Here is a 144179-nt window from a genome sequence, read left to right on the forward strand (position 1 = left end):
CTGTAGAAGGATTTTTCCTAAATCCATATTGGTGTTTTTACAGTTTATTACAGTCCTGCAAATGTTTCATCATTCTGTTATAGACCCGTTTCTCCAGGATCTTTAAAGGGGACATATTATGGCATTTAATGTATATTTTAAACAGGCCTTGAATGTCTTAAAAACAATCTAAAGCTTGTTTTTTCTACATACATCAGAAATCCAGCCTGTGGGCCGTGTCTATAGTTTTACCGCTTCTAACCCCTTTTTCTGTGCTCCATTCTAAGGGAAGGGGGGGCTATGATAATGAGGCTCTGCGCTGATTGGCTGTTTGAATGACGTGTAGCAGGGGAGGAGACAAAGCGTCCCTCCGGGGAGAAGTGCTGCTGCTGCGTAGCAAAGCGTGTCCACGGCTCTGCGTTAAATCGACACGTACCCTACGCCGTAGGCTCTGCGTTGGTGTAACGCGGAACCATAAATCAGCCTTTAGTCACCTCGTCTTCAAACAGGAAGATTGAATTTAATTCTAAACAGGTACACCACGGTTATTTACTCCAATTCCTCATCATTTCACTTCTTATGTTACAAGACAAATGAATCATGTAACTGTAAAGAAATCACAACACTGAATTTTCACAAATGGCAACTTTATTGTTAAAATATATAAATAAAATGTATGCACTATTGCTGGCTCAAGGAAGGACCGTGCGTCTTCTGAATGTGAACAGCTCCAGGTGCTTGGAAGATCTGAAACCACAGAAGAAAAATGTATTACGGTACTAATAGAGCCCCGAGCCCGGGGGGCCGGCTCCCCGGAGCCGGTTCCCCCGGAGCCGGCGGGTTCGGATCTCCGGGCTCGGAGCTCCGGGTTCGGAGTTCCGAACCCGGGGGCTCCTCGACGGTCCGGTCCGTGAGCAGCCCCCGCAGCTCCGTATGCGGCCCCGGTGCTCCGGAGCTAAGCTAAATACTTAGCCCATGCAAAGATCATACAAATATAAATGACATAAAAAAAACGGAACTTACCGCTGACTCGTGTCAGTTACCGGGTCCGTGCTGTGGGATCTGATCCTTTTATGAGGGTAAATGTCGATGCAAAATCTCATTTCTACTCCCCCTCGCTGTTCAGCAGCCACCGCTGCTGAACAATGGCGGAAGCTCGAGCGGCCGGCTGAGCTGGTTGTGGGCGTGGTTTCAGCAGCGGAGGAGACCGAGGGCGTGGTTTGCATTTTGGTGATGTAAAGAAAATGCACAAATCTAAACGGCTCACAGAAACCACATGACACTGGGGGACTCTGTAAGGTGGGGGGGAGCAGACCTTGCAGATTTTCATGGGGTATCATCTTTTCTGTGTTGGCAGGGTGAGGGGAGACCACTTTATATATGTTAAAACAAGAAAAAGTGTGTTTTTCATAATAGGTCCCCTTTAAGAAACCTGGGAGAACAGAAATGGACCGGTAGTTACTAAATACACTATGGTCTCCAGATTTGTAAACAGGGACTACTTTGGCAATTTTGAGGTAATTGGGTATTATTCCAGTTTCTAGAGATTTGGTGAAAATATGGGTCAAGACTTAGCAATTGAATGTCTAGTTTTCATAATTAAGTTAGATCTGACCTCATCATGACCAGCAGCTGAGTCTTTCAGGCACATAATTATGTCCAAGATTTCCATCTCTGTAGGAGGCTTGAAGCTCTGAATAGAAGGATGGGAACCTGTCAGAAACTCAGATGGAGACCCGGCTATAAGAGTTATCCTTTCTGAAAGAACTGTACCAATATTAACAAAATAATTGTTAAAAACATATGCAATGTCAGATGGGTCAGAGTAGACTCTATTTTCATCAACAAATTGAGATGGAAGAGTGGCTGTAGACTTATTCATAGTTAGAAGCTGGTTAATGACTCCCCAGGTAGTTTTTATGTTATTAGAAGCCTCATTGAATTTGTCGGAAAAGTTATTTTTCTTGGCAGTTCTAACAAGATGATTATAATTGTTACGAAATGTCTTATCATTTTCTATATTAATTGGGGATGAATTACTGGTGAATTTCTTATACAATCTATTCTTAGCTTTCAGAGACTTATGGAGATCTGGTGTAAACCAGGGTTTTCTAAATGCAGAGACCTTGTTTGCTTTTTTGCTGACAAGAGGAAAGCACCTGTTGTAAGACTTGAAAAATGACTGATATGCTTGTTCAACATCATCATGGGTGTATCCATCATCCCATAGGATGTCATCAACCTGCATGTCAAACCGGTCAACATTTATTTTGTTATACACTCTATAACTTAGAACTAGAACTAGCAAGATGTGAGATGACACTGGAAAAAAACACGATGGTTGGAGGATGCTCATATACAGTAGGTGTTGATATGCAGTACTTGTAGTTAGATCGTTATATATGACGCGGAAGAAGCCATTTCTAGAACAACAACTTTATTCTTCAACTGTCTCGATACCAAAGCAGTAACACAAGAGTACAGTCACAGTGCCGCCTAATGGTCACACAGAGTAATGCACTTGTTTTCAAATATATACAACATAGATGAAGAGGAAGACTGAAGATTAAGGACAAAGTTTAAACCTCACAAATACAACCAAACACTGGGAAGCAATTTTGACTTGTTATAATCCTATCTTTTTGTCCCTTTTTGTAATTCCAGAACTCCCACAAGAAAATGTTTGTAAGGTGGAGGAGGACGGGGTTTTCAGTGACCAGCACCTGGATAACCTGGAGAGGAGCTGCAGCCCGGACCAGGAGGAACCAGGGCATCCACAGACTACAGAACTGGAGGAAGACTCCAGCGGTCAGGAGATGAAGCACGAGGACGTAGAGGTGGATGTCTAATTGGTCAATGTCGCTGATGTGAGAATTGAAAATGGTGAACCAGGACCAAACTGTGTCCAGCTGCTGTTGCACACTTCTCCTGAAGCTCAAAACAAAGATGAGGAAGGAACTGAAAGTTTACGCTCAGACTCCAGTAAAACTGCAGATCCGGAGCCAATGAGACGACACGGTGACCACGAAGATGCTGCTGTCCCGTCAGACAGCAACTGTAAATCAAAGCTGACCAGGACCCACACGGGGAAGAAGGCATTTTCTTGCAGCACTTGCAGGAAAGAGTTCAGTAAAAGTAGTATTTTAATGGATCACATGAAGATCCACACTGGCGAAAGGCCGTACCTGTGCAACACCTGCGGAAAATCGTTTAGAAAATCATCAATGCTCAAGAAGCATAAAATGATCCACAAGGGCGAGAAGCTCTATATCTGCAAAACATGTGGAAAGAATTACACGCAACGTTCCACCCTGGTGATTCACTCGAGGACCCACACCGGTGAAAGGCCGTACCCGTGCAACACCTGCAGCAAAACCTTTACTAATTTATGGGATCTTAGACGCCACATAACCACGCACACGGGTGAGAAGCCCTACATCTGCAAAACATGTGGAAAGAGTTACAGGCAAGATTCCCACCTGCTGGTTCACTCGAGGATCCACACCGGCGAAAGGCGGTACCTGTGTAACATCGGCGGAAAATCGTTTATAAACTCATCACATCTTAAACGCCACATAACCACGCACACGGGCGAGAAGCCCTACATCTGCAAAACATGTGGAAAAAGTTACACAGAACGTTACAACCTGGTGGTTCACTCGAGGACCCACTCCGGCGAAAGGCCGTACCTGTGCAACACCTGCAGTAAAACCTTTACTAGATTATCACATCTTAAAAGCCACATAAACACGCACACGGGCGAGAAGCGATATTTGTGCAAGACGTGCAACAAAGGTTTTAGCCGCAGAATGGGTTTGCTGAGTCACATGAAAAATCACCCGGAGGAGAAGTCTGGTGACTCGTGACAAATGAAGCTCATGTCATCGTCCTCCGGGGGCAGCTGTTCACTCCTGTCTGACCCACAGAAGAAGAACCCACAGAAGTCCAACCACCACCTCCTGTGGCTGATGAGCCTAATCCCCTCCCCACAAGGGTTGCAGGTTCAACACTGATTTATGCTTCTCCGTCAACTTGACGCAGAGGGAACGATGTGGTTGTGTACTTTTTTGCATTGAGTTTGTTTGAATCCTTGTTCCTTCTTAAAATTGTTATTTGTTGCTCTTGGTAACTTGCCGTCTCCACGGTGCAAATAAAGAGCTGTTAGTATTTGCTGAAGTTTCTTTAAACGTTTATTTCGTTCATCTACAAAGTCTTTTTCTTCTTCACTTACATTCCCTTTGTAAAGTTAATCTGCAGCTCGATGTTGTTAAACTCTCTCCATCTACTCCGTTCAGAGGTTAGTCCAAGTTTGATATATTTACATGTTCAGTTTTTACAACGTTCCTCTGAAAACATGAAGAAACTTCAGAGAAACGAGGACAAAAGAAGAAACGCAACCATCAACACGTCAGAAACAGAACAGCCAACCATCTGTCACCATTTTATAAACTTTAATATCTGCAGCATTAAACAAAAAACCTTGAAGATTTCAGAAGTCAGTGCAGTCAGATACGGTTTGCTTTTATTTCCCCTTTAAAATGTTTTTATTGATTTAGAACATTTGGTTTGCAAATGAATGAGGAAATGAGTGTGATGTGGGATACACATCACGATACTTGAATCACGATACAATACGATATTGCAGTATCCACATTTTGCGATATATTGTGATGTTATACATAGTTCCCTGAAAACTGTAAAAGGGTTTACGCTTTTTAAAATCTGAGCTGCACGTACATCAGATTATCGTGTAATTCATCGGACAAACTAAATCAAAACAATGCAATTCAAATGATCCATGCTGTTATTGTAACTATATAAGCTAAAGTTACAAGATATTTATGTATTTTATGTATTAAAAGAGGACTTTTACCGGGCACTTGACACCATCTTACAGAAAACCCCAATAACAGACAAGATCATTCTCTTGGGAGATTTCAATGCTAGAGTGGGCAGAGATCACCTGGTATGGAAGCAAGTCATTGGTCAACATGGAGTGGGGAAAATGAACAACAATGGGCTTCGGCTCCTCTCCCTCTGTGCAGAACACCATCTGGTAATTACTAACTCCATCTTCCAGATGAAAAACAGGCTCAAAACAACCTGGCAACACCCCCGTTCAAAGCATTGGCACCTCCTGGATTATGTAATTGTCCGGCAAAAGGACAGACGGGATGTTCTTATAACTAGAGTCATGCGCGGAGCAGAATGCTGGACCGATCATCTCATGGTCAGGTCCAAACTCTTCATGCACATTCAGCCCCGTCGCCCTAGGACAGCTCCAAACAAGAAACTCAACTGCTCAGCACTAAACAACCCCGACACCAAAGACAACCTCCGTCGGTTACTTGCAAGAAACCTTGATCAGATCCCTGAGGAACCCACTGACTGGCCAGCCCTGCGTCATGCCATCCATAGTGCAGCTTCAACAGCGCTTGGCCCGTCAAGGAAGCGTCACCAGGACTGGTTTGATTGTAACTCAACTGAAATACAATCACTCCTTCAAGCAAAACACCATGCACATAAAGCCCTCCTGTCCTGCCCTGGATCTGCTTCCCTTAAAGCCACCTTTGTTGCAGCAAGAGCTGCGACTCAACGTGGCCTCCGGGCCATGGAAGATAACTGGTGGGTGCAGAAGGCCAAAGAGATCCAAAACCTTGCAGACTGCAATAACACCCAGGGATTTTATGATGCCATTAAAGCCCTCTACGGCCCTAGGAAGCGGGCAATTGTCCCTGTCCGTTCTGCTGACGGAGCTACCCTTTTCAAGGACCGCCCTGAGATCCTTGGCCGCTGGGCAAATCACTTCGAGACTCTCCTCAATCACGCAAACCCTGTCGACCTTCACATCCTGGATGGACTGCCAGACCTGCCACCAGTTGAGCACCTTGACTCCCCACCACAGTTCTGTGAGACCCGTCAAGCCATCAGAGACTTGAAGAACAACAAAAGTGCAGGACCTGATGGCATCCCGGCAGAGGTTTTCAAGAACGGCGGGTACCTCCTTACACGCCGCCTACACCTCTTGATCACACACATATGGGAACATGAGACCCCCCACAAGACTGGAAGGATGCCAACATTGTGGTCATCTACAAGAACAAAGGTGACAGAGCAGTCTGTGGGAACAGTCGTGGAATCTCCCTCCTCTCCATTGCAGGGAAAGTGCTGGCAAAGATCATGTTCAAGCGCCTGGAACACATCTCGGAAGCTGCTCTCCCAGAGACGCAGTGTGGTTTTCGGAAGTCTAGGTCGACCACCGACATGGTCTTTGTCTTAAGGCAGCTACTGGAGAAGAGCAGGGAACAGTGCAAAGACCTCTATATAGCCTTTATTGACCTCAGCAAAGCGTTCGACACCATAAACCGTGAGATGCTCTGGAAACAACTGGACAAACTTGGGGTACCACCCAAGTTTCTGTCCGTGCTGCAGCAACTGCACACTGGGATGCAAGCCAGAGTAATCACCGGAGACCTCCAGTCAGAGCCCTTCAAGGTAAATACCGGGGTGAAGCAAGGCTGTGTCTTGGCACCAGTGCTTTTTAATCTCCTCCTTTCTGCCATCACCTTTCTCTTCAATCGTGCCTTGGATCACAAAGACGGTGTTCATCTTGAATACCGCCTTGACGGCAATCTTTTCAACATCCGCCGTCTCAAAGCCCATACGAAGACAAAGATTTGCCGTATCTGTGAGCTACAATATGCAGATGACTGCGCAGTCTTAGCCCACAGCCCAGAGTCTATGCAGCATGCCCTCAACACAATTTCCACTCTTTACCAGTCCTTCGGTCTTCAGGTCAACACACAAAAAACTGAAATCATGTCCCAACTTGTTACCCAACCTCCCTCACCCCACAGCTTCCATATAAACGGCATCCCACTCAAAACAGTCGAACACTTCACCTACCTTGGCTCTACAATATCCTCCCACTGCTCCCTCGACACAGACGTACACACCCGCATCAATAAAGCTTCATCAGCCTTTGGACGGCTTCGCAGGAGGGTTTTTGAAAACCGTAACCTCAAGGTCGGCACCAAGGTTGCAGTTTACAATGCAGTGTGCGTGTCCACCTTGCTCTACGGGGCAGAAACATGGACGCCATACAGAAGGCACATAACAAACCTGGAGGCCTTCCACATCCGTTGCCTTCAAAAAATCCTTGGTCTGTCCTGGGAAGATAAAGTACCTCACTCAGAGATCCTGAAGAGCACTAATTCCAGCTGTATGGAAGCAGCTGTGGCCAAAAGGCACTTACGGTGGATAGGTCATACAATCCGACTGCCTGAACACCGCCTGCCCCGCCAAGTCCTCTACGGTCAATTACAAGACGCAAAGCGTGCTGCTGGTGGCCAAAAGAAACGCTACAAGGACTACACCAAGGACCTTCTGAAGCGCATTGCCATCAGCCCCACTCAGCTGGAAACTCTAGCGTGTGATCGCTTAGTTTGGAGAGATACTTGCGTCAGGGCAATCACACAAATAGATGACAGCAATCATCAGAGAAGGTCTGAGAGACGTGCCCAACGACATCGGAGGACAGCCGGCATTCCCCCAACGTCCGGGCTCCCCTGCCCCACCTGTGGAAGGATGTGCGGCTCACGCATCGGCCTCCACAGCCACATCAAGTGGCACCAGCGACAACAGCGCTGACGCCCCCCATCCCCCTTCCCTGCCCTGGAGCAAGCGTCGTCATCGTACACGATGGACAGCTAAGAGATAAGCTAAAGTTACAAGATATTTATGTACGTTTTTCATATTATTTACATAATATGAAATTAACAATATTATTTAATCACATGTATAAAATAAAGTTATCTAAATTTACAACTCGTCTGACACATGATTTCTTCTAAAGCTGATGTTGAGATCCGTGTTGAAGCTGCAGATCTGCAGGTTGGAGAGCAGGAAGAAGAGGGAGGATCATCGGGGTCAGATTCCAGGAAGAGGACAGACTTTGGATTTAACCCTTTTTTATCAGACATCCATTTACAAGTACATGTCTTTTTACCTCAACTCATATTTAGTCAGAAATAATCATGAAAAATGTAATTAAGTTTTCATTTTAGATGGATGAATTATTTTATTGTTTATAATTCTGGAATATTACTCTCTCCATATGTAGAAAGAGCAGCAGTGCCCCCTGGTGGTGAGTTATAAAAGCTCAACATAAACCCAAGAGTGAACAATCTATCGTAATAATAATAAAAACACAAATAAAAAAAGACTTCAGTGCATCAACAAGAGGAAAGTTGTCAGTGATGCAGATTATTGGTACAGTGTGATCAGTACAACCAGCATTTAGCTCAGAAAACAATGTGGAAAGAGAAATGTCATCAAATGAAGTTGAAAAGTGGAGATGCACTTTTGTCCTTTATCCTCAACTTCCTCAATCACGTCATTTTGATCCAGTTTGTTATTTCACTGGTCTTGGCTTCATCAAATGACACATCCAGGGACAGAAGCCGTGCATAGGTGTTCATCCTGTCCAGGTGTTGGAAGGTGAAGTGAAGCCGAAGCCATCGCTTCATCCACTGATCTGTTGGCACGGTAGGAAAACTGATAGGAATCCACTGTGTCAGGAACCATGGAGTTGATGTGGGTTAAAAAAAGATGATCTGCTCTGTTGGTCTCTGGAGAAGGTTTAATGAAAATGTTTCTCCATGAATAAGGACTAAAAATAACGTAAAAGGTCAAGACAGACTAATTATCCACAATATTTAACCAATAACGATGAAGTCGTTAATGATATGAATGATGTTAATAATTTTAACAGGTATTTTGTGAGTGTTGGACCAAAGCTGGCAGAAAAATGTGTGATCTTGGATCAGCTGATGGATGGAAGGAAACCTTAATAAGTAGAAATCCAGATTCAATGTTTCTCACAGCTGTGGAGGAGAGAGAAATCATAGATATTGTAAGTAAATGTAAAAACAAGGTGTCAACTGACTGTGGTGATATGACAATAGTCAAAAAGGTTATTGATGGATTGTTAACTGACATACAGCTGTAATCAGTCGCTCAGAACTGAGACATTTCCAAAAAAAAATGAAAACTGCAAAAGTCATCCCACTGTACAGAACTGGAGACAGACACCAATTCACTAATTACAGGCCTGATTCTTTACTCCCAACATTTTCTAAGATCTTAGAAAAAGTATTTATTTACAGGTTGGACAAATTAATGCCAATCAAAGGGTCACGCCCCTAATTACGCATTAAACTTCTTGCTTTATATAATTCCAACCTGCCACAATACGAGGAAAAAGAGGCTTCAAACCCCTGCAGAAAACCTGTGGGTGATTCATGCAGGAATGAACCGTCATTCTGAGTTTGGGGGTTAGTTTGGGATCTTTATTCCCTCTAGTGGTTAAATGTTGGAAACTGCAGCTTTAAATGAGTCTTGTATATCTATATATTTCACACCAAAATCATGTTAATTGATCCTCATTTCCTTCCCTGTGTTCCCTCTGGTCGTACCATCCGAAGTTTACCTTCCCTCTGACTTAACTTACTTTTTTATTTCAATGCCAAACGGTGACTCACGAGTCCTGCATGTGCACGTCAATAATAAATCCACCGACTGGAAGCGCTGAACTAAACTAAGTTGGATATTTAAATGTTTTAATGTCTCAAAGACTTACCATTTGTGTTATTTTGAAGCCCATTGCAATAAAGGTTTCTTATCAATATAAATGTTTTATGACAAATAATAAGGTACACATTAATTAAAAAATATGTTTCTTTTATTTATTGATATTAACAATCAGAAGCTTAACATATAAAATATAAATAAGGAAATCCTTGTCTTTCTTAAAGATGCAGGGATAGATAATAAGATTTAAATGTGGTTATCTTATTTTATTTAGGTATTTCCTTTTTCCCCCCTTTAAGTTAGACTGTAACCTGGTGTAATAATGATCCTGATGTTACACACTCCGGTACAGCAGGTGGCGGTAGAACCTAATAACGTTGGTTGTGATCCGCCATTAAACCTAGAGAAGAAGAAGGAGAGGACGGTTCTGTTGTTTCCTTTCTTTTTCCTCTTCAACAATGTCTAAGGTGAATCATCTGAGAGAGTTTATCGGTCAGCGACTAACAGCAGCTGCTGTAGAAATATTGTCAGTGTTTGAAAAAAGCATCTTGGAGTATGAAGAAGAGCTCGACCGTCAGCGCAGACTGTTGGACCTCGCCTGGAAACCTGAAATCAGACTCCACAGAGTCGGTACGTAACCCTGGAAAGTTGAATGAATGAACACATGAGTATGACTCCTACAAGATCCCTTTGTTTCCAGTTAAAAGCCGTGGTGATGAAGCAAACCAACTAAATGGGAAACTCCCCAGCTCAAGCAGCTGCTGATGTGGGATTCGGAAACATCCCGAACTAACTTGTTGTTCTGTTTACTTGGTGCTGCCTTTCATGCTCCATTCAGACTCTGGACCACACTGAGATTTCACACTTTATCAATGAATGAATTTTTATTTCGAACATGTATATACAAAATAAACAGTAACATCTTCATATTCACATATGTTGGAAAAAAGGAGTAGGAAGAAGTCTACACTTTTTCCTAGTTCCTACCCCTTTATAACTCTACGAATTTACAATATTGCTATTATTATATCTACACAATATCCATATAAATATAGTCTATAAAAATACTATGTAAAACATGCCTATTATTATAAAATCTGTTGTCAAATATCTTGGCATTTCCATCTCTAAAGATTCAGCAGAACGTGAAAATAAAAATGTGTGGAGGGTAATTAATGAATGCCAAACCAAACTTAACTCCTGGTTATTAAGAGACATCAGTTTATTAGGTTGTATCTTCTTAACCAAAATGGAAATTGTCTCCAGATGTATTTATCCAGCAAACTCCTTGTCTATTCCCAATAACGTAATCAAAAAGATTAATCAGGTTAACTTTGATTATATCTGGAGAAAGAAAATGAATTACTTTAGGAAAACTGAACTGACCAAAGAATTCAAAGATGGAGGCCTGCAAGCTATAGATTTAGATTTTATTAATGGAAACTTAAAAAAGGAACTGGATGAAATCTTTTCTACACAATAAGAGCTTTTGGTATCATATCCCCAGAGTCATTTTTTTTATATAGATATCTTTATTGAGGGCATTAAAAAAAGAAAAAAGAAGATTCACAATAACAATATAATTATCAATATTTCCCCCCCTTTTTTTACTTTTCATAACATTAATTAAACCAAAATAAATAAATAATAAGAGAAAAAAGAAAAATAAGAAAAAGAAAAAATAAATTAAAAAAAGGAATAAATAAATAAGTAAATAAAAATAAAAACAGCACACCCTCTCCCCTTCCCTCCGTCACATGGTCAATGAATTACATCATTCAAAATCATTTAACATATGTCTATTAATACTAGAACAAAAATGAATAATAAATATAATCAAGTCCTGTGTAAACACATTCCTTAATACAGTAGATGATTCAGATCATTTCAGTTCAGAGTCATTTTTAATGAACTGGGAGGCATTGAACTGTTACTAAGATGCAACTTTACCGTTCAAATTTCATGCTTTAGACTTAATCGTTTATTTTGTAGAAAAGATGCAGGTCACAGTGTGAGATGTGAGATGACACTGGCAAAAAACACGATGGTTGGAGGATGCTCATATATGTGTTCATATGCTGTACTTGTAGTTAGATCGTTATTTATGACACGGAAGAAGCCATTTCTGGAACAACAACTTTATTCTTCAACTGTCTCGATACCAACGCAGTAACACAAGAGTACAGTCACAGTGCTGCCTAATGGTCACACAGAGTAATGCACTTGTTTTCAAATATACTACATAGATGAAGGGGAAGACAGAAGATTCAGGACAAAGTTTAAACCTCACAAATACAACCAAACAATCAACACTGGGAAACACTTTTGACTTGTTAAAATCCAATCGTTTTGTCCCTTTTTGTAATTCCAGAACTCCCACAAGAAAATGTTTGTAAGGTGGAGGAGGACGGGGTTTTCAGTGACCAGCACCTGGATAACCTGGAGAGGAGCTGCAGCCCGGACCAGGAGGAACCAGGGCATCCACAGACTACAGAACTGGAGGAAGACTCCAGCGGTCAGGAGATCAAGCATGAGGACGTAGAGGTGGATGTCTCATTGGTCAATGTCGCTGATGTGAAAGTTGAAAATGGTGATCCAGGACCAAACTGTGGGCAGCTGTTTTTACACACTTCTCCTGAAGCTCAAAACAAAAATGAGGAAGGGACTGAAAGTTTACACTCAGACTCCAGTAAAACTGCAGATCCGGAGCCAATGAGACGACACGGTGACCACGAAGATGCTGCTGTCCCGTCAGACAGCAACTGTAAATCAAAGCTGACCAGGACCCACACGGGGAAGAAGGCATTTTCTTGCAGCACTTGCAGGAAAGAGTTCAGTAAAAGTAGTATTTTAATGGATCACATGAAGATCCACACTGGCGAAATGCCGTACCTGTGCAGCACCTGCGGAAAATCGTTTAGAGAATCATCAATGCTCAAGAAGCATAAAATGATCCACAAGGGCGAGAAGCTCTATATCTGCAAAACATGTGGAAAGAGTTACACGCAAAATTCCAAACTGGTGATTCACTCGAGGACCCACACCGGTGAAAGGCCGTACCCGTGCAACACCTGCAGCAAAACCTTTACTAATTTATGGGATCTTAGACGCCACATAACCACGCACACGGGTGAGAAGCCCTACATCTGCAAAACATGTGGAAAGAGTTACAGGCAAGATTCCCACCTGCTGGTTCACTCGAGGATCCACACCGGCGAAAGGCGGTACCTGTGTAACATCTGCGGAAAATCGTTTATAAACTCATCACATCTTAAACGCCACATAACCACGCACACGGGCGAGAAGCCCTACATCTGCAAAACATGTGGAAAAAGTTACACAGAACGTTACAACCTGGTGGTTCACTCGAGGACCCACACTGGCGAAAGGCCGTACCTGTGCAACACCTGCAGTAAAACTTTTACTAGATCATCACATCTTAAAAGCCACATAAACACGCACACGGGCGAGAAGCGATATTTGTGCAAGACGTGCAACAAAGGTTTTAGCCGCAGAAGTATATTGCTGAATCACATGAAAAATCACCCGGAGGAGAAGTCTGGTGACTCGTGACAAATGAAGTTCATGTTGTCGTCCTCCGGGGGCAGCTGTCCACTCCTGTCTGACCCACAGAAGAAGAACCCGCAGAAGTCCAACCACCACCTCCTGTGGCTGATGAGCCTAATCCCCTCCCCACAAGGGTTGCAGGTTCAACCCGGATTTATGCTTCTCCGTCAACTTGACGCAGAGGGAACGATGTGGTTGTGTACTTTTTTGCATTGAGTTTGTTTGAATCCTTGTTCCTTCTTAAAATTGTTATTTGTTGCTGTTGGTAACTTGCCGTCTCCACGGTGCAAATAAAGAGCTGTTAGTATGTGCTGAAGTTTCTTTAAACGTTTATTTCGTTCATCTACAAACGTCTTTTTCTTCTTCACTTACATTCCCTTTGTAAAGTTAATCTGCAGCTCGATGTTGTTAAACTCTCTCCATCTACTCCGTTTGAGGTTAGTCCAAGTTTTTACAACGTTCCTCTGAAAACATGAGGAATCTTCAGAGAAATGAGGACAAAAGAAGAAACGCAACCATCAACACGTCAGAAACAGAACAGCCAACCATCTGTCACCTTTTTATAAACTTTAATATCTGCAGCATTAAACAAAAAACCTTGAAGATTTCAGAAGTCAGTGCAGTCAGATACGGTTTGCTTTTATTTCCCCTTTAAAATGTTTTTATGATTTAGAAAACAAGAACATTTAGTTTGCAAATGAATGAGGAAATGAGTGTGATGTGGGATACACATCACGATACTTGAGTCACGATACAATACAATATTGCGGTATCCAAATTTTGCGATATATTGTGATGTTATACATAGTTCGCTGAAAACTGGAAAAGGCTTTATGCATTTTAAAATCTGAGCTGCACGTACATCAGATTATTGCGATAATTCATGGGACAAACTAAATCAAAATAATGCAATTTAAATTATCCATGCTGTGTTGTGTACGTTTTTCACATTATTTAAATAATATGAAATTAACTATTATTGTATCACATGTATAAAATCAAGTTGTACTAAATTTACAACTCGTCTGACACATGATTTATTATAAAGCTGATGTTGAGATCCGTGTTGAAGCTGCAGATCTGCAGGTTGGAGAGCAGGAAGAAGAGGGAGGATCATCGGGATCAGATTCCAGGAAGAGGACACACTTTGGATTTAACCCTTTTATATCAGACATCCGTTTAGGAGTAAATGTCTTTTTACCTGAACTCATATTTAGTTAGAAATAATCATGAAAAATGTAATTAAGTTTTCATTGTAGATGTATTGTTTATAATTCTGGAATATTACACTCTCCATATGTAGAAAGAGCAGCAGTGCCCCCTGGTGGTGAGTTATAAAAGCTCAACATAAACCCAAGAGTGAACAATCTATCGTAATAATAATACTAAAAACACAAATAAAAAAAGACTTTAGTGCATCAACAAGAGGAAAGTTGTCAGTGATGCAGATTATTGGTACAGCATGATCAGTACAACCAGCATTTAGCTCAGAAAACAATGTGGAAAGGGAAATGTCATCAAATGAAGTTGAAAAGTGGAGATGCACTTTTGTCCTTCATCCTCAACTTCCTCAATCACGTCATTTTGATCCAGTTTATTATTTCACTGGTCTTGGCTTCATCAAGAATCATCATGAATTGAACTGAAAAAAAGTTTATTGAACTAATTAGTATTTTGAGTTGTGGAGATTAATGATATTAAGAAATGTTACTAAATGCCTAAAACTTAATTAGAATGTAAATAAATGTATAAGAATTTGAGTAAATGCAATGTCAAATTTAAGATCTTAAACACATCTGACTTAATTTAAATAAGTATAATTTTGAAAAATAATTTAGATTTCTATAAAAGAAAATACAAAATCATGTCTCCGTTTTTATTTTCATTAATTATTTTATGATTCTTCACATTTACCGTAATGTTAAATGTAAAATTTAGACCAGTATCTACTTTGAACATATACTGAATTCTTTTATTTTTTTAACCACATAGTTGCAATAAATAATGGTGTGCATTCATGTCCATCTATGGGAGGAATAAACCCAAACCTTTGATTTAAGCTTTAAAAGTGCAGTTTAATGGGCAGCTCGGTGGCGTAGTGGGTTAAGTAGCGGCTCATGTACTGAGGCTGCAGTCCTCCTGCAGCGGTCCTAGGTTTAAATCCCGGCCTGCACCTTTGCTGCACGTCATCCCCATTCTCTCTCTCTCTACCCCCTTCCTGTCTGCAACTTGAATAAAGGGCCACTAGAGACACAAAAAAATTAAATGCTGTTTAATGAAACCTTCACAGTATCAAGTGCAAATCTTGAACATGAAACTTTGCTCATATCAACTAATTCAGCATTCGACCTTAGAAACAGCCAATCATACCTGCCCTAGAAACAGAATATTTGCAACAGCTGCCAGCCTGTTTCATCAACTCTCTCTCTGATACAGGGACAGTTAAAAGTGATGACATTCCCCTTCAAAATATTAACATGGACAACATCATAAAGTGCATCCTAAAAACACCTTCACGATACTTTGTTTGGGTGGAGAGGCTGAAACACACTGAGATATAACAGCCATCATTTCTTACCTAGCCAGAAATCCTGAGAGGGAAGCTTGATTTTGAGAGTCAAACCTAACGTTTAGTTTTGGGAAATTCCTGCAAAAAAAACTTTGGAAGTCTCCAAAAATGTTTTCATATGTATTATTTTGAAGCCCATTGCAATAAAAGTTTCTTAACAACATAAATGTTTTAAGACAAACAATAAAGTACACATGAATTAAAAAATATTTTTCTTTTATTTATTGATATTAACAATCAGAAGCTTATCATATAAATTGCGTCAGCTCTCGTTGTGTCGGAAAAAATAAAACTCTTTCTAAACATTCTTGCTTGTGTTGTTTTCTCAGATGTAAATCACTTTGGATAAAAGCGTCTGCTAAATGACAGAAGTCGTAGTAAACCAGTGATGAAAAATGTTGTAGCCCATACATTTTGTTCTAATTATTTTCGTTGGTAAATGAAATACTTACTGTAACTGCGAGACGGAACTATCCGTAGAACCGTGAGTTCTACCGGAACTCCAGATTGTAACACCCGGCGGAAGGTCGGAAGTTTGGAGCGAACGGAACACGTGAGCAGTGATTCCTTTGAGGAGGACGGTTCTGTTGTTTCCTTTCTTTTTCCTCTTCAACAATGTCTAAGGTGAATCATCTGAGAGAGTTTATCGGTCAGCGACTAACAGCAGCTGCTGTAGAAATATTGTCAGTGTTTGAAAAAAGCATCTTGGAGTATGAAGAAGAGCTCGACCGTCAGCGCAGACTGTTGGACCTCGCCTGGAAACCTGAAATCAGACTCCACAGAGTCGGTACGTAACCCTGGAAAGTTGAATGAATGAACACATGAGTATGACTCCTACAAGATCCCTTTGTTTCCAGTTAAAAGCCGTGGTGATGAAGCAAACCAACTAAATGGGAAACTCCCCAGCTCAAGCAGCTGCTGATGTGGGATTCGGAAACATCCCGAACTAACTTGTTGTTCTGTTTACTTGGTGCTGCCTTTCATGCTCCATTCAGACTCTGGACCAGACTGTTATTTCTGACTTTACACTTAATCCTTTATTCTGTAAAAAAGATATAGATCACCGTTTTTTTTAGATTAATTTATTCATCACAGTATAAAAACAGAACAAGTAACATACAAATGTAAAAGAGAGATTGGTAATGTGCTAGGCTGAGGCAAAAAGCCCAAGGGGCTTATACGAGGCCTCTACCTGTAAAATACAGCAAAATATTGTACAAAGATTTAAAACATGCAGAATACATGATTGCAGTTTAAAAACAAAGACAAAGCAAATAAACAGCAGCATGAATAGAATACATGGTATCTACATGATTAAAGAAAAAAATAACAAATCTAGAAATATCATTAGATAATCTGATCAATCAAATGTGTCCTGAGTTTACGTTTAAAATGATTGAATGAAGTAGAGGTAGACGAGATTGCTGTAGGTGTTCCATAACTGTATCCGATGGAGAACTGACACAAACCAGTACGGAACTTCAGGACATTTAAATGTTTAGCCTGTCTTGTATTAAAATGGTGCATATCAATGTTGAACTGAAAACAATCTTTACATGGCAAAGAAAATGAAACTGGCAGGAACAATACTTTGAAAATAAAATTGCAGGTTTGATATGTATTTAACTTAAAGTTGGGTAAAATATTGAGTTGTTTGAAAAGAGGGGCAGAATGAGCAGACCAATTACTGTGTGTGGCAATCCTGCAGAATCTTTTTAGCAACATATGAAGTTTATGAAGATGTGTGTTGTAGGTAGCTCCCCAAATAATATTACAGTAAATGAGATATGGATATATCAAGCTATAATAGAGATGTGAGACAATTTTCATTCACCAAACTACGGAATTTTCCAATAATACCAATAGATTTAGATATTTTTTTACAAACATGATTGATGTGTTTTTTCCAGCTTAAACTTTCATGGATAATTACACCAAGGAAGGTTGTTGATTTAACCTGAGTGAGCGGGACATCTCCTATAGACAGACCGGTGTTGGATTTACAATATATTTAATTTTTTGATGTAAATATAATAAAACTGGATTGTTTTATATTCAGTGATTGTTTGTTAATTTTAAACCATTTTGAAATGTTTTGTAAATCCTGTTTAGCCTTTCCCATTAGAGATGAAAATCCTTATGTGAAATAAGTTTGTATCATCGGCAAAAAGTACAGGAAACAAGGAGGAAAAGGCTGTGGCCAAATCATTTATATCAGTGATTCTTAACCATAGGGCCGCGGCCCACACTTGGGCCGCGAGCGCCACCTAGTGTGCCGCAAAAAAAAACAGTTTTGTACGTTTGGGCCGCGGGGGCCGCGGGGGCCGCGGGACTGCATAGCAACTCCCAACCAAATGAGGAGAAGACACTCAGCTAGCTTTACGTGTAATAGTAAGAGAAATTGTGTGTATTTACAGAGTAAATCCTTCATTTTGCAGAGAGTACATTTATATCCGCCAGGATCAGGGATCGATTACTTGGGTCTGCGCCCTCCAACAGGGAGCGAACGCGGCGTGATCATTTATCCCGACGCGTCCCCGCGGCCGGGGAGGTCGGCTGCCGCTCGGGCGGCTCCGTCGTTACTGCTGAAGGATGGTAGATGTAGATGTGTGGGCTGGACTATTGTTCGGGCTCGCGAAAGCATCGGAAAGTGACTCTGCTGCTCAGCAGCTAGAGAGCTGCGGGCTCGTGTTCGTCACAGCTGATCAGGATGAAGCCCGACACCCGCAGTCCTCACAACTTATTAATGTAAATAACTTAAAGTAAAATCAAAATAAGTTTTATTCCTGCCCTATTTTTAAATATGCACACTTGTATGCTTGTGTGTGTGTTGACGGCGCCTTTCCACACGGTGCGCTGTGTGTGTGTTTTAAATCCAGAAATGACACCAAACTGAGGGTGCTCCTTTCCACACGGCGCCCGTATGGTCGTCAAAATACGGTAATTAGCTTGACTCTATACAGAGATGAGAAGCATAACAGGTGGAAAGGAAAGTTCAACCCGGAATGGACAGATTCATCCTGTTCAGTCTTCCCACTGGGACAAAACCAGTGGGTCTCATACGTTCAGAGACCGTGGCATTCAAAGTGCAAAAGTGAAACGCCACTGAAGCAAAACACAAAGTTTTTCATCAAACATATCCACTCAAGTCTGAACTGAAGTCACAGAAAATAAACTGACCATCTTAAAACATCCTGCCCATGTTTGGGTCCAGATACAGCTGTGAAGCAGCTTTCTCCATAATTAACATAATTTAAACTAAATATTGTTCCAGGTTCCCCAATGAGCACCTTCACATGAGATCCTGACACCATCCAGCCCAGATTTAAAGTCCTGACAGGAGAAATTAGAGCTCAGTTCTCTCACTGAACGACAGAAAGTGGGGGCATAAGATTACCGTATAAGAGGGGAAGAAAGAGAAACTGCAAAACTGTTCAATTGTTAAGATGTGTTGAGACAATTAACAAAGAAAAGGGGAAATTCAAACTGCTGGTAGAGAAATAAAATAAGATAGCATTTGAAAAATAAAATAAAATCTATTTCATTTTTAAGAGAAAAAAATATGTGTAATTCAAGTTACACATGCTAAGAGGCAAATATGTACTTTTTTTAATATAACAGTCAGATGCAGATGTTGATACAACTATGAGGCTACTTGAATATATACACACACACATATATATATATATATATATATATATATATATATATATATATATATAATGTGTTGATGTTCTGGACCTTCGCTTGAGTAAATTTTCTCTGCATGGACCTCTTAAAGTTTTAGTTGAAGACCCCTGCTATACAGTGTTAATATTTAATGGGCCCCGGGCCACTCTGTACTGAAAAAATTGGGTCCCAAGGTCATAAAGGTTAAGAACCCCTGATTTATTTGAATCAAAAACAACAGGGGCCCTAGCAGGGCTGGACTGGGACAAAAAATCGGCCCGGGCATTTTGAGCCTAGACCGGCCCACCAGGTATTGATGGAAAGAAAATGAAGCCTATGAATGAAAACAAACGTTCTTGTGACACCGCTTGTACACTGTCTTGTTGGTGTGTATGTTCTTGTCTAATAAACCTAAACCTACACCATCCCCCCCAGTCCCGTTATAGATGTACTTAGTACTGTTTCTGAGTAGACAGCAAACTTGTATGGCAAGCCGTTTTAACATTTAATAGCTAGACTGGATATGTGTTGCAGATATCTGTAATTCAATTGTTCCTAGTCAAAAAGAACATTTCAGATATCTACAATGATATATTAACCCATTTTAAACAGGGGGAACGCATTCTGACAGCGTGAAATACTGCTGTCAGAATGCGTTCCCCCTCTGTTTATCATGAAGGGATGCTCACACATCTTTCAAATTCATACTGCTGACTTCTTTCACCACCACAGATAAGTCCTGTGATTTTCAGGCTGGGGGGGGGCCCTCGCGCGTGAGCGTAGCGAGCGCGCGCGAAATTTTTTGGGTTTTTCGGGTCGGATCGGGTGTCTATATGCGCAATTTTAACTCTCACATTAGCAAAATACTGTATACCTTCCCCTGCCTCATCATCATTTGGCTTGCCTCGACGCGGGGCCCCACGGCTGCTTGAGACCCGGTTGGATCGGTGATTTTTGTAACAAATTTATCAAACGAGCCTTTCAGAGAGGCATTAAACTCTTCCATTTTCTTTAGTTTTTTTTCTTTTTTCATCCCCTGATGGAAATTTCCTGATTCTGTCTCGTTCTCTCGACATTGTGTGACAGTTTGTTCCAACTCCACCCGTCTGGATCAGAGCACCTTGTGTCTGCGCTTGGTTTGACGCAGTTGTACTGAACAACAGACACGCGCATCATTGCACATATATTTATTGATATGCACAGACTAGTACACATTTAGGTCTGTAATGGAACGTGACTGTTGATATCTATAAGGGAAAAAACGAAAAAAAAATTGAAAAAAAAAAGAATTTGAAAAAAAAAAAAAAAACGCCCAGGGCGCAAGGCCCCTTGGGGCGCGAGGCCCCTTGCCTTGGGGCGCGAGGCCCCTTGCCTTGGGGCGCGAGGCCCCTTGGGGCGCGAGGCCCCTTGGGGCGCGAGGCTTCAGCCCATAACCAATCTAACTCATCATAACCAATCGGCCAGTGGTACCAGTTGTTGTCAGGTAAAAAACAAAATCAAATGGGCCGATGGGCCTGCCCGGGCCAAAAAATCGGCCAGCCCAAAATCGGGCCGGCCGATGGTGATTTTGGGCCTGCCCGGGCCAAAAAAAAAAAAAAAAAAAAAAAAAAAAAAAATTTTTTTTTTTTTTTTTTTTTTTTTTGGGCCGGCCCAAAATCACCATCGGCCCACCGGGCAAATGCCCGGTATGCCCGATGGCCAGTCCACCCCTGGGCCCTAGTATAGACCCCTGGGGGACCCCGCATTTTAAGGCGGCCCTCTCTGATGATATACCATCAATGATAACAAATTGCTGACGGTTATGAATATAATTGAAAAGCCACACATGAGTGATTCCAGCAAATTCATAGTGTAGTAATTTTTGAAGAAGAATATCAAAATTAACTGTGTCAAAAGCTTTGGATAAATCAAGAAAGATTCCCAAATTCATTATTATTGATTGCAGTGTGAATTTTATCAACAATTGAATTATAGCCATTTCTGTAGAATGATTTTTCCTAAATCCATATTGGTGTTTTTACAGTATATTACAGTCCTGCAAATGTTTCATCATTCTGTTACAGACCAATTTCTCAAGGATCTTTGAGGAACATAGGAGAACAGAAATGGGCCGGTAGTTACGAAATACACTATTGGCACTTTTCCACTAGTATCGGTTCGGCTCGGCGCAGCTTTACACGGCCCCACACATGTGTTTTCGCACTGCCAGGGGAGAAGCGGGCAGGTTTGGGTGAAGCGGCTGTGACGTACTCGATTGCGCAACACCTTTGTTCATGTCGGCGCTGATGAGAAATCAGCTGGAGCCGGGAGCGGCTGAGAGTAAAACAGCCCGTCTACATCGCTGTTTTAATTTTTTCTCGACAGCCACCAGGTTTATGAACATCTGCACCTCAGAGTTGGATCACCAAACAGACGTTTTGCGCTTTATAATAAAATCGCCGCGAGTCCCCTCCATGGATGACTCCCGCTTCCTGATTCAAACGTCTGACGGCCCCGCCCCCGACCAATCAGAGGCGCGGAGGGTGGTGACGTCCCCGCCCCCCGACCAATCGGTGGCGAGGAGGTGGTGACGTCAGAAATAGTCCCTGCTCAGCCCCGTATAGAACCTCGCTGAAATGGTTACAGAAAAAAGTATCGACTTGGAGCGGCTCTACCCGTCTCAGCCCTAGTGCGAAAGCGCAAAACGGGTAGAACCGAGCTAAGGTGATCCTAATGCAAAAGCGCCATATGGTCTCCAGATTTGTAAACAGGGACTACTTTGACAATTTTGAAGTCATTGGGTATTATTCCAGTTTCTAGAGATTTGGTGAAAATATGGGTCAAAGGCTTAGGCTGCGTCCCACTTGACCCACTCGCCCTCGTTTTCTTCACTACCCCTAAATTTTGCGCGTTCCCGTGAGGGTAGTGGTGTCCCAATTCCTCTTTTCACCTAGGGGGAGTGGGCATAACGAGGGCTAGGGGCTGAGAATAGCCTCTACGGATCAAGTGATTTCAGATGCTGACTTCGCGAGTGGGGGGCTATGAAAATTTCCCAGAATGCTTTTCGTCGTCATTTGTGGGCTGAATCCAAAAAAAAAAACATGGCGGACATTTCTTAGTGAATAAATCAATATTTTGAGTTAGTTTCTGCATAAAAATGCGTTTTGATTACATTTCTAGCGACAAATGTATATTTTACTTTCATAATATTCAATCAGTGAATGTACATAATCCCTTTTTTGTCCGTTGTTCGCGAAGAATCGCGCCGGAGTAAAGGCTGTTAGGTTACGCCGTAGGCTACGTAAGCTACGCCGTAGGCTACGTAAGCTATGCCGTAGACTACGTAACCTACGCCGTAGGCTACGTAACCTACGCCGTAGGCTACGTAAGCTATGCCGTAGACTACGTAACCTACGCCGTAGGCTACGTAAGCTATGCCGTAGACTACGTTACCTACGCCATAGGCTACGTAACCTACGCCGTAGGCTCTGCGTCGATTTGACTCGCCGACTGATGGCAAACAGGCAGACTCGTCTCAGATTGTGACCAAGGGAGCAAACATTTTTTTGTGAGAAATAGAGAGAAATAATCCTGTGACTCGATTTGTTTTAGATGTTTCTGATATAATAGTTTTCAGAAACCACAAAGTAATCCAGCTGTTATCTGGGTAATTTACACACTTTCAGATAAAGTTGCCGAAGATCACGCCAGAATAAAGGGATTTATGGTTCCGCGTTACACCAACGCAGAGCCTATGGCGTAGGTTAGGTAACCTACGCCATAGGCTCTGCGTTGGTGTAACGCCGAGGGCTCTGCGTCAATGAACGCTGCGACGCACGCCGTACGCCGTACCCTACGCCGTAGGCTCTGCGTCGATGTAACGCGGACCCAAGCTCCGGAGCCGGCAGACAGAAATCTCGAAATTTCGGAGCAAATTTCTTAACAGGCGTAGCTACAACTGTAAGATTTCATCTATTAAACCAACATCTTCCTAAATGATTTATTTCAGCCAGTGTAATTTTCAACAGAGCTGCAGGTTTCTCTCCCGGGACGACGGCGCTGGGTTGACCCGGCGGACACGTCTGTTCTCGGGCTGCTGCTGCTCCCCGGGGCCGGGGGCTCTTCTCATCTCCGAAAACGTTGAGTCAAATTTCTTAACAGGCGTTATTTGGATAAACTGAGCCCAGGTTGGGGATCTTAACGGTTACTTTTATGCCTGGAAAAAATATTAAAACTTAATAAAGTGCCATATTAACAGCGCTACAGCTGAAATTAAAACAGCTTTTGGCTCTCAGCTTCCTCATCAGGGTAGGGATGAAAACGAGGGGGAGTAGGAGAATGGGACAGGCACCTGGGCCAAGTGCCCTAGATTTCAAGTGCCCTAAAATCTCCCCCTTCTTTTTTAGGGGGTAGGGAAGAAAAGAAGGGCAAGTGAAGAAAAGAAGGGCGAGTGAAGGGGAATTGGGATTGGGCCTTAGCAATAACATAAGTAAGTTAGATCTGACCTCATCATGACCAGCAGCGGAGTCTTTCAGGCACATAATTATGTCCAAGCTTTCCTTCTCTGTAGGAGGCTTGAAGCTCTGAATAGAAGAACCTGTCAGACCCGGCTATAGGAGTTATCCTTTCTGAAAGAACTGTACCAATATTAACAAAATAATTGTTAAAAACATATGCAATGTCAGATGGGTCAGAGTAGACTCGATTTTCATCACCAAATTGAGATGGAAGAGTAGTTGTAGACTAATTCATATTTAGAAGCTGGTTAATGACTCCCCAGGTAGTTTTATGTTATTAGAAGCCTCATTGAATTTGTTGGAAAAGTACTTTTTCTTGGCAGTTCTAACAAGATGATTATAATTGTTACGAAATGTCTTATAATTTGCTATATTAATTGGGGATGGATTACTGATGATTATTTTGTAATTCCAGAACTCCCACAAGAAAATGTTTGTAAGGTGGAGGAGGACGGGGTTTTCAGTGACCAGCACCTGGATAACCTGGAGAGGAGCTGCAGCCCGGACCAGGAGGAACCAGGGCATCCACAGACTGCAGAACTGGAGGAAGACTCCAGCGGTCAGGAGATGAAGCACGAGGACGTAGAGGTGGATGTTTCATTTGTCAATGTCGCTGATGTGAAAGTTGAAAATGGTGAACCAGGACCAAACTGTGGCCAGCTGCTGTTGCACACTTCTCCAGAAGCTCAAAACAAAGATGAGGAAGGGACTGAAAATTTACGCTCAGACTCCAGTAAAACTGCAGATCCGGAGCCAATGAGACGAAATGGTGACCACGAAGATGCTGCTGTCCCGTCAGACAGCAACGAGTTCATTGAAAGTAATATTTTAATGGATCACATGAAGATCCACACCGGCGAAAGGCCGTACCTGTGCAACACCTGCAACAAAACCTTTACTAGATCATCAGATCTTAAACGCCACATAACCATGCACACGGGCGAGAAGCCCTACATCTGCAAAACATGTGGAAAAAGTTACAAGCTACGTTTCCACCTGGTGGTTCACTCGAGGACCCACACCGGTGAAAAGCCGTACCTGTGCAACACCTGTGGAAAAACCTTTACTCAATCATCAAATCTTAAAAGCCACATAACCATGCACACGGGCGAGAAGCCCTACATCTGCAAAACATGTGGAAAAAGTTACAGGCAACGTTCCACCCTGGTGGTTCACTCAAGGACACACACTGGCGAAAAGCCATACCTGTGCAACACCTGCGGAAAAACCTTTACTGAATCATCAACTCTTAAACGGCACATAACCACGCACACGGGCGAGAAGAGATATTTGTGCAAGACGTGCAACAAAGGTTTTAACCGCAGAATTGATTTCCTGAGTCACATGAAAAATCACCCGGAGGAGAAGTCTGGTGACTCGTGACAAATGAAGCTCATGTTGTCATCCTCCGGGGGCAGCTGTCCACTCCTGTCTGACCCACAGAAGAAGAACCCGCAGAAGTCCAACCACCCCCTCCTGCGGCTGATGAGCCTAATCCCCTCCCCACAAGGGTTGCAGGTTCAACCCGGATTTATGCTTCTCCGTCAACTTGACGCAGAGGGAATGATGTGGTTGTGTACTTTTTTTTAAAGTTCTGCATTGAGTTTGTTTGAATCCCTGTTCCTTCTTAAAACTGTGTTATTTGTTGCTGTTGGTAACTTGCTGTCTCCACGGTGCAAATAAAGAGCTGTTAGTATGTGCTGATGTTTCTTTAAACGTGACAGTTTATTTAATTCATCTACAAAGCCTCTCACACGTCCTTTTTCCCGTCTGTTTCTTCTTCACTCACATTCTCTTTGTAAAGTTAATCTGCAGCTCCATGTTGTTAAACTCTCTCCATCTACTCCGTTCTGAGGTTAGTCCAAGTTTGATATATTTACATGTTCAGTTTTTACAACGTTCCTCTGAAAAACATGAAGAATCTTCAGAGAAACGAGGACAAAAGAAGAAACGCAACCATCGACACGTCAGAAACAGAACAGCCAACCATCTGTCACCATTTTATAAACTTTAATATCTGCAGCATTAAACAAAAAACCTTGAAGATTTCAAAAGTCAGTGCAGTCAGATACGGTTTGCTTTTATTTCCCCTTTAAAATGTTTTTTTTTTTTTTTTATACTTTTTATTTTGTCTTTTTCAAGTTACACAGAAAGGAAAGAGAAGGAAAAAAAATTATAATAATAAAAATAAAAATGATAGTAACAATCATAACATAAATACCTGGGGGAGATGTAATATTTTGACATTCTTTTCTTTCCCTTTTTTAAGGGCATGGCTGGGATTTGACCTTAAATGTAGACCATTTTTGCCACTTTTGAGCAAAATCCCTTCCTCTAATTCTCAAACAAAAAGTCAATTTTTCCATGGCGTATATTTCTTCAACAATGTCAAGCCATTGTCTCAGTCCTGGGGGATCGCTTCTCATCCAGAGTCTTGTCAGGGCCTTCTTAGCAGCAACAGTCAATATTTTGAAGAGGTAGATGTCTCTCTTTTCAGTGACTTCAACAGGGATAAGTCCCAGATATACAGTCCTTGGATCTTTAGGTATTCTCAGATTTAGAATTTCCTCCATTGTTTGGATAACATTATGCCAGAATAATTGTATTTTTGAACATGTCCAAAAGACATGAGAGTGATTGGCTACTACATGATCACACCCTCGCCAACAATTCTGTTGTTGTTGCGTTTGTTTACTCTTAATGTGTGGAGTGATAAAAAAGCGTATGAGATTTTTCCAGCCGAATTCTCGCCATCTTCTCGAACTAGTTGAAGATTGCTGTGTGTTGCACATGGAAAGCCAATCACTCTCTGACAATACAACATTGAATTCTTGTTCCCACTTTGATTTGATATATAATGAGTTTCTTCCATTACTTTTTTGGAGACAGCTATACAGTTTTGATACAGTCTTTGAGGGGGTTCTTTTATATGCGTCCATCAAAAATACAATCATCTCATTAATCTCTGCTGATAAGTACCTATTCACTTCCTTGTCATAAAAGTCACGTAGCTGTAAATAACGGTACAGATCTCTGTTTTCAAATTTAAACTCCCGTTTGAGTTTATCAAAGTTCTTAAAAGTTTTTCCTTCAACAAGTGTACATATTGCCGTTATGCCCCTCTCCGACCACCTAATAAACGTGTCATCTAATAACTTGGGGCCAAAGTCGGGTGAATGAGAGGGCCATATCAACAACTTACTGTCCCCCTCCATTTTGTTTTTCTTAACAATCTCAAACCATGTTTTCAAAGTGTTTCTCAAGATTGTATTATCTTCCTTTTGATCTATATATTCTTTCCCCCCTAATCTAGCAGCGGGTGGCACTTTATGTAGTTTACATTCAATATTTTTCCATTTGGCTTGATATTCTGGGGAACACCAGTAGACAATATATCTCAACTGAGCTGCATAGTAGTACTGTTTAAAGTCAGGCAGGGCAAGACCTCCTCGCTCTTTATCTAGCTGGAGCGTTCTGAGTTTTATCCTAGGTTTTGTGCCTGCCCAAATGAATCTAGATATTAATTTGTTCCATGCAGAAAACTGGCATTCTGGGATCCTAATGGGGAGTGAGAGGAAGACATATAACAACCTGGGCAGTACATTCATTTTTATCACCTCTATCCTCGAACTCAAATCTAAAATTAATGTTGACCAGCGTGTTACATCTGCCTGAATTTTGTTGGTCAAAGTACGATAATTAAATTCAAACAGGTCATTTAAATTCTGTGTAATTATCACACCCAAATATTTTATCCATTTTGTGTCCCACTTTAGTTTATATTTACCCCGAATTTTACTATTTGGTAGGTAATTTAAGCAAAGTACCTGTGTTTTTTTGATAACGCAAAGAGGGAGGGACTGAGGCAGCATCCCTGCCTTGTACCTCTGTTAACGTTAAAGCTGCCTGTCAGGGAGCCATTGATCCTCAGCCTGGCAGTAGGACCACTATAGAGAGCTTTTATGCAACTAATAAATTGGTCATTAAAGCCAAATCTCTCCAAAACTTTATATAGAAAAGGCAAACTTACTCTATCAAAAGCCTTCTCGGCATCAAGGCTAAGCAAGGCTGTACTAAGTTGTCTTTTATTAATATGTTCTATAATATGTAGTGTGCGTCTGACATTATCTTGCGTCTGTCTGCCCTTTATAAACCCTGATTGGTCTTCATCTATTAAGTAAGGAAGAAGATGTTCCAGCCTTCTAGAAATGATGGACGTGAATATTTTATAGTCTACGTTTAATATGGAAATCGGTCTGTAAGATTCACACAACTCTTTGTCTTTGCCTTCCTTTAGTATCACCGAAATCACTGCTTCCTTCCATGATGGAGGTATTTTACCATGTTTAAGAGTCCAATTCAGAGATTTAAGTAATGTAGGTGCAAGGTCCTCCGCAAAAATCTTGTACCACTCATTTGGGAAGCCATCACTTCCTGGGCACTTATTGTTTTTCAAATTACTTATAGCTCTGTCTAGTTCTTTCTTTGTAATTGGAGCGGATAAAGAATCATTTTGTACCTTGCCTATGGAGGGGAGATCCAATGTTAGTAAGTATTTTCTAATCATCTCATCTTCCACTGGATCTGGTTCCGAGTACAATGACACATAATATTTTTCAAAGCAATTTTCTATTTCCTGAGGTTTAGAAGTTATAACGTTATTCAATGGGTCTCTAATCTTAGATATGCAGCTTTTAATTTGTTGATTTCTAAGGCGTCGTGCCAGGATCTTTGTTGCTTTAGGACCGGATTCGTAAAAGGTCTGTTTTGTGAATCTAATTTTCTTTTCAAGTTCATCAGTAAGAATCGCATCTATTTGTTTCCTGGTTTCTTTTAACTGATTCGTCAGTGTTACATCTTTATCTGTTTGTTTTTGTTTCTCTAATTTTTTCAATTCTTCCTGTAATTTTTCATATTTTAGCCTCTTCACTTTATTCATGTAAGCTGTCCGTGAAATCAAATTCCCTCTCATAATTGCTTTAATCGTATCCCATACCATCGTTGGTTCCACTTCACTATTACTTGTAGTATTATTTTCAATAGAGTCCTTAATTTCTCGTCTTATATCCTTAACAGTCATTGTGTTATTCAGAATCCCAATATTCATTCTCCACAGTGTGCTTTTATGTCTGTCATTTAATTGTATAGTTAAGTAGACTGCATTATGGTCTGAAACATCCGAGGTCCCTATTGAACATTCTTTCACCCTATGTCTATCTGAGATATTCATCAGAAAGAAATCTATTCTAGAGTGAGTCTGGTGTGTGGCTGAGAAATGGGTAAAGTCCTTCTCTGAACCATGAAGATTCCTCCAGACATCGAACATACCAGACTCTTTGATTAAAATGTTAAGGCTTTTTGACATATGCAGTTTGTGTTGTTTTTTACTTGTCGTGTCTAATGAGTAATTCAGGATTGTATTCCAGTCGCCGGCACAGATCAGTATACCCTCACTGAAAGTGACAATCTTATCAAAAAACTGAGTAAAGATTTTTTTATCACTTTCTGGAGGTATATAGATACAAGCAAATGTGACTAATATGTTATCAAGTTTTCCTTTGACTAAAACATATCTGCCTTCCTTATCTCCTTCTGCCTTAATCAAGTCAAAATTCAGAGAGTTAGACATCATAATAGCCACTCCTCTTTTCCTGCTGTTTTTACATGCACTGAAAAAGGAATTTGAATATCCAAACCTCTTCAACTTATTATGTTCTTCATTAGACAAATGTGTTTCTTGCAGCATTACAACATGTGATTTATCCTTTTTTAACTTTGCCAACACTTTGCTCCTCTTAATCGGATGTCGTAGGCCATTTACATTCAAAGACGTAATCTTTAAGCTATCCAGCCTTGGCATGAGCATCACAGGTGACAACAATCTCCCCCAGAAAAAAACACAGAACAGTGATAACGGTAACTATTATACAGAAAAAAGGAAAAGAGAATCTAGGCTTCCAAAAGGGGGGGAGAACCGTCTCCCCCAGAGTGACCCAGTTGGAGGGTCGAGGGTTAAGTCTCTCATCTAGAGAGGGCCCAATATAAGAGATGGTTATTAATTCTAGCAAAAGAACTGTCCCCATCCTATGAGTCCAACTAAAATGTAACAGTAGTTGAGACCACACTACCCAGTGATAATCAAACCATTAGGCCAAAAAAGAAAAGTATCCAGCGAAGCATGGTGATAATAATAATGATAATGATTCTCACCCAATTGTGAGATTAGTGTGTAGCCAAAAATAAAAATAAAACGTCAGGCGTTCTCCGTGTTATCCCTCTGGAACTCCCGCAGCTTCTCCTTGGCTCTCTGAGCGGCGGAGCCGCCCCGCCCCCGGCTCTCCGCTCCCCGCTCCCATCCCAGCAGCTCCGACAGTGAATCCAGCGCAGGCTCCGCGTCGCGCACCTGCGGCGGGTCCACTTTGAAGCCCCGTCTGTGTAACTCTTGCCATGCTGCCTCCGCGCTGCTGTACGTCCTGGCTCCGGTGTCCCAGTGGATCCTCATGTTGGTATAGGGCGTTTGGAAACGTATCCCCTTTTCCTTTAAAGCTCTCTTGATCCCGTTGTATTCCTTGCGCTTCCTGACTGTCTCAGCGGCGTAATCATGGTCAAAATAGATCACCCGTTTGCCCAGTGATATTTTGCCCTTTCTCCAAGCCTCCTTTAGCACCAGTTCCTTGGTTGTAAACTCCTGGAAATTAATAATAATGGGTCTCGGAGGTTTTTCGGGTGGAGGTTTCTGCGCTAAGGAGCGGTGCGCCCGTTGGATTTTCAGGTCGAGGTCCTGCGGCAGCGGTAACTCACGTTTAAGGAGAGCAGTGATGAACTGGGCTACAGAATTTCCCTCCTCACCCTCTGCCACTCCGAATATGCGGATATTGTTTCTCCTAGATCGGGACTCCAGGTCCGTCACTTTTTCCAGAAGAAACTTTTGCTGTTTGGCAAAGGCAGAGAGCAGCATATTTGCCTCCGCTGCCCAGTCCTCCATCCGCCCCACGCGCGTCTCCGCCTCATCAACACGGCCGGACAAACTTTGCACTTCTTTTGTTAAGTTGTCGAGTTTGCCATTAATTTCTTGGCTCATGTGGTTGATTTCTTGGCGCAGGGAGTCGTTACCTTTCGTCAGATCAGATTTAAGGTCCTTAATTGCCGCCATCAAGTCGTTCGAGTTCACACTGGTTTCATCCTCCGGGCCACCAACACGTGCCTCCAGGTTGCTATCATTAGCTTTTGCCTTCGCCCCCGTGCTGCCTATTTCTTGATTTTTAGACATTTCTTCTTCTCTTCTTTGGCCTCTTGTGAGTCTCTTCCCACTCATCTAACAAAGGATCCACTCAAAATGTAGTGAACGAGTTTTTAGTGGGAAAATAATAACTTTTCTTGGGAGCGTGGTCTCAGGTGCGTCTGACTACTCCATGAGCTAAACCGGAAGCCCCTTTAAAATGTTTTTATGATTTAGAAAACAAGAACATTTGGTTTTCAAATGAATGAGGAAATGAGTGTAATGTGGGATACACATCACGATACTTGAGTCATGATACAATACGATATTGCGGTATCCAAATTTTGCGATATATTGTGATGTTATACATAGTTCGCTGAAAACTGTAAAAGGCTTTATGCATTTTAAAATCTGAGCTGCACGTACATCAGATTATCGTGTAATTCATCAGACAAACTAAGTCAAAACAATGCAATTAATATTATCCATGCTGTGTTGTGTACGTTTTTCATATTATTTACATAATATGAAATTAACAATATTATTTAATCACATGTATAAAATCAAGTTGTACTAGATTTACAACTCGTCTGACACATGATTTCTTCTAAAGCTGATGTTTAGATCCGTGTTGAAGCTGCAGATCTGCAGGTTGGAGAGCAGGAAGAAGAGGGAGGATCATCGGGATCAGATTCCAGGAAGAGGACAGACTTTGGATTTAACCCTTTTATATCAGACATCCGTTTAGAAGTAAATGTCTTTTTACCTCAACTCATATTACGTCAGAAATAATCATGACAAATTTAATTATGTTTTCATTTTAGATTGATGACTTATATTGTTTATAATTCTGGAATATTACACTCTCCATATGTAGAAAGAGCAGCAGTGCCCCCTGGTGGTGAGTTATAAAAGCTCAACATAAACCCAAAAGTGAACATTCTATGGCGGCTGGTGATAAAAAATTTTGGGGGGGCGCACTGGCGAGTGAGGATTACAACACAACTATAAACTCTACTTGAACATAAATTGTTTTGTTATTTTTTATTGCATATCATTACATATACTACATATACTACATATTCATGTAGCATATTTTACATAAACATAATATACATTTTAACATTTTTTTCAGATTTTTTCAGTTATTATAGAGATATTGACAGATATTGTCTGAAAATGGTTCAAATATGTTATTTTTTTATTTGAAAAATCAAAAATTTGTTTGGTTGATGAGAAAATATTTTCTTATTTTTGTGAGGGGGGATATATATTGTTTTTCGGCACTACCTTGTTCTCTATAACTGGTATAACATGAATAACTCCTATGTGGGATCAATAAAGTTCTTATTTTTGCCTTCTCAGAAAATTTAATATATTATATTTGGTGCCTAACTGTTTCCCAAGTATATTAGTGCATGTGTGAATGAATAAATGAGACGTAAAACGTACATTTCTTTGTAGAAAGGCGCTTTATGAAAATAAGTCCATTTACTTGTATTAGTTTACAGCGCAGTCTTGAACATCCAATATGGCGGCGACGATGACGTATATCAGCAGCTCCATGGAAGGAGGAGGAGACATGTCTATGCGGAAATCCAGATTGTAACACCTGGCGGAAGAGCGAAAGTTTGGAGCGAACGGAACACGTGAGCAGTGATTCCTTTGAGGAGGACGGTTCTGTTGTTTCCTTTCTTTTTCCTCTTCAACAATGTCTAAGGTGAATCATCTGAGAGAGTTTATCGGTCAGCGACTAACAGCAGCTGCTGTAGAAATATTGTCAGTGTTTGAAAAAAGCATCTTGGAGTATGAAGAAGAGCTCGACCGTCAGCGCAGACTGTTGGACCTCGCCTGGAAACCTGAAATCAGACTCCACAGAGTCGGTACGTAACCCTGGAAAGTTGAATGAATGAACACATGAGTATGACTCCTACAAGATCCCTTTGTTTCCAGTTAAAAGCCGTGGTGTTGAAGCAAACCAACTAAATGGGAAACTCCCCCAGCCAGCCGTCATTCGTACTTCCGTGGTCAAATCAGCTGCTCCTAAATGTTCATGTGCTCCTATTTCAGCCTTTACGGTAAATGAATGAACGCGGCTCAGAAACAGAAATATATGAAGTACTGAGTTTGAGATAATGCAGATATGTTTTTTTTTTCATATACCCAAACTTCCACCGTAATATTTACACACTCTTACTGTAAAAGAAAAGGATGAAACACTTCTTTTTTTAACTTCAGGTTCTGTTTTCCAGAGACTATAAAAATGAAACCTCCCATAATTTCCCCCAATACCCCATATATCCCTCTTCACAACTACAATCACTCCAAGCACAGTGAATTTCAAACAATTTTACTGTACAAATATTGAAATATTAACATCTAAACTTCAAACACCTTACTTTTCTAAAAACTTTTCTATATTTAGTATTTAAATGTTTTTTATCTTTTACTGTCCTTATTGTTCAGCTATGTTTTTTTAAATATTTTTTTTAAATTAAATTCCTATACTAATGATAATAAATATTTATATGCGCCTTTCAGGACACCCAAGGTCGCCGTACAAAAGGACATTAAAAACAATCAATAAAACATTGCCATCAATTAAAAACATAGCAAAGTACAAAACATAAAACAGTAAAGTGCAATAGTGAGATTATTCCAGTTCCAAGATTATGAGTGGGTAACACACTTTTTTGTAGTGCAGTGGCACAACCACATTTTAACACTGGGTTAGATCTGCCTTTCATGGTGGATTCAGACTCTGGACCAAACTGTTATTTGATACTTTAAGTTTAATCGTTTATTTAGTAGAAAAGATGCAGATCACAGTGGCTCCGTGTAAGAGGATGTTCATATAGGAGTTCATATGCAGTTAGATTGTTTATGTATGTGTGTGTGTATGTGTATATATATATATATATATATATATATATATATATATTATAACCCCATCTTATCTGATTTCTATAGCTCGCATAACATACTGCCGGTAGATATATGGCGCCTTAAAAATCCCCACTCCAAACAATATTCATGGTTCAAACCAAACAATTTAGCAAAAATCGAGGATTGATTTCTGGTTAATTTCGGACTTGTTGTTGGCCTCGGTTTCTGATTGCTCTAGTTCCACTGCTCCGTTCACAGATCACTATCGTCAAGTTAAATTTGGGACCCCCTGGTATCCATCACTGCGGTCCAGCCAGCCGTCATTCGTACTTCCGTGATATGAAGTACTGAGTTTGAGATAATGCAGATATGTTTGTATATATATATATATATATATATATATATATATATATACATGTGTTTTTAAAAGTGGGGGCAAATTCAGGGTCCGAGGTCAGGATGTGCCAGTATTTCTCAAATGTGGATTTCACAGAGTGATACAGGTCACAGAGAACTTCCTTTCTTTCTTTTGGCTTTTTTGTAGCAGTTCTGAGCGTGATTTCTTCCGTGCCGCATCATACGCCCTCTGGATACAATCCATAGGATATCCCTGCTGGACAAATCTAGAGCTCATCTCTGATGCCTTGTCTATGAAATCCTCTGTACTGCTGCAAATTCTCCGGAGTCTAAAAAACTGGCTTTTGGGTAGGCCTCTTTTGAGGGGAGGAGGATGAAAACTACTAGCCAATAAGAACGTATTTCCTTCAGTTTCTTTGCGGTAGAGTGAAGTGGATAAGGGGCTATTCTTTTTTCAACCCACATATCTAGAAAATGAACTTTTTCACTACTATACTCCATTGTAAATCGGAGGTTGCTGTCGAAGCTAATTCAGTAAGGTAAAAAAAGTCTTCCAGTTCATTAGCATCAGCTTTAATTAGACAGAAGATGCCATCAATGAATCTGTACCATTTTAAGATTTTTGGCAAAAAAATATTGTGCTCAGGATTTCACACAAAGTTTTTTTTCAAAGTGACCCACGTATAGATTTGTGTAATTCGGAGCACAAATAGAGCTGGTTCCAGATACTTGTAAATAATATTCACCATTAAAGATAAAGTAGTTTTTCTTCATGATAAAAGTAGCTAAGTCAACAATAAACTTACCCGGGGGCATGAGTAAGTCCTGCAAATACAACTTTTAGGATTCTCTACCTCCATCATGGGGAATATTAGTGTAGAGACTGGGGATGTCAAAGGTGACCAACAGAAGATCATCCGGAAGGTTAGTGAGGTTAAAGATCTTATTAATGAAATCCGTGGAGTCTCTAATATACGCTGGTAGGGTTTGGACACAAGGTTTGATATAGTGATCCACAAACTCTGACAAAGGTGATAGTAAAGCGTTCATCTGGGCCACAATAGGGCGACCAAGAGGATTTGACAGGCTTTTGTGCACTTTGGGTAGTGTGTAAAAGACTGGACAAACGGGATGCTGACAATACAAGAATTTACAAGAATTCAGAAATGCTCAACCTGAAATGCAATAACTTTATTCTTCAACTGTCTCGATACCAACGCAGTAACACAAGAGTACAGTCACAGTGCCGCCTAATGGTCACACAGAGTAATGCACTTGTTTTCAAATATACTACATAGATGAAGGGGAAGACCGAAGGTTCAGGACAAACTTTAAACCTCACAAATACAACCAAACAATCAACACTGTGAAGCACTTTTGACTTGTTAAAATCCTATCTTTTTGTCCCTTTTTGTAATTCCAGAACTCCCACAAGAAAATGTTTGTAAGGTGGAGGAGGACGGGGTTTTCAGTGACCAGCACCTGGATAACCTGGAGAGGAGCTGCAGCCCGGACCAGGAGGAACCAGGGCATCCACAGACTACAGAACTGGAGGAAGACTCCAGCGGTCAGGAGATGAAGCACGAGGACGTAGAGGTGGATGTCTCATTGGTCAATGTCGCTGATGTGAAAGTTGAAAATGATGAACCAGGACCAAACTGTGGCCAGCTGCTGTTGCACACTTCTCCTGAAGCTCAAAACAAAGATGAGGGAGGGACTGAAAGTTTACGCTCAGACTCCAGTAAAACTGCAGATCCTGAGCGAATGAGACGACACGGTGACCACGAAGATGCTGCTGTCCCGTCAGACAGTAACTGTAAATCAAAGCTGACCAGGACCCACGTGGAGAAGAAGGTATTTTCTTGCAGCACTTGCAGGAAAGAGTTCAGTAAAAGTTGTAATTTAATGGATCACGTGAAGATCCACACTGGCGAAAGGCCGTACCTGTGCAACACCTGCGACAAAACCTTTACTACATTATCAAATCTTAAACGGCACATAACCACGCACACGGGCGAGAAGCCCTACATCTGCAAAACATGTGGAAAAAGTTACACAGAACGTTCCAACCTGGTGATTCACTCGAGGAACCACACCGGCGAAAAGCCGTACCTGTGCAATACCTGCAGCAAAACCTTTACTAATTTATCAGCTCTTAAAAGCCACATAACCACACACAAGGACGAGAAGCCCTACATCTGCAAAACATGTGGAAAAGGTTACAGGCTACGTTCCACCCTGGTGGTTCACTCGAGGACCCACACAGGCGAAAGGCAGCACCTGTGCAACACTTGCGGAAAAACCTTTACTCAATCATCACTTCTTAAACGCCACATAACCACGCACACGGGCGAGAAGCCCTACATCTGCAAAACATGTGGAAAAAGTTACAGGCTACGTTCCACCCTGGTGATTCACTCGAGGACCCACACTGGTGAAAAGCCGTACCTTTGCAACACCTGTGGAAAAACCTTTACTAGATCATCCTCTCTTAAAAGCCACATAACCACACACACGGGCGAGAAGCGATATTTGTGCAAGACGTGCAACAAAGGTTTTAGCCGCAGAAGTATATTGCTGAATCACATGAAAAATCACCCGGAGGAGAAGTCTGGTGACTCGTGACAAATGAAGTTCATGTTGTCGTCCTCCGGGGGCAGCTGTCCACTCCTGTCTGACCCACAGAAGAAGAACCCGCAGAAGTCCAACCACCACCTCCTGTGGCTGATGAGCCTAATCCCCTCCCCACAAGGGTTGCAGGCTCAACCCGGATTTATGCTTCTCCGTCAACTTGACGCAGAGGGAACAATGTGGTTGTGTACTTTTTTCTTAAAGTTCTGCATTGAGGTTGTTTGAATCCCTGTTCATTCTTAAAATCGTATTATTTGTTGCTGTTAGTAACTTGCCGTCTCCACTGTGCAAATAAAGAGCTGTTAGTATGTGCTGATGTTTCTTTAAACATGACAGTTTATTTTGTTCATCTACAAAGCCTCTCTCACACGTCCTTTTTCCCGTCTGTTTCTTCTTCACTCACATTCTCTTTGTAAAGTTAATCTGCAGCTCCATGTTGTTAAACTCTCCAGTTGCTGTCGTATTGTCCTTGGGCAAGACACCTTACCCACCTTGCCCTGTGTGAATGTGTATGAATGTTGGTGGTGGTCGGAGGGGCCGTTTGGCGCGGAATGGCAGCCACGCTTCTGTCAGTCTGCCCCAGGGCAGCTGTGGCTACAAACGTAGTTTACCACCACCGGAGAGAAAGTGTATGAATGAATAATGGTCTAAGTGTAACACTTTGAGATTAATTGAATGGAAACTGCGTTACAAGTTAAATTCATTATTATTAATTAAGTTTTCATTTTAGATGGATAATATTTTATTGTTTATAATTCTGGAATATTACACTCTCCATATGTAGAAAGAGCAGCAGTGCCCCCTGGTGGTGAGTTATAAAAGCTCAACATAAACCCAAGAGTGAACAATCTATCGTAATAATAATAATAAAAACACAAATAATAAAAGACTTTAGTGCATCAACAAGAGGAAAGTTGTCAGTGATGCAGATTATTGGTACAGCGTGATCAGAACAACCAGCATTTAGCTCAGAAAACAATGTGGAAAGAGAAATGTCATCAAATGAAGTTGAAAAGTGGAGATGCACTTTTGTCCTTTATCCTCAACTTCCTCAATCACGTCATTTTGATCCAGTGTGTTATTTCACTGGTCTTGGCTTCATCAAATGACACATCCAGGGACAGAAGCCGTGCATAGGTGTTCATCCTGTCCAGGTGTTGGAAGGTGAAGTGAAGCCGAAGCCATCGCTTCATCCACTGATCTGTTGGCACGGTAGGAAAACTGATAGGAATCCACTGTGTCAGGAACCATGGAGTTGATGTGGGTTAAAAAAAGATGATCTGCTCTGTTGGTCTCTGGAGAAGGTTTAATGAAAATGTCTCTCCATGAATAAGCACTAAAAATAACGTAAAAGTTCAAGACAGACTAATTGTCCACAATATTTAACCAATAACGATGAAGTCATTAATGATATGAATGAGGTGGTTAATCATTTTAACAGGTATTTTGTGAGTGTTGGACCAAAGCTGGCAGAAAAATGTGTGATCCTGGATCAGCTGATGGATGGAAGGAAACAATAAGTAGAAATCCAGATTCAATGTTTCTCACAGCTGTGGAGGAGAGAGAAATCATAGATATTGTAAGTAAATGTAAAAACAAGGTGTCAACTGACTGTGGTGATATGACAATAGTCAAAAAGGTTATTGATGGATTGTTAACTGACATACAGCTGTAATCAGTCGCTCAGAACTGGGACATTTCCACAAAAAAAATGAAAACTGCAAAAGTCATCCCACTGTACAGAACTGGAGACAGACACCAATTCACTAATTACAGGCCTGATTCTTTACTCCCAACATTTTCTAAGATCGTAGAAAAAGTATTTATTTACAGGTTGGACAAATTAATGCCAATCAAAAGGCCACGCCCCTAATTACGCATTAAACTTCTTGCTTTATATAATTCCAACCTGCCACAATACGAGGAAAAAGAGGCTTCAAACCCCTGCAGAAAACCTGTGGGTGATTCATGCAGGAATGAACCGTCATTCTGAGTTTGGGGGTTAGTTTGGGATCTTTATTCCCTCTAGTGGTTAAATGTTGGAAACTGCAGCTTTAAATGAGTCTTGTATATCTATATATTTCACACCAAAATCAGTTTGATAATTTGATCAGTTTGATATTTAAATGTTTTAATGTCTCAAAGACTTACCATGTGTATTATTTAGAAGTCTATTGCAATAAAAGTTTCTTAACAACAGACATTTTTTATGACAAATAATAAAGAACACATGGATTAAAAAATATTTTTATTTTATATATTGATATTAACAATCAGAAGCTTATCATATAAATTGCGTCAGCTCTCATTGTGTCGGAAAAAATAAAACTCTTTCTAAACCTTCTTGCTTGTGTTGTTTTCTCAGATGTAAATCACTTTGGATAAAAGCGTCTGCTAAATGACAGAAGTCGTAGTAAACCAGTGATGAAAAGAATGTTGTATGCATTTTGTTCTAATTACTTTCGTTGGTAAATGAAATACTTACTGTAACTGCGAGAAGGAACTATGTCATTTGTTCAGACTCCACTGCAGCCCTTCAAAGTTTGACTTCAAAGAAAACAATAAAAGAAGATCTAGTGTTGGAAATATTAATGGTATTGTATGGTATGGTAAGGCAAAACATTTCTTGAACTATAAATCACTACTCATTCTCTATAACTCATTGATCCTACCCTATTTAAATTACTGTTCGGAGGTTTGGGGGAACACATACAGAAGCTCACTTCACTCCTTGTGCATATTACAGAAAAGAGCTGTGAGAATAATATACAATGCAGGTTACCGGGACCACACAAATGAATTATTTTTACAATCTAAATTACTAAAATTTATAGATCTAGTTAATTGCAATACAGCAAAACTAATGTTTAGAGCCAAGAATAACTTATTACCAGGACATATACAGGGGATATTCTTTGAAAGGGAGGGAGGTTATAACCTCAGGGGCCAACTTCATTTCAAAATTATCAATAGACGCACAACACTGAAGAGCTTCTGTCTGTCTACCTATGGGGTAAAGCTTTGGAACAGCCTGAGCATAGATCTAAAACAAAGTAAAAACATATCACAATTTAAAAAAAGATATAAAGAAACTTTTTTCTCAAAATACAGTGGCGAATAAAAATGTAGATATATATATAGAGATTTAATTAATATGTGTAGATATATAGATTCATATTATGGAAACATGTTATATATATGTATATGTATGTATATGGATATATAGTGATATATTATACATACAGTATTTATGTATGGATATATCTCTGTTAATATATATGGATATATAGCTATATGTAGATATGTTGGTAAATGGATGTATATTTATGTTGATATATAGACTTATATTATGTTTTTTTTTGTGTTCTATAAGTAAGCTCATTGATTCTCTTGCTATTTTGGAAAAATGAATATAAGATTTGGGGGTAGGACCTGATAAGTATATACTTCAATCCTACTCCCTTTCGAATATGCTGGGGGATCTGCGAGGTCTGCCTTGTCTTTTTTTTTTTTTTTTTTTTTACTTTTTAGTATTGTTCTTTCTAATTTGCATATTCGAAATAAAGCTCAATAATAATAATAATAATTGTGGAGGTTATGCAGAACTGGAATTACTGTGCAGTTTTGTTGGGTTCCTGCCCACATGGGTGTTGATGGCAATGAGAAAGCAGACAATATTGCTAAAAGAGCATTGAAATTGAGTAGTGAGGTAATTATGGAAATTCCTTTTGGTAAAGGTGAAGCAAAATCATGAATTAGAAAGGCAGTGAGGGATTCATGGCAGAAGGTGTGGGACAACGGTGTAAAAGGGAGACATTTTTATAACATACAGAAGTCAATTAACGTGAAGGTTTTCAAAGGAAAGTGTAGGAGAGAGGAAGTCATCATTTCTAGATTAAGATTAGGTCATACTAGTTTAAAATCAACTCTGTATTTAATGTCAAAGTCCGTGTGTGATAAATGTGATGAGTGTGATGTCACAGAGAATGTAGAGCATGTGATTCTTAAATGTGGCAAGTATGAGGTAGAAAGGAACGCTTTAAGAGACAGGATGTACGAGCTGGGACGGGAATGGAGTTTAGTAGGTTATTAGGGAGGAGTGAGGTGATGAGGGATTGTTATAAGGAAATCCTTGTCTTTCTTAAAGATGCAGGGATAGATAATAAGATTTAAATGTGGTTATCTTATTTTATTTAGGTATTTCCTTTTTTCCCCCCTTTAAGTTAGACTGTAACCTGGTGTAATAATGATCCTGATGTTACACACTCCGGTACAGCAGGTGGCGGTAGAACCTAATAACGTTGGTTGTGATCCGCCATTAAACCTAGAGAAGAAGAAGGAGAGGACGGTTCTGTTGTTTCCTTTCTTTTTCCTCTTCAACAATGTCTAAGGTGAATCATCTGAGAGAGTTTATCGGTCAGCGACTAACAGCAGCTGCTGTAGAAATATTGTCAGTGTTTGAAAAAAGCATCTTGGAGTATGAAGAAGAGCTCGACCGTCAGCGCAGACTGTTGGACCTCGCCTGGAAACCTGAAATCAGACTCCACAGAGTCGGTACGTAACCCTGGAAAGTTGAATGAATGAACACATGAGTATGACTCCTACAAGATCCCTTTGTTTCCAGTTAAAAGCCGTGGTGATGAAGCAAACCAACTAAATGGGAAACTCCCCAGCTCAAGCAGCTGCTGATGTGGGATTCGGAAACATCCCGAACTAACTTGTTCTGTTTACTTGGTGCTGCCTTTCATGCTCCATTCAGACTCTGGACCAGACTGATGTTTCACACTTTATGAATGAATGAATGAATGAATAAATGTTTATTTCGAACATGTATATAAAAAATACACATTAACATCTTCATATTCACATATGTTGGAAAAAAGGAGTAGGAAGAAGTCTACACTTTTTCCTAGTTCCTACCCCTTTATAACTCTATGAATTTACATTATTGCTATTATTATATCTACACAATATCCATATAAATATAGTCTATATAAATACTATGTAAAACATGCCTATTACCACATAATTATCCATATAAGTATATAGAAAATATAAATATTACATGAATATTATATCAATATATAGAAAATACAAATATTTGATAAATCTATATAAATATACACTATATAACTACATAAATATCCCTATAAATATATATATGCTACATACCTAATAAATATATAACATATATTACATAATTATAACTATCCCTCTCAACATATAATATATAATACATAAATATCCACATAAATATCTAAACATATCTTAAGCAAGTATAATATACCATTTTTCCCTATTTTATTTGTTTCTCACACTCGTTACCCCATTTCCTCTTCCATATACCTCTAATTTTTTTGTATTTCTTTTTAAACAGATTTATCTTAGTACTTTTTCATTTCCAGCTCCAAACTGTTCCACAGAGTCTCCACAGTTCCATATGCACATGCTGCACATTGTTGTTGCTACTTTATGTTTTCTAAAATGTAGTTCTCCCCTTAGATTATAGCCCCTTTCTCTCTCAGTGAACATTCCTCTGATATTTTTTGGTAGTAGATTATTCCTTGCTTTGAACATTATTTGCGCTGTTTTGTATTTAACCAGATCCAGACATTTCTTTAGACTTAATCGTTTATTTAGTAGAAAAGATGCAGATCACAGTGGCTCCGTGTAAGATGTGAGATGACACTGGCAAAAACCCGATCGTTGGAGGATGTTCATGTAGGAGTTCATATGCAGGACTTGTAGCAGTGGTACTACAACTGGTACTATAATAGTTCTACAACTGGTACTACTGGTGCTACAGCTGGTATTACAACTGGTACTACAACTGGTACAACAACTGGTACTTCTAGTACTATAAATGGTACTACAACTGGTCCTACAACTGGTACTACAACTAGTACTATAACTGGTACTTATACTGGTACTGTGACTGGTACTACAACTGGTACTGTAACTGGTACGATAACTGGTACTACAACTGGTACTACTGGTACTATAACTGGAACTACTACCGGTACTATAACTGGTTCTACTGGTTCTTTAACTGGTACTATAACTGGTACTACAATTGGTACTACTAGTACTATAACTGGTACTACAGTTGATACTATAACTGGTACTACTGGTACTATAACTGGTACTATAACTGGTACTACTGGTACTATAACTGGTACTACAATTGATACTATAACTGGTACTACTGGTACTATAACTGGTACTATAACTGGTACAACAAGTGGTTCTACTGGAACTATAACTGGTACTATAACTGGTACTACTGGTACTACAACTGGTACTTTTATCTTTTATGTTGTGGTCTGCTGGAGCAGCAGCATCACAGCAGTAGAAAGGAACAGACTGGAAAAGGTGAGGAAAGCGGGCTCTGTCCTGTACTGTAGTAGTAGTACTAGCTCTGTCCTGTACTGTAGTAGTAGTACTAGCTCTGTCCTGTACTGTAGTAGTAGTACTAGCTCTGTCCTGTACTGTAGTAGTAGTACTAGCTCTGTCCTGTACTGTAGTAGTAGTACTAGTTATCCATCAGCACCATGGAGAGCTCCATCAGTGACCAGCTTCGTCACCCGCCATGCATCACTGAGAGGCATCATCATCATCATCATCCTCACCATCATCATTCTCATCACCATCATCATCCTCATCATCACCACCATCATCATCATCATCATCCTCACCATCATCATCACCATCATCATCCTCATCATCACCACCATCATCATCATCATCATCATCACCATCATCATCCTCATAATCCTCACCATCATCACCATCATCATCCTCATCATCCTCACCATCACCACCATCATCATCATCATCATCCTCACCATCATCACCATCATCATCATCCTCATCATCATCATCATCATCCTCATCATCCTCACCATCACCATCATCCTCATCCTCATCATCGTCGTCGTCATCATCATCCTCACCACCATCATCATCCTCATCATCGTCGTCGTCATCATCATCCTCACCATCATCATCCTCACCATCATCATCCTCACCATCATCATCATCCTCACCATCATCATCCTCATCATCATCATCATCATCACCATCATCATCCTCATAACCATCACCATCATCCTCACCATCATCATCCTCACCATCATCATCATCACCATCATCATCCTCATCACCATCATCATCCTCATCACCATCATCATCCTCATAACCATCATCCTCATCCTCATCACCATCATCATCCTCATCACCATCATCATCCCCATCCTCATCACCATCATCATCATTGTCATCATCATCACCATCACCATCATCATCATCCTCATCACTATCATCATCACCATCCTCATCATCCTCATAACCATCACCATCCTCATCATCCTCATAACCATCACCATCGTCATCATCATCATCATCATCATCATCATCATCATCATCATCATCATCATCATCATCGTCATCACCATCAGCTGCAACCACAATGCATCAGAAATGCCCCACACAGGGACCTTTCCAAGTTGTCCCTGGCTAGTGGATAGTAGGGGGCCCGACAGACGGCAGACGTGAATTGTTCTTTATGACCTCAAACTCCATGTCATACTTTTTTATCTTTGTACTGACATGTCAACATGACTTTACCTTAAGCTGGAATGTGGTGTCCTGCATAAGCAACAAGCTTGGAGTGAGATTTTCTCACCTTTTTATCCAGTCTCAGCTTTCTGAGGTCTTTCATAGAAATTATGTTGCAATCAGTCCCAGTGTCCAGCCTGACTTTCAAGACTTTCGTGTTGACAATCAGATCTTCAAGCCACTTTTCTTTCTTTGCGTCCACTGCATCAATTTGTGCGACTTGTTTTTCTGCTTGGATTGTGCCAATAAAGAAGTCCTGATCATCTGCCTCAGCCTTGTTTATATGTTGCATTTTATGATTATTTGTGTGCTTGCGTGGGTTGCACATTTTGGCATAGTGATTTTTCCCGTGGCAGGCTTTGCACACTTGTCCATAAGCAGGGCACTTCCTTGGCTCATGCCTGTAGCTGCATCTTGTGCAGTTTCCTTGAGTTCACATCTTTACATTCTGTGCTGTGGCACCACTGTCTTTCTGTTTGTCACGTTGTTTTTGGTTAGTGACTTTATTGACAGAAATTTCAACCTCTTCATGTAGACTTTTTAGCTGACACCGACTCAACTCACTGGCTCTGCAAATGTCTATTGCTTTATTTAGCGTGAGGTCCGGTTCTCTCAGTAGTCGTCCTCTCACTTGGTCATCTGTGATTCCACACACGATTCTATCTCGTATCAGTGAGTTGGTGAAGTGCTCATACTCGCAGTCTTTCACTTTGTTTTTTTAAATCAGTCACACATGCATCTATGTCTCTGATTTTCCTTGCACTCAAATAACAAACAGGGGCCTCAAATATGTCACAATTTTCTTTGGCTCACAATGTTGGCGAAAAAGTTCTTTCAATGTATCATAGTCATCTACGTCTTCATCAAAGTCAAAGGTTTTATATACCTTTAATTGCTTCGTCCCCGGCCACATGTAGGAACGTGGCTCTTTTTACTGCATCAGACTTTTCGCCGATTCTGCTGGCGACAAGAAACAGTTCAAATCTCTGGATTCAGACTCTCCAATTTTCCGCTAGATTTCCTTCTACACTTAATGAGGTTGGAGGTTTCATTTGCTCCATTTTGTCTTCCTATCTTTGTTTTACTTCAAGTTTTTACTCTGACACCATGTTATATATGACGCGGAAGAAGCCATTTCTAGAACAACAACTTTATTCTTCAACTGTCTCGATACCAACGCAGTAACACAAGAGTACAGTCACAGTGCCGCCTAATGGTCACACAGAGTAATGCACTTGTTTTCAAATATACTACATAGATGAAGGGGAAGACCGAAGGTTCAGGACAAACTTTAAACCTCACAAATACAACCAAACAATCAACACTGGGAAACACTTTTGACTTGTTAAAATCCTATCTTTTTGTAATTCCAGACCCCCCACAAGAAAATGTTTGTAAGGTGGAGGAGGACGGGGTTTTCAGTGACCAGCACCTCGATAACCTGGAGAAGAGCTGCAGCCCGGACCAGGAGGAACCAGGGCATCCACAGACTACAGAACCGGAGGAAAACTCCAGCGGTCAGGAGATTAAGCATGAGGTGGATGTCTCATTGGTTAATGTCGCTGATGTGAAAGTTGAAAATGGTGAACCAGGACCAAACTGTGGCCAGCTGCTGTTGCACACTTCTCCTGAAGCTCAAAACAACGATGAGGAAGGGACTGAAAGTTTACGCTCAGACTCCAGTAAAACTGCAGATCCGGAGCCAATGAGACGACACGGTGACCACGAAGATGCTGCTGTCCCGTCAGACAGCAACTGTAAATCAAAGCTGACCAAGACCCACACGGGGAAGAAGGTATTTTCTTGCAGCACTTGCAAGAAAGAGTTCAGTAGAAGTAGTATTTTAATAGATCACATGAAGATCCACACTGGCGAAAGGCCGTACCTGTGCAACACCTGCGGCAAAAGCTTTACTAAATTATCGAATCTTAAACGCCACATAACCAGTCACACGGGCGAGAAGCCCTACATATGCAAAACATGTGGAAAAAGTTACACAGAACGTTCCAGCCTGCTGGTTCACTCAAGGACCCACACCGGCGAAAGGCCTTACCTGTGCAACACCTGTGGGAAAACCTTTACTGATTCATCAGCTCTTAAACGGCACATAACCACGCACACGGGCGAGAAGCCCTACATCTGCAAAACATGTGGAAAAAGTTACAAAGAACATTCCAGCCTGCTGGTTCACTCAAGGATCCACACTGGCAAAAGGCCGTACCATTGCAACACCTGCGGGAAAACCTTTACTAAATCATCACATCTTAAACGGCACATAACCACGCACACGGGCAAAGAGCGATATTTGTGCAAGGCGTTTAGCCGCAGAATTGATTTGCTGAGTCACATGAAAAATCACCCGGAGGAGAAGTCTGGTGACTCGTGACAAATGAAGCTCATGTTGTCGTCCTCCGGGGGCAGCTGTCCACTCCTGTCTGACCCACAGAAGAAGAACCCACAGAAGTCCAACCACCACCTCCTGTGGCTGATGAGCCTAATCCCCTCCCCACAAGGGTTGTAGGTTCAACACGGATTTATGCTTCTCCGTCAACTTGACGCAGAGAGAACGATGTGGTTGTGTACTTTTTTTTTTAAAGTTCTGCATTGAGTTTGTTTGAATCCCTGTTCCTTCTTAAAATCGTATTATTTGTTGCTGTTGGTAACTTGCCATCTCAACGGTGCAAATAAAGAGCTGTTAATATTTGCTGAAGTTTCTTTAAACGTGACAGTTTATTTTGTTCATCTACAAAGCCTCTCTCACACATTCTCTTTCTTGTCTGTTTCTTCTTTACTCACATTGTCTTTGTAAAGTTAATCTGCAGCTCCATGTTGTTAAACTGAAAAACATGAAGAAACTTCAGAGAAACAAGGACAAAAGAAGAAACGCAACCATCAACATGTCAGAAACAGAACAACCATCCATCAGTCACCATTTTATAAATTTTGATGTCTGCAGCATTAAACAAAAAACCTTGAAGATTTCAGAAGTCAGTGCAGTCAGATACGGTTTGCTTTTATTTCCCCTTTAAAATGTTGGTATTGATTTAGATAAAACATTTGGTTTGCAAATGAATGAGGAAATGAGTGTGATGTGAGATATACATCACGATACAATACGATATTGCGGTATCCAAATTTTGCAATATATTGTATTGTTATACATTGTTCGCTGGAAACTGTTAAAGGCTCTGATGCATTTTAAGATCTGAGCTGCACGTACATCAGATTATCGTGATAATTCATGGGACAAACTAAGTCAAAACATGCAATTCAAATGATCCATGCTGTGTTATTGTAATTACGCAAGCTGAAGTTACGACATATTTGTGTACGTTTTTCATATTATTTACATAATATGAAATTTTAACAATATTTAATCAAATGTGTAGATGACCTTTAATATGAGTATTTCTGTAAATGTGTTTTTGTGTTTGTTTTCTTATTGGCATTGTTTGGAGCCAGGCTTTTATTTTGTTATATATTAAGACCAATATTTAGTGCTTTTATTTTGAAGGCATCTCTTGTAAACTTGTAAACATCAGCACTCTGGTCTTTAACGGTTAATGTTTAAAGGCTGTAGAAACGTTTTCTGCAAGACTAAACTAGTCTTGGGAGTGCTAAAGTGTGCCTAACCGACACAAAAAGCACCTGGCTGATACAAGGTTTGTTTTCTTTGTAAATGATATACAGTATTTATGTATATATTGAGTTTGGTTGTCTGTTACTGTCATGTATTGTGGTTAACGGTTTTGCTGACCCAGCGAGCTGCTGTGTTGGCCTGTATTTTTTTTAAGTCTTTTTTGAAAACCTTTTTATTTTCTTTGGCTTTTAGTGTACGGTAAATTAGTTGCCTGCATCTGTGAGAAGTGATTGTGCACTTTGTGTGTCTGTTCTTTGCCGTCTATTTTCTATTTTTTATTACTATTTTATTGATCATTCTAACATGTTAGTGATTTTATTATTTATACACTTTGTACTGTATTTTCTTTTGGTATTGTTTCATTTTACTGTATACTGTACACCACTTTGGTCGACCTCGGTCGTTTTTAAATGTGCTATATAAATAAAATTGACATTGACATTGTATTTGAGTTGGATGAAACTTGTATGTAGTAAGAGTAACATTGTTTTATTTTATTCCTTTATAGCTCTTACAGTGTGTTTGCAGTGATTTTACATTGAAGGAATAAAAACATCTGTGAACCATCAGTTAAATAGTCAATCGTCATCAGTCGGGGATTCTACAAAATGTATACAATCAAGTTGTACTAGATTTACAACTCGTCTGACACATGATTTATTCTAAAGCTGATGTTGAGATCCGTGTTGAAGCTGCAGATCTGCAGGTTGGAGAGCAGGAAGAAGAGGGAGGATCATCGGGATCAGATTCCAGGAAGAGGACACACTTTGGATTTAACCCTTTTATATCAGACATCCGTTTAGGAGTAAATGTCTTTTTACCTCAACTCATATTTAGTCAGAAATAATCATGAAAAATGTAATTAAGTTTTCATTTTAGATTGATGACTTATATTGTTAATTCTGGAATATTACACTCTCCATATGTAGAAAGAACAGCAGTGCCCCCTGGTGGTGAGTTATAAAAGCTCAACATAAACCCAAGAGTGAACAATCTATCTTAATAATAATAATAATAAAAACACAAATAAAAAAAGACTTTAGTGCATCAACAAGAGGAAAGTTATCAGTGACGCAGATTATTGGTACAGCGTGATCAGTACAACCAGCATTTAGCTCAGAAAACAATGTTGAAAGAGAAATGTCATGAAATGAAGTTGAAAAGTGGAGATGAACTTTTGTCCTTTATCCTCAACTTCCTCAATCACGTCATTTTGATCCAGATTGTTATTTCGCTGGTCTTGGCTTCATCAAATGACACATCCAGTGACAGAAGCCGTGCATAGGTGTTCATCCTGTCCAGGTGTTGGAAGGTGAAGTGAAGCCGAAGCCATCGCTTCATCCACTGATCTGTTGGCACGGTAGGAAAACTGATAGGAATCCACTGTGTCAGGAACCATGGAGTTGATGTGGGTTAAAAAAAGATGATCTGCTCTGTTGGTCTCTGGAGATGGTTTAATGAAAATGTTTCTCCATGAATAAGCACTAAAAATAACGTAAAAGTTCAAGACAGACTAATTATCCACAATATTTAACCAATAACAATGAAGTCATTAATGATATGAATGAGGTGGTTAATCATTTTAACAGGTATTTTGTGAGTGTTGGACCAAAGTTGGCAGAAAAATGTGTGATCCTGGATCAGCTGATGGATGGAAGGAAACATTAATAAGTAGAAATCCAGATTCAATGTTTCTCACAGCTGTGGAGGAGAGAGAAATCATAGATATTGTAAGTAAATGTAAAAACAAGGTGTCAACTGACTGTGGTGATATGACAATAGTCAGAAAGGTTATTGATGGATTGTTAACTGACATACAGCTGTAATCAGTCGCTCAGAACTGGGACATTTCCAAAAAAAAATGAAAACTGCAAAAGTCATCCCACTGTACAGAACTGGAGACAGACACCAATTCACTAATTACAGGCCTGATTCTTTACTCCCAACATTTTCTAAGATCCTAGAAAAAGTATTTATTTACAGGTTGGACAAATTAATGCCAATCAAAAGGCCACGCCCCTAATTACGCATTAAACTTCTTGCTTTATATAATTCCAACCTGCCACAATACGAGGAAAAAGAGGCTTCAAACCCCTGCAGAAAACCTGTGGGTGATTCATGCATGAATGAACCGTCATTCTGAGTTTGGGGGTTAGTTTGGGATCTTTATTCCCTCTAGTGGTTAAATGTTGGAAACTGCAGCTTTAAATGTGTCTTGTATATCTATATATTTCACACCAAAATCATGTTAATTGATCCTGATTTCCTTCCCTGTGTTCCCTCTGGTCGTACCATCTGAAGTTTACCTTCCCTCTGACTTAACTTACTTTTTTATTTTAATGCCAAACGGTGACTCATGAGTCCTGCATGTGCACGTCAATAATAAATCCACCGACTGGAAGCGCTGAACTAACCTAAGTTTGATATTTAAATGTTTTAATGTGTCAAAGACTTACCATGTGTATTATTTTGAAGCCCATTGCAATAAAAGTTTCTTAACAACATAAATGTTTTATGACAAATAATAAAGAACACATGAATTAAAAAATATTTTCTTTTTTTTATTGATATTAACAATCAGAAGCTTATCATATAAATTGCGTCAGCTCTCATTGTGTCGTAAAAAATAAAACTCCTTCTAAACCTTCTTGCTTGTGTTGTTTTCTCAGATATAAATCACTTTGGATAAAAGCGTCTGCTAAATGACAGAAGTCGTAGTAAACCAGTGATGAAAAGAATGTTGTATGCATTTTGTTCTAATTACTTTCGTTGGTAAATGAAATACTTACTGTAACTGCGAGAAGGAACTATGTCATTTGTTCAGACTCCACTGCAGCCCTTCAGAGTTTGACTTCAAATAAAACAACAAGAGAAGATCTAGTGTTGGAAATATTAATGGTATTGTGGAGGTTATGCAGAACTGGAATTACTGTGCAGTTTTGTTGGGTTCCTGCCCACATGGGTGTTGATGGCAATGAGAAAGCAGACAATATTGCTAAAAGAGCATTGAAATTGAGTAGTGAGGTAATTATGGAAATTCCTTTTGGTAAAGGTGAAGCAAAATCATGAATTAGAAAGGCAGTGAGGGATTCATGGCAGAAGGTGTGGGACAACGGTGTAAAAGGGAGACATTTTTATAACATACAGAAGTCAATTAACGTGAAGGTTTTCAAAGGAAAGTGTAGGAGAGAGGAAGTCATCATTTCTAGATTAAGATTAGGTCATTCTAGTTTAAAATCAACTCTGTATTTAATGTCAAAGTCCGTGTGTGATAAATGTGATGAGTGTGATGTCACAGAGAATGTAGAGCATGTGATTCTTAAATGTGGCAAGTATGAGGTAGAAAGGAACGCTTTAAGACAGGATGTACGAGCTGGGACGGGAATGGAGTTTAGTAGGTTATTAGGGAGGAGTGAGGTGATGAGGGATTGTTATAAGGAAATCCTTGTCTTTCTTAAAGATGCAGGGATAGATAATAAGATTTAAATGTGGTTATCTTATTTTATTTAGGTATTTCCTTTTCCCCCCCCTTTAAGTTAGACTGTAACCTGGTGTAATAATGATCCTGATGTTACACACTCCGGTACAGCAGGTGGCGGTAGAACCTAATAACGTTGGTTGTGATCCGCCATTAAACCTAGAGAAGAAGAAGGAGAGGACGGTTCTGTTGTTTCCTTTCTTTTTCCTCTTCAACAATGTCTAAGGTGAATCATCTGAGAGAGTTTATCGGTCAGCGACTAACAGCAGCTGCTGTAGAAATATTCTCCGTGTTTGAAAAAAGCATCTTGGAGTATGAAGAAGAGCTCGACCGTCAGCGCAGACTGTTGGACCTCGCCTGGAAACCTGAAATCAGACTCCACAGAGTCGGTACGTAACCCTGGAAAGTTGAATGAATGAACACATGAGTATGACTCCTACAAGATCCCTTTGTTTCCAGTTAAAAGCCGTGGTGATGAAGCAAACCAACTAAATGGGAAACTCCCCAGCTCAAGCAGCTGCTGATGTGGGATTCGGAAACATCCCGAACTAACTTGTTGTTCTGTTTACTTGGTGCTGCCTTTCACGCTCCATTCACACTCTGGACCAGACTCATATTTCACACTTTATGAATGAATGAATTAATGCATTTTTATTTGGAACATGTATATAAAAAATAAACAGTAACATCTTCATATGTTGGAAAAAAATCAGTAGGAAGAAGTTTACACTTTTTCCTAGTTCCTACCCTTTTACAACTCTATGAATTTACATTATTGCTATTATTATATCTACACAATATCCATATAAATATAGTCTATAAAAATACTATGTAAAACATGCCTATTACTATAAAATCTGTTGTCAAATATCTTGCCATTTCCATCTCTAAAGATTCAGCAGAACGTGAAAATAAAAATGTGTGGAGGGTAATTAATGAATGCCAAACCAAACTTAACTCCTGGTTATTAAGAGACATCAGTTTATTAGGTCGTATCTTCTTAACCAAAATGGAAAGTCTCTCCAGATGTATTTATCCAGCAAACTCGTCGTCTATTCCCAATAACGTAATCAAAAAGATTAATCAGGTTAACTTTGATTATATCTGGAGAAAGAAAATTCATTACATTAGGAAAACTGAACTGACCAAAGAATTCAAAGATGGAGGCCTGCAAGCTATAGATTTAGATTTTATTAATGGAAACCTAAAAAAGGAACTGGTTGAAATCTTTTCTACACAATAAGAGCTTTTGGTATCATATCCCCAGAGTAATTTTTTTGTATAGATATCTTTATTGAGGGCATTAAAAAAGAAAAAAAGATTGTTTTATTTTAAGAGAACAATAAAATCAATATTCCCCCCCCCCTTTTTTTTTTTTTACTTTTCATAACATTAATTAAACAAAATAAATAAATAATAAGAGAAAAAAGAAAAATAAGAAAAAGAAAAAATAAATTAAAAAAGGAAATAAATAAATAAGTAAAACAAAATAAAAACAACAGCACACCCTCTCCCCTTCCCTCCGTCACATGGTCAATAAATTACATCATTCAAAATCATTTAACATATGTCTATTAATACTATAACAAAAATGAATAATAAATATAATCAAGTCCTGTGTAAACACATTCATTAATACAGTAGATGATTCAGATCATTTCAGTTCAGAGTCATTTTTGATAAACTGGGAGGCATTGAACTGTTACTAAGATGCAACTTTACCGTTCAAATTTCATGCTTTAGACTTAATCGTTTATTTTGTAGAAAAGATGCAGGTCACAGTGTGAGATGTGAGATGACACTGGCAAAAAACGTGATGGTTGGAGGATTCTCATATAGGTGTTCATATCCAGGACTTAGATCGTTATATATGACACGGAAGAAGCCATTTCTAGAACAACAACTTTATTCTTCAACTGTCTCGATACCAACGCAGTAACACAAGAGTACAGTCACAGTGCCGCCTAATGGTCACACAGAGTAATGCACTTGTTTTCAAATATACTACCGTATTTTCACGACCATTCGGCGCACCGTGTGAAAAGGCGCAGCCTCATTTTTGTATCTCATTTTTAGATTTAAAACACACATACGGCGCACCGACCCAAAAGGTGGAGTCTACAGACACGGAGCTGCACACACGCGCGCCGCAAAACACACGCGCCGCCGCAAAACACACACACCCGCTGCAGAACACACCAGGGGCCTCATGTACTAAGAGTGCGTGGATTTCAACGTGGATTTCAACGTGAAACCGTGCGTGGAATTTACACGAACGCAAAAATTCCGATGTACAAAACCCTGCGTACGCCCAAATCCACGCAGGTTGCTCTGTACATCCCAATCAGTGTGGATTTGAGGGTACATGCGGGAGCACAACACTCCTGCTTGTCTCCTCCCTCAAATATATGTTTGAATATGATAATGAAGATAATTATCCATTAAAAACCGCTCATCCTAACAAGAAATGTACAAAAACAGACAAAACATATAAAAAAAAAACCATCGGCTCTGAGCTGGAATACATTTATTTGGGGGCATTTCTTCCGATTTCAGCTGCATATGGGTAATGCTGTTCTTTGCTTTGCGTTGCGTTCCGTGAAGAGTGTTGGTTTTATAATGATCGTACGAGTTTGTGACTGCGGTCACGCCATCTCCGCTTCGGAGAGTTTATTTTTTATTTTCGTAAACAATTAATTTGGCATGTTGACGGTAAACTTTGATCTTAGGGGAGGAGCTAAAGATGGATGAATGGATTGACGAGTGCCAGTCTCCGGAAAAAAAGACGACATGCGGAGCTGTAAACTCTCCCACTCCGTTAAAATCGTCCTGTGTTTATCCTCATATTTTTGTTTGGCCGTGCAGTTTTCCCTGCCATTTTGAGAGTGCACCACAAACGCAAAATTCAACGGGGGCGCACGCCCGTCTGGTTCATTGGGTTGAGCAGACTTATGTAAACCTTCCCCTGTACAGCGACGCATGTTCGATTCCAGTTGCGGGATATTTTGCCCCCACTTCCTACGGGTCTGTCCTCCACTGCACCATCAAATAAAGTCGCAAGAACCGCATGACACCCGGCAAAGAGCCGCGGGTTGGCACCCCCCCCCCCCCCCCCCCCCCCCCCCACCGCCTCGCACTGCGCATCCAGACACACATGACAGGCACGCACACACACACACACACGCACGCACGCACACACACAGACACAGACGCTTGCTTCCGCTCCTCCACATTATTATGAAAAAAAATAAAGAAATGGGGGAGAAGGGTGGATTTGTAAGTCGCGCTGGTGCTCCTAGTTAAAAACTATGTCGCACCGCCTCCAGAAAAGGTCGCAAAATGCGACCAATTGGTCGCAGTCTGGAGCCCTGCACACACACAAGCACACAAGTGTGCCTATTTAAAAATAGAGCGGGAGCAAAACTTAGTTTGATTGTATTTTATTTCATTTTTTACATTAATCAAACCCTTCAAAGTCCCGTCTCTCCCCCGCGCGGATCCCGTCTCTCCCCGGCGCGGACCCCGTCTTTCCCCGGCGCGGACCCCGTCTTTCCCCGGCGCGGATTCCGTCTTTCCCCGGCGCGGATCCCGTCTTTCCCCGGCGCGGAACCCGTCTTTCCCCAGCGCGAAACCCGTCTTTCCCCGGCGCGGATCCCGTCTTTCCTCGGTGCGGAACCCGTCTTTCCCTGGCGCTGGCACCATTTCATGAAGCGAAAGCACCAAGACAGACCTCCATGAAAATGTTCAATTTTAATTTCTTCCGCCAGCGCTACTGCTTTCAGTCTGAGGATGGTCTCATTCACGTCCGCAACTCACAGGTGCTTCACACGCCCCCTTCTGCCTTTACCGTTCTCATGGTGGCCGTCCACCTTACATTACCGTAATACAGGTAATAGATACGGCGCACCGTTTCATTGGGTGCGCAGCACATTTATAAAAGGAAAAAAGAATTTTATGTGCGCCTAATGGTCGCGAAAATACGGTACATAGATGAAGGGGAAGACCGAAGATTCAGGACAAAGTTTAAACCTCACAAATACAATAAACAATGGGAAGCACTTTTGACTTGTTAAAATCCAATCGTTTTGTCCCTTTTTTGTAATTCCAGAACTCCCACAAGAAAATGTTTGTAAGGTGGAGGAGGACGGGGTTTTCAGTGACCAGCACCTGGATAACCTGGAGAGGAGCTGCAGCCCGGACCAGGAGGAACCAGGGCATCCACAGACTACAGAACTGGAGGAAGACTCCAGTGGTCAGGAGATGAAGCACGAGGACGTAGAGGTGGATGTCTCATTGGTCAATGTCGCTGATGTGAAAGTTGAAAATGGTGAACCAGGACCAAACTGTGGCCAGCTGCTGTTGCACACTTCTCCTGAAGCTCAAAACAAAGATGAGGAAGCGACTGAAACTTTACGCTCAGACTCCAGTAAAACTGCAGATCCGGAGCCAATGAGACGACATGGTGACCACGAAGATGCTGCTGTCCCGTCAGACAGCAACTGTAAATCAAAGCCGACCAGGACCCACACGGGGAAGAAGGTATTTTCTTGCAGCACTTGCAGGAAAGAGTTCAGTAGACATAGTATTTTAATGGATCACATGAAGATCCACACTGGTGAAAGGCCGTACCTGTGCAACACCTGCGGAAAATCGTTTAGACAATCATCAACGCTCAAGAACCATACAATGATCCACAGGGGCGAGAAGCCCTACATCTGCAAAATATGTGGAAAAAGTTACAGGCAACGTACCAGCCTGGTGATTCACTCGAGGACCCACACTGGCGAAAGGCCGTACCTGTGCAACACCTGCGGAAGAACCTGTACTCATTTATCGGATCTTAAACGCCACATAGACACGCACACGGGCAAGAAGCGGTATTTGTGCAAGACGTGCAACAAAGGTTTTAGCCGCAGAATTGATTTGCGGAGTCACATGAAAAATCACCCGGAGGAGAAGTCTGGTGACTCGTGACAAATGAAGCTCATGTTGTCGTCCTCCGGGGGCAGCTGTCCACTCCTGTCTGACCCACAGAAGAAGAACCCGCAGAAGTCCAACCACCACCTCCTGTGGCTGATGAGCCTAATCCCCTCCCCACAAGGGTTGCAGGTTCAACCCGGATTTATGCTTCTCCGTCAACTTGACGCAGAGGGATCGATGTGGTTGTGTACTTTTTATTTAAAGTTCTGCATTGAGTTTGTTTGAATCCCTGTTCCTTCTTAAAATTGTATTATTTGTTGCTGTTGGTAACTTACCGTCTCCACGGTGCAAATAAAGAGCTGTTAGTATGTGCTGAAGCTTCTTTAAACGTGACTTTATTTTGTTAATCTACAAAGCCTCTCACACGTCCTTTTTCCCGTCTGTTTCTTCTTCACTCACATTCTCTTTGTAAAGTTAATCTGCAGCTCCATGTTGTTAAACTCTCTCCATCTACTCCGTTCAGAGGTTATATATTGTGATGTTATCCATAGTTTGCTGACAACTGTAAAAGGCTTTATGCATTTTAAAATCTGAGCTGCACGTACATCAGATTATCGTGATAATTCATGGGACAAACTAAGTCAAAACACTTTTATTCAAATGATCCATGCTGTGTTATTATAACTATAAGTTACAACATATTTGTGTACGTTTTTCATGTTATTTAAATAATGTGAAATTAACAATATTATTGAATCACATGTATACAATCAAGTTGTACTAGATTTACAACTCGTCTGACACATGATTTCTTCTAAAGCTGATGTTGAGATCCGTGTTGAAGCTGCAGATCTGCAGGTTGGAGAGCAGGAAGAAGAGGGAGGATCATCGGGATCAGATTCCAGGAAGAGGACACACTTTGGATTTAACCCTTTTATATCAGACATCCGTTTAGAAGTAAATGTCTTTTTACCTCAACTCATATTTAGTCAGAAATAATCATGAAAATGTAATTAAGTTTTCATTTTAGATGGATGAATTATTGTATTGTTTATAATTCTGGAATATTCCACTCTCCATATGTAGAAAGAGCAGCAGTGCCCCCTGGTGGTGAGTTATAAAAGCTCAACATAAACCCAAGAGTGAACAATCTATTGTAATAATAATAATAAAAACACAAATAAAAAAAGACTTTAGTGCATCAACAAGAGGAAAGTTGTCAGTGATGCAGATTATTGGTACAGCGTGATCAGTACAACCAGCATTTAGCTCAGAAAACAATGATGAAAGAGAAATGTCATCAAATGAAGTTGAAAAGTGGAGATGCACTTTTGTCCTTTATCCTCAACTTCCTCAATCACGTCATTTTGATCCAGTTTGTTATTTCACTGGTCTTGGCTTCATCAAATGACACATCCAGGGACAGAAGCCGTGCATAGGTGTTCATCCTGTCCAGGTGTTGGAAGGTGAAGTGAAGCCGAAGCCATCGCTTCATCCACTGATCTGTTGGCACGGTAGGAAAACTGATAGGAATCCACTGTGTCAGGAACCATGGAGTTGATGTGGGTTAAAAAAAGATGATCTGCTCTGTTGGTCTCTGGAGAAGGTTTAATGAAAATGTTTCTCCATGAATAAGGACTAAAAATAACGTAAAAGTTCAAGACGGACTAATTATCCACAATATTTAACCAATAACGATGAAGTCATTAATGATATGAATGAGGTGGTTAATCATTTTAACAGGTATTTTGTGAGTGTTGGACCAAATCTGGCAGAAAAATGTGATCCTGGATCAGCTGATGGATGGAAGGAAACATTAATAAGTAGAAATCCAGATTCAATGTTTCTCACAGCTGTGGAGGAGAGAGAAATCATAGATATTGTAAGTAAATGTAAAAACAAGGTGTCAACTGACTGTGGTGATATGACAATAGTCAAAAAGGTTATTGATGGATTGTTAACTGACATACAGCTGTAATCAGTCGCTCAGAACTGGGACATTTCCAAAAAAAAATGAAAACTGCAAAAGTCATCCCACTGTACAGAACTGGAGACAGACACCAATTCACTAATTACAGGCCTGATTCTTTACTCCCAACATTTTCTAAGATCTTAGAAAAAGTATTTACTTACAGGTTGGACAAATTAATGCCAATCAAAAGGCCACGCCCCTAATTACGCATTAAACTTCTTGCTTTATATAATTCCAACCTGCCACAATACGAGGAAAAAGAGGCTTCAAACCCCTGCAGAAAACCTGTGGGTGATTCATGCATGAATGAACCGTCATTCTGAGTTTGGGGGTTAGTTCCCTCTGGTCGAACCATCTGAAGTTTACCTTCCCTCTGACTTAACTTACTTTTTTATTTTAATGCCAAACGGTGACTCATGAGTCCTGCATGTCCACGTCAATAATAAATCCACCGACTGGAAGCGCTGAACTAAACTAAGTTGGATATTTAAATGTTTTAATGTCTCAAAGACTTACCATGTGTATTATTCTGAGGCCCATTGCAATAAAAGTTTCTTAACAACATAAATGTTTTATGACAAATAATAAAGTACACATGAATTAAAATGTTTTTCTTTTTTTTATTGATATTAAAATTCAGAAGCTTATCATACAAGACATTCTCAGAAAATTTGAATATTGTGATAAAGTTCTTTATTTTCTGTAATGCAATTAAAAAAACAAAAATGTCATACATTCTGGATTCATTACAAATAAACTGAAATATTGCAAGACTTTTATTATTTTAATATTGCTGATCATGTCTTTCTTAAAGATGCAGGGATAGATAATAAGATTTAAATGTGGTTATCTTATTTTATTTAGGTATTTCCTTTTTTCCCCCTTTAAGTTAGACTGTAACCTGGTGTAATAATGATCCTGATGTTACACACTCCGGTACAGCAGGTGGCGGTAGAACCTAATAACGTTGGTTGTGATCCGCCATTAAACCTAGAGAAGAAGAAGGAGAGGACGGTTCTGTTGTTTCCTTTCTTTTTCCTCTTCAACAATGTCTAAGGTGAATCATCTGAGAGAGTTTATCGGTCAGCGACTAACAGCAGCTGCTGTAGAAATATTGTCAGTGTTTGAAAAAAGCATCTTGGAGTATGAAGAAGAGCTCGACCGTCAGCGCAGACTGTTGGACCTCGCCTGGAAACCTGAAATCAGACTCCACAGAGTCGGTACGTAACCCTGGAAAGTTGAATGAATGAACACATGAGTATGACTCCTACAAGATCCCTTTGTTTCCAGTTAAAAGCCGTGGTGATGAAGCAAACCAACTAAATGGGAAACTCCCCAGCTCAAGCAGCTGCTGATGTGGGATTCGGAAACATCCCGAACTAACTTGTTGTTCTGTTTACTTGGTGCTGCCTTTCATGCTCCATTCACACTCTGGACCAGACTCATATTTCACACTTTACACTTAATCCTTTATTCTGTAGAAAAGATGCAGATCACAGTGGCTCCGTGTAGATTTTCTCTTTTTTTCTTTTAGAGCAAATCCATAGTGTAGTAATTTTTGAAGAAGAATATCAAAATTAACTGTGTCAAAAGCTTTGGATAAATCAAGAAAGATTCCCAAAGCGTATTCATTATTATTGTTTGCAGTGTGAATTTTATCAACTAATTGAAGTAAAGCCATTTCTGTAGAATGATTTTTCCTAAATCCATATTAGTGTTTATACAGTATATTACAGTCCTGCAAATGTTTCATCATTCTGTTATAGACCCATTTCTCCAGGATCTTTGAGAAACATGGGAGAACAGAAATGGGCCGGTAGTTTCTAAATACACTATGGTCTCCAGATTTGTAAACAGGGACTACTTTGGTAATTTTGAGGTCATTGGGTATTATTCCAGTTTCTAGAGATTTGGTGAAAATATGCCGCCTAATGGTCACACAGAGTAATGCACTTGTTTTCAAATATACTACATAGATGAAGGGGAAGACCGAAGGTTCAGGACAAACTTTAAACCTCACAAATACAACCAAACAATCAACACTGGGAAGCACTTTTGACTTGTTAAAATCCTATCTTTTTGTCCCTTTTTGTAATTCCAGAACTCCCACAAGAAAATGTTTGTAAGGTGGAGGAGGACGGGGTTTTCAGTGACCAGCACCTGGATAACCTGGAGAGGAGCTGCAGCCCGGACCAGGAGGAACCAGGGCATCCACAGACTACAGAACTGGAGGAAGACTCCAGCGGTCAGGAGATGAAGCACGAGGACGTAGAGGTGGATGTCTCATTGGTCAATGTCCCTGATGTGAAAGTTGAAAATGGTGAACCAGGACCAAACTGTGACCAGCTGCTGTTGCACACTTCTCCTGAAGCTCAAAACAAAGATGAGGAAGGGACTGAAAGTTTACGCTCAGACTCCAGTAAAACTGCAGATCCGGAGCCAATGAGACGACACGGTGACCACGAAGATGCTGCTGTCCCGTCAGACAGCAACTGTAAACCAAAGCTGACCAGGACCCACACGGGGAAGAAGGTATTTTCTTGCAGCACTTGCAGGAAAGAGTTCAGTAAAAGTTGTATTTTAATGGATCACATGAAGATCCACACTGGTGAAAGGCCGTACCTGTGAAACACCTGCGGAAAATCCTTTACTAAATCATCAGATCTTAAACGGCACATAACCACGCACATAAACATTATTTTGGGAAGATTCTAAGTTTCAAAGTCAATAGACTGTAATAATTTACCTTGTTGACTAACTAAGAAACATTTTGAGTGGATTTCTTTCCCTCAAACACTCAGAAACACAGCCATGAAACCTTTTACATAATGTTACACAGAGAACAACCTGCCATCAAGACTTTTATGAAAATATCTATATTTTTCCGTTTTGCAGGTTTCTACTGAGGAAATGCCTCCAGAAGATTCTGGTGTTACAAAGTCTTCCTCCACAATTGAAGATTTGGAACAGGTATATATTGATACTTTTAATAAACATTGTACATTATCTGAGTATGAAATACTATTTTATGAATGAATAGCAGCGGGGTGCAAGAAAGATTACTGTAGGTTGTAATCTTACCTCGCACACTGTGCTCGTAAATTATTTCTTCCAGTTGGCACATTTCCATTTTTAGGGGCAAGTGAAATTCTCGCTCTGTAGAGCCCTGCAGTAACGTCACATTGGACGACCAAAACAGCCAAATCACTGACCAAGTGCAACACTATTAAATCATTCAAAAAGGTGTACTTGAAAACACGTTTTTGTTTCTGTAACTCATATTTGTTTGTATCTGTAACCGTAGTTTTGTAAACTTGTACATGTTAGTAGACAGTGTTGGTCAAGTTACTTTAAAAAAGTAATTAGTTACTGATTACTGAACCAAAAAAGTAATCCCGTTACTTTACTGATTACTTATTTTCAAAAGTAATCAGTTACATTACTAGTTACTTTACTTAGTTACTTTTCAAAAACATGATGCACAACCTGAATACACTTTACTGGAACAATATAAAACAATATAACTTTCAGTTTAATTCTATTCTTTGTGCATATTCCACCATATAAAATTAAATGACAGTAAGTAAATGAAACGGTCTATTTTTAAACTTGTTTTTATTATTTTTAGTCTTAAATTTATGCACATTGCGTGGGGCAAAATACAGCTCTCTCTGACTTGAACTACAATATAACCTGCGACAAGCTTCTTCAATTCAGCTGCACTAAGTCCCGTTGGTCTTCCATCTAGTTTCACCTGTTTAGCAGCAGAGGGGCCACCGGCAGTTCTCCCGCTGGAGTCTGATGAGCCTCACCTGGATCGTTAGTGCTAAGCCATGTCACCAGTCCACTTACTGTGTATGAGTGTGAGTGAGTGTGTGTGTACGCGTGGGGGGTGGGGTCGTATGGGATGTTTTAAATTGTGTTTTTGATTGTTATTTTATTTTGTATGTAACGCACCATGTGTTGCATTTATATTGCATGATTTGGTGCTATATAAATAAATAAAGTTTGAGTTTTGAGTTTGAGCATGAGGCAGCCGGCACTGCAGCCCCAGTGGGGGAGGAGGAATCCGGGGGTCTCGCAACGAACTTTCCTCCCACACAGACTTTACAGCGGACGAGAATGTTTTTATCACTTTTGACCGAGTCAAACTCAAAATAATGTCTGTAATTCCAGGCGTTAAACGCCGCATGCTCCTGCTCTCTCTCAACACTCCATGTCGTCTCTGGTTTACCACTGAAGGCTGATTTATGGTTCCGCGCACCGACGCAGAGCCTACGGCGTAGGGTACGCGGCGACGCTCACCGTACGGCGCGCGTCGCCGCGTACCCTACGCCGTACCCTACGGCGTACCCTACGCCGTACCCTACGCCGTACCCTACGGCGTATGCTCTGCGTCGATTTAACGCGGAACCATAATTCAGGCTTGACGTATGAGCGGCGCAAAGTCATGAGATATTTTCACAAAACAAATAGTGCCTTAAGTAACGCAGTAACGCAGGCTTCTTTCAGAAAAGTAAAGGTAATCTAATTACTGTTTTTGCAATTGTAATCCCTTACTTTACTTGAAAAAAAGTAATCGGATTACAGTAACGCGTTACTTCTAACGCGTTACTGCCCATCACTGTTAGTAGCTATTAAATATTTAGCTGTATGAAAGTGACCTTGCAAGTGTCTGAATGCACAGACTTGTAAAATGGAGTTTGCACACGTGTAGAAGTTTACGAAACTAAGCTTACAGATAAATGCTTGTACTTAAATGTTTAAGTTTGCAAAACTATAATTACAGGTACAAGGGTCAAAGACGAGACGTGTAAATTTGGTGCCTGAGGGCCATTCATTTAACATAAACAGGCATCAGATTCTTCCGCGGAATTCCGCGGATTTTGGTCTCAGCAAAAAATTTCCGCGGGTTCCACGGAAAGGGGGGAAAAAAAAAAAAAAACCCAATCAACGGACTCGAAAACGCGATGTGCATTTTCCGCGAGAATTACCTCCCTTGCATTTCTGCTGCCATTCTTGTCAGCCATTCTTACATGTGCGGATGCATTTTTACATGTGCTCAACAGAAGAAAATAAAGATGAGATTACTAACGGAAGACGACGCGTTAAGATGCAAGGAAGTGGATGCAAAGATAAAAAATCGATGGTGCTGGAAGTGGATGGAGGAAATCGTCACTTCGAAAATAAATGATGTGGAGAAACCGTATGCACTTAGCGAGTGTGTGAAAAAGATCGACGAACCAGGCAGAGCAATGTGCGAGTGGTGTCGCGACGTGATCAATTACGGCCCGAGGGGAAAGGTTGCACTCGTGGAACACACGAAAACTAAAAAGCACCTGAACCACCTGACAACAAGATCTACGAATTATTCGCTCGGATCAATTGCACCCCAGACGGTAATTATTCTTTATTGATATTGTAATTGTTGTTGATATTAGGGCTTTCCACAAGCGCCGGCTGCACAAATTACTCTGATCTGATGTGCTTCTCATTGAAATGACTGGAGGCAATACGTTGCAGCAGTGAGTGAAGCCTGAATTATGGTTCTGCGTTAAATCGACACAGAGTACGGTGTGCGTCGCCGCGTACACTACGCCGTAGGCTCTGCGTTGGTGTAACGCGGGACCATATCAGCCTTAAGTCCCTTTATGCTAATACTGTGAGAAATAACCTCTCATAATAGCGGTACTACAGTTAATAAATGTAATAAATGCTCCTACTGCCGTTTCTGCTGCTACTGAGTCCTGTAAGTGGCGAGTGAGTTTTTTTAACTCCTTAATTACCAACCAGCGTCAGAGTCACGCACAGTACACAAACTGTGATGTTAGAGAGCCACCTGTTGGTCAATTTAAGCAACAGCACAGTTTACTGTTTTTGTTGTTAATAATGTCATTGCAATTTTATCTATGCAATTGTGGAAAAAATGGCCTTAGTGGAAAGCCCTGCTTGAAGTAAAAAGATATGACTGATTTTGAGAAAAAAAATAAATAAAAAACCAACAAACAGTTTGTTGGTTTTTTAAAATCTGATCTCAGTTTGAAACTGTGATCAGATTTCTTTCCGGTGTTAACACTGTTACTCTTCTTAGTTCTCTGTTCCATTTTTCTATAATATTTAATGTAGCCTACATTTCAACTCATTTGTCTGAGATTTCAATTTTCCACTTTTTAATTTTTGATTTATGGTAATACATTTTGTTACAATATAAACTCATAAATTAGCCTAAAAACCCCAACAGAGCTGAATATATGTCAGTGTTATATCCTCTGGTGATTCATGTTACTTTTTGCCCAATTCCAGAGCAAGAAGGTATTCCCCATCTTTGGGTTATGCAGACCAAAAGCTCATGAAGCGTCAACATCCGAAACACCACAACCAGAGCCTGTGAAGCCAATTGTCCCCATATCTGACAGAACTGCTAACTTGGAAGTAAGTATCATTATGATCAAATATATATATAACACCCCCACCCCCCCCTTTTTTTTAAATGCTACTACTGCTCCTGCTGCGACTACTACTTCTACTTCAACTACGACTACTGCGGCAACGACAATAATGATAATAATATAGATCGGCAATGGCGATAATGATAATGTAGATCAAGCTGGGGAACCAAAATCTGTGCCGCACACTGAAGCCTGAGATTTCCAGGTGTTTCTCCCCATGCCTGCAAGTCAATTAATTACATGAGAGAGCGATTACGAATCTGACCTAAACAGTCACTCCTTAAACTTTAAACCCGTTGACTATTTTTTGACTAAATTTCATGAGCATCGGTCGTCTAATAAAGTCTGTACGCTTGGTACGAGTTATTTTATGATATTAGATTTACATTAAGTTCCTTACAGTTGTCAATTGAATATAAATCAGAAATAAAAATTTAAGATGGTGTCTATTTCCCGCAGGCTTTGGTGTTGGGTACTCTTGCGGAACACTCCCTGCCATTCACTACTGCAGACATCATCGTGCGAGTGGCCAAGGAACTGGCAAAAGACCCCAAGGCATTGGAGAATGTGCACCTTGAAGCAAGCACAGCTTCCTACAAAATGCGTTTCGGATTGCAGAAGACCTTCACCGAGAAAACTGTGGAGGCCATCCAGTCGTCTCCATTTTCTCTCAATTTGGATGAAGCGACGACAGCCAGCAACAAAAAGGTCGTGACCTTCCTAGTGAGTTACTTCTCACAGGAGCAGCAGGAAGTCGTTGTTGAACACCTGGACACCGTGGAGCTGAAGAGAACCACGTCTCAATCATTGTTTGATGCTCTGGGTGATGTATTTGAGCGTATGAACATTCCATGGAGGAACCTAGTGTCTGTCTTAATGGATTCCTGTAGTGTCATGCGTGGATCGAAGAATGGCTTGGAGGCGAAGATCAGAGAGAAGATTCCACATCTCCTGAACATCGATGGCGACAGCTGTCACCACATCCACAACTGTGCCAAAGAATTCTGTAAGCCGTTTGGGATGTGGTTAGAAGTTTTCTTCAATGATCTTCACACCGATTTTAAATGGACACCAGAGTTTAAAGATTGTCTACGAGAGATCGCTGCGATGTTCAACCAGACCTTCACCGCTCCAGAGAGATTCATCCCTCACAGGTGGCTAAGCGCATATGACGTTGCTCTGAGCACAGCCCGACTTCTCAAACCAATGCAGGTACTTACATTTTAAAATATCATATATAATCTCTTTCTACGAAAGATAAACTTTTTACAGAATTAGTCTCAAATCTTTATGCATACAAGTAGATAGGTTCATGGTTGTAATTTGTTGCATTCTATTTTGTGAAAGTTTGCAGTTATATTTGAAAACTCATTTTCTGTGAAATACTGTGGCCGAAGAGCAGCATGATACATGATTAATCCCTGAGCATTACCTTTTTTCTGTTGATGTGGTTTGATATAGAAATATGGCACTATTCTTTTCAGGTCTTCTACTACAGCTTTTTGAAGCCTGACGACAAGGAGCTGTATGAGGAACCCATGGAGGCCATACTGAACCACAATGAAATATGCCCAATTGACAGGAACAGGATTCGGGAGATACAAAGGCGCCTAGCTTCCAAAACAGGCATGACAGAAAATGGAAAAAACAGAAAGAAAAGAATAGTGAAGTGTCTTTTCTTCAAGCAGAAGAAAACTGTCCTTCAGCTGAATTTGTACTTGTCAGTTCTTCCCCTTCTGAAGGAGTACGTCATGGTATTTCAGACACAAAGCCCCATGATACACAAGTTGCATGACCGTCAGCAAGCAGTTTTCAGAAAGTTCCTCGCATGTTATGTCCGCCCTGAGAAGTTTGCTTCATTGCATGGCAGAGAACTGAAAGAGATGGATATCTCAACTGACAAGGGACAGTTCCTGCCAACGAACAAAGTCTTCGTGAATGAAACCATCGTGAGAGCATCCTCTGATGTCATCAGCGAAGAATTTCTTCACCAGATGGCAACAGCATACAAAATGTGTGGCAAGAAGATGCAGGAGAAGTTGCCTCTCCACAACAAAGTGCTCCGTACTTTCTCTGCAACAGATCCTGAGTGTTGTCCTTCAACTGCTGTGATTACATGCCTGAAGCACCTCTGCAGCTGCTTGAAGGATGTGAGCCCATCGCAGTATGAGGCAGCATGTCAGCAGTGCCACCATTTTGTTGCTGATAAAGATCTGCCAGCATTCGCTGCTGATGATCGAGCTGACATATGGTGGGGCTTGGTTACAAAAAAATACCCTGACTTAGGACACTTTGTTCTGGCAGCCTACACCTGTTTCCGTGGCCCCCAGGTGGAGAGCTCGTTCAGCTCTATGAAAGGCATCATGAACGAGAGGACAGGGCAAATGAACGTTAAAACCCTTAGCGCGTACCAGACTGGGAGGTACGGACTGAAGGCACACAAGGCCAGTGCCATAAGCATGTTTGGGCGAAAAAACATCCTCCATGAGCCCATTCCAGTCCAACTGTGCAGGAACATCAGAAGTGCAGCAGCTGCCTACAGAGCAGAGAAGGAGGAGAAAAGACAGACATCACAGGCTCAAACCACCATCTTGCTGACTAAAGCCAAGGCGAGGGAACTAAGAGAGAAAGCCATGAAAACGGCAAGAAAAAAGCATGCTAAAAAACGCTTGGCAGAATCAGAACGCAGTCGTCATTCTCCTGCCAAAAGACCCAAATTGTAGATTCGTTAGGGGCGGAGGGGGTGGGATGGGTTATTTGAGTTGTAGAGGAACATGAAGTAATGTGGACTGTGAGCTGGTGAAGAGCGCAAGGGATTTGGCTTGACATTTAGTTTTTTTTCTGCCTGGGGTGGAATGCGGGTGAGTTTCATTTCATTTCAAGATTTATTCATACATGAACGAATTACCCATGATGATGAATGCGTGTTATGTTATCAAAATACATCATTCTTTGCAAAAATTCAGATTTTTTGTGTGTATTCTTGCATTGATAAAAGATGTGATTATGGAGCTTTGAGACCACCAGAATGCACCATTTTGAGTCTATTTTTCAAAATCTTTACGGGGGGGCATGCCCCCGGACTCCCCTAGAGGGTTCGGGCGCGTTGCGCTCTCACTCGTCCACGTCGAGAATTTTCCTCTTTTTTTTATGACAAGCCATTCTGATGCCTGCATTTTAGATGGATGAATTATTTTATTGTTTATAATTCTGGAATATTACACTCTCCGTATGTAGAAAGAGCAGCAGTGCCCCCTGGTGGTGAGTTATAAAAGCTCAACATAAACCCAAGAGTGAACAATCTATCGTAATAATAATAATAAAAACACAATTAAAAAAAGACTTTAGTGCATCAACAAGAGGAAAGTTGTCAGTGACGCAGATTATTGGTACAGCGTGATCAGTACAACCAGCATTTAGCTCAGAAAACAATGTCGAGAGAGAAATGTCATCAAATGAAGTTGAAAAGTGGAGATGCACTTTTGTCCTTTATCCTCAACTTCCTCAATCACGTCATTTTGATCCAGTTTGTTATTTCACTGGTCTTGGCTTCATCAAATGACACATCCAGGGACAGAAGCCGTGCATAGGTGTTCATCCTGTCCAGGTGTTGGAAGGTGAAGTGAAGCCGAAGCCATCGCTTCATCCACTGATCTGTTGGCACGGTAGGAAAACTGATAGGAATCCACTGTGTCAGGAACCATGGAGTTGATGTGGGTTAAAAAAAGATGATCTGCTCTGTTGGTCTCTGGAGAAGGTTTAATGAAAATGTTTCTCCATGAATAAGGACTAAAAATAACGTAAAAGTTCAAGACAGACTAATTATCCACAATATTTAACAAATAACAATGAAGTCATTAATGATATGAATGAGGTGGTTAATCATTTTAACAGGTATTTTGTGAGTGTTGGACCAAAACTGGCAGAAAAATGTGTGATCCTGGATCAGCTGATGGATGGAAGGAAACATTAATAAGTAGAAATCCAGATTCAATGTTTCTCACAGCTGTGGAGGAGAGAGAAATCATAGATATTGTAAGTAAATGTAAAAACAAGGTGTCAACTGACTGTGGTGATATGACAATAGTCAAAAAGGTTATTGATGGATTGTTAACTGACATACAGCTGTAATCAGTCACTCAGAACTGGGACATTTACAAAAAAAAAAAAAACTGCAAAAGTCATCCCACTGTACAGGGGCCTCATTTATAAAACTCGCTTGCGCACAAAACAGGGCTTGAAAGATGCGCAAGCCACCTTCTATGCAAAGGCTGGGATTTAAAAAGAAAAAACGTACTGAAAAATGTGCGTATCTTTACGCCAACCCTGACCCTCCCGTAGGAACAGTCTTAAGATATGGGGAACTGGCGACGCAGGCGGTGAGGTGGTGAAATGAAGCCAGATTCATGTCATACTCTTAATGTCATCACATAGCAGACTTATAATATAATAGTGCTGATCGTGTCCCTCTGTGACAGAGGGACAAGATCACAGAGGCTCTGTGTGTGAAGCTCAGCGTCAGTCAGGACCACCCGGTTCAAATGCTATCAGTCCACTGAATAGGAATTTATCATGTGTAATCAGAGCCTTGAATGGTGTGATTAGATGGGATACTGTCTACCCGGTAGATTTTTGTCATTAAATCCAGGCCCGGCCACCGGGACGCCCGCCCCAGTCCGACGAGGGAACGCAGTTTATGTGGGCCCCTCTCCCACCCCTGGTTTTGAGTGCATGTGGCTAATGCAATAAAAACAGGGAAGAGAGAGGTCAAGGTATCAGATTTGACAATGACCCCTCCAAGATGCTAAGTATTCTTGTTAAGTGTATTTATTAAATGTTGAGTGTGCAGTGTCTACGGTGTTATTAAAATCGTGGGGCGGGGAGTACCGGGGCACACAGGACAGTGTCCCCAACGCCCCCTCAGACCTATGTGTGTGTGAGTCGAGCGGAGGATGAAGCCAGGAGGCAGGGCCAGCAGAGCTGGCCCTGATAGGCTCCCACACTTCCCCGCCGGCTATCCAGGTAACAGGGGCCGGCCCACCGAGCCAGGCCAGGGCCCCACCGCACCTCCATGAGTCCCCCTGGCGCTGCTGGAGCCCCCAGGCGGAGGGGGAAATGGCCCAACATCCATCCATTCATACTGACGACATAAGACATAGACACCTGAGAATGACTCCACCCCCCGCCGCGCCCGCCCGAGCACCCCCTGGCCAGGTGAGGCCCGGTCCCGGACAGGTGAGTGTTTTAACTTAATAACATCCAGACTGTCAGTTTGAATCCTCCTCATCAACTCTGAGTGAAACGCTGTTAAAAACTTGTGAGGATTTGTCAGCGACATGAACGTCTGGTCTGTTTGGGATCCTCCTCAACATGATGGATCCTCTCAGAGGAACTGGACCAAGTTTATTTACATGTTTAAATATTTGATGTTTCCATCAGACAATCACTCAGTAAAACTGGATCAGTAAAATTAGGAGTTTCTCTTTTTCAAGTGGCTGAAATAACAGTTATTTGTCTTCTTTCAGTCACTCCATCTCCAGCAGATGTGGATCCAGGAAGGGATGGAGATGTGACATTAAACTGTTCCCTGAAGAGTTATTTCGCTCCCTGTAAGCAGAACAGCATCATCTGGGTGGATGAGACAGGAAGTGTGCTGCTTGGTGAAGGGGATGGGTTTGTGTCTGGAGGACAGAACAACTGTGTTTCTGATCTGATGGTGAAACATCAGAGAGGCTCCAAGAGAAGATTCACCTGCCAGGTTGTTGAAGGAGACAGAGTGAAGATAGATGCTGAATACACGCTGGACTTTACAGGTAAGACACCCTGAAATCATGAAGATCAGGAAACTAGGTGAACTGGAATAGTTTGACCGAACGTGTTTTCTAGGTGTAGGTTATCACTTTTAACCTACACCTGCCAGCCAATCAGAATCAAGTATTCACACAGACCGTGGTGTAAATATACCAGTTGTACAAGTTCTCCCACTTAAAAAGATGAGAGGCCTGTCATTTTCGTCACAGGTATATCTCAGCAATGAGAGACAAAATGAAAAAAGAAATATCCAGAAAATCACATTGTCTGATTTTTAAAAAGAATTTATTTGCAAATTAAGTGGAAAATAAGTATTTGGTTGATAACAAAAGTTCTTCAATACTTTGTTATATACGCTTTGTTGGCAATGACAGAAGTCAAATATTTTCTGTAAGTCTTCACAAGGTTTTCACACACTGTTGCTGGTATTTTGGCCCATTCCTCCATGCAGATCTCCTCTAGAGCTGATCTTTTGGGGCTGTCGCTTGTCAACACGGACTTTCAACTCCTTCCAAAGACTTTCTATGGGGTTGAGATCTGGAGACTGGCTCGGCCACTCCGGGACCTTGAAATGTTTCTTACGAAGCCATTCCTTCTTTATTGGGCGGTGTGTTTGGGATCATTGTTATGCTGAAAGACCCAGCCACGTTTCATCGTCAATGCCCCTGCTGATGGAAGAAGGTTTTCACTCAAAATCTCACCACTCAGGGGACTTTCGGAGGTTAGATGTAGTAGAAGGACGCGTGCGGAGAGGCTGCCCAGCGCACATTCAATAACTTTAATTGAGGACTCTAGCAGAAAGTGAATATCTAAATCAGGGGTCGGCAACCCAAAATGTTGAAAGAGCCATATAATAATAATAATAATAATAATAATAATGAATTTAATTTATAATGCACTTTCCATTCGGAAATCTCAAAGTGCTTACAAGGAAAAAAAAAAAATTGGACCAAAAACACAAAAAACCAATATGTCTGGAGCCGCAAAAAATTAAAGGTTTTGTATAAGCCTTAGAATGAAGACAACACATGCTGCAATTATCTATATTAGTTATAACTGGGGGAAGTTTTTTTTTTTCATTATGCACTTCGAGAAAAAAGTCGAAATGTCGAGAAAAATGTTGAAATGTCGAGAAAAAAGTTGAAATATCGAGATTAAAAAGGAAAGGAAAAAGATAGGAAAAAAAGGAAAAAAGAAAAAAAAGAAAATAGAAGAAAAAAAGGAAAACAAAGATCAAACATTTTTGAAAAAGCTCCAGGAGCCACTAGGGCGGCGCTAAAGAGCCGCATGCGGCTCTAGAGCCGCGGGTTGCGACCCCTGATCTAGATATATAAATAAAGCAGACACAAAAAGACCAAACGGACAATGGCCACAATGTCGAAAACTCAAGATAAAAACAGCTCTGCTACCAAAGATAGCAAAATAGCATCACAAGCTGGTGGCAGCTCATGTGGAGCTATAGGACACCCCAGAACGAGCATAACGCCGGGAGACCTACTTTAGATGAAGGGGAACAACGACAACTTGAGAAAGGACATTAACTCACTTCACACAGAAATGAGCGGTAAACTTGATTGTTTGGCCGAGGAGATGCAGGGGCTGAAGGCGCAAATAGGTGAAATGGAGGCGCGAGTGGGGCAAGTGGAGGACTTGGCCATGGAAATGACCGAAGCGTTCACAGCAACTATAAAATGCCAGAAAGCTCTGCAACAGAACCTCAAAGACTTCTGTTTAACTAATTCAGCTGTAAACAAATGTGTTTTATTTTAAAGTCTATTCTCTGAGGTACAGGGAGCCAGTGTAAAGATCTGAACACGTAGTGATGTGGTCCACTTTCTTAGTTCTGGTGAGAACCCGGGCAGCATGCATTCAGAATTAGCTGTAGCCGTCTCATAGACTTGTTAGGCCTATGAACACATCAACTAGATCTACACACTGTGGATAGAACCTCACAGGCCAAGTAGGCATAGTACCCGGTGTGGAAGATCCTCATGAGGAAAAAGCACTGGAGTTAACATATGAAAAAGTAAAAACATTGAAATAAACTTAACAAAATTTTAAAAAAAGTTGATACAAAAGTACATAATAAAATAATTGAAAAATAAGTATTTAAAATAAGAAATAACTAAAGCTGCAAGCAGCGATGAAAGGGCCCTCGCGCGTGCAATTTTCACCAATAAAAGTGAAGGACTCAAAACCAAGTCGGATGACACCACCCATGACTCTTTATGTCAAACCATTCAATGTTATGGCAGAAAATAGGAACTATCAAATATCGACCAATCAGAAGAAAGGGCTGAGCTAATTTGCACTAATTATGGTCAAGGACTCAAAACTGAGTCCGATTACTGGGAACAGGTATTGCGGTTGGTTCATTCCTCAATCTGTGCGAGGCACGGCCTACTACAATGTAAAGTAGTGTACAAAGTTCGCTACACTAATTTGAGGCTTTCTCGAATTTATCCAAATGCACCTGACTCCTGTAACAGGTGCAAACAATCCCCAGCTGACCATTCTCATATGTTCTGGTCCTGTCCCAGGCTTTCCACATTCTGGTCGGAAATCTTTAAAACTCTTAGCACAGCATATAACACAACCATCTCTCCTGATCCGCTCTTAGCTTTGTTTGGGGCCCCCCTACAGCCTTTGACTTCTAGAGTCTTAAAGAATGTCCTTGCTTTCACCACCCTGTTAGCCAGACGCCTTATACTCCTTAAATGGAAACACTCTCACCCTCCATCTCATAGTAGGTGGGTGGAAGAAATTCTACTGGTCATGAGTCTTGAGAAGCTTAGGTTTGCCCTCAAAGGTTCCTTAGATTCATTTGAGAGGACCTGGAGACCTCTGCTAGGTCATTTTGAGTCTTTGACATCTCTAGGTTGATGTGCTGACTAAGCCCCCCCTCCCCTCATTTTTAATTTTTTATTTGTTGTTTTTTGTTTGTTTGTTTGCTGGTTTTTTTGTTTTCCTCTTTATACTTGGTTGTTTTCTTGTCGATGGGTTTGTTGTGAGTGCGGTTGTGGGGATGGGAATGTGGGAGGGATAAAGAAAAGTGGGGAAAAAAGGAAGGAGGGAAGTATTTCCTGTTATATTGCTGTATTACCGTTCTGTCGTGAAACTACTTCCAATAAAAAGAATCTTAAAAAAAAAAAAAAAAAACTGAGTTCAATGACATCACCCACGAGTCTTTATGTCAAACCATTCAAAAGTTATGGCAGAAAGTAGGAACTATCAAATATGGACCTATCGTCGCCACCTTAACGCTTTTGACTAAGAAAAGTAATGCGCATCGTCGCACATTATGATGTATAACACACCTGGGGGCACGTTACATTTCGGGCGAAAAAGCGGCTGAAGAAATGGCATAAATTTCGCCAAAACTACACAATTAATTAACAATGGCCGACTTCCTGTTCGGTTTCGGCCATGGCGCCAAGAGACTTTTCTTTAAGTTGCGACATGATACAGGTGTGTACCGATTTTCGTGCATATACGTCAAACCATATTGTGGGGCTTGAGGCACGAAGTTTTCTAGGGGGCGCTGTTGAGCCATTAGGCCACACCCATTCATGCAAACCATGAAATATCACATTTTTCGCCAGGCCTGGCTTGCATTCAAAATTTGGTGACTTTTGTGGCACGTTTAGGGAGGCAAAAAGGCCCTCATTTCGTTGGAACCAAATAACTTTATTTCTCTCTATATCTCCATTAACAATGACAAAACTGGTGAAAAAATGTATTTTATAATATACAAATAGTACAAAAAAGTTACTAATTTGCCAAGAGAAGCAGAACCATTTTTAAAAAGCTAACATAAAACTGAACTTATTAGAATTATACCTTCAGATTTCTTTCTCTCAGAATAACAGATTAAACACATTTCTATCACTGTTTTTTTTCTAACATGTCTGTGCCATTTTAATGAACACTTCTAGAAAAAGCTGCCACAAACTCATACACACATTTTATCCAATATGAATACAATTGTGACTTCTTAAACTAAAAAGCTGCCCCACACTGATCACATGTACGGCTTCTCTCCGTTGTGAACACGTTGGTGCTTCGTTAAAGCACCTGATTGAGTAAAAGCTGCCCCACACTGATCACATCTGTATGGCTTCTCTCCAGTGTGAACACGTTGGTGATTCTTTAAAGCCCCTGATTGAGTAAAAGCTGCCCCACACTGATCACACCTGTACGGCTTCTCCCCACTGTGAACAAGTTGGTGACTTCTTAAATGACCCGATTCAGTAAAAGCTGCCCCACACTGATCACATCTGTACGGCTTCTCCCCACTGTGAACACGTTGGTGACTTCTTAAATTACCCAATTGAGTAAAAGCTGCCCCACACTGATCACATCTGTACAGCTTCTCTCCACTGTGAACACGTTGGTGACGTCTTAAGTTACCCGATGCAGTAAAAGCTGCCCCACACTGATCACATCTGTACGGCTTGTCTCCAGTGTGAATACGTTGGTGACTTCTTAAATTACCTGATGTGGTAAAAGCTGCCCCACACTGATCACATCTGTACGGCTTCTCTCCACTGTGAACACGTTGGTGCCTCGTTAAAGCACCCGATTCAATAAAAGCTGCCCCACACTGATCACATCTGTACAGCTTCTCTCCAGTGTGAACACGTTGGTGACGTCTTAAATGACCTGATGTGGTAAAAGCTACCCCACACTGATCACATCTGTACGGCTTCTCTCCAGTGTGAACACGTTGGTGACTTCTTAAAGCACCCGATTCAGTAAAAGCTGCCCCACACTGATCACATCTGTAAGGCTTCTCTCCACTGTGAATGCGTTGGTGACTTCTTAAATGACCCGATTCAGTAAAAGCTGCCCCACACTGATCACATCTGTACGGCTTCTCTCCACTGTGAACACGTTGGTGACTTCTTAAAGTACCCAATTTAGTAAAAGCTGCCCCACACTGATCACATTTGTACGGCTTCTCTCCAGTGTGAATACGTTGGTGATTTCTTAAAGTACCTGATGTGCTAAAAGCTGCCCCACACTGATCACATCTGTATGGCTTCTCTCCAGTGTGAATACGTTGGTGACTTCTTAAAGTACCTGATTCAGTAAAAGCTGCCCCACATTGATCACATTTGTACGGCTTCTTTCCAGTGTGAATACGTTGGTGACCTCTTAAATGACCCGATTTAGTAAAAGCTGCCCCACACTGATCACATTTGTACGGCTTCTCTCCAGTGTGAATCCTCTTATGGCTCTTCAAGGATGATGAAGTGGTGAGGACTTTCTCACACTGATCACAGGGGTAACCTGTGGGCTTCTCTTTGCCTTTACGTTTCTGTAAAGAAAGAAAGAGACTTAGATCCTGTTGTCGGTTGACCTGTCAAAAGTTTATTCAGTTGTATTTAATAGCTTTCTATCATGGTGATTGCAGTGAAACAAAGAATCATTTTCTAGGGGTCATATTAACCATGTCCTGTAACAACTATTTCTTTACAGACAAAAACATTCAAATAAAAAAATCTCGGAAGGTCAGAACAAAAAGCAAGTGGTGAAAGCTGCTGAAACGAAAACCCTTAGAACACATTCATCAACTGTTTACCGAAGCCACTTGAGATGACCGATCTCAAACTCTCATTAGAAATGTTGTCTTTAAAACAGTTTTGACGGGGACATGGTGGCGCAGCTGGTAGTGCAGCCGTCTCACAGCAAGAAGGTCCTGGGTTCGATTCCCGCCGGGGACGCTGTGGGCGCTGAAGTGCGTGTTAGTTCCCCCATGACTTCAGCACCCACACCCTGGGTTGGGTTGGCGAAAGGGGCTTTCTGTGTGGAGTTTGCATGTTCTCCCTGTGTTCCCTTGGTGGCTAATGTGAGCTACCCTCACAAAAACACACAGTCCTGGGCTACACATGCCCCCTCTGGCCAGCCGGTCAATTTTATGTCAATTTTAATAAACATTTTAGAAAAAAACTATGCATTTTAAATAGGGTTGCAACTAACGACTATTTTAATAGTCAACTAGTCATCATCATTAGTCGATTAATCGGATAATTAGTAATTTTTTCTTAAATTTAGTATGAGGTTGCTTTAATTATGTGGCAAATGATAATAAACACGAGAAAGATGGGTACTTCAATGAAAAATAGATATTTTATTCAATTTTGCTGCTGTTCATACAAAAAGTAAATAAAAGGCCAAGGGCAGGCACAGTAATCAGGCAGTATAGACATAAATCCATAAATAAATAAACCTCTGTCCATTATTTTTCATTTTTTAAGGACAGGCAATTGTATTATATAAAAAATAAATGATCAAATAAAACGTCTCTAATTTTTTCTCCATCAAGTGGGTGAAATGGGTTCTGGATGGCAGGACGTTCTCTGGGTTGAACAGGTGCATCATTTGTTGAAACCATGGGGTTGAAACCCGTCAGCATCAACCATGGAGAGCTGCTCATATCACAGATCAGCTGTATGGGCTCAAATTAATGAAGTATTTTGTATCTGTAAATAAACTTTGTACTTGTAGAAATATTTTGTGCGTGTGCAAAAAATATTTGTACTTTCAAAAAATATTTGTACTTCTAGATACAAAGCTACAAAGTTTTTTTTACAAAGCTACAAACTTTTTTTGTGGCAAGACTGGGCTGCAAACTAATACAAGTAAATTGACTTATTTTCATAAAGCACCTTTCTACAAAGAAATTTACGTTTTACGTCTCATTTATTCATTCACACACGCACTAATATACTTGGGAAACAGTTAGGCACCAAATATAATATATTTAATTTTCTCAGATGGCAAAAATAAGAACTTTATTGATCCCACATAGGAGTAATTCATGTTATATCAGCTATACAGAACAAGGTAGTGCCGAAAAACAATATATATTCCCCCTCACAAAAATAGAGACATATTTTTTTATCAACAAAACAAATTTAAAAAAATTCAAATAACAAAATAACATATTTGAACCATTTTTCAGACAATAAAATAACAATAACAACAAAATGTAATGTAATGTATAAAAATGTAAAATATGCTTTGTTAATGAGAGAATATGTTTCTCTATTTTTCTTATTTTTGTGAGGGGGGAATATATATTGTTTTTCGGCATAACATGAATTACTCCTATGTGGGATCAATAAAGTTCTTATTTTTGCCGTCTGAGAAAATTAAATATATTATATTTGGTGCCTAACTGTTTCCCAAGAATATTAGTGCGTGTGTGAATGAATAAATAAGACGTGGTTGTGACGGAAATAACTTGGAGGGACAAAATGCACGGCCAAACGGAAATATGAAGGTAAACACAGGAGGTTTTTAACAGAGTGGGAGAGTTTAATATATATATATATATATATATATATATATATATATATATATATATATATATACACACACACATATATATACACACATACATACATACACATTTACATAGTCCCATATTTGTATGACTGGAGGGAGAGAGTACCGTCACCTATTTTTTCCCACTTAAAGCACTGCTTCAAACGCTCGTACATTATCAACGTGCTCCCGTGATAAGCAAGGTCTGCTTTGCAAACCTTGCAAGTAATCTTTTTATTCGCCATATCCAGGCTAAAACGCTCCCAAACCTTTGAAGTTTTGTTACCCGCAGCTGCGCTGAGACGCAAGAAAAAAAAAAAAAGCTGCGCTGAGACTCTGAGTGTTGCGCGGTTCTCCGCAGAGATTGTATGTGATGAAGTGAAGTGAGATGCCTCACTCCATTGGAAAAAAAAACGTCTGGTGACAATTTTGATTATCGATTTTTGTCGACAACGTCGGCGAATCGTTGCAGCCCTAATTATGATCGGAACCCAAGCCATTTCACGGCCCGGTAGGAACAGCTCTGCGGCCCGGTACCGGTCCGGGGGTTGGGAATCACGGCTCTAGTGTATCTCTCCTTTGCCTTGAACAGGCTGTGTGCTGCAAAATGTGCTGCAATTCGGTCCCGAATTTCCCGCGCTGGGCTGCGGATGTGACGTCACATGACGCTGCATGCACGTTCTCCCCGTTCTCCCGTGCCGGCTTCACTGTTGGCTGCAGTACCCCCAACAGCCATCGTGGTGAAGGGTGGCGCTAGAGAGTCTCATTTCTTAAAAGGAGCCTCAAGCTCCTTTGAATTCATTGGGCATTAAAATTATGAAATTAAATTTATAAAATTGAAAGTTTAAAGTCCCTATAAGGCCCAAATAGCTCACAGATGACCATAAAAAAAATTCATTGGGAGTTATGCGAATGTGTGAGTAATAATAAAGAAATTCTTTCACTCAGTTATTTGAAAACACTAGTGTGGAGAAATCTTGTAGTTGTTAATGAACAGGATCAGTGTAGGTTTTTTTTATTAAATACAAACTTATCTGAGTGCATTACTTTTTTTTTGCCAAGGTGTTTTTTTGTAATATCACACTGTGTCCTCTGACAGGACATAGTGTAGGAGACCTGATTCTAATTAATGGTCCTCATTAGTTTGTCATCAAGGTCTGTACAACTCTGTTGATGACACAGCTCCTTGTATCATGGTGTGCTGAAAGCAGGGTAGCATCTAAAACAAGCAGGGCAGGGGGGCCTGAGGACAGGAATTGAAAACCCTTGCTCTGGAGGATTGCGTCAGCAAGCTAAAAGCTAAGACCATTGATCTGGAATCCCGCAGCCAACGTAACAACATACGGATAGCGGGAGTGCTGGAGTCTGCAGAGGGCACACAGCCCACTACCTTCTTCTCTAATCTCCTGCTCGAAATACTCGGCGATGAGGTTCTGAGTTCGCCCCCGGAGCTGGACCGAGCCCACAGAGCCCTGACCGCTAAGCTGCCCAGGCGTAGGCCAAGACTGGTTATTGCACGGATTCACAACTACAGGGTTAAGGAAAAGATCATCCAAGAAGCTCGCAAGAACTATCCTACCAGGGGAACCCGGTGGCGATCTTTGAGGACTACTGCCCTGAGATTATGGAACAGCGCACAGTTTATCGGGAGGTGATGTTCACACTCTACCAGCGGGGACCCAAGCCATCGCTGCTGTACCCAGCGATGCTGAGAATCACGACCAAAGACGGTGGGAGCAAATACCTTGCTTCGGTGAAGGATGCCAAGGACTTTTTGGCGTTACTAAACTGAAGCAAACATAATGTAGGAGCCGAATCCATTAGTATTGAGCACTGGATTGGGTGATGGCTGGGTTTAATGAATGAAGGCACCTCAGTGGCTCCTTGTCGTAGGAGTGTCTCTGTGGGTGGCAGGGCTCCAGACTAACTTTTTCACAGGTAGCACTGGTGCCACCTAGCTTTTCATTTAGTAGCACCAAACCAAATTAGGTAGCACCATATTTTTCACTGCTAACATTAGTTACATTATTAAGCATTAATTAACTGTTTACAGATTAACAATCATTATGTATAGGAAACACATATAGCCTACAGTTAGGCTAATTAATGTGATGAGTTAGTTAATAAATTAAAAGTTGGATAATATAATTTATATACATGCTTAGTAATGTTAATGTACTAACTAATGTTAGGCTAATTAAGGTGACTTTATGGTAAAGTGCATTTTTGCAGCAATATCGCTGCAGAACCAAGAAAATGCTACATTTAGTCTGGGCTACCTCACCCATCAGACAATCTAGCAACAAAAATAAATATAACCATTAATATACAGGGCTGTCTCAGAAAATTAGAATATTGTGATAAAGTTCTTTATTTTCTGTAATGCAGAAATGTCATACATTCTGGATTCATTAAAAATCAACTGAAATATTGCAAGCCTTTTATTATTTTAATATTGCTGATCATGGCTTACAGCTTAAGAAAACTCAAATATCCTATCTCAAAAAATTAGAATATTCTGGGAATCTTAATCTTAAACTGTACACCATAATCAGCAATATTAAAATAATAAAAGGCTTGCAATATTTCAGTTGATTTGTAATGAATCCAGAATGTATGACATTTTTGTTTTTTTAAATTGCATTACAGAAAATAAAGAACTTTATCACAATATTCTAATTTTCTGAGACAGTCCTGTAAACTTGCTGGCGTGGTTGTGCTTGAACCATTTCTGAATATCCATGGTTACTTTGTGTTAACGGAGCAGCAGAGAGCAGCGTCTTGCTGCTGCAGGAAACTGCGCGCTGGACGCAAATGAGTGACGGACACTGGCTGATTTATGGTACCGCGTTACACCAACGCAGATCTTACGGCGTAGGATACGCGGGGACGGTGCGTACCTTGCGCGTCGCCGCGTACCCGACGCCGTAGATTTAACGCGGAACCATAAATGAGGCTTAACGCGGGCGCATTTATCAGTTTTCTTTTCGTCTTTTCAACTGAGCAAACACATAAACTGAGGGCGCAATGCTGATGCACCCTCGTAGAACCGGGCCTGGGCCTGTCCCTCGTATCTTAACCACGGGAACCGTGCCATTGTTGTTGAAAGCTGTACTTTTTTTTCTTCTCCCCACTCTCCCCCGGGTCTTTCGCCAACCTGTCACTCTCTTCCTCAGAAGAAGAAGAATCCGATTCTTGTCGTTCCCTCTGCTAACCATTCTCCTCCTCCTCCACCAGCCTCTGGCACATCTTTCTTCTTAAAATAATCGACTATAGACCGCTTCATACTGCGCTTTGTTTACCTTTTTGAGCGCGCTGCGTGTACGCACGTAACGTGCGCACACCGTACCAGGTGCAGTCAGACACAGAGAGAGGAGAAATAGGACTCGCAGGAATGAGCCAGAAAGTAAGATTGTATTATCAACCACTCCATTAATGCACTAACACAGCCGAGTGAAAAAAAAATATATATATATATATTTTTTTTCCACTAGCACCGGAGCGACCTCATTAAATTTTAACTCGCACCTTAATAAATTAGGTCGCATATGCGACCTAATAGGTCGCACTCTGGAGCCCTGGTGGGTGGTCTTTGGGCGTCTACAAATAAGGCTTCTCTTCCGCTCGCACCGGCAGGCTGGCTGGCTTATGGAGGTGGGGTGAGCTGGGAGAGAGCATACTTTGTTGACCGCACTACGCACTACGCATTTTGTATCTTGATATCAACTGACACTCATTGATTGCTCATTCTTTAAGCTATTTTGCACATATTTATTACAAGTATTGAACTGTATTGTGATAATTGATGCACTGAAATAGTAAACCCCTTTTTAAACTTGAGGTTATTGTTTGGACAGTGATTATTATATTAACGTGCGCGTCGGACAGTTTTAGTATCTCCCATGCTTAGCCTGCCGGTTGATTGATCAATTGGGGTCATTATCAGCCACTATATAGTCAACAAAGGTGTATTTGAAGCGTTGATCCACGGAAAGTTCGAGTTGGCGTCCTATTCCTGTTTGTTTGCAGCGCTTCAAACCAAGAAATGAACGCGCGCGGGCGCGCGCGTCAGCGGCATTAAGGTTTCATTCATTCATTCATTCACTGTCATTCACACGGCCTCTCCTTTTCATTCATTCATTCACTGTCGTATTCACACGTCCTCTCCTTTGATTTATTCATAACCTGTACGTTGCAAAGCACACATAGCCGAAACACAGCTGTGGCACGCAAGCCATTCACACAAATACGCACATTGATTATGCGCGCGGGCGCATACACATATTCAATACGCATAAAGGCGCATGTACGCTATTGTTCCCCGTTAGGACAAGCTGCTTTAGCCTATGGCTCCGGTTATAGGCTATTGGTTTGTTATTTTCTGTGCATGTACGGGTTCGGCCCGCATTTAAAAGGCTCTGGTTGGGTCGGCCCGGGAGTGCCGTCTCACACGTGAGATATATAGGCACATAAATACCCATCGTTTCATGTTGAAGACATAGGGTTGCATTGATAGTCTAGATTTTGGTTAGGCAGTTTAGGTGGGAACAATAGCTTTGAGATACGCACACACACACGCACACACACGCACACACACGCACACACACACGCACACTTACTCTGGCTGTGTATGCTGTTTTTTGACTTGGGTGTGAATGTTTTTTGTTGGTCTCCAGAATTTTCTCCTCATCTTGGCTTTGTTTGGATTTTGAATTTGACTTTAAACATTTTATTGCAAAATGAGTTCAAGTTCAAGGCCTGCTTCTAATGTTGATACAAATGAGCAGAAAAGACAATCGATGCTCACTGCCAAAGCATTGGCAAACAAAATTGAATATCTTCAAAAAGAAAGAAAATCTAAAGTTAACAAGATTGAAGCACTTTTAAAAGAACTTAATGGACTTATGAATAATGTTGATAATGCTCAGTCTGTTACACTCCATCTTCACACTGTGTCTGCACTGTATGATGAAGCAAGGCAACTTCATGATTCTGTCATTTCATTGCTCCATACAGAGGAACGTGAAAGACAAAATGCTTGGTTTGCAAAAGTGCACAAAAACAAAGTTGCTTTCATTGAAAATGCAAACACATGGCTCTCAGAAGTAAATAGCCAAATGCAAGGTGCACTGCAGTTACATGAGGATGTTATCTCTGCCTCATCTCAGTCACACATACCTCTGGTTGAAATACTTGCTGTGAATAACGATATTGATGTTTGTGTTTCAGAACAGATTCCTGAGGTGGGAACCTCTGTTGCTTTTGACGACGTTAACCCAGATGACAGTATTTCTAATGTTGCAGTTGAGTCATCAAAGAAAAGGAGCACTGCAGGAAGTAGGTGTAGGTCCATTACCTCATCTACTGCATCTGCACGTGTTATTGCAGAAGCAGAAATGGCAGCATTACTAGCTCGTCAGCATCTGCTAAAGGAGAAACATGCTCTTGAAGAAGAAGAAGTAATGCTTAGGAAGAAGAAAGAGAAGTTGGACCTGGATATGGAGATAGCAGCATCAGCAGCTAAAATAAGCTACTTGAAGGTCTCGAGCACCTCGCGAGTGTCTGTATCTAGCGGGGCAGATGGGATGAATTCCTACCTTGATAAGAGGACACAAAAGGTTCCTTGTGCGCTGGATGCTGATGCTGAGACCTTTTTCCCTGTGTCAGTGAGGCAGTCATCTCAGCCTGCCTCAACAGGTTTACCACAGTCACGTTCACATCTTGTGGATGCTCGGCCTAAGCAGCCACGTCCATCTTTCCTTGACCCTCAGTCTAAGAAGAATGTGGGGCTGCTGTCTCAATCTGCTTTAGACCATCTGCACCAGAGGCCCAGACTTGAGGTGCTACAAAGTGTAGCCTATGAAGATCATCCTCAGTCGCAGCAGCTGCAGTCAGCTCAGTCAGACCAGCATGCTCCTGTAGAGCAGGGAGGTTCTGATCATGGTCAGCTGATTTCTGTCTTGGAGAGGCAAAACCAGATCACCTCTTTGCTGGCTGAACAACAGTCATTATTCTTTCTTCCTAGGCGCGACATTCAGGTCTTTCATGGTGATCCCTTGGAGTATCAAACCTTCATCAGAGCTTTCGAACACAGCATCGAAGAGAAGACTCGCAGCGCCAAAGATTGTCTCTATTATCTTGAGCAGTATACTAAGGGGCAGCCCAGAGACATGGTTCGAAGCTGTCAGCACATGTCCGCAGAAAGTGGCTATGCTAAAGCTAAGTCCTTACTGCAACAGCACTTTGGCGACCCACTGAAGATCACGTCTGCGTATATGGAAAAGGTCTTCTTGTGGCCAGCGATTAGGTCAGAGGACGTCGCTGCTCTTCAGTCTTACAGTTTCTTGTTGCGATCTTGCTGCAACACTCTTGAAGAGTTTGAGTCCACACACGAGCTGGATGTCCCCGCTAATATGCAGGCTGTCATTAAGAAGCTGCCATATAAGCTCAGGGACAAGTGGAGAGATGCTGCCTGCAGTTTGCAGGAGAAGAACCATCGCAGAGCCTCCTTTCGTGACATAGTTACGTTTATTGAAAGGCAGGTGAAGATCGCCAGCGATCCAATCTTTGGGGACTTACAGGATTCCTCCCCTGCAGTATCGAGAAAGGAAGCGAGGCCCACTAAACCTCAGTCCTTTTCTAGGCCCAAGGGAAGTAGCTTTGCGACCACTGTTGCTTCAGTCAACAGTAGTAATGACACCATAAAGAAGGAGAACAGTCCACCTGTTGGAGTTTGCTTGCTTTGTGGAGCTAGACATACCCTGGACATGTGCTCTCTATTGGCAAAGAGGTCACACAGTGATAAGATGTCCTTCTTAAAAGAGAAAGGGGTGTGCTTTGGCTGTATGTGCATTGGGCACAGAAGCAAAGATTGCCACAAGCGCCTTGTGTGCAGGGTGTGCAACTTGAAACACCCTACTATGTTGCACATTTACTCCAAAGACAGGGAAGAGTCTGCCAAAGGGCAAACAGGAACAGCAGATGGAAGTGCTTTGGTCAAGGTGCAGTCCAGTGGTCTTACTGGGGCCGGAGAGAGTGACTGCACTCTTGCCATACTTCCCGTTCGGGTGAAGTCCAAAAAGGGTCATGCTACAGTGGTCACATATGCTTTTCTTGATCCTGGGAGCTCGGCTTCATTTTGCACAGAAGGGCTTATGAACCGACTGAACCTCTCAGGAAGAAGGTCTGACATTCTCCTAAGGACAATGGGTCAGGAGAAGGTCGTGAGCAGTCACATTGTGAGGGACTTGGAGGTAGCTGGGCTGGACACAGATTGTTTCTGTGAGCTACCTGAACTGTTCACGCAGAATTGCATGCCTGTCCACCAAGGCAACATCCCTAGGCAGGAAGATCTGCGGAATTGGCCGCACCTTGAACACATCGACATAACAGCGATCGACTCAGGGGTAGATCTTCTTATTGGAACCAATGTTCCAAGGGCTCTAGAGCCATGGGGGGTGGTCAGGAGTGTGGGTTGTGGTCCTTATGCCATTCGAACCATGTTGGGTTGGACGGTGAATGGTCCTCTTCGAGGTGACTGCACCAACGACACCGCTTGCATGAGTCATGATGTAACAGTCAATCGGATTTCATTTGCAAGACTTGACCAGCTGTTGGAGCAGCAGACGAAGGCAGACTTTCCTGAATGCATTCAGGATGAGCACCTCAGGCTGTCGAGGGAAGATCTTGAAGTTAAAACGGTGTCTGTGAACGTGATTCAGGCCAATGAGCAGGCAGATGTGGTCATGCAGTTCATTGGTCACTTCTCGTCTTGGTTCCGCCTGAGAAAGATGGTTGGTTGGTTGCTCAGGATTAAGAGGCTGTTGTTGGAGCTGGCTCAGAAGCGGAGGCTTCTTGTCTTGTCTGGTCTGGAGGAAGAGAAGCTGCAAGAGGAGATGCAGACTGTCAGAACTCAAGCTGCGAAGGGTCTCCTTTCGGTTGAAGAGCTTGACAACGCAGAAACTGCCATCATTGGCTTTTGTCAAGAGAAGAGGTTTTCTGAAGAAATGGCTGGCTTGTGGAAAGGAGAAGGCGTGAAGAAAACCAGTCATTTGTACCGGTTCAATCCTATTCTTGAGGGTGGTATTCTAAGGGTTGGTGGCAGGCTTTGGAGAGTAGCCATGCCAGAGGAGGCAAAACATCCAGCTATCTTGGCCAGGGACTTTCACGCTTCCGACCTCCTTCTGCGTCATATTCATCAAGTGACAGGGCATGGTGGACGTAACCACATGCTGTCGGTACTTCGTCAGAGATGTTGGATCCCAGGAGCCAGCGTTGCTATTAGGAAGGCTCTGTCTAAGTGTGTCATCTGTCGTAGACTGCATGCAGTACCAGGACATCAACGGATGGCAGATCTCCCTCTTGACAGGGTTTCACCTGACGAGCCTCCGTTCACTCGAGCTGGAGTCGATTGCTTTGGGCCTTTTGAGGTCTCGCTTGGAGAGCTCATGCTCTATGATCCCTTTATGCTTGGAGCTCTCGAGCTCTTTAAACCCTCTCTCTCTTTATTTTGATTTTTTGCAGATGGAGAGGAGAGAGGAGAGGATGAAGAATGAAGAGTCCATTGATTATTATTAATTTGTATTGATTTTTTGAATTATTGTAACGTTGCTAAGGTTAATCGAGCTCCTACATAGTTATGTATGTGTAATTAATGCCCAGGCTTAATTAGGGGCCGGAATGTAGGAGCCGAATCCATTAGTATTGAGCACTGGATTGGGTGATGGCTGGGTTTAATGAATGAAGGCACCTCAGTGGCTCCTTGTCGTAGGAGTGTCTCTGTGGGTGGTCTTTGGGCGTCTACAAATAAGGCTTCTCTTCCGCTCGCACCGGCAGGCTGGCTGGCTTATGGAGGTGGGGTGAGCTGGGAGAGAGCATGCTTTGTTGACCGCACTACGCACTACGCATTTTGTATCTTGATATCAACTGACACTCATTGATTGCTCATTCTTTAAGCTATTTTGCACATATTTATTACAAGTATTGAACTGTATTGTGATAATTGATGCACTGAAATAGTAAACCCCTTTTTAAACTTGAGGTTATTGTTTGGACAGTGATTATTATATTAACGTGCGCGTCGGACAGTTTTAGTATCTCCCATGCTTAGCCTGCCGGTTGATTGATCAATTGGGGTCATTATCAGCCACTATACATAATGTACGGTAATTATGGGAGGCGCGTTAAACGTTCTCTTTGATGTGTAGCATCTGTGTTTTAGCCACGAGCTACGGCAGCTTTATAGCAGCGTTGCTGTGCAACGTATTATACGTGAGGCCTGGAGCTGTCGGTACACTACGCCATGTTCCACGTTTTATTTTCTTGGCTTCTGAAACTTTGAGGTGAATTAGTGACTTCGTAGCCATGTTCTTTGCCTTTCTATATGCTACCGTGCAATGTTTACAGGTCAAAGGGTGCGGGATGTGACGCTCCAGTTACAATGTTAAATTTTACATTTTTTTTTCTTCTTTATATTATTTATTTATTTATTTTTTTAATTTAGTTATTTTCTAAATTGTCCATACCTTTCTTCTTGATATATATTTTTTTATTATTATTTCAGAAACTCTCAATTCAGAGGGAGGAGATAATACCCAGAGAAGTATATGTATGGGAAAGTAATCAGGAAGAGTTTGCGATTGCAGTTTGAATTGGCTGCAAATGGGGACGTGTTGAGGTGTTTTTTTGTTGTTTTTTGTAGGTTTTGAGGGGTTATGGGAGGGGATGGCGATGTACATATTTTCTAACTGCAGGCACACATTTAAGATTATCTGTTTCTTTTCTTTTTCTAAATGGCAATGGCTAGACAGGCTAATATACTGAGCTGGAATGTCAAGGATCTGAACAATATTGTTAAGAGGAAGAAAGTGCTCACTCATCTTAAACAACTAAAGGCAGATATTGTTGTTTTTTTTTACAGGAAACCCACTTACGGTCTTCCGAGCATTCTAAATCTCTATCTGGGTGGGCGGGGCGGTGTTTTCATTCTACCTTATATCAAGAGACGTACCGTTCGAACCTACCCATATCACAGCCGATGGCAATGGCAGGTTTGTAATTGTATCAGAGAAACTTTTTGATACAAATGTTGTCATGGCTAACATTTATGCTCCAAATGTGGATGATGTTGCCTTTTTTGAACGGGTATTCTCTTTAACTGTTGGTTCAACCCAGAATTAGATTGCTCTTCTACCAAACCAGCCACGAGGAGTAAGGCCCTGTCCCAATACTCTCACTACCCCTCGTTTTCATCCCTACCCCTAAATTTTGCGCGTTCCCGTGAGGGTAATGGTGTCCCAATTCCTCTTTCCACCTAGGTGTAGTGACGAAAAGTAGTGTAGTTGCTATGAATCTCTCCCTACGGACGTAGGGATTTCCGATCCTCACTAGTTTTCTAGGGACAGAAAAATTTCCCAGAATGCTTTTCGTCGTCATTTGCGGACTGAATCCAAAAAAAAACAAAAACATGGCGGACATTTCTTATTTTTTAGTGAATAAAAATCAATATTTTGAGTTAGTTTCTGCATAAAAATGCGTTTTGATTACATTTCTAGCGAGAAATATATATTTTACTTTCATAATATTCACTCAGTGAATGTACATAATTACTAGTTTGCCCGTTTGCCGAAGATCACGCCAGAATAAAGACTGATTTATGGTTCCACGTTACACCAACGCATTCTGCGTCGATGTTACGCGGCGACGCGTGGTAAAGTGGTTCATAGAGCCCATATGTCAAAGTCCAAAATAGCCAGCATGTACCTGGACATCACCCCCACCTGTGATGAATGGAAATTTGACGACAAAACTCTTTTTCACATGTACTGGCTGTGCCCTCGCCTCGTTTTTTGGAATGAAGTTTTCCACACACTCTCAAAAATTCGGAAGCATAAACTAGTTCCAAACCCTATGACTGCTTTGTTCGGTCCTTCTAGCAATGACGATCCCCGGATGACTTCTACTGAGCATCATATGATCTCTTTCTCCTTTAGTCAAGTCCATTACGTTTGGATTTTAACTTTCGCTGGATTCTTTTGGAGAGTTGTAAAACTATACATTTTTGAAAACTGTAACGTATAAGCAATCAGAAAAACAATGTTTCCATTTGCACAGGTGTCTGCATGGGGGCCATCTTGGATTTTTCAAAACGGTGTCCAGAAAAACTAAATTTTGTAATTTCTCAGCTTCTGAATAAGTTAGAACACTGATTTTAACTGCTAAACCTACATTTTCAGGGCCACTGAATCCAATGGTGGTAGTTTTAATGTTCTCAGACATTTTGTTACTACACTAATTTCTTTGCCCTGGTGATATAAAGTATTTACAAGTACTGTAGATGCATGTCTGACAAGCCCACCATACAAAACATCTCTGCTGGAATATGCAAAAACTGGTGCAGTTTACATGTCCATCATTTTGCTTTACATGTCCAAGCTTGCCTGTGCAAAGCTCACTACTACAGTGTACCCAGTATACAGGAGCAGTGCCACATAGTGAATGTATTGAGTGTCAACAAGTGTTCAATCAGTGTTGTCAATTTAGTGACTTAGTCGCTAGATTTAACAACTGTTGGCTGTCAGTCATGGAAACCCCTTTACAGCTGATGGTGACAAGCTGTACAACATTATCACCCATGCCTACATTCCAGATGAGTATGTACCACAGATTTTGAATGCAGATGTCACTGGCCAGAAGCTGTATGAAGACTATGTGGCAGAGAGGATCAATGGAGGTGTCAGTGTCTGGGCCCCAGTGAAGAAGGAGAACAACAAGATGTTCCTGTCTGGGAATAAGAATACAACAGTTAAGCTCCGAGACAAGACTGTACATCTGAAGGAGACCAAGGACCTATATGGGAGGCTGATGGTACTTGCCAGGTCAAACAGAGACATCAACCAGAAAGAGGCCATTGGGAACTATGAATTCACTCTAACACCAAGGGCACTCTTTGCTCCTGATGGAACAGTCCTGCCATGCCATGGTAAGTCAAAGTTAATCCATCTCCTGGATAAGCTGGCAAGAACAGACATGCCTGAGAAAGACTCTCAGCAGTCTCAGAATGCCACCAGCAAAGATGCAAGGGACATGGGAATCACAAACTCCATATCTAATGATCCCCCAAGCCGGAAGATTGCACTTGTGGATGGGATGGTACTTGTGAAGACGCTGACCAAAAAAACAGTGACTTTAGTAACAGTCAAGGATCTGAGTGGCTATTTCAATGACCGCCTGATGTCTCTAACACGAGATTATGATGAGATCATTCTCGTGTTTGACACCTACAGAGAAAACTCTCTGAAGAGTGCTACCAGAGACATACGAAGACAAGGCAAAGCTCCTGTCCAGTACCAAGTCAGAGATGACACCAACATCAAGCACATCCCAATGAGCAGGTTCCTCTCTCATGAGAGAACAAAGGCGGACTTGACCAGCTACCTTGCTGCCAAAATCCTAGAGTACAACATGGGATCCACCAAGCTGATCATCACATCTGCTTCTGGGCACACAAGGAGCAACAAAGACCTGCTCTTTGAGGACAACAACCACGAAGAAGCAGACACACTGCTGATCCACCAGGCAGTGCTGGCGTCACAGCGAAACCCACCTGATGCACAGCTGGTGTTCTTCTCACCAGACACAGATGTCTTGGTGCTGGTCATAGCAAACTATGATGTCCTGTGTTGTGCAAATTGAACCACTGTGGAGTGCTCTAAGTCCAGAAAGAGCAAAGGCTTTGCCTGCCTTCCATGCCTTCACAGGGGCTGACAACACTGGGAGGTTCTCTCGCATAGGCAAGACAACATGGTTCCAGGTGTACCTCAAAGCTGATGAGGATGTCATCAATGCTCTGCAGATGCTTCTGGAGGAAGCATACGTGACAGAGGGAATGCTTTCAACACTGGCTACCTTTGTATGTACAGCCTACACACCCAAGGGCATCAGCATCAAGACAATCCCTGACCTACGTTGGCATCTCTTCTGCAAGCACATGGCAGAAGGTGACAAGCTCCCTCCAACAATCGGAGCTCTGAAACAGCACATCTTGAGAGTCCATATCCAAACCGGGTGTGAGGACAGGCAGCCATCGCTCAGCAGGTTCCACAGTTGGATCCTCTGGAAAATGGGTACTTCAAAGACTCAGATGGTCAGCTAAAACCTACCACCACAGAGGGTCCTTCCAGCTCCAAAAGCCATTGTTGAGATGGTGAGATGTCAGTGCAAATCAGACTGTTCCTCTGCTAGGTGCTCTTGCAGAACAAAGAACTTAGCCTGTACAGATCTCTGTCAGTGTGGCAGCCACTGCCAGAATGATGAAGACTCTCAAGACATCACGTACGAAAGTGACAATGATGATGATGACGATGAGGTGTCGAGACTGTCAAAAGGGCATGTTCCTTCCTATGTGTGACGTTCCATTACACTGACCATGTGCGCATGTCTGTAAAACAATCAATAAAAGAAAAAATCTGTATCAAAATCCATTTTGTTAAGACCTATCCAATGTATGTTGTTGCCATTGGATTCCTTGTCCCTGAAAATGTAGGTTTAGAAGTTACTATCAATGTTCTAGCTTATTCAGAAGTTGAGAAATGTCAAAATGTAGGTTTTTTGGACGCCATTTTGAAAAATCCAATATGGCCACCATACAGACACCTGTGCAAATGGAAACATTGGTTTTCTGATTGCTTATACAATATACTTTTCAAAAATATATAGTTTTCCAACTCTCCAAAAAAGTCCAGCAAAAATACATAGTGAACTTGACTACTTGCTTCTGGCCAGGCTGGCCATTCTGCTTAGATGGAAAGGGACGGCCTCGCCCATACACACTCAGTGGCTCAGAGACATTATGCACCGTCTTACTGTAGAGAAAATAAGATTTTCAATTAGAGGCTCAGAGGGTACATTTTATAAGACCTGGCAACCCTTTTTAACTTATTTCCACGATTCTCATACAACTTATGGCGCCTTTATACTAGTACCTACTCAGCGTGACTCGACTCGCTTCCACTCGCCTCGTCCTCGTTTCTTTTTAGACACCCAGATGAGAAGTAAGCGGGCTGGAGTGAAGCTACTGTGACGTATTTGATTGGACCTGAAGCAGGCGTTTCAGGTCCATACGGGCCAGAACAAACAGACTCAGGGACAGCTTCTTTCCCAAAGCTGAGAACATTCTGAACTCATAAGCTACTGCATACTGCGCTATATTCTTTCATCCATTCATGTGCAATATTCTTTCACTCATTTATGTGCAATATTTTTCCATTCATTCATTTTCATAGTGTATATATATTTATATTGTCTGTTTCTTATTTTGTTTTTAAATAGCCTTTTACATGTGTGCACTTTTATGGAGCTGCTGCTTAATTTCATTATATTATTATAACGACAATAAAGGCTTTCTATTCTATTCTATGTTTTAATGTGTAGGTGGCTTTTGTGTGGGGGGGTATGTGTGCTGTGTGGGTATTAAAATGCATCAGTAACATCAGCAGCAGCAGCAGCAGCAGCAGCAGCAGCAACAGCAACAGACCTCTAAACATCAAAGTAGGAACTTATTTAGTTTCATTTTTAAAGTTAAGATTGAATCACTCTTCCATTTAAAATATATAATTGGATCTTATTTGATCCCAGGGCGACATGTGGGTGATGTCTTGCCAAAAACGCTGCAGCGCCAGTTCTGACTCAGACCAGGAAGAGAAAACACATTAGGCCCATTTTAAAATCCTTACACTGGCTACCTGTTAGATTTCATGTTGATTTTAAAGTTCCTTTATTAGTTTATAAAGCACTACATGGGCTTGCACCAGAGTATATTTCAGAGATGTTTTTATTCTATGAACCAGGAAGGAACTCAGATCCTCTGGCTCTTCCTTTTTAGCTGTTCCACAGAGTAGAACTAAAACATTTGGTGATGCTGCTTTTAGTCACTATGCTCCAAAACTGTGGAACAGCCTGCCGGAGGATCTGAGAGGAGCTGGAAATGTGGACATTTTTAAACGTAGACTAAAAACTCATCTCTTTGGTCTGGCTTTTTATGTAGCATTTTATAATTTTATTCTCTTTAACATTTTTTTAAGAGGCATTTGTTTTATTTATTTATCTATTTCTTGTAATGTTTTTATTATTATTATTATATTTTATTGTTGTGGACTGATTATTTTTTTAGCCTTAATTCTTGAACTTTTATCATTATTTCATTTTAATTAACTATATGAATAGCCTACTTTATTATTACAGACTCAAAAGGTTCCATATAAAATACATAATAAAAATTACAGGTCACACATTAAAATACATGCAAACATCTGTTCCAATGTTTCCATAGTCCAGATGTGAACCTTGTATCACTCCGTCTGATGTTAGTGAGTGCAGTTAATAAGTATGTCATGACATATTGTAAGTCAGTGTGCATTGGTCTCCCAGTTTTTATTTTTATGCTTATTTTTCAGTCAAAATGTTAAGCACTTTGTATTTCATGTACCTGGATGAAAGGTGTTATACAAATAAAATGTCATTGATTGATTGAATGAGCAAACGGTCTCCATGCGTCTCTACGATTCTGGTTCGGTTCGTCAGCAGGAAACAGACGGACCGAGAACGAGCGGGTTCTGGACCTGAACACTGACCTGCAGACCAGCAGCTTTAGTCCTGCTGGATGAGGAGACCTGGTCCTGGTCCTGGTTCTGGTTCTGTTCCATCTCCTGGTCCTGGTTCTGGTTCATCTCCTGGTTCTGGTCCTGGTTCTGGTCCTGGTTCTGGTCCGTCTCCTGGTCCTGGTCCTGGTCCTGGTTCTGTTCCATCTCCTGGTCCTGGTTCTGGTTCTGGTCCTGGTCCCGGTCTACTCCAAACACGTGGCCTCCACTCGAGCGTTGCCTGCTGGAAAATGTGGGATTTTATTTTATTTATTTAAAGGTTTAGTTATCAGGGACAATGCACATTAATAATACATTTAAACAAATGTTAAATATGCCAGAATTAGCCAAAAGGGGTATTTTGCATCTGCTGTCCCTGGACTGGTGTAAAATAGTCAACTTAAAAGAAAAATTATTAAGATATAATCAATAAAACATTTCCAAATAAGAAGGCTACATCAGAATAAAGATTAATAAGAGACTAAGCTAAAATAAATACACACACAGGTTAACATAAGCTCAACAACAGACAATTGCTACAAACGAAAACAGAAACAACATGAAGCTATTATTAGTTTTTTAGTAGGTAGGTAGTTTTATATAGTAGTAGGATTAAAGTAAGCAGAGACATAAAATCATCGTAAACCGTCAAAACCAAAATGACAAGTCCATCGGTAACAGCGGGTAAAGCCTGATTTATGGTTCCGCGTTAAAACGACGCAGAGTATACGCCGTAGGGCACGGCGCAGCCTACGGCGTAGGGTACGCGGCGACGCGCACCGTACACGTAGGCTCTGCGTTGGTGTAACGCGAAACCATAAATCAGCCTTAACAGGCACTCACGGCTCGGTTTCGTCGTTAAATCTTCTCTCGGACTTCCAGACAAACTGAAGCGTCTCGTCGTCTTCTTCTTCTTGTTCTCTGTTTTCTTCTTCTTCTTCTTCTTCTTCAATGGTGTTTATTGGCGGTTGGTAAACCAACTTGAAGGTGAATTACCGCCACCTACTGGACTGGAGTGTGGAACAGTAGACTAGCAGACAAAATAATAATAAAAAACAAATAAGAAAAGAACAATACAAATAAAATAAATAGATAAAATAAAACAAAAACTAAATAAGGAAATCAAATCCTCTCCAGTAGCCCTGTATCTTTCAGATATGCCATCAAATGCTTGAGCATAACTCCTGACTCTGCTCCTAGCAAGTTCCCCACATTTAAAGCCATCCTGGCTTCCTCTGCTGCTGCTGCTAATGTCCTTCTTTCCACCTCATATCCTCCACAATCCAACAACACATGCTGAACACATTCAGCCTGCCCACATTGGTCACATCTGCCATCAGGGTGTTTTCCTATTTTGTGCAGTGTATTGTTCAGTCCTGTGTGCCCTATCTGTTTTCTGTATATTGTAAAGGCGTCTTCCCGTGTCTTGGATGTCCCAGTATTCTTGCCACACTTTCCCCACATGTTTCTTGATTATTGATTTACCCTCTGCCCTACATAATGGAATTTCTGTATCTACAGTGTGTGATTTGAGTGTTTGTTTGGCCAGAATATCCACTCCTTCATTCCCTTCTACCCCTACATGGGCACGAACCCAAATGAAGCAAACTGTCAACCCCCTCTTGTGCATTCTGTGAAGTAGATTATGTATTTTATATATGAGATCTTGCCTACATGACTTCATGGTTTTAATACTTGTAAGAGCTGCCCAACTGTCTGATGCTATTGCTGTTTTGTTATGGTTGTTTTCTTCTATCCATTCCAAGCTTAAAATGATAGCTGCAAGTTCAACTGTGTATACTGATAAATGGTCTGTGGTTCTTTTCTTGATATGTGTTTTGTAGTGTGGAATGAAAACTGCAGCTCCTGTTCTTCCAGTATCAGGGTCCTTTGACCCATCAGTGAAAATTCATATTTAGTCTGAAAAGTGTTGTTCCAGATAACTTTCAGCTACCATTCCCTCGGAAATCTGCCTGTTCCTTTTCTTCAATTGTTGCTGTATGTCAACATTTACTGACGGTTCTATGAATACCCAGGGAGGAGTACATGAATATGGGACTGTCGGACTGAAGTGTATATGACCTAAACCTGCTTGTACTGCTTTTATGTTTCCTACCCACCCAAAACTCATAATATTTGATTTATTATGTTCCCAACAGTCCTCCAGGATGGCTTTAGCAGGATGGGAATCACTGCTCACGTGTTCCGGCCATCCTTTATGGTGTGTCTGCTGGAGCAGCAGCATCACTGCAGCAGAGAGGAAGAGACTGGACAAGGTGGTGAGGAAAGCCGGCTCTGTCCTGGGCTGCAGTCTGGACCCGGTGGAGGTGGTGGGGGAGAGGAGGATGGTGGCTAAGCTGATCCATCATGGACAATGTCTCCCACCCCCTTCAGGAGACTGTCAGAACCCTGGAGAGCTCCATCAGAACCCTGGAGAGCTCCATCAGAACCCTGGAGAGCTCCATCAGAACCCTGGAGAGCTCCATCAGAACCCCGGAGAGTTCCATCAGAACCCCGGAGAGCTCCATCAGAACCCCGGAGAGCTCCATCAGAACCCCGGAGAGCTCCATCAGAACCCCGGAGAGCTCCATCAGAACCCTGGAGAGCTCCATCAGAACCCTGGAGAGCTCCATCACAACCATGGAGAGCTCCTACGTTGTTTTCTGAGCTAAATGCCGGTTGTACTGATCACGCTGTACCAATAATCTGCGTCACTGACAACTTTCCTCTTGTTGCTGAACTACACTGCAAAAACTCAAAATCTTAACAAGAATATTTGTCTTATTTCTAGTTAAAATGTCTCAATTTTAGTCAGAAAATCTCATTACACTTAAAACAAGAGTCATTACCAGAAAAATAACTTATTTGACAATTTTCACCTGTTTCAAGTAAATTTTCACTTGAAATAAGTAGAAAAATCTGCCAGTGGGACAAGATTTATCTTCTCATTACAAGCAAAAAAATCTTGTTCCACTGGCAGTTTTTTGTACTTATTTTAAGTGAAAATCTACTTGAAATAGGTGAAATTTGTTGTTTTTTCCAATGATGAGTCTTGTTTTAAGTGTAATGAGATTTTTTTTTTTTTACCAAAAATGAGACATTTTAACTGGAAATAAAACAAATATTCTTGTTAAGATTTTGAGTTTTTGCAGTGTAAAGTCTTTTTTGTTTTTATTATTACGATAGATTGTTCACTCTTGGGTTTATGTTGAGCTTTTATAACTCACCACCAGGGGGCACTGCTGCTCTTTCCACATATGGAGATATTTCTAATATTTCCACATATTCCAGAATTATAAACAATAAAATGATTCATCCATCTAAAACGAAAACTTAATTACATTTTCATGATTATTTCTGACTAAATATGAGTTGAGGTAAAAAGACATTTACTCCTAAACGGATGTCTGATATAAAAGGGTTAAATCCAAAGTGTGTCCTCTTCCTGGAATCTGATCCCGATGATCCTCCCTCTTCTTCCTGCTCTCCAACCTGCAGATCTGCAGCTTCAACACGGATCTCAACATCAGCTTTAGAATAAATCATGTGTCAGACGAGTTGTAAATCTAGTACAACTTGATTTTATACATGTGATTAAATAATACTGTTAATTTCATATTATGTATATAATATGAAAAACATACACAAATATGTTGTAACTTTAGCTTGTATAGTTACAATAACAGCATGGATCATTTGAATTGAGTTGTTTTGACTTAATTTGTCGGATGAATTATCACGATAATCTGATGTACGTGCAGCTCAGATTTTAAAATGCATAAAGCCTTTTACAGTTTTCAGCTAACTAATTTGGATACCGCAATGTCGTATTGTATCGTGACTCAAGTATCGTGATGTGTATCCCACATCACACTCATTTCCTCATTCATTTGCAAACCAAATTTTCTTGTTTTCTAAATCATAAAAACATTTTAGGGGAAATAAAAGCAAACTGTATCTGACTGCACTGACTTCTGAAATCTTCAAGGTTTTTTGTTTAATGCTGCAGACATTAAAGTTTAGAAAATGGTGACGGATGGTTGGCTGTTCTGTTTCTGACGTGTTGATGGTTGCGTTTCTTCTTTTGTCCTCGTTTCTCTGAAGTTTCTTCATGTTTTTCAGAGGAACGTTGTAAAAACTGAACATGCAAATATATCAAACTTGGTCTAACCTCTGAACGGAGTAGATGGAGAGAGTTTAACAACATGGAGCTATAGATTAACTTTACAAAGAGAATGTGAGTGAAGAAGAAACAGATGGGAAAAAGGACGTGTGAGAGAGGCTTTGTAGATGAACGAAATAAACTGTCATGTTTAAAGAAACTTCAGCACATACTAACAGCTCTTTATTTGCACCGTGGAGACGGCAAGTTACCAACAGCAACAAATAAAGATTTTAAGAAGGAACAGGGATTCAAACAAACTCAATGCAGAACTTTAAAAAAAAGTACACAACCACATCGTTCCCTCTGCGTCAAGTTGACGGAGAAGCATAAATCCGGGTTGAACCTGCAACCCTTGTGGGGAGGGGATTAGGCTCATCAGCCACAGGAAGTGGTGGTTGGACTTCTGCGGGTTCTTCTTCTGTGGGTCAGACAGGAGTGGACAGCTGCCCCCGGAGGACTACAACATTCAATTTCAATTCAATTTTATTTATATAGCGTCTAATACAACAGAGTTGTCTCTAGACGCTTTCCAGAGACCCATACCCAGAACATAACCCCCGAGCAGTTATTACATAAACAATGGCAGGTAAAAACTCCCCTAGTGGGAGAAAAACCTTAAGCCAAACAGTGGCAAGGAAAAACTCTCCTTTAGGAGGGAAGAAACCTTGAGCAGGACCAGGCTCGTAAGGGGGGACCCTCCTGCCGAGGGCCAGACTGGTGGGTCAGGGATGGCAACAGCACAGCAGGCAGGTGGAAGCAGCAACGGGATGACCAGGGGTGGGGACCGCAGGCCAGTACGCAGCTCCCGAAGCTCCGGCCCAATCATCAAGTCCCGGGTTGGGGTTCAGGGTCGGGGAAAGGTTGAAAAGGGGGAGGGCCAGGGAGAGGAGTCTTGAGGGACGAACCTTCTCCCCCGCCCAAAAGGGGCCGTTACCCTGCCCCCCTCACTCCCACATGAGCTTCATTTGTCACGAGTCACCAGACTTCTCCTCCGGGTGAATTTTCATGTGACTCAGCAAATCAATTCTGCGGCTAAAACCTTTTTTGCACTTCTTGCACAAATACGGCTTCTCGTCCATGTGCGTGGTTATGTGATGTTTAAGAGTTGATAATTGAGTAAAGGTTTTGCTGCAGGTGTTGCACAGGTACGGCCTTTCGCCCGTGTGGATCCTCGAGTGAATCACCAGGGTTGAACGTTCTGTGTAACTTTTTCCACATGTTTTGCAGATGTAGGGCTTCTCGCCCGTGTGCGTGTATATGTGGCTTTTAAGATGTGATGATTTAGTAAAGGTTTTGCTGCAAGTGTTGCACAGGTATGGCTTTTCGCCGGTGTGGGTCCTCGAGTGATCCACCAGGTGGGAACGTTGCCTGTAACTTTTTCCACATGTTTTGCAGATGTAGGGCTTCTCACCCGTGTGCGTGATTATGTGGCTTTTAAGATGTGATGATTTAGTAAAGGTTTTGCTGCAAGTGTTGCACAGGTACGGCCTTTCGCCAGTGTGGACCTTCATGTGATCCATTAAATTACAACTTTTACTGAACTCTTTCCTGCAAGTGCTGCAGGAAAATACCTTCTTCCCCGTGTGGGTCCTGGTCAGCTTTGATTTACAGTTGCTGTCTGACGGGACAGCAGCATCTTCGTGGTCACCGTGTCGTCTCATTGGCTCCGGATCTGCAGTTTTACTGGAGTCTGAGCGTAAACTTTCAGTCCCTTCCTCATCTTTGTTTTGAGCTTCAGGAGAAGTGTGCAACAGCAGCTGGCCACAGTTTGGTCCTGGTTCACCATTTTCAACTTTCACAACAGCAACATTGACAAATGAGATATCCATCTCTACGTCCTCGTGCTTCATATCATGACGACTGGAGTCTTCCTCCAGTTCTGTAGTCTGTGGATGCCCTGGTTCCTCCTGGTCCGGGCTGCAGCTCCTCTCCAGGTTATCCAGGTGCTGGTCACTGAAAACCCCGTCCTCCTCCACCTTACAAACATTTTCTTGTGGGGGGTCTGGAATTACAAAAAGGGACAAAAAGATAGGATTTTAACAAGTCAAAAGTGCTTCCCAGTGTTTGGTTGTATTTGTGAGGTTTAAACTTTGTCCGGAATCTTCAGTCTTCCTCTTCATCTATGTTGTAGGTATTTGAAAACAAGTGCATTACTCTGTGTGACCATTAGGCGGCACTGTGACTGTACTCTTGTGTTCTGCGTTGGTATCGAGACAGTTGAAGAATAAAGTTGTTGTTCTAGAAATGGCTTCTTCCGCGTCATATATAACGATCTAACTACAAGTACTGCATATGATCACCTATATGAACATCCTCCAACCGTCGTGTTTTTTGCCAGTGTCATCTCACATCTTACTAGTTCTAGTTCTAAGTTATAGAGTGTATAACAAAATAAATGTTGACCGGTTTGAGAAGCAGGTTGATGACAGCCTATGGCAGTGGTCCTCAACTCCGGTCCTCGGGACCCCCTGCCCTGCATGTCTTAGATGTTTCCCTGCATCAACACACCGTGATAAAAGTACCTGTGTCATCAACACAACTGTCCAGACTTTGATGACAAGCTGGTGACGACTGTTAATTAGAATCAGGTGTGTTGATGCAGGGAAAAAACTAAAACATGCAGGGCAGGGGGTCCCGAGGACCAGAGTTGAGAATCACTGGCCTATGGGATGATGGATACACCCATGATGATGTTGAACAAGCATATCAGTCATTTTTCAAGTCTTTCAACTCTGTATTCAACAGGTGCTTTCCTCTTGTCAGCAAAAAAGCAAACCAGGTCTCTGCATTTAGAAAACCCTAGTTTACACCAGATCTCTATAAGTATCTGAAAGTTAAGAATAGATTGTATAAGAAATTCATCAGTAATCCATCCCCAATTAATATAGCAAATTATAAGACATTTCGTAACAATTATAATCATCTTGTTAGAACTGCCAAGAAAAAGTAATTTTCCGACAAATTCAATGAGGCTTCTAATAACTAATAAAAACTACCTGGGGAGTCATTAACCAGCTTCTAAATATGAATAAGTCTACAGCCAATCTTCCATCTCAATTTGTTGATGAAAATCGAGTCAACTCTGACCCATCTGACATTGCATATGTTTTTAACAATTATTTTGTTAATATTGGTACAGTTCTTTCAGAAAGGATAACTCCTATAGCCGGGTCTCCATCTGAGTTTCTGACGGGTTCCCATCCTTCTATTCAGAGCTTCAAGCCCCCTACAGAGAAGGAAATCTTGGACATAATGATGTGCCTGAAAGACTCAGCTGCTGGTCATGATGAGGTCAGATCTAACTTAATTATTAAAACTAGACATTCAATTGCTAAGCCTTTTACCCATATTTTCACCACATCTCTAGAAACTGGAATAATATCCAATGACTTCAAAATTGCCAAAGTAGTCCCTGTTTACAAATCTGGAGAGCATAGTGTATTTAGTAACTACCGGCCCATTTCTGTTCTCACATGTTTCTTAAAGATCCTGGAGAAATTGGTCTATAACAGAATGATGAAACATTTGCAGGACTGTAATATACTGTATAAACACCAATATGGATTTAGGAAAAATTATTCTACAGAAATGGCTTTACTTCAATTGGTTGATAAAATTCACACTGCAATCAATAAAAATGAATACACTTTGGGAACCTTTCTTGATTTATCCAAAGCTTTTGACACAGTTAATTTTGATATTCTTCTTCAAAAATTACTACACTATGAATTTGCTGGAATCACTCATGTGTGGCTTTTCAATTATATTCATAACCGTCAGCAATTTGTTATCATTGATGTTAAATCATCAGAGAGGGCCACCTTAAAATGCGGGGTCCCGCAGGGGTCTATACTAGGGCCCCTGTTATTTTTGATTCATAAATGATTTGGCCGCAGCCTCGTCCTCCTTGTTTCCTGTACTTTTTGCCGATGATACAAACGTATTTATTTCACATAATGATTTTCATCTCTAATGGGAAAGGCTAATCACGATTTACAAAACATTTCAAAATGGTGTAATATTAACAAAAATCACTGAATATAAAAAAAATCAAATTTTATTATATTTGCATCAAAAAATAAAATATATTGTAAATCTAACACTGGTCTGTCTATAGGAGACGACCCGCTCACTCAGGTTACATCAACAACCTTCCTTGGTGTAATTATCCATGAAAGTTTAAGCTGGAAAAACCACATCAACCATATCTGTAAAAAAATATCTAAATCTATTGGTATTATTGGCAAATTCCGTAGTTTGGTGAATGAAAATTGTCTCCCAACTCTTTATTATCGCTTGATATATCCATATCTCATTTACTGTAATATTATTTGGGGAGCTACCTACAACACACATCTTCATAAACTTCATATGTTGCAGAAAAGATTGTGCAGGATTGCCACACACAGTAATTGGTCTGCTCATTCTGCCTCTCTTTTCAAACAACTCAATATTTTACCCAACTTTAAGTTAAATACATATCAACCCTGCAATTTTATTTAGTATTGTTCCTGCCAGTTTCATTTTCTTTGCCATGTAAAGATTGTTTTCAGTTCAACAGTGATATGCACCATTTTAATACAAGACAGGCTAATAATTTAAATCTCCTGAAGTTCCGTACTGGTTTGTGTCAGTTCTCCATCAGATACAGTTATGGAACACCTACAGCAATCTCTTCTACCTCTACTTCATTCAATCATTTTAAACGTAAACTCAGGACACATTTAATTGATCAGATTACCTAATGATATTTCTAGATTTGTTATTTTTTTCTTTAATCATGTAGATACCATGTATTCTATTCATGCTACTGTTTATTTGCTTTGTCTTTGTTTTTAGACTGAAATCATGTATTCTGCATATTTTAAATCTTTGTACAATATTTTGCTGTATTTTACAGGTAGAGGCCTCGTATAAGCCCCTTGGGCTTTTTGCCTCAGCCTAGCACATTACCAATCTCTCTTTTACATTTGTATGTTACTTGTTCTGTTTTTATACTGTGCTGAATAAATGAATCTAAAAAAACGGTGATCTATATCTTTTCTACATAATAAATGATTAAGTGTAAAGTGTGAAATATGAGTCTGGTCCAGAGTGTGAATGGAGCATGAAAGGCAGCACCAAGTAAACAGAACAACAAGTTAGTTCGGGATGTTTCCGAATCCCACATCAGCAGCTGCTTGAGCTGGGGAGTTTCCCATTTAGTTGGTTTGCTTCATCACCACGGCTTTTAACTGGAAACAAAGGGATCTTGTAGGAGTCATACTCATGTGTTCATTCATTCAACTTTCCAGGGTTACGTACCGACTCTGTGGAGTCTGATTTCAGGTTTCCAGGCGAGGTCCAACAGTCTGCGCTGACGGTCGAGCTCTTCTTCATACTCCAAGATGCTTTTTTCAAACACTGACAATATTTCTACAGCAGCTGCTGTTAGTCGCTGACCGATAAACTCTCTCAGATGATTCACCTTAGACATTGTTGAAGAGGAAAAAGAAAGGAAACAACAGAACCGTTCTCTCCTTCTTCTTCTCTAGGTTTAATGGCGGATCACAACCAACGTTATTAGGTTCTACCGCCACCTGCTGTACCGGAGTGTGTAACATCAGGATCATTATTACACCAGGTTACAGTCTAACTTAAAGGGGGAAAAAAGGAAATACCTAAATAAAATAAGATAACCACATTTAAATCTTATTATCTATCCCTGCATCTTTAAGAAAGACAAGGATTTCCTTATAACAATCCCTCATCACCTCACTCCTCCCTAATAACCTACTAAACTCCATTCCCGTCCCAGCTCGTACATCCTGTCTCTTAAAGCGTTCCTTTCTACCTCATACTTGCCACATTTAAGAATCACATGCTCTACATTCTCTGTGACATCACACTCATCACATTTATCACACACGGACTTTGACATTAAATACAGAGTTGATTTTAAACTAGTATGACCTAATCTTAATCTAGAAATGATGACTTCCTCTCTCCTACACTTTCCTTTGAAAACCTTCACGTTAATCAGAGGTTTCAAGTAACGAAGTACAAATACTTCGTTATCTTACTTAAGTAGAAATTTTGGTTATCTATACTTCACTGGAGTAATTACTTTTCAGACGACTTTTTACTTTTACTCCTCACATTTTCACGCAATTATCTGTACTTTTTACTCCTTACATTTTAAAAACAGCCTCGTTACTCTATTTCATTTCACCTTTAATAAAAACTATCCAGTTAAATTGCTCCATCCGGATAGAGTGAATTTGGTTGTGGTTGTTTCAGATGTTCTTGTCCAGTTTTGTTCTTACATCCGTTCCCTCAGATTCCTGCAACTAAACTTGGATGTACATTCCAATAAAGGTTAGGATAAATGATAACATAACTCTGAAGTTTGACTTTTTGCACCATTACAATACTTATAGGCAACTAGTCATCATATCTGCTGCTCTCTGAAACACATGTTAATGCTCAATAGTACACATATATGCTTCTTTAATATGTTTGCTTTATACTAAGATACATTCATTTTCAATGGCTTTTGTCCTTAATGGCTTTTTTTCCCCTTACATTACTTTTACTTTTATACTTTAAGTAGTTTTGAAACCAGTACTTTTATACTTTTACTTGAGTTAAAAACTTGAGTCGATACTTCAACTTCTACAGGAGTATTTTTAAACTCTAGTATCTATACTTCTACCTGAGTAATGAATGTGAATACTTTTGACACCTCTGACATTAATTGACTTCTGTATGTTATAAAAATGTCTCCCTTTTACACCGTTGTCCCACACCTTCTGCCATGAATCCCTCACTGCCTTTCTAATTCATGATTTTGCTTCACCTTTACCAAAAGGAATTTCCATAATTACCTCACTACTCAATTTCAATGCTCTTTTAGCAATATTGTCTGCTTTCTCATTGCCATCAACACCCATGTGGGCAGGAACCCAACAAAACTGCACAGTAATTCCAGTTCTGCATAACCTCCACAACACCATTAATATTTCCAACACTAGATCTTCTCTTATTGTTTTATTTGAAGTCAAACTCTGAAGGGCTGCAGTGGAGTCTGAACAAATGACATAGTTCCTTCTCGCAGTTACAGTCAGTATTTCATTTACCAACGAAAGTAATTAGAACAAAATGCATACAACATTCTTTTCATCACTGGTTTACTACGACTTCTGTCATTTAGCAGACGCTTTTATCCAAAGTGATTTACATCTGAGAAAACAACACAAGCAAGAAGGTTTAGAAAGAGTTTTATTTTTTCCGACACAATGAGAGCTGACGCAATTTATATGATAAGCTTCTGATTGTTAATATCAATAAATAAAAGAAAAACATTTTTTTAATTGTGTTCTTTATTTGTTATAAAACATTTATGTTGTTAAGAAACTTTTATTGCAATTGCCTTCAAAATAATACACATGGTAAGTATTTGAGACATTAAAACATTTAAATATCAAACTGATCAAACTATCAAACTATCAAACTGATTTTGGTGTGAAATATATAGATATACAAGACTCATTTAAAGCTGCAGTTTCCAACATTTAACCACTAGAGGGAATAAAGATCCCAAACTAACCCCCAAACTCAGAATGACGGTTCATTCATGCATGAATCACCCACAGGTTTTCTGCAGGGGTTTGAAGCCTCTTTTTCCTCGTATTGTGGCAGGTTGGAATTATATAAAGCAAGTTTAATGCGTAATTAGGGGCGTGGCCTTTTGATTGGCATTCATTTGTCCAACCTGTAAATAAATACTTTTTCTACGATCTTAGAAAATGTTGGGAGTAAAGAATCAGGCCTGTAATTAGTGAATTGGTGTCTGTCTCCAGTTCTGTACAGTGGGATGACTTTTGCAGTTTTCTTTCTTTTTTTGGAAATGTCCCAGTTCTGAGCGACTGATTACAGCTGTATGTCCGTTAACAATCCATCAATAACCTTTTTGACTATTGTCATATCACCACAGTCAGTTGACACCTTGTTTTTACATTTACTTACAATATCTATGATTTCTCTCTCCTCCACAGCTGTGAGAAACATTGAATCTGGATTTTCTACTTATTAATGTTTCCTTCCATCCATCAGCTGATCCAGGATCACACATTTTTCTGCCAGATTTGGTCCAACACTCACAAAATACCTGTTAAAATTATTCACAACCTTATTTATATTATTAATGAATTCATCGTTATTGGTTAAATATTGTGGATAATTAGTCTGTGTTGAACTTTAACGTTATTTTTAGTCCTTATTCATGAAGGAATTCATGTCCCTCTTCATGAAGGCAAGTGGTCTCGGCTCTGAAACAGCAAAGTCCTCCCTCCATTATCATATTATTATTTTTATTATTATTGTTATTATTATTACAAAAGTGCATCTCCACTCGTTGAGTTTGCACTTTGAAAGAGATGGAAAATGGACTGGTACCAAAAGCCAGGCTTGTTGCACAAGGTTTTGAGGAAGTGCAAGTTTCTGCTACAGAAGGAATCTCCAACCTGTGCTTCAGTCTCTGAGGCTCCTTGTGGCAGGAAGTTATCAAAAACAATGGACACTGCATTTGATGGACATAAAATCTGCCTTCTTTCATGGACTAGAAATGTGGAGAGACATTTTCATTAAACCTTCTCCAGAGACCAACAGAGCAGATCATCTTTTTTTAACCCACATCAACTCCATGGTTCCTGACACAGTGGATTCCTATCAGTTTTCCTACCGTGCCAACAGATCAGTGGATGAAGCGATGGCTTCGGCTTCACTTCACCTTCCAACACCTGAGGGGTTTTCCAGGGAGCAGGTTCAACAAAGTCCGAGTTTAAACCTGAACTCCGAGTTGACTTAACCTGAGATAGGAAACTCAGAGTTTTCGGTTCCAGAACAGCGGATATGAGTTAGTTCAATCAACTCTGAGTTTGTTAAACTCGAGTTAAAAATTCATCATCAGTAGAGCCCTGATACAAGGATTCACCATGGCAACCGGCGACAAAAAAGATCCACATACGTTTTCTTTTTTTTACTTTATTTAACATTTCAATTTACAAAATCCCTTTGAGGAAACATTAGTTTGCATCTGAAGATCCACATACTTCACGCCACTGGAGCTAGAAGTGTTAATACGTGCGTATGGCGAGTATGAGAGCATATTTCGAAAAAAAAAAAAAAACAGCTGCAGAAGCAAAGGAGAGAATTTGCGTGGGAGAAAGTTGCTGCAGTCAATGTGTAAGTTTGAATGCAGTATTCATTTAACATTTAAGCACACTGTCAGGGGCAGCCGCCACACCTCGGCTTCAGGGGGAAATGTAAATGCTTTTTAATTTTTTTTTATACATTTATGAAATTACTCTGTGTCTATTTGTATTGATTTATTCTATTACTTAATACATATAAAATAACTACAAATGCATATCAGAACAACATGATGGATTTCACTAGGTATTATCTTTCCCAACGCTTTTTCTGCTCTCTAACTCTGCCACTTGCTGTCCGTGGTGCAGAAAACGGATGCGTATTGTGTAAAGGCCCATTGGCTGAATTGACGCCACTGAGGGAGGAGACGGAGAGAAACTCAGGCATTATTGAAGTAAACCTTCTAGCGAGCAGGTTAGGTTCAGAGGCTCAGTTGCCGTAGTAACTGACTCAGAGTTTGAGTTAAATCGCTTTCTGGAACTGAAAACTCCGTATTTCCCTCATCTCAGGCTTAACAAACTCAGGATTTTCACTAAACCCGCTTCCTGGAATACCCCTCTGCTCTCCAACCTGCAGATCTGCAGCTTCAAGACGGATCTCAAAATCAGCTTTAGAATAAATCATGTGTCAGACGAGTTGTAAATCTAGTACAACTTGATTTTATACATGTGATTCAATAATAGGTAATTTCATATTATTTAAATATGAAAAACGTACACAAATATGTTGTAACTTTAGCTTATATAGTTACAATAACACAGCAATAACAATAACAGCTCTTTATTTGCACCGTGGAGACAGCAAATTACCAACAGCAACAAATAATACAATTTTAAGAAGGAAGGGGGATTCAAACAAACTCAATGCAGAATTAAAAAAAAAAAAAAGTACACAGCCACATCATTCCCTCTGCGTCAAGTTGACGGAGAAGCATAAATCCGGGTTGAACCTGCAACCCTTGTGGGGATGGGATTAGGCTCATCAGCCACAGGAGGTGGTGGTTGGACTCCTGCGGGTTCTTCTTCTGTGGGTCAGACAGGAGTGGACAGCTGCCCCCGGAGGACGACAACATGAACTTCATTTGTCACTAGTCACCAGACTTCTCCTCCGGGTGATATGTCATGTGTCTCAGCAAATCAATTCTGCGGCTAAAACCTTTGTTGCACGTCTTGCACAAATATAGATTATCGCCCGTGTGCGTGGTTATGTGCCGTTTAAGGGCTGATGATTCAGTAAAGGTTTTTCCGCAGGTGTTGCACAGGTACGGCCTTTCACCAGTGTGGGTCCTCGAGTGAACCACCAGGGTGGAACGTAGCCTGTAACTTTTTCCACATGTTTTGCAGATGTAGGGCTTCTCGCCCGTGTGCGTGTATATGTGATTTTTAAGAAGTGATGCGTGTCCAAACGATTTTCCGCAGGTGTTGCACAGGTATGGCTTTTCGCCGGTGTGGGTCCTCGAGTGACCCACCAGGTGGGAACGTTGCCTGTAACTTTTTCCACATGTTTTGCAGATGTAGGGCTTCTCGCCCGTGTGCGTGTATATGTGCCGTTTAAGATTTGATAATGTAGTAAAGGTTTTGTCGCAGGTGTTGCACAGGTACGGCCTTTCGCCAGTGTGGATCTTCATGTGATCCATTAAATTACAACTTTTACTGAAATCTTCCCTGCAAGTGCTGAAAGAAAATACCTTTTTCCCTGTGTGGGTCCTGGTCAGCTTTGGTTTACAGTTGCTGTCTGACGGGACAGCAGCATCTTCGTGGTCACCGTGTCGTCTCATTCGCTCCGGATCTGCAGTTTTACTGGAGTCTGAGCGTAAACTTTCAGTCCCTTCCTCATCTTTGTTTTGAGCTTCAGGAGAAGTGTGCAACAGCAGCTGGCCACAGTTTGGTCCTGGTTCACCATTTTCAACTTTCACATCAGCGACATTGACCAATGAGACATCCACCTCTACGTCCTTGTGTTTCATCTCCTGACCGCTGGAGTCTTCCTCCAGTTCTGTAGTCTGTGGATGCCCTGGTTCCTCCTGGTCCGGGCTGCGGCTCCTCTCTGGTTCCTCCTGGTCCGGGCTGCAGATTCTCTCTAGGTTATCCAGGTGCTGGTCACTGAAAACCCCGTCCTCCTCCACCTTACAAACATTTTCTTGTGGGAGTTCTGGAATTACAAAAAGGGACAAAAAGATAGGATTTTAACAAGTCAAAATTGCTTCCCAGTGTTTGGTTGTATTTGTGAGGTTTAAACTTTGTCCTGAATCTTCAGTCTTCCTCTTCATATATGTAGTATATATTTGAAAACAAGTGCATTACTCTGTGTGACCATTAGGCGGCACTGTGACTGTACTCTTGTGTTACTGCGTTGGTATCGAGACAGTTGAAGAATAAAGTTGTTGTTCAAGAAATGGCTTCTTCCGCGTCATATATAACGATCTAAATACAAGTACTGCATATCAACAGCGATATGAGCATCCTCCAAGCACCGTGTTTTTTGCCAGTGTCATCTCACATCTTACTAGTTCTAGTTCTAAGTTATAGAGTGTATAACAAAAGAAATGTTGACCGGTTTGAGAAGCCGGTTGATGACAGCCTATGGGATGATGGATACACCCATGATGATGTTGAACAAGCATATCAGTTATTACTTAGTTAAAAGTCTTTCAACTCTGTATTCAACAGGTGCTTTCCTCTTGTCAGCAAAAAAGCAAACCAGGTCTCTGCATTTAGAAAACCCTGGTTTACACCAGATCTCCATAAGTCTCTGAAAGCTAAGAATAGATTGTATAAGATATTCATCAGTAATCCATCCCCAATTAATAAAGCAAATTATAAGACATTTCGTAACAATTATAATCATCTTGTTAGAATTGCCAAGAAAAAGTACTTTTCCGACAAATTCAATGAGGCTTCTAATAACATAAAAACTACCTGGGGAGTCATTAACCAGCTCCTAAATATGAATAATTCTGCAGCCAATCTTCCATCTTAATTTTTAATGAAAATCAAGTCTACTCTGACCCATCTGACATTGCATGTTTTTTTTTTGTGTTTTTTTTTAAAGATTTTTTTGGGCTCTAGTGGCCCTTTATTGGAAATGCAGACTGGAAAGGGGTAGAGAGAGAGAACGGGGAAGACACGCAGCAAAGGTGCGCGGGCTGGATTCGAACCCGCGACCGCTGCAGGAGGAGGACTGTAGCCTCAGTATATGAGCCGCCGCTTAACCCACTGCGCCACCAAGCGGCCCACATTGCATATGTTTTTAACAATTATTTTGTTAATATTGGTACTGTTCTTTCAGAAAGGATAACTCCTATAGCCGGGTCTCCATCTGAGTTTCTGACAGGTTCCCCTCCTTCTATTGAGAGCTTCAAGCCTCCTACAGAGAAGGAAATCTTGGACATAATTATGTGCCTGAAAGACTCAGCTGCTGGTCATGATGAGGTCAGATTTAACTTAATTATGAAAACTAGACATTCAATTGCTAAGCCTTTGACCCATATTTTCACCAAATCTCTAGAAACTGGAATAATACCCAATGACCTCAAAATTGCCAATTGGCCCACCTAGATGGTGCTTTCAGCATAAGTGGTTACAAGATGAAGAATTTGTAAAGTACATAGGAAAACAAATAGAGTAGTTCTTCAAAATTAACACTACACAGACAACAGCATGTATAAGGTGGGAAGCATTTAAAGCCTTTCTCAGAGGACATATAATAAGCTATACGGGTTCAAAGTCAAAAAAGGCACAAGAAGAGAGATTAAATTTGGAAAAAAAATGAAAACTTTTCAAGAAAAAGTTTATGTAAAAAACAACTCAACTGGAAAAAGAATTACTAATTTTGAGGTCTGAATATGACAAACAATCTGCTTTTAGAGCCGCATCTAGTCTTCTAAGATTAAAACAGTCATTCTATGAACAAGGTGATACATCTGGAAAACTATTAGCATGGCAAATAAAACAATTAGAACCATAACATCCAACGGGAATGTTGTGGTGAACCCTACAGAAATAAATTATGCTTTCAGAGATTATTATAAAAAATTATATGGTACAACTAACTCTATTAATGTACAAAATATGAATAGATTTTTAGATGGATTACCTATTCCTTGTACCCCAGATGAATATAAACAAGATTTAAATACAGATATTACCAAAGAAGAAATCTGTAACGCCATAGATAATTTGAAATCAGGAAAAAGAGCAGGACCAGATGGTCTCCCGATTGACTTGTACAAAACATTTACATATTGCTAACACCCCATTTAGAAATGTTTCTCGAAGCATTTCGGAGTGGCAATCTTCCATCTTCGATGAATAAAGCTCTAATTATTTTACTGCCAAAACCAGGCAAAACCCCTAATAAGTGTGAAAATCTGAGACCAATAAGCCTCCTAAACTCGGACCTTAAAATATTATGTAAGCTTCTAGAAATTAGATTACAGAGAATTCTGCCAAAAATTGTAAATAAGGACCAAAATGGATTCATATCAGGAAGACAAGGTTTCCATAATGTCAGAAGAATACTGAATATCATTCACTATAAAAAAGATAAACCAGATACAGCCCTATTATCATTAGATGCCGAAAAGGCCTTTGATAGGGTCGAATGACCTTATCTTTTCAATGTTTTAGAAAGATTTGGTTGTGGAAATATCTTTATTAAATGGGTGCAGGTCATATACAATAACTCTACTGCAGAAATTCTACGAACAGAAATATTTCAAAACCAATAAATGTTAACAAAGGATGTCGACAGGGCTGCCCTCTCTCACCCTTGTTATTCACATTAGCAATAGAACCGTTTGCTATAGCAAAACGTTCTCATCCACAGTTTTGCGGAATTACAGTAGGACCAGTAGAGCACAGAACTGCCCTTTACGCGGACGATGTAATCTTATTTATGTCCTGTTTAAGGAAATCAATCCCAGCTCTGATACAGCTGATAAGAGCGTTTGGCGATATCTCAGGGTATAAAGTGAATCATAGCAAATCCTCTATATTACTACTTAATTCAAATGAGAGGAAAAATCCAATAGCTGAAGCAATTCAGTTCAATGTTGTGGACCAACTTAAATATTTGGGAATACGCATTGTACCCCGGTTAGAACAGGTAGCAAGTGCCAACTATGAACCTTTAATGGCAGAAGTTAGTGAGTCAATCGACAGGTGGATGTCGTTACCAGTATCCATAATGGGCAAAGTTAATATTTTAAAAATGAATATTTTGCCAAAGTTGCTTTATTTATTCCAGAACATCCCATTACCACCACCTACAGATTTATTCTCAAAAGTCAAAATATTATTTGTTGGTTTTCTATGGGACAACCGTAGGGTGAGAATACGCTTGTCTTTATTGTACTTACCATATGACCGGGGGGGTCTAAAATGTCAGAACTTGATATGGTATTACTGGGCTGCACAACTGAGGTCTATTATGTTTTATTTTTCAATGGATAATGCCCCCCACTGGGCTGAAATGGAATCTTGTGGCTTGAATCCATCTCTTCCTTCATATATTTATTCAGACAGTGTACAAAAGCTTTGTAAACAAACTAAAAATCAAATTGTTAAACAAATGATAAAGATTTGGTATGATGTGAAGAAATACCTAAATGGACCACAATCACTATCGCAATTTAGGCAGGGCAGATGCAACATTCAAATTGTGGTTAACTAAGGGACTAAAAACAATTAAAAATCTATAAACAACAAACTCAGATGATATGATGTCCTTTGAAGAACTAGTAGCTAAATATCATCTTAATAGAAAACATTTCTTCAAGTACCTTCAGCTTAGAAATTATGTTAAAATAAATCAAAGCAATGTACTTTTCTAAACCCTGTAGCACAGAACTAGAAAAAATTGTAACAAAGAATTGTCTGAGAAAGGGTGCAATATCAGAAATCTACAATTTGTTGACATCATTTTCAAGTGAGAACTCAACATATAAGCTAAGGGCCTGGAAGGAAAACATCCAAACAGATATTACCAAGGAAGAGTGGGAAGCCGCATGTGCCAACGCTCATTCTGGATCCATAAATGCACGCCTTAGAATAATACAATATAAATGGTTAATGCGGATGTATGTGACACCGATGGATTTGAATAGATATGACCCGAATATACCAGACATATGCACAAAATGTACAGAAGATAGAGGAACACTATTTCACTGCCTTTGGCAGTGTAGAATAAATATTAAATACTGGGAAGAGATAAGAGTCATCATCGAAAAGAAAATTTCCAAATCAATATCGTTGGATCCTAAACTTTTCCTGCTGGGCCTTTATCCAGAGAAACATAACTTCAGTAAATATGCAAAAGCAATTATAGATTTAAGCTTTTTAATTGCCAAAAAATGTATTGCACTACTATGGAAAAGAACCCATTAACCAAGTACCAGTCAATGGTTAAAACAAATGTTATCAAGCCTACCGTTGGAAATAATTACTTATATTCTGAAAGCCAAACAGCATGTATTTGAAGGTTTATGGAAGCCCTTTATTGAATATGTCAAGAACTCAGACTTAACAGAAAACCAAAATGATCACTAACTGTGGGTATGGTGTGTATGTGTATGTTTGTTTATATGTATGTATGTATGTATGTATGTATGTATGTATGTATGTATGTATGTATGTATGTATGTATGTATGTATGTATGTATGTATGTATGTATGTATGTATGTATGTATGTTTTCTCTGTTACTTTTAAACCGCGTAGCTTATTATTATTACTATTATTTCACAATCCATTACATTGTGTTCATAATCTGTCTAATAACAAGAGAAGCATATTGTTCATTTTGTGTTTTTATTGTGATTGTTTTGTTTTAAGCTATGTTTTTTTTTGCTATATTTGGCAGCTAATCTATAAGAAAAGACATGGCCATGACTAGACTATACATGACATTATTGTTTTTACTGTGATTGTCTTGTGCTGCTATAAAACTCAAATAAAGATATTGTGGAAAAAATAAATAAATAAAATATATTGTAAATCTAACAGCGGTCTGTCTATAGGAGATGACCCGCTCACTCAGGTTACATCAACAACCTTCCTTGGTGTAATTATCCATGAAAGTTTAAGCTGGAAAAACCACATCAACCATGTCTGTAAAAGAATATCTAAATCTATTTGTATTATTGGCAAATTCCGTAGTTTGGTGAATGAAAATTGTCTCCCAACTCTTTATTATAGCTTGATATATCCATATCTCATTTACTGTAATAGTATTTGGGGAGCTACCTACAACACACATCTTCATTAACTTCATATGTTGTAAAAAAGATTCTGCAGGATTGCCACACACAGTAATTGGTCTGCTTATTCTGCCTCTCTTTTCAAACAACTCAATATTTTACCCAACTTTAAGTTAAATACATATCAAACCTGAAATTTTGTTTTCAAAATATTGTTCCTGCCAGTTTCATTTTCTTTGCCATGTAAAGATGTTTATCAGTTCAACAGTGATATGCACCATTTTAATACAAGACAGGCTAATCATTTAAATCTCCTGAAGTTCCGTACTGGTTTGTGTCAGTTCTCCATCAGATACAGTTATGGAACACCTACAGCAATCTCGTCTACCTCTACTTCATTCAATCATTTTAAACGTAAGCTCAGGACACATTTAATTGATCAGATTACCTAATGATATTTCTAGATTTGTTATTTTTTTCTTTAATCATGTAGATACCATGTATTCTATTCATGTTGCTGTTTATTTGCTTTGTCTTTGTTTTTAGACTGCAATCATGTATTCTGCATATTTTAAATCTTTGTACAATCTTTTGCTGTATTTTACAGGTAGAGGCCTCGTATAAGCCCCTTGGGCTTTTTGCCTCAGCCTAGCACATTACCAATCTCTCTTTTACATTTGTATGTTACTTGTTCTGTTTTTTATACTGTGTTGAATTAATGAATAAAAAATAAAAATCTACACGGAGCCACTGTGATCTGCATCGTTTCTACTAAATAAAAGATTAAGTTTAAAGTATGAAATACCAGTCTGGTCCAGAGTCTGAATGGACCATGAAAGGCAGCACCACTCTTATCCCCCCTGGCATGAAATGTGATTTCTATGTTCTGTTTCAGATATATAATTTGTAAACTTCATGTTTTTGTGAAATAAAGTAAACATAAATAAAACATAAAGTAGGAACAACAATGTGCAGCATGTGCATATGGAACTGTGGAGACTCTGTGGAACAGTTTGGACCTGGAAATGAAAAAGTACTAACATAAATCTGTTTAAAAGGAGATACAAAAAATATTTATAAACAGGTATATGGAAGAGGAAATGGGGTAACGAGTGTGAGAAACAAATACAATGTGGAAAAATGGTATATTATACTTGCTTAAGATATGTTTAGATATTTATGTGGATATTTATGTAGTATATATTATATGTTGAAAGGGATAGTTATAGTTATGTAATATATGTTATATATTTATTAGGTACGTAGCATATATATATTTATAGGGATATTTATGTAGTTATATAGTGTATATTTATATAGATTTATAAAATATTTGTATTTTCTATATATTTATATAATATTTATGTAATATTTATATTTTCTATATACTTATATGGATAATTATGTCGTAATAGGCATGTTTTACATAGTATTTATATAGAATATATTTATATGGATATTGTGTAGATATAATAATAGCAATAATGTAAATTCATAGACTTATAAAGGGGTAGGAACTAGGAAAAAGTGTAGACTTCTTCCTACTCCTTTTTTCCAACATATGTGAATATGAAGATGTTAATGTTTATTTTTTATATACATTTTCGAAATAAACATTCATTCATTAATTCATTCATTGATAAAGTGTGAAATATCAGTCTGGTCCAGAGTGTGAATGGAGCATGAAAGGCAGCACCAAGTAAACAGAACAACAAGTTAGTTCGGGATGTTTCCGAATCCCACATCAGCAGCTGCTTGAGCTGGGGAGTTTCCCATTTAGTTGGTTTGCTTCATCACCACGGCTTTTAACTGGAAACAAAGGGATCTTGTAGGAGTCATACTCATGTGTTCATTCATTCAACTTTCCAGGGTTACGTACCGACTCTGTGGAGTCTGATTTCAGGTTTCCAGGCGAGGTCCAACAGTCTGCGCTGACGGTCGAGCTCTTCTTCATACTCCAAGATGCTTTTTTCATACACTGACAATATTTCTACAGCAGCTGCTGTTAGTCGCTGACCGATAAACTCTCTCAGATGATTCACCTTAGACATTGTTGAAGAGGAAAAAGAAAGGAAACAACAGAACCGTCCTCCTCAAAGGAATCACTGCTCACGTGTTCCGTTCGCTCCAAACTTCCGACCAGGCCCCCAGTCTCGCGCTCAGCAGGCACGCCGATTTTTTCCAGTGGCCAGCCGCGGTACTGCAACAAAAAATCCCATGGGGCCCAGAAAGCTTTTTTCCCATAGACCGCAATAGTAAAAGAGAAGCCTCTAAAACTGTTCACAGGACACCTCCAGCTGTAATCACCACCAATTACTAATCTTTGTATTCTATATTTTTAAGTCATGGACTTTATATCCGTCAAAAATGTTTTATAACGGCCAGAAAAGTCAAAGAAAAGTCTCTTTCTGGGCGTGACGTCACGGCTGTGCCGTGCACTCGCAAAGCGCGGTCGTGTGTGTCTCGGGAACGAGGATGGCTGAAACTAAGCCGTTCGGCGGAATAATCACTCAGAAACACATTGCATTGCCAATTTGCACCAAACAGAAATGTTTAATAGCAAGAATAATAATGGTTTGTCATTCTTGTACTTAAACATTTCCGTTGTAGCCAACGGTGTATGGTTTGTGAAAATAAGATATCAGGCAGGAATAACACAAGTCTAAGACCCTGTCCACACGTAGCCGGGTATTTTTAAAAACGAATATTTCCCCCCCTCCGTTTATAAAAACATTTGCATCCACACATAACCGAAGATCTGCGTTTTCGACCACATTCATAAGCATTCTAATGATCCTGTAGATCATCTGCGGCTCCGCGGAGGCGCAGGTGTGGGTGTTTCCACTGAGATCCTCCTGCACACACACACCTAACGCACTTCAAATATGTATTCTTCTGTTGCTCTTTCATTTGGAGGCAGCGCCCTGCACGGGACTAAATGAGGGTCAATATTAACAAAATGAGCTTGTGGCGTGAGATCCCCACCTCACAATAAAACTGACCTCCATCAGGTTTGAGCAAACGTGCAGGGAGAGAGATGTGTCGTAGTTGTTGCGACGGTGCCGTGGAGTTTTAGATGTCATGTGTTTAACATCATCTTAACCCTTAATCCTCAGCTTATTTTATGACAGTGCTCCCGGGGAAGCTGCACCTCCGCAGCTCCGCGGGCACTGCGAAGCCGGGCAGTGCCCGCAGGGCAGTGGGCAGTGGGCAGTCCGCGGCTCCGCGGCTCCTACGCCGTAGGGTGCGCGGAGCCGCGGAGCCTACGGCGTAGCCTCTGTGTAACGCAGTAAATTAACCACATTTAAACATAATATTTGACATATTTAAACATAATACTTGACAAAACTTGTAATACAAAAAATATTTGTCTTAATGTAAGTAATAAACTTGGGAAGTTTCATGGTGATACTTACATTTTTACCCTATTTTAGCCTATTAACCTGGGGTGTCTCATCTTAAATAAAAATGACTCGTTTTATCTTTAATTAAAAAAAACACACAAATGAACCATGTATAACCATGTATGTATAACCATGACTTTGAGAACAGCATCGGTTGATTTGCCCTATAAATCCCTAATTTCATTGTGTACATCTATCATTACCGGTCTGAAGGACTCATGAGCGCGCAGCGCTTGTCCAGAGCGCGCAGCGCTCGTTCACATTGCCCCGGGGCATGATGGGAGGCCCCAGAGCATCATGGGAGGTGACTCAACTGCGCATGCTCTATGGGCCCGTGTACCGGGAAGTAAACCAGGAAGTCAGAAATTTTTTCGGCGGATGCGCTGGGTGAGCAAACTCCATTGAAATGAATGGGCGGCCATTTTCGATCCGGTATCCAGTTATATAATACATCCATGCTTCCGACCTTCCGCCGGGTGTTACAATCTGGAGTTCCGGTAGAACTCACGGTTCTTCGGATAGTTCCTTCTCGCAGTTACAGTAAGTATTTCATTTACCAACGAAGGTAATTCGAACAAAATGCATACAACATTTCTTTTCATCACTGGTTTACTACGACTTCTGTCATTTAGCAGACGCTTTTATCCAAAGTGATTTACATCTGAGAAAACAACACAAGCAAGAAGGTTTAGAAAGAGTTCTATTTTTTCCGACACAATGAGAACTGATGCAATTTAGGACTGTCTCAGAAAATTAGAATATTGTGATAAAGTTCTTTATTTTCTGTAATGCAATTAAAAAAACAAAAATGTCATACATTCTGGATTTATTACAAATCAACTGAAATATTGCAAGCCTTTTATTCTTTTAATATTGCTGATCATGGTTTACAGTTTAAGAAAACTCAAATGTCCTATCTCTTAAATTAGAATATTCTGGGAATCTTAATCTTAAAATAATAAAAGTCTTGCAATATTTCAGTTGATTTGTAATGAATCCAGAATGTATGACATTTTTGTTTTTTTTTAATTGCATTACAGAAAATAAAGAACTTTATCACAGTATTCTAATTTTCTGAGACAGCCCTGTATGATACATTTCTGATTGTTAATATCAATAAAAATATTTTTAAAATTAATGTGTACTTTATTATTTGTCATAAAACATTTATGTTGTTAAGAAACTTTTATTGCAATGGACCTCAAAAGTTATCCAACTTAGTTTAGTTCAGCGCTTCCAGTCGGTGGATTTATTATTGACGTGCACATGCAGGACTCATGAGTCACCGTTTGGCATTAAAATAAAAAAGTAAGTTAAGTCAGAGGGAAGGTAAACTTCGGATGGTACGACCAGAAGGAACACTGCGAAGGAAATGAGGATCAATTAACATGATTTTGGTGTGAAATATATAGATATACAAGACACATTTAAAGCTGCAGTTTCCAACATTTAACCACTAGAGGGAATAAAGATCCCAAACTAACCCCCAAACTCAGAATGACGGTTCATTCATGCATGAATCACCCACAGGTTTTCTGCAGGGGTTTGAAGCCTCTTTTTCCTCGTATTGTGGCAGGTTGGAATTATATAAAGCAAGAAGTTTAATGCGTAATTAGGGGCGTGGCCTTTTGATTGGCATTAATTTGTCCAACCTGTAAATAAATACTTTTTCTAGGATCTTAGAAAATGTTGGGAGTAAAGAATCAGGCCTGTAATTAGTGAATTGGTGTCTGTCTCCAGTTCTGTACAGTGGGATGACTTTTGCGGTTTTCATTTTTTTTTTGGAAATGTCCCAGTTCTGAGTGACTGATTACAGCTGTATGTCAGTTAACAATCCATCAATAACCTTTTTGACTATTGTCATATCACCACAGTCAGTTGACACCTTGTTTTTACATTTACTTACAATATCTATGATTTCTCTCTCCTCCACAGCTGTGAGAAACATTGAATCTGGATTTCTACTTATTAATGTTTCCTTCCATCCATCAGCTGATCCAGGATCACACATTTTTCTGCCAGCTTTGGTCCAACACTCACAAAATACCTGTTAAAATTATTAACCACCTCATTCATATCATTAATGACTTCATCGTTATTGGTTAAATATTGTGGATAATTAGTCTGTCTTGAACTTTTACGTTATTTTTAGTCCTTATTCATGAAGGAATTCATGTCCCTCTCCATGAAGGTAAGTGGTCTCAGCCCTGAAACAGCAGAGTCCTCCCTCCATTATCATGTTATTATTTTTATTATTATTGTAATTATTATTACAAAAGTGCATCTCCACTCGTTGAGTTTGCACTTTGAAAGAGATGGAAAATGGACTGGTACCAAAAGCCAGGCTTGTTGCACAAGGTTTTGAGGAAGTGCAAGTTTCTGCTACAGAAGGAATCTCCAACCTGTGCTTCAGTCTCTGAGGCTCCTTGTGGCAGGAAGTTATCAAAAACAATGGACACTGCATTTTTGGAGACTTCCAAAGTTTCTTTTGTAAGAATTTACCAAAACTAAACGTTAGGTTTGACTATTAAAATCAAGCTTCCCTCTCAGGATTTCTGGCTAGTTAAGAAATGATGGCTGTTATATCTCAGTGTTTCAGCCTCTCCACCCAAACAAAGTGTCGTGAAGGTGTTTTTAAGATGCACTTTATGATGTTGTCCATCTTAATATTTTGTTTCTAGGGCAGGTATGATTGGCTGTTTCTAACGTCAAATGCTGAATTAGTTGATGAGATTTGCACTTGATACTGTGGTTTCATTAAACTGCATTTAATTTTTTTTTATAATAATAATAACAATGACTTGGATTTATATAGCGCCCTTTAAGGCACCCAGAGCGCTTTACAGAAATCATTATTCATTCATACACATTCTCACCGGTGGCGGTAGCTACGTTTGTAGCCACAGCTGCCCTGCAGACTGATATAAAAGGGTTAAATCAAAAGTCTGTCCTCTTCCTGGAATCTGATCCCCCCTCTTCTTCCTGCTCTCCAACCTGCAGATCTGCAGCTTCAACACGGATCTCAACATCAGCTTTAGAAGAAATCATGTGTCAGACGAGTTGTAAATCTAGTACAACTTGATTTTATACATGTGATTCAATAATATTGTTAATTTCATATTATGTAAATAATATGAAAAACATACATAAATATCTTGTAACTTTAGCTTATATAGTTACAATAACAGCATGGATCATTTAACTTGCATTGTTTTTGACTTAGTTTGTCCCATGAATTATCACGATAATCTGATGTACGTGCAGCTCAGATTTAAAATGCTTAAACCTTTTTACAGTTTTCAGCGAACTATAATATCACAATATATCGTAAAATTTGGATACCGCAATATCGTATTGTATCGTGACTCAAGTATCGTGATGTGTATCCCACATCACACTCATTTCCTCATTCATTTGCAAAATAAATGTTCTTGTTTTCTAAATCAATAAAAAACATTTTAAAAGGGGAAATAAAAGCAAACTGTATCTGACTGCACTGACTTCTGAAATCTTCAAGGTTTTTTGTTTAATGCTGCAGATATCAAAGTTTATAAAATGGTGACAGATGGTTGGCTGTTCTGTTTCTGACGTGTTGATGGTTGCGTTTCTTCTTTTGTCCTCGTTTCTCTGAAGTTTATTCATGTTTTCAGAGGAACGTTGTAAAAACTGAACACGTAAATATATCACACTTGGACTAACCTCTGAACGGAGTAGATGGAGAGAGTTTAACAACATGGAGCTGCAGATTAACTTTACAAAGAGAATGTGAGTGAAGAAGAAACAGAAAGGGAAAGGGAAGTGTGAGAGAGGCTTTGTAGATGAACGAAATAAACTGTCACGTTTAAAGAAACTTCAGCAAATACTAACAGCTCTTTATTTGCACCGTGGAGACAGCAAGTTACCAACAGCAACAAATAACACAGTTTTAAGAAGGAACAGGGATTCAAACAAACTCAATGGAGAACTTAAAAAAAAAAAAGTACACAACCACATCGTTCCCTCTGCGTCAAGTTGACGGAGAAGCATAAATCCGGGTTGAACCTGCAACCCTTGTGGGGAGGGGATTAGGCTCATCAGCCACAGGAGGTGGTGGTTGGACTTCTGCGGGTTCTTCTTCTGTGGGTCAGACAGGAGTGGACAGCTGCCCCCGGAGGACGACAACATGAGCTTCATTTGTCACGAGTCACCAGACTTCTCCTCCGGGTGATTTTTCATGTGACTCAGCAAATCAATTTTGCGGCTAAAACCTTTGTTGCACGTCTTGCACAAATATCGCTTCTCGCCCGTGTGCGTGGTTATGTGTTGTTTAAGAGCTGATAATTGAATAAAGGTTTTGCTGCAGGTGTTGCACAGGCACGGCCTTTCACCGGTGTGGATCCTCGAGTGAACCACCAGGGTAGAACGTCCTCTGTAACTTTTTCCACATGTTTTGCAGATGTAGGGCTTCTCGCCCGTGTGCGTGTATATGTGGCTTTTAAGATGTGATAATCTAGTAAAGGTTTGGTTGCAGGTGTTGCACAAGTACGGCCTTTCGCCGGTGTGGGTCCTCGAGTGATTCTCCAGGATGGAACGTAGCCTGTAACTTTTTCCACATGTTTTGCAGATGTAGGGCTTCTCGCCCGTGTGCATGGTTATGTGGCGTTTAAGATCTGATAATTTAGTAAAGGTTTTGTTGCAGGTGTTGCACATGTTCAGCTTATTGCCAGTGTGGGTCCTTGAGTGAGCCACCAGGCTGGAACGTTCTGTGTAACTGTTTCCACATGTTTTGCAAATGTAGGGCTTCTCGCCTGTGTGCGTTGTTATGTGCCGTTTAAGATCTGGTAATCTAGTAAAGGCTTTGTCACAGGTGTTGCACAGGTACGGCCTTTCGCCAGTGTGGATCTTCATGTGATCCATTAAAATACAACTTTTACTGAACTCTTTCCTGCAAGTGCTGCAAGAAAATACCTTCTTCCCCGTGTGGGTCCTGGTCAGCTTTGATTTACAGTTGCTGTCTGACGGGACAGCAGCATCTTCGTGGTCACCGTGTCGTCTCATCGGCTCCGGATCTGTAGTTTTACTGGAGTCTGAGCGTAAACTTTCAGTCCCTTCCTCATCTTTGTTTTGAGCTTCAGGAGAAGTGTGCAACAGCAGCTGGCCACAGTTTGGTCCTGGTTCACCATTTTCAACTTTCACAACAGCAACATTGACAAATGAGATATCCATCTCTACGTCCTCGTGCTTCATATCATGACGACTGGAGTCTTCCTCCAGTTCTGTAGTCTGTGGATGCCCTGGTTCCTCCTGGTCCGGGCTGCAGCTCCTCTCCAGGTTATCCAGGTGCTGGTCACTGAAAACCCCGTCCTCCTCCACCTTACAAACATTTTCTTGTGGGGGGTCTGGAATTACAAAAAGGGACAAAAAGATAGGATTTTAACAAGTCAAAAGTGCTTCCCAGTGTTTGGTTGTATTTGTGAGGTTTAAACTTTGTCCTGAATCTTCAGTCTTCCTCTTCATCTATGTTGTAGGTATTTGAAAACAAGTGCATTACTCTGTGTGACCATTAGGCGGCACTGTGACTGTACTCTTGTGTTCTGCGTTGGTATCGAGACAGTTGAAGAATAAAGTTGTTGTTCTAGAAATGGCTTCTTCCGCGTCATATATAACGATCTAACTACAAGTACTGCATATGATCACCTATATGAACATCCTCCAACCGTCGTGTTTTTTGCCAGTGTCATCTCACATCTTACTAGTTCTAAGTTATAGAGTGTATAACAAAATAAATGTTGACCGGTTTGAGAAGCAGGTTGATGACAGCATATGGCAGTGGTTCTCAACTCCGGTCCTCGGGACCCCCTGCCCTGCATGTCTTAGATGTTTCCCTGCATCAACACACCGTGATAAAAGTACCTGTGTCATCAACACAACTGTCCAGACTTTGATGACAAGCTGGTGACGACTGTTAATTAGAATCAGGTGTGTTGATGCAGGGAAACAACTAAAACATGCAGGGCAGGGGGTCCCGAGGACCGGAGTTGAGAACCACTGGCCTATGGGATGATGGATACACCCATGATGATGTTGAACAAGCATATCAGTCATTTTTCAAGTCTTTCAACTCTGTATTCAACAGGTGCTTTAGATTAAGTTAAGAATAGATTGTATAAGAAATTCATCAGTAATCCATCCCCAATTAATATAGCAAATTATAAGACATTTCGTAACAATTATAATCATCTTGTTAGAACTGCCAAGAAAAAGTAATTATCCGACAAATTCAATGAGGCTTCTAATAACTAATAAAAACTACCTGGGGAGTCGTTAACCAGCTTCTAAATATGAATAAGTCTACAGCCAATCTTCCATCTCAATTTGTTGATGAAAATCGAGTCAACTCTGACCCATCTGACATTGCATATGTTTTTAACAATTATTTTGTTAATATTGGTACAGTTCTTTCAGAAAGGATAACTCCTATAGCCGGGTCTCCATCTGAGTTTCTGACAGGTTCCCATCCTTCTATTCAGAGCTTCAAGCCTCCTACAGAGAAGGAAATCTTGGACATAATGATGTGCCTGAAAGACTCAGCTGCTGGTCATGATGAGGTCAGATCTAACTTAAGTATTAAAACTAGACATTCAATTGCTAAGCCTTTTACCCATATTTTCACCACATCTCTTGAAACTGGAATAATATCCAATGACTTCAAAATTGCCAAAGTAGTCCCTGTTTACAAATCTGGAGACCATAGTGTATTTAGTAACTACCGGCCCATTTCTGTTCTCCCATGTTTCTTAAAGATCCTGGAAAAATTGGTCTATAACAGAATGATGAAACATTTGCAGGACTGTAATATACTGTATAAACACCAATATGGATTTAGGAAAAATTATTCTACAGAAATGGCTTTACTTCAATTGGTTGATAAAATTCACACTGCAATCAATAAAAATGAATACACTTTGGGAACCTTTCTTGATTTATCCAAAGCTTTTGACACAGTTAATTTTGATATTCTTCTTCAAAAATTACTACACTATGAATTTGCTGGAATCACTCATGTGTGGCTTTTCAATTATATTCATAACCGTCAGCAATTTGTTATCATTGATGTTAAATCATCAGAGAGGGCCGCCTTAAAATGCGGGGTCCCGCACGGGTCTATACTAGGGCCCCTGTTATTTTTGATTCATAAATGATTTGGCCGCAGCCTCGTCCTCCTCGTTTCCTGTACTTTTTGCCGATGATACAAACGTATTTATTTCACATAATGATTTTCATCTCTAATGGGAAAGGCTAATCACGATTTACAAAACATTTCAAAATGGTGTAATATTAACAAAAATCACTGAATATAAAAAAAATCTAATTTTATTATATTTGCATCAAAAAATAAAATATATTGTAAATCTAACACTGGTCTGTCTATAGGAGATGACCCGCTCACTCAGGTTACATCAACAACCTTCCTTGGTGTAATTATCCATGAAAGTTTAAGCTGGAAAAACCACATCAACCATATCTGTAAAAAAATATCTAAATCTATTGGTATTATTGGCAAATTCCGTAGTTTGGTGAATGAAAATTGTCTCCCAACTCTTTATTATCGCTTGATATATCCATATCTCATTTACTGTAATATTATTTGGGGAGCTACCTACAACACACATCTTCATAAACTTCATATGTTGTAAAAAAGATTCTGCAGGATTGCCACACACAGTAATTGGTCTGCTCATTCTGCCTCTCTTTTCAAACAACTCAATATTTTACACATCTTTAAGTTAAATACATAACCTGCAATTTTATTTTCAAAGTATTGTTCCTGCCAGTTTCATTTTCTTTGCCATGTAAAGATTGTTTTCAGTTCAACAGTGATATGAACCATTTTAATACAAGACAGGCTAATCATTTAAATCTCCCGAAGTTCCGTACTGGTTTGTGTCAGTTCTCCATCAGATACAGTTATGGAACACCTACAGCAATCTCGTCTACCTCTACTTCATTCAATCATTTTAAATGTAAACTCAGGACACATTTAATTGATCAAATTACCTAATGATATTTCTAGATGTGTTATTTTTTTCTTTAATCATGTAGATACCATGTATTCTATTCATGCTGCTGTTTATTTGCTTTGTCTTTGTTTTTAGACTGCAATCATGTATTCTGCATATTTTAAATCTTTGTACAATCTTTTGCTGTATTTTACAGGCAGAGGCCTCGTATAAGCCCCTTGGGCTTTTTGCCTCAACTGAGCACTACTGCGGTCCAGCCAGCCGTCATTAGTATTTACGGTCAAATCAGCCGCTCCTAAATGTTCATGTGCTCCTATTTCAGCCTTTACGGTAAATGAATGAACGCGGCTCAGAAACGGAAAGATATGAAGTTCTGAGTTTGAGATAATGCAGATAGGTTTTTTTCATATACCCATACTTCCACTGTAATATTTACACGCTATTACTGTAAAAGAAAAGGATGAAACACTTTTCTTTTAGATCTAAACTTCAAACACCTTTTCTAAAAAGGTCAGTCTCCTTTTTCGCTTAAGGTTCTGTTTTGCAGGGACTATAACAATGAATTCTACTATAATTTTACCCAATACCCCATATAGCCCTCGTCACAAATACAATTAATACAGGCACAGTGAATTTCAAACAATTTTACTGTGGAAAAATAGAAATATTAACATCTAAACTTCAAACACCTTCCTTTTCTAAAAAAGTAATTTGACTTTTTTGCTTCAGGTTCTGTTTTTTCACAGACCATTAAAATGAATTCTCCCATAATTTCACCCAATCCCCCATATAGCCTTCTTCATAACTAGAATCACTACAGGCACAATGAACTTCAAACAATTTTACTGTACAATTATTTAAATATTAAGGTGTAAACTTCAAACAATTTACTTTTCTACAAAAGTCAATCGCCTTTTTTGCTTCACGTTCTGTTTTGCAGAGACTATAAAAATGAATTCAGCCATAATTTCACCCAATACCTCATATACCTCTCTTCTAGGGCTGGGCGATTATACGATCTCGATTTGTGATCGCGATCAAATTAAGTTCGATCACGGTGATCAGCTGTGGGTATACTTTCTCGATCACGTGCAAAACATGCTGCAGCAAAGTGCATGACAACCAATCACAACCCGCTTTCCCTGCACCGCGCTGTCTGCCTTAATTGATCATGCGCATGACATGCCACGGCAAGTTGCATGACCATAGGAGCACATTTTCTTTTAGTTAAAACTGTAGCGGGGACAGATGTTTAGAGAAACCTATGTATGTACCGGGTGAAGGCTGATTTATGGTTCCGCGTTACAACAACGCAGAGCCTACGCCGTAGGCTACGGCGTAGGCTCTGCGTCGATTTAAGGCGGAACCATAATTGAGGCTTTAGGGGAACATATCGGAGAACAACCAGAAGAATATAGAGTGGATTAAAAATAAAGGTTAAGCACTGAGCTACATGTGTCTCCCGTCTGGGCCATTGCAGACTCATTGCCTAAATGTAGTCCGGGCGTAATACCTGCTTTGAGCTGGTGAAATTAAACGAAAAAAAAGTGCTGTGTTAATTCACAATTCTGCAGATTTTGCATTTCACTTCCCTCTAGGAAGCACAACTGTTTGTTTACATTTTGAATATTGACTATGGTGGAGATTTTGGTGGCTGCTAAAATAATTTAATGTGAACTGTCAGAGTTGTTTCTGTTTGTTTGACTATCCATGTTGCATATGAATACCTATGTTAAACAATATTAGTGGCTTGATATTCTGTGCACTGTTTTTGTTCACAGTTCTGCAGGTTTTACAGTTCACTCACTTGCACGTTTTTGGTTGGTTTACATTTTAAATGATCATACAAATGTATTTTGTCTGCTAAAACTACTTGAAACTTTTTTAAACTGCTTAAGACTACCTGTCTGTTGTGCCATTTTCTATATGGCTCTTGTTAAAACATGCTATTTGCTTTATTTGTTAAAAAAAAAAACTAATCTCTGGTTTCTTTCTATTTTATTCCAGAAGGGAGGGGGGATCTTCCGATTTAAAAAATTGTGATTAAAAATCGAGATCATTCAATATGGGAAAAAAAATCGTGATCAATTTTTTTGCCATATCGCCCAGCCCTACTCTCTTCACAACTGCAGACACTACAAGCATGCTTAATTTCAAACAATTTTACTGTAGAAATATTAAGGCGTAAACTTCAAACACTACTTTTCTACAAAGGTCAGTTGATTTTGTTGCAGAGACTGTAAAAATGAATTATTCCATAATTTCAGCTAATACCTCATATACCTCTCTTCAGGACTACAATTACTGCAAGTATGCTTAATTTCAAACAATTTTACTGTACAAATATTGAAATATTAAGATCTGAACTTCAAACTTTTCACTACAGGTCTGCTCAATTTCACATTCACTGTACTTTTATAATCCACACAGAATCACAGGCTCAGTCCCGTCACCACAATCGCCTCATTGTTTTATAATCATCCTTAAGCACACTATGTGGATATTTGATTTAGTTTTAGAATTCATTTTTACAGTCTCTGCAACAAAGGCGACTGACCTTTGTAGAAAAGTAGTAAGTTTTACACCTTTTTTGTTTTTGTGTATATGTTGAGGTTGGTGTCTGTCTTATGTCTATATATGTATATTAGTTGTTGTTGTTATTGTTATACTGAATGTCACTATGGTGTGGCACATAGAAAAATAAAGTATAAAAAAAATAAAATAAAATAAAATGTTTGAAATTAAGCATGCTTGTAGTAATTGTAGTTGTGAAGAGGGCTATATGAGGCATTGGGTGAAATTATGGGAGAATTCATTTGTATAGTCTCTGAAAAACAGAACCTGAAGTGAAAAAAAAGTGTTTTCCTCTTCCTTTTATTTTACAGTAAGAGTGTGTAAATATTACGGTGGAAGTTTGGGTGTAATCAAGGTAATGAAAAAAACATATCTGCATTATCTAAAACTCAGAACTTCATATATTTCCGTTTCTGAGCCGCGTTCATTCATTTACCGTAAAGACTGAAATAGGAGCACATGAACATTTAGGAGCGACTGATTTGACCGCAGCTGCTTGAGCTGGGGAGTTTCCCATTTAGTTGGTTTGCTTCATCACCACGGCTTTTAACTGGAAACAAAGGGACCTTGTAGGAGTCATACTCATGTGTTCATTCATTCAACTTTCCAGGGTTACGTACCGACTCTGTGGAGTCTGATTTCAGGTTTCCAGGCGAGGTCCAACAGTCTGCGCTGACGGTCGAGCTCTTCTTCATACTCCAAGATGCTTTTTTCAAACACTGACAATATTTCTACAGCAGCTGCTGTTAGTCGCTGACCGATAAACTCTCTCAGATGATTCACCTTAGACATTGTTGAAGAGGAAAAAGAAAGGAAACAACAGAACCGTCCTCGTCAAAGGAATCACTGCTCACGTGTTCCGTTCGCTCCAAACTTCCAACCTTCCGCCGGGTGTTACAATCTGGATTTCCGGTAAAGCTCACGGTTCTACGGATAGTTCCTTCTCGCAGTTACAGTAAGTATTTCATTTACCAACAAAAATAATTAGAACAAAATGCATACAACATTTTTTCCATCACTGGTTTACTACTACTTCTGTCATTTAGCAGACGCTTTTATCCAAAGTGATTTACATCTGAGAAAACAACACAAGCAAGAAGGTTTAGACCAGGGTTCGGCAACCCGCGGCCCTTTAGCGCCGCCTAGTGGCTCCTGGAGCTTTAAAAAAAATGTTTGACCTTTTTTTTCCTTTTTTTTCTTCTTTTTTCCTTTTTTCTTCTTTTTTGTATTTTTTTGTCTTTTTTTCGTTTTTCTCTTTTTTTCTTCTTTTTTCTTTTTTCTTCTATTTTCCATTTTTTCTTTCTTTTTCCTTTCCTTTTTATTCTCGAAATTTTGACTTTTTCTCCACATTTCGACTTTTTTCTTGAAAATTTTAACTTTTTTCTCGATATTTCGACGTTTTTCTCGAAGTGCATAATGAAAAAAAAAATCTTCCCCCAGTTCTAACTACACACAGCATGTGTTGCCTTCATTCTAAGGCTGATACAAGACTTTTCATTTTTTGCGGCTCCAGACCATATTTGTTTTTTGTGTTTTTGGTCAAATATGGCTCTTTCAACATTTTGGGTTGCCGACCCCTGGTTTAGAGTTTTAGTTTTTCCGACACAAGGAGAGCTGACGCAATTTATATGATAAGCTTCTGATTGTTAATATCAATAAATAAAATAATTTTTTTTTAATTCATGTGTACTTTATTATTTGTCATAAAACATTTGTGTTGTTAAGAAACTTTTATTGCAATGGGACTCAAAATAATACACATGGTAAGTCTTTGAGACATTAAAACATTAAAATATTCAACTTAGTTTAGTTCAGCGCTTCCAGTCGGTGGATTTATTATTGACGTGCACATGCAGGACTCTTGAGTCACCGTTTGGCATTAAAATAAAAAAGTAAGTTAAGTCAGAGGGAAGGTAAACTTCGGATGGTACGACCAGAGGGAACACAGGGAAGGAAATGAGGATCAATTAACATGATTTTGGTGTGAAATATATAGATATAAAAGACTCATTTAAAGCTGCAGTTTCCAACATTTAACCACTAGAGGGAATAAAGATCCCAAACTAACCCCCAAACTCAGAATGACGGTTCATTCATGCATGAATCACCCACAGGTTTTCTGCAGGGGTTTGAAGCCTCTTTTTCCTCGTATTGTGGCAGGTTGGAATTATATAAAACAAGAAGTTTAATGCGTAATTAGGGGCGTGGCCTTTTGATTGGCATTCATTTGTCCAAGCTGTAAATAAATACTTTTTCTAAGATCTTAGAAAATGTTGGGAGTAAAGAATCAGGCCTGTAATTAGTGAATTGGTGTCTGTCTCCAGTTCTGTACAGTGGGATGACTTTTGCAGTTTTCATTTTTTTTTTGGAAATGTCCCAGTTCTGAGCGACTGATTACAGCTGTATGTCAGTTAACAATCCATCAATAACCTTTTTGACTATTGTCATATCACCACAGTCAGTTGACACCTTGTTTTTACATTTACTTACAATATCTATGATTTCTCTCTCCTCCACAGCTGTGAGAAACATTGAATCTGGATTTCTACTTATTAATGTTTCCTTCCATCCATCAGCTGATCCAGGATCACACATTTTTCTGCCAGCTTTGGTCCAACACTCACAAAATACCTGTTAAAATTATTAACCACCTCATTCATATCATTAATGACTTCATCGTTATTGGTTAAATATTGTGGATAATTAGTCTGTCTTGAACTTTTATGTTATTTTTAGTCCTTATTCATGGAGAAACATTTTCATTAAAGCTTCTCCAGAGACCAACAGAGAAGATCATCTTTTTTTAACCCACATCAACTCCATGGTTCCTGACACAGTGGATTCCTATCAGTTTTCCTACCGTGCCAACAGATCAGTGGATGAAGCGATGGCTTCGGCTTCACTTCACCTTCCAACACCTGGACAGGATGAACACCTATGCACGGCTTCTGTCCCTGGATGTGTCATTTGATGAAGCCAAGACCAGTGAAATAACAAACTGGATCAAAATGACGTGATTGAGGAAGTTGAGGATAAAGGACAAAAGTGCATCTCCACTTTTCAACTTCATTTGACGACATTTCTCTTTCGACATTGTTTTCTGACCTAAATGCTGGTTGTACTGATCACGCTGTACCAATAATCTGCGTCACTGACAACTTTCCTCTTGTTGATGCGCTAAAGTCTTTATTTGTGTTTTTATTATTATTATGATAATAATTCACTCTTGGGTTTATGTTGAGCTTTTATAACTCACCACCAGGGGGCACTGCTGCTCTTTCTACATATGGAGAGTTTAATATTCCAGAATTAACAATATAAATCATCCATCTAAAATGAAAACTTAATTACATTTTTCATGATTATTTCTGACTAAATACGAGTTGAGGTAAAAAGACATTTACTACTAAACGGATGTCTGATATAAAAGGGTTAAATCCAAAGTGTGTCCTCTTCCTGGAATCTGATCCCGATGATCCTCCCTCTTCTTCCTGCTCTCCAACCTGCAGATCTGCAGCTTCAACACGGATCTCAACATCAGCTTTAGAATAAATCATGTGTCAGACGAGTTGTAAATCTAGTACAACTTGATTGTATACATTTTGTAGAATCCCCGACTGATGACGGTTGACTATTTAACTGATGGTTCAGATGTTTTTATTCCTTCAATGTAAAATCACTGCAAACACACTGTAAGAGCTATAAAGGAATAATATAAAACAATGTTTCTCTTACTACATACATACAAGTTTCATCCAACTCAAATACAATGTCAATGTCAATTTTATTTATATAGCACATTTAAAAACGATGAGGTCGACCAAACTGCTGTACAGTATACAGTAAAATGAAACAATACCAAAAGAAAATACAGTACAAAGTGTAGAAATAATAAAATCACTAACATGTTAGAATGATCAATAAAATAGTAATAAAAAATAGAAAATAGACGGCAAAGAACAGACACACAAAGTGCACAATCACTTCTCACAGATGTAGCAACTAATTTATCGTACACTAAAAACCAAAGAAAATAAATAGGTTTTCAAAAAAGACTTAAAAAAGTACAGGCCAACACAGCAGCTCGCTGGGTCGGCAAAACCGTTAACCACAATACATGACAGTAACCATGACAACCAACCTCAATATATACATAAATACTGTATATCATTTACAAAGAAAACAAACCTTGTATCAGCCAGGTGCTTTTTGTGTCGGTTAGGCACACTTTAGCACTCCCAACACTAGTTTAGTCTTGCAGAAAACGTTTCTACAGCCTTTAAACATTAACCGTTAAAGACCGCTGATGTTTACAAGTTTACAAGAGATGCCTTCGAAATAAAAGCACTAAATATTGGTCTTAATATATAACAAAATAAAAAGCCTGGCTCCAAACAATGCCAATAAGAAAACAAACACAAAAACACATTTACAGAAATACTCATATTAAAGGTCATCTACTCATTTGATTAAATATTGTTAAAATTTCATATTATGTAAATAATATGAAAAACGTACACAAATATGTCGTAACTTCAGCTTGCGTAATTACAATAACACAGCATGGATCATTTGAATTGCATGTTTTGACTTAGTTTGTCCCATAAATTATCACGATAATCTGATGTACGTGCAGCTCAGATCTTAAAATGCATGAGAGCCTTTTACAGTTTTCAGCGAACAATGTATAACAATACAATATATCGAAAAATTTGGATACCGCAATATCGTATTGTATCGTGATGTGTATCCCACATCACACTCATTTCCTCATTCATTTGCAAACAAAATGTTTTATCTAAATCAATACAAACATTTTAAAGGGGAAATAAAAGCAAACCGTATCTGACTGCACTGACTTCTGAAATATTCAAGGTTTTTTGTTTAATGCTGCTGACATCAAAATTTATAAAATGGTGACTGATGGATGGCTGTTCTGTTTCTGACGTGTTGATGGTTGCGTTTCTTCTTTTGTCCTTGTTTCTCTGAAGTTTCTTCATGTTTTTCAGTTTAACAACATGGAGCTGGAGATTAACTTTACAAAGACAATGGCCGGGTTTCCCAGATCCGACCTCTCTTAAGGATTTAAGAGAGGTTCAAAGAAGGTTTGAACTAAGAGAGAACCCTAAGATATGGGTGTTTCCCAGATGACTTCTTAACACCGTTCTTTAGTTTCGCTCTTTCAGAAGCTCTTTGGAGCAGCTGTCCGGTTCTGAAACCAAATCAATCGATGCCAGGCAAATCGATCACCGATCACTATCAGCGCATTTTCACACGCAGCACTGCTACCAAACGCACTAATTCCCTGCTGCCTGTGCGTTATAATGAAAAATTAAGATGATAAATATAATTCAATGACCCTTTTTCATCCAAACGGTGCGTTACTCCGTTATTTCTGGCTACAGTGAGGCTTTTTTCCCCCACACGCAGAAACCGGGAGGAAACGTGGTGGGCGTGTGTGTGCGTTCAAGAACATGAGCCAAGAGAAGGCGAGTTTCGCAAATCGCAACGTGGAATTACAGCAATCCCTGGTTTTTCGCAGGGGTTATGTTCCAAAAAGAACCCGTGATAAGTGAAATTCTTTTTACAATTATAGAGGGCTTCAGATTGCAGAGATCAGCACCGCCTCGCACGTATTCCACTGCTCTTCTGATGCAGCTGCATCCCGCAGGTGGGTTTTTTCAAGAGAAGAAAATAGTTATGGGTCGTTGTCTTCGCTCTTTTTTCTTCTGGGCAAAAAGATTCTTTAATATAAACCGACACCATTGATTATATTTGAGACTGTAATGAACGATTCATCAAAGGATCCCGTTGATCAGCTGCTGCTTCCCTGTCATCACATAGATGCGCTCGGGCGCGGCGCAGGAGGATCGGTGTCCCGGCTGCCTGGACAGCCCGGTCCGACAGCACGTCCAGGGGACTGAAGTGCTGACGCACGAATGCGTTCATAAAAACAGTTCTGCTTCGCGCACGGTGACGCGGTTGATTTGCAGCGAGAACATGCTGTATAGCAGCCAAATCATCAAATAAATGATATTCATGATGATCGTTTTATTTGTGCGTAATGCATAAAGCATATACAGGAACACACTTGTTATTCCTTATTTTTCTTTTTTTTCCCCCCTTTGCTGTCACCAATAAATGCTAAACAATATAAATCTAAAGTATAAAATAGATCAAAATTTGTGCGGGGTGCATTGTTTTAATATCTCATTGCTTGGTGTAATATTGTTTTGCCTGACGCGGCTGGATCTGTGAGTCTTTGTTCACTAAGATGGTTGTAAAGACTGGGTCAGCAGCATCTTTCATTTCCTTCTTAATGAAAGAGATACTTAAGCTAAGAGCGACTCTGGGAAACGCGATTTTCTTTCACAGGCTCCTTAAGAAGGTTTGAAAGAAGTCTTTCGCTGTTAAGAACTACTTAACTGATCTGGGAAACCCGGCCAATGTGAGTGAAGAAGAAACAGACAAGAAAGAGGATGTGTGAGAGAGGCTTTGTAGATGAACAAAATAAACTGTCACGTTTAAAGAAACTTCAGCAAATATTAACAGCTCTTTATTTGCACCGTGGAGAAGGCAAGTTACCAACAGCAACAAATAATACGATTTTAAGAAGGAACAGGGATTCAAACAAACTCAATGCAGAACTTTAAAAAAAAAAGTACACAACCACATCGTTCCCTCTGCGTCAAGTTGACGGAGAAGCAGAAATCCGGGTTGAACCTGCAACCCTTGTGGGGAGGGGATTAGGCTCATCAGCCACAGGAGGTGGTGGTTGGACTTCTGCAGGTTCTTCTTCTGTGGGTCAGACAGGAGTGGACAGCTGCCCCCGGAGGACGACAACATGAGCTTCATTTGTCACGAGTCACCAGACTTCTCCTCCGGGTGATTTTTCATGTGACTCAGCAAATCAATTCTGCAGCTAAACGCCTTGCACAAATATCGCTCTTTGCCCGTGTGCGTGGTTATGTGCCGTTTAAGAACTGATGATTTAGTAAAGGTTTTCCCGCAGGTGTTGCACAGGTACGGCCTTTCGCCGGTGTGGATCCTTGAGTGAACCAGCAGGCTGGAATGTTCTTTGTAACTTTTTCCACATGTTTTGCAGATGTAGGGCTTCTCGCCCGTGTGCACAGTTATGTGCCGTTTAAGAGCTGATGAATCAGTAAAGGTTTTCCCACAGGTGTTGCACAGGTACGGCTTTTCGCCCGTGTGCCTGGTTTTGTGGCGTTTAAGATTCGATAATTTAGTAAAGCTTTTGCCGCAGGTGTTGCACAGGTACGGCCTTTCGCCAGTGTGGATCTTCATGTGATCTATTAAAATACTACTTCTACTGAACTCTTTCTTGCAAGTGTTGCAAGTAAATACCTTCTTCTCCGCGTGGGTCCTGGTCAGCTTTGATTTACAGTTGCTGTCTGACGGGACAGCAGCATCTTCGTGTTCACCGTGTTGTCTCATTGGCTCCGGATCTGCAGTTTTACTGGAGTCTGAGCGTAAACTTTCAGTCCCTTCCTCATCTTTGTTTTGAGCTTCAGGAGAAGTGTGCAACAGCAGCTGGCCACAGTTTGGTCCTGGTTCACCATTTTCAACTTTCACATCAGCGACATTAACCAATGAGACATCCACCTCTACGTCCTCGTGCTTAATCTCCTGACCGCTGGAGTTTTCCTCCGGTTCTGTAGTCTGTGGATGCCCTGGTTCCTCCTGGTCCGGGCTGCAGCTCCTCTCCAGGTTATCCAGGTGCTGGTCACTGAAAGACCCGTCCTCTTCCACCTTACAAACATTTTCTTGTGGGAGTTCTGGAATTACAAAAAGGGACAAAAAGATAGGATTTTAACAAGTCAAAAGTGTTTCCCAGTGTTGATTGTTTGGTTGTATTTGTGAGGTTTAAAGTTTGTCCTGAACCTTCGGTCTTCCCCTTCATCTATGTAGTATATTTGAAAACAAGTGAATTACTCTGTGTGACCATTAGGAGGCACTGTGACTGTACTCTTGTGTTACTGCGTTGGTATCGAGACAGTTGAAGAATAAAGTTGTTGTTCTAGAAATGGCTTCTTCCGCGTCATATATAACATGGTGTCAGAGTAAAAACTTGAAGTAAAACAAAGATAGGAAGACAAAATGGAGCAGATGAAACCTCCGACCTCATTAAGTCTAGAAGGAAATCTAGCGGAAAATTGGAGAGTCTGGATCCAGAGATTTTAACTGTTTCTTGTCGCCAGCAGAATCGACGAAAAGTCTGATGCAGTGAAAAGAGCCACGTTCCTACATGTGGCCGGGGACGAAGCAATTAAAGGTATATAACACTTTTGACTTCGATGAAGACGTAGATGACTATGATACATTGAAAGAACTTTTTCGCCAACATTGTGAGCCAAGGAAAAATGTGACATATTTGAGGCACCTGTTTGTTATTTGAGTGCAAGGAAAATCAGAGACAGAGATGCATGTGTGAATGATTTAAAAAAACAAAGTGAAAGACTGCGAGTATGAGCACCTCACCAACTCACTGATACGAGATAGAATCGTGTGTGGAATCACAGATGACCAAGTGAGAGGACGACTACTGAGAGAACCGGACCTCACGCTAAATAAAGCCATAGACATTTGCAGAACCAGTGAGTTGAGTCAGAGTCAGCTAAAAAGTCTACATGAAGAAGTTGAAATTCCTGTCAATAAAGTCACTAAGATAAAACAACGTGACGAACAGAAAGACAGTGGTGCCACAGAACAGACTGTAAAGATGAGAACTCAAGGAAACTGCACAAGATGCAGCTACAGGCATGAGCCAAGGAAGTGCCCTGCTTATGGACAAGTGTGCAAAGCCTGCCACGGGAAAAATCACTATGCCAAAATGTGCAACCCACGCAAGCACACAAATATCCATAAAGTGCAACATATAAACAAGGCCGAGGCAGATGATCAGGACTTCTTTATTGGCACAATCCAAGCAGAAAAACAAGTCGCACAAAATCGATGCAGTGGATGCAAAGAAAGAAAAGTGGCGTGAAGATCTGATTGTCAACACGAAAGTCTTGAAAGTCAGGCTGGACACTGGGACTGATTGCAACATAATTTCTATGAAAGACCTCAGAAAGCTGAGACTGGATAAAAAGGTGAGAAAATCTCACTCCAAGCTTGTTGCTTATGCAGGACATCACATTCCAACTCAAGGTTAAGTCATGTTGACATGTCAGTACAAAGATAAAAAGTATGACATGGAGTTTGAGGTCATAAAGAACAATGCACGTCAGCCGTCTGTCGGGCCCCCTGCTATCCACTAGCCAGGGACAACTTGGAAAGGGCCCTGTGTGGGAGAATTCTGATGCATTGTGGTTGCAGCTGATGGTGATGACGATGATGATGATGATGATGATGATGATGACGATGGTGATGGTGATGATGATGACAATGATGATGATGGTGATGAGGATGGTGATGGTGATGGTGAGGATGATGATGGTGAGGATGATGATGATGATGGTGATGGTGATGAGGAAGATGATGATGGTTATGAGGATGATGATGATGATGGTTATGATGATGATGATGATGATGATGATGATGATGATGATGATGATGGTGATGAGGATGGTGATGATGATGATGATGGTGATGATGGTTATGAGGATGATGATGGTGAGGATGATGATGTGAGGATGATGGTGATGATGATGATGGTGATGGTGATGATGATGATAATGATGATGGTGAGGATGATGATGATGATGATGGTGAGGATGATGATGATGATGATGAGGATGAGGATGGTGATGATGATGGTTATGAGGATGATGATGATGATGATGATGATGGTGATGATGATGGTGATGGTGATGATGATGATGATGGTTATGATGATGATGGAGATGATGGTTATGATGATGATGATGATGATGATGATGATGATGATGAGGATGAGGATGATGATGGTGATGATGATGGTTATGAGGATGATGATGATGATGATGATGATGGAGATGATGATGATGATGATGATGATGATGGTGAGGATGATGATGATGATGGTGAGGATGATGGTGAGGTTGATGATGATGATGATGATGGTGAGGATGATGATGATGAGGATGATGATGATGGTTATGAGGATGATGATGATGGTGATGATGGTTATGATGATGATGGAGATGATGATGGTGATGATGATGATGATGATGGTGATGATGATGGTGAGGATGATGATGATGATGATGGTGAGGATGATGATGATGATGGTGAGGATGATGATGATGATGATGATGATGATGATGATGATGATGGTGAGGATGATGATGATGATGATGGTGAGGATGATGATGATGATGGTGAGGATGATGATGGTGAGGATGATGAGGATGATGGTGATGATGATGATGATGATGATAATGGAGATGATGATGATGAGGATGATGATGGTGAGGATGATGATGATGGAGATGATGAGGATGATGATGATGATGATGATGGAGATGATGATGGTGAAGATGATGATGATGATGATGATGATGATGATGATGATGATGGTGAGGATGAGGATGATGATGATGATGGAGATGATGATGGTTATGATGATGATGATGATGATGATGATGATGATGGTGATGGTGAAGATGATGATGATGATGGTGAGGATGATGATGATGATGATGGAGATGATGATGGTTATGATGATGATGATGATGATGGTGATGGTGAAGATGATGATGATGATGATGGTGATGATGATGATGATGATGGTGAGGATGATGATGATGATGATGATGATGATGATGATGATGATGATGGTGAAGATGATGATGATGATGGTGAGGATGATGATGATGATGATGATGGTGAAGATGATGATGATGATGATGGTGATGATGATGATGATGGTGAGGATGATGATGATGATGATGATGGTGATGGTGAAGATGATGATGATGATGGTGAGGATGATGATGATGATGGTGAGGATGATGATGATGATGATGATGATGAGGATGAGGATGGTGATGATGATGGTGATGATGATGGTGATGGTGATGATGATGATGATGGTTATGATGATGATGGAGATGATGGTTATGATGATGATGATGATGATGGTTATGATGATGAGGATGATGATGGTGATGATGATGGTTATGAGGATGATGATGATGGAGATAATGATGATGATGATGATGATGATGATGGTGATGGTGAGGATGATGATGATGATGATGGTGATGATGGTGATGATGATGGTGATGGTGAGGATGATGATGATGATGGTGATGGTGAGGATGATGATGATGATGATGGTGAGGATGATGATGGTGATGATGATGATGATGATGATGATGGTGAGGATGATGGTGAGGTTGATGATGATGGTGATGATGATGATGATGATGATGGTGATGATGGTGATGGTGAGGATGATGATGATGATGATGGTGAGGATGATGATGGTGAGGATGATGATGATGATGGTGATGATGATGATGATGATGATGGTGGTGAGGATGATGATGATGATGGTGAGGATGATGATGATGATGGTGATGATGATGATGGTGAGGATGATGATGATGATGATGGTGAGGATGATGATGATGATGGTGAGGATGATGATGGTGAGGATGATGATGATGATGATGGTGAGGATGATGATGATGATGGTGAGGATGATGGTGAGGATGATGATGATGATGGTGAGGATGATGGTGAGGATGATGATGATGATGGTTATGAGGATGATGATGGTGAGGATGATGATGATGATGATGGTGAGGATGATGATGATGATGGTGAGGATGATGGTGAGGATGATGATGGTGAGGATGATGATGATGATGATGGTGAGGATGATGATGATGATGGTGAGGATGATGGTGAGGATGATGATGATGATGATGATGATGATGGTGAGGATGATGATGATGATGGTGAGGATGATGATGATGATGATGACGGTGATGATGACGACGATGACGATGGTGATGGTGATGATGGTGAGGATGATGATGGTGAGGATGATGATGGTGAGGATGATGATGATGATGGTGATGATAAGGATGGTGAGGATGAAGATGAGGATGGTGAGGATGATGATGATGATGATGATGAGGATGATGATGGTGAGGATGATGAAGATGATGATGATGATGATGATGATGATGATGGTGATGGTGATGATGAGGATGATGAGGATGATGATGGTGAGGATGATGATGATGGTGATGATGGTGAGGATGATGATGATGATGGTGAGGATGATGATGGTGAGGATGATGATGATGATGATGATGATGATGATGATGATGGTGGTGATGATGAGGATGATGATGATGATGATGATGATGATGATGATGATGATGATGATGATGATGATGATGATGATGCCTCTCAGTGATGCATGGCGGGTGACGAAGCTGGTCACTGATGGAGCTGTCCATGGTGCTGATGGATGACTAGTACTACTACTACAGTACAGGACAGAGCTAGTACTACTACTACAGTACAGGACAGAGCTAGTACTACTACTACAGTACAGGACAGAGCCTGCTTTCCTCACCTTTTCCAGTCTGTTCTTTTCTACTGCTGTGATGCTGCTGCTCCAGCAGATCACAACATAAAAGATAAAAGTACCAGTTGTAGTACCAGTAGTACCAGTTGAAGTTCCAGTAGAACCACTTGTAGTACCAGTAGTACCAGTTATAGTTCCAGTAGTACCAGTTATAGTTCCAGTAAAACCACTTGTAGTACCAGTAGTACCAGTAGTACCAGTTATAGTACTAGTTGTAGTACCAGTTGTAGGACCAGTTGTAGTACCATTTATAGTACTAGAAGTACCAGTTGTTGTACCAGTTGTAGTACCAGTTGTAATACCAGCTGTAGCACCAGTAGTACCAGTTGTAGTACTATTATAGTACCAGTTGTAGTACCACTACTACAAGTACTGCATATGAACTCCTACATGAACATCCTCCAACGATCGGGTTTTTTGCCAGTGTCATCTCACATCTTACACGGAGCCACTGTGATCTGCATCTTTTCTACTAAATAAACGATTAAGTCTAAAGACATGTATGGATCTGGTTAAATACAAAACAGCGCAAATAATGTTCAAAGCAAGGAATAATCTACTACCAAAAAATATCAGAGGAATGTTCACTGAGAGAGAAAGGGGATATAATCTAAGGGGAGAACTAAATTTTAGAAAACATAAAGTAGGAACAACAATGTGCAGCATGTGCATATGGAACTGTGGAGACTCTGTGGAACAGTTTGGAGCTGGAAATGAAAAGGTACTAACATAAATCTGTTTAAAAAGAAATACAAAAAAATTAGAGGTATATGGAAGAGGAAATGGGGTAACGAGTGTGAGAAACAAATAAAATAGGGAAAAATGGTATATTATACTTGCTTAAGATATGTTTAGATATTTATGTGGATATTTATGTAGTATATATTATATGTTGAGAGGGATAGTTATAATTATGTAATATATGTTATATATTTATTAGGTTTGTAGCATATATATATTTATAGGGATATTTATGTAGTTATATAGTGTATATTTATATAGATTTATAAAATATTTGTATTTTCTATATATTGATATAATATTCATGTAATATTTATATTTTCTATATACTTATATGGATAATTATGTGGTAATAGGCATGTTTTACATAGTATTTATATAGACTATATTTATATGGATATTGTGTAGATATAATAACAGCAATAATGTAAATTCATAGAGTTATAAAGGGGTAGGAACTAGGAAAAAGTGTAGACTTCTTCCTACTCCTTTTTTCCAACATATGTGAATATGAAGATTTTACTGTTTATTTTTTATTTTTATTTTTTACATGTTCGGAAAAAAAAATCATTCATTCATTCATTCATTCATTCATAAAGTGTGAAATAACAGTCTGGTCCAGAGTCTGAATGGAGCATGAAAGGCAGCACCAAGTAAACAGAACAACAAGTTAGTTCGGGATGTTTCCGAATCCCACATCAGCAGCTGCTTGAGCTGGGGAGTTTCCCATTTAGTTGGTTTGCTTCATCACCACGGCTTTTAACTGGAAACAAAGGGATCTTGTAGGAGTCATACTCATGTGTTCATTCATTCAACTTTCCAGGGTTACGTACCGACTCTGTGGAGTCTGATTTCAGGTTTCCAGGCGAGGTCCAACAGTCTGCGCTGACGGTCGAGCTCTTCTTCATACTCCAAGATGCTTTTTTCAAACACTGACAATATTTCTACAGCAGCTGCTGTTAGTCGCTGACCGATAAACTCTCTCAGATGATTCACCTTAGACATTGTTGAAGAGGAAAAAGAAAGGAAACAACAGAACCGTCCTCTCCTTCTTCTTCTCTAGGTTTAATGGCGGATCACAACCAACGTTATTAGGTTCTACCGCCACCTGCTGTACCGGAGTGTGTAACATCAGGATCATTATTACACCAGGTTACAGTCTAACTTAAAGGGGGGAAAAAAGGAAATACCTAAATAAAATAAGATAACCACATTTAAATCTTATTATCTATCCCTGCATCTTTAAGAAAGACAAGGATTTCCTTATAACAATCCCTCATCCCCTCACTCCTCCCTAATAACCTACTAAACTCCATTCCCGTCCCAGCTCGTACATCATGTCTCTTAAAGCGTTCCTTTCTACCTCATACTTGCCACATTTAAGAATCACATGCTCTACATTCTCTGTGACATCACACTCATCACATTTATCAGACACGGACTTTGACATTAAATACAGAGTTGATTTTAAACTAGTATGACCTAATCTTAATCTAGAAATGATGACTTCCTCTCTCCTACACTTTCCTTTGAAAACCTTCACGTTAATTGACTTCTGTATGTTATAAAAATGTCTCCCTTTTACACCGTTGTCCCACACCTTCTGCCATGAATCCCTCACTGCCTTTCTAATTCATGATTTTGCTTCACCTTTACCAAAAGGAATTTCCATAATTACCTCACTACTCAATTTCAATGCTCTTTTAGCAATATTGTCTGCTTTCTCATTGCCATCAACACCCATGTGGGCAGGAACCCAACAAAACTGCACAGTAATTCCAGTTCTGTATAACCTCCACAATACCATTAATATTTCCAACACTAGATCTTCTCTTATTGTTTTATTTGAAGTCAAACTCTGAAGGGCTGCAGTGGAGTCTGAACAAATGACATAGTTCCTTCTCACAGTTACAGTAAGTATTTCATTTACCAACGAAAGTAATTAGAACAAAATACATACAACATTCTTTTCATCACTGGTTTACTACGACTTCTGTCATTTAGCAGACGCTTTTATCCAAAGTGATTTACATCTGAGAAAACAACACAAGCAAGAAGGTTTAGAAAGAGTTTTATTTTTTCCGACACAATGAGAGCTGACGCAATTTATATGATAAGCTTCTGATTGTTAATATCAATATATAAAATAAAAATAATTTTTAATTCATGTGTTCTTTATTATTTGTTATAAAAAATTATGTTGTTAAGAAACTTTTATTGCAATGGGCTTCAAAATAATACACATGGTAAGTCTTTGAGACATTAAAACATTTAAATATCAAACTATCAAACTATCAAACTATCAAACTGATTTTGGTGTGAAATATATAGATATACAAGACTCATTTAAAGCTGCAGTTTCCAACATTTAACCACTAGAGGGAATAAAGATCCCAAACTAACCCCCAAACTCAGAATGACGGTTCATTCATGCATGAATCACCCACAGGTTTTCTGCAGGGGTTTGAAGCCTCTTTTTCCTCGTATTGTGGCAGGTTGGAATTATATAAAGCAAGAAGTTTAATGCGTAATTAG

The 144179-nt window shown here is 40.2% G+C and overlaps 3 protein-coding genes and 1 pseudogene across 3 annotated transcripts; 1 reads left to right on the top strand and 3 right to left on the bottom strand.

Annotated features, from left to right (window-relative positions):
• The first annotated feature begins 3203 nt into the window (after window positions 1–3203).
• LOC133440720 (uncharacterized) lies at window positions 3204–69599 on the top strand. The gene is made up of 12 exons (XM_061718039.1): window positions 3204–3692; window positions 5750–5972; window positions 6140–7422; window positions 13036–13104; window positions 24712–25149; window positions 46341–46844; window positions 61487–61561; window positions 63661–63990; window positions 64895–65023; window positions 65500–66252; window positions 66525–67682; window positions 69519–69599. The coding sequence occupies exons 1-12, from the start codon at window positions 3204–3206 to the stop codon at window positions 69597–69599; spliced, it is 5532 nt and encodes a 1843-aa protein (XP_061574023.1).
• Window positions 69600–74418: 4819 nt separating this feature from the next.
• Window positions 74419–80004, bottom strand: LOC133440721 (zinc finger protein 501-like). The gene is made up of 3 exons (XM_061718040.1): window positions 79883–80004; window positions 79763–79799; window positions 74419–76213 (listed from the first exon to the last, which is right to left on the bottom strand). The coding sequence occupies exons 1-3, from the start codon at window positions 80002–80004 to the stop codon at window positions 74873–74875; spliced, it is 1500 nt and encodes a 499-aa protein (XP_061574024.1). The 3' UTR covers window positions 74419–74872.
• An 18846-nt stretch (window positions 80005–98850) lies between these two features.
• On the bottom strand, window positions 98851–110194 carry LOC133440722 (zinc finger protein 782-like). The gene is made up of 3 exons (XM_061718041.1): window positions 110184–110194; window positions 108387–108839; window positions 98851–99414 (listed from the first exon to the last, which is right to left on the bottom strand). Exons 1-3 carry the CDS (start codon window positions 110192–110194, stop codon window positions 98952–98954), a joined length of 927 nt encoding a protein of 308 aa, XP_061574025.1. The 3' UTR covers window positions 98851–98951.
• A 28926-nt stretch (window positions 110195–139120) lies between these two features.
• Window positions 139121–140632, bottom strand: LOC133440459 (uncharacterized protein DDB_G0271670-like; annotated as a pseudogene).
• Window positions 140633–144179: the final 3547 nt, after the last annotated feature.

The sequence above is a fragment of the Cololabis saira genome, chromosome 3 (assembly GCF_033807715.1).
Source record: "Cololabis saira isolate AMF1-May2022 chromosome 3, fColSai1.1, whole genome shotgun sequence".
NCBI classification, from domain to species: Eukaryota; Metazoa; Chordata; class Actinopteri; order Beloniformes; family Belonidae; genus Cololabis; species Cololabis saira.

What these genes read in the sequence shown, in the direction of transcription:
- LOC133440721 (XM_061718040.1), bottom strand. Translation starts at nt 80,004, where the DNA reads ATGGATTCGGCTCCTACATTATGTTTGCTTCAGTTTAGTAACGCCAAA. An exon ending in GTGATTCTCAGCATCGCTGG is followed by an intron (nt 79,800 to 79,882) that starts GTACAGCAGCGA and finishes CCATAATCTCAG; the next exon opens with GGCAGTAGTCCTCAAAGATC. An exon ending in ATCGCCACCGGGTTCCCCTG is followed by an intron (nt 76,214 to 79,762) that starts GTAGGATAGTTC and finishes AACTTTTGACAG; the next exon opens with GTCAACCGACAACAGGATCT.
- LOC133440720 (XM_061718039.1), top strand. Translation starts at nt 3,204, where the DNA reads ATGCTCAAGAAGCATAAAATGATCCACAAGGGCGAGAAGCTCTATATC. An exon ending in ACATAACCACGCACACGGGC is followed by an intron (nt 25,150 to 46,340) that starts GAGAAGAGATAT and finishes GACAGCAACTGT; the next exon opens with AAATCAAAGCTGACCAAGAC. An exon ending in CCTTTACTAAATCATCACAT is followed by an intron (nt 46,845 to 61,486) that starts CTTAAACGGCAC and finishes TCCGTTTTGCAG; the next exon opens with GTTTCTACTGAGGAAATGCC.
- LOC133440722 (XM_061718041.1), bottom strand. An exon ending in GAATCATCAGCCCTTAAACG is followed by an intron (nt 99,415 to 108,386) that starts GCACATAACCAC and finishes ACATCTTAAAAG; the next exon opens with CCACATAATCACGCACACGG.